At 36.9% G+C, this 144,179-nt stretch overlaps 5 protein-coding genes across 31 annotated transcripts; 2 read left to right on the plus strand and 3 right to left on the minus strand.

Moving 5' to 3' along the window:
- Nucleotides 1-224: 224 nt before the first annotated feature.
- atg4c (autophagy related 4C, cysteine peptidase) lies at nucleotides 225-7,853 on the minus strand. The gene is made up of 12 exons (XM_043242692.1): nucleotides 7,730-7,853; nucleotides 7,285-7,408; nucleotides 7,076-7,159; nucleotides 6,673-6,906; nucleotides 4,261-4,585; nucleotides 4,067-4,137; nucleotides 3,376-3,542; nucleotides 3,173-3,250; nucleotide 3,052; nucleotides 2,441-2,517; nucleotides 1,753-1,872; nucleotides 225-1,484 (listed from the first exon to the last, which is right to left on the minus strand). The coding sequence occupies exons 2-12, from the start codon at nucleotides 7,394-7,396 to the stop codon at nucleotides 1,323-1,325; spliced, it is 1,431 nt and encodes a 476-aa protein (XP_043098627.1). The 5' UTR covers nucleotides 7,397-7,408; nucleotides 7,730-7,853; the 3' UTR covers nucleotides 225-1,322.
- An 870-nt stretch (nucleotides 7,854-8,723) lies between these two features.
- dock7 (dedicator of cytokinesis 7) lies at nucleotides 8,724-50,061 on the plus strand. Of its 22 annotated transcripts, XM_043241172.1 has the most exons (53): nucleotides 8,771-8,826; nucleotides 12,219-12,321; nucleotides 12,491-12,666; nucleotides 12,916-12,984; nucleotides 14,049-14,178; nucleotides 14,317-14,529; nucleotides 14,626-14,711; nucleotides 14,796-14,862; nucleotides 15,249-15,398; nucleotides 15,814-15,894; nucleotides 15,994-16,156; nucleotides 16,320-16,462; nucleotides 16,634-16,727; nucleotides 16,813-16,975; nucleotides 24,153-24,270; nucleotides 24,360-24,430; nucleotides 24,622-24,760; nucleotides 25,801-25,902; nucleotides 26,174-26,260; nucleotides 26,349-26,580; nucleotides 27,237-27,401; nucleotides 27,519-27,688; nucleotides 29,301-29,393; nucleotides 30,148-30,237; nucleotides 30,675-30,770; nucleotides 30,906-31,046; nucleotides 31,604-31,717; nucleotides 31,809-31,976; nucleotides 32,093-32,244; nucleotides 32,561-32,730; nucleotides 32,823-32,977; nucleotides 33,163-33,345; nucleotides 33,572-33,728; nucleotides 33,867-33,963; nucleotides 34,477-34,494; nucleotides 36,170-36,223; nucleotides 37,094-37,190; nucleotides 37,277-37,411; nucleotides 37,534-37,686; nucleotides 38,504-38,662; nucleotides 38,740-38,840; nucleotides 39,896-40,088; nucleotides 40,166-40,309; nucleotides 41,255-41,386; nucleotides 42,598-42,612; nucleotides 46,486-46,611; nucleotides 46,842-46,931; nucleotides 47,013-47,249; nucleotides 48,214-48,357; nucleotides 48,546-48,652; nucleotides 48,933-49,100; nucleotides 49,468-49,487; nucleotides 49,603-50,061. In XM_043241172.1, the coding sequence occupies exons 1-52, from the start codon at nucleotides 8,789-8,791 to the stop codon at nucleotides 49,481-49,483; spliced, it is 6,465 nt and encodes a 2,154-aa protein (XP_043097107.1). In that variant the 5' UTR covers nucleotides 8,771-8,788; the 3' UTR covers nucleotides 49,484-49,487; nucleotides 49,603-50,061. The 22 variants fall into 22 exon arrangements, with proteins under 22 accessions (XP_043097103.1, XP_043097107.1, XP_043097106.1 ...); XM_043241168.1 differs by lacking the exon at nucleotides 49,468-49,487 and having other exon boundaries at nucleotides 8,724-8,826; XM_043241171.1 differs by lacking the exon at nucleotides 49,468-49,487 and having other exon boundaries at nucleotides 33,593-33,728.
- angptl3 (angiopoietin-like 3) lies at nucleotides 16,997-21,983 on the minus strand. The gene is made up of 7 exons (XM_043241194.1): nucleotides 21,332-21,983; nucleotides 20,970-21,080; nucleotides 20,472-20,589; nucleotides 20,252-20,365; nucleotides 19,969-20,064; nucleotides 19,529-19,801; nucleotides 16,997-19,444 (listed from the first exon to the last, which is right to left on the minus strand). Exons 1-7 carry the CDS (start codon nucleotides 21,872-21,874, stop codon nucleotides 19,269-19,271), a joined length of 1,431 nt encoding a protein of 476 aa, XP_043097129.1. The 5' UTR covers nucleotides 21,875-21,983; the 3' UTR covers nucleotides 16,997-19,268.
- usp1 (ubiquitin specific peptidase 1) lies at nucleotides 49,887-55,430 on the minus strand. Of its 2 annotated transcripts, none has more exons than XM_043241192.1 (9): nucleotides 55,279-55,430; nucleotides 54,714-54,895; nucleotides 54,503-54,629; nucleotides 54,248-54,343; nucleotides 53,874-54,040; nucleotides 53,101-53,753; nucleotides 52,501-52,668; nucleotides 52,219-52,420; nucleotides 49,887-51,671 (listed from the first exon to the last, which is right to left on the minus strand). In XM_043241192.1, exons 2-9 carry the CDS (start codon nucleotides 54,881-54,883, stop codon nucleotides 50,909-50,911), a joined length of 2,346 nt encoding a protein of 781 aa, XP_043097127.1. In that variant the 5' UTR covers nucleotides 54,884-54,895; nucleotides 55,279-55,430; the 3' UTR covers nucleotides 49,887-50,908. The 2 variants fall into 2 exon arrangements, with proteins under 2 accessions (XP_043097127.1, XP_043097126.1); XM_043241191.1 differs by having other exon boundaries at nucleotides 54,705-54,895.
- Nucleotides 55,431-57,769: 2,339 nt separating this feature from the next.
- kank4 (KN motif and ankyrin repeat domains 4) lies at nucleotides 57,770-100,927 on the plus strand. Of its 5 annotated transcripts, none has more exons than XM_043241922.1 (11): nucleotides 57,771-57,978; nucleotides 81,369-81,443; nucleotides 88,159-88,226; nucleotides 88,485-90,878; nucleotides 92,380-92,473; nucleotides 94,813-95,037; nucleotides 96,777-96,861; nucleotides 96,951-97,170; nucleotides 97,480-97,622; nucleotides 97,855-98,055; nucleotides 98,975-100,927. In XM_043241922.1, the coding sequence occupies exons 3-11, from the start codon at nucleotides 88,211-88,213 to the stop codon at nucleotides 99,086-99,088; spliced, it is 3,492 nt and encodes a 1,163-aa protein (XP_043097857.1). In that variant the 5' UTR covers nucleotides 57,771-57,978; nucleotides 81,369-81,443; nucleotides 88,159-88,210; the 3' UTR covers nucleotides 99,089-100,927. The 5 variants fall into 5 exon arrangements, with proteins under 5 accessions (XP_043097861.1, XP_043097857.1, XP_043097859.1 ...); XM_043241924.1 differs by lacking the exon at nucleotides 57,771-57,978 and adding an exon at nucleotides 58,484-58,618; XM_043241923.1 differs by lacking the exon at nucleotides 57,771-57,978 and adding an exon at nucleotides 80,041-80,369.
- Nucleotides 100,928-144,179: the final 43,252 nt, after the last annotated feature.

Here is a 144,179-nt window from a genome sequence, read left to right on the forward strand (position 1 = left end):
GGAAAATGGCGTAATCTCCATGTACAGATTTGTTCCGTTTGGCTCAATGGGTGAGGAAAAGGAGTTAGCAAGTGCAAGTCATTTTCGTTCGCGGTGTTTGTCGGGTTGAAGATGAGATAATAGATTGAAAATAGGTCAATAACAAATTTGCTGTACAGTAAGGAATGTAAGAGAAAGAGCTTGATGCAAGTAATTAGACAAATAAGTAGAGACATTTTTTTTTAAAACCATATTAGATTTAGATTTAGATTTATTGTACAATTGTACAAATCAGCAGTTATAAAACTGAAATGCTTGTTGTGATTTTTGGCAATTAAGGTATGATATTACAATATGCTCTGGTGAATTACAAAACCCTTCAAATTGACGAATGGTTGGAATTAATACGTTTTGCATAAATAACAGAAAACGCAATCACGCTGGTTAAATACAATGTGTGACACTGTGTTAGAGCTAGTGTTGGTTCTGTTCAATGCAGAGTGCTTTGGTTTCATAGGTATTTCTAATAAAAATAAAAGTTAATCATAACAGTGTAACATCATCATGTTGAAAATTGTGTTAAAATGATATATCACCAAGAAAAAAAGTTTTATAAATAAGGCATAATTTAACGATAAATTGCTCCTTGATTCATTCGGGTTTTCTTTAAAAGTAACACACTGAGTTACCAGGGAAGGACTGATCCTTCCACATATTTGTTGTTAACATCACTGTACTTAATCGTATATTAAACACAGTTTCTGTGTATATCAGTGTGCTATTATTTCATAAAAAGCAGGTGGCAAAAAGGGCTTTTTAAATATAGTTATTTAGGATCTGTGTTTATATGTGATACAGTGTTTTCACTTGCGAAGGCACATTATCCTTCCAGTTAACATAACATAAAACATGCCACCATAAAAAAACGTAAGCTCTGTGAAGTTAAATCATTTATAAACTTCAAAAAGTAGACTATATAGGCGTTTTGATTCAGTTAAAAAAAAAAAAAAAAAAAAAAATACTATCTACACGTACCCACATGATTCAATGACAACTTTTCTTGTTAAAAATATACATGTATTGACCACACATGTTCACTGTATTTACTGAAATGTTTGCAGGTTTAGGTTGAAATCAAATGTGGGTGGTCAGGGCCATATGCGTGAAGCAATCATTCGGTCAACTCCGTGAAGCTAACGCATGCACTACTTGCTCTTTTTTTTTAAATAATTTTTGTGAAATGGCACGAGAACAGTGTAGCACAGGGTCGTATAGTTCAGACTCACAGTGTAAATACAGACCGATCCAGTCTCCACTTGGTTTTGGGTTACTGTCTTGAGGAGTCAGAGCAGCACAAAGTCTCCCGATGTTGACCCTGCTTTCCTTGTGTCCCTGATGAAAGGCCATTCTCGCTTTTCTACAGCAACCGAAAGTTCATAATCCTTCCCGTGTCCCTTCATAAAGGTGAACGCAGGGTACTTCTCTTTTGACGAAGGCTGCAATATCTGTCACATCAATAAACACAGTTAATTAACCATTCGTTTTTTATTAATTAAAAGGTATATATAGCAGATTCTCACTTATAATACAGAAGGACAAAACTATGCGTTTTCCCCTCATAGTAATCTGTGCTGGACACTGACAGGCTGACAGTCTCCAATTATGTAGATAAATGCTGCCACCTGCTGGCAGACTTTTAAATAACAGCCTTTTTTCAGCGAGTTTGTTTTTGGACATGCTATATGAAACAACATTTGTGAAAGATTTACCCACCTTTGACAGCTCGTTGCTGATTCTTTCATAGTGTTCAACATTTTTTGAGTAGAATCCAACTGTGCAGCTTGGGTCCATTTTACTGAAAGGCATTTTCTTTGGTGATGGGCAATGAAAAGACTTTAAAGAAAGAAAAAAAAAAGTTGAAATATCCTTTAAAATGAGTCAAAATAAGCCATTTAGTTTTCTGTTTATGAAATCACAGTCATCCAAACGCACAGCTAAAGTATTAGACATTTTTGTCTATGTCTGTTTATAATGTAACATATGTTAAACTATTCAGCCCAGTTCTACTCCGAATGAGCTATGCGTGTTCCCGCGAAACAACCAGATTGCAGAAATGAAAGATTTCCCTTTTTGACACATTTTTTGACAAATGTTAAATTCTGCCTGAGATCTGAAAGGCTTAGACAGCTGAGCTAAAACTATGACCCAATATTTCTGTCTTTCGCCAGGCCACTTTCCACAGCGCGAAAAAAGCGTAAAAATAAGTTATGATGCTGAAATATAAAATGGTTGGAGCTATATAAAATATGTTGGAGCTGATACAAAGTACAGAACAATGTGTAAATCTCTTGTGTTCGGTAATTGAGTGTGGAGGTCTACTTTCAGATTCATACCCTTAAGTACAGAAACTATTAAATTCACATCACTGTGCGGCGGTCAGCTTTTTGTAATTCCACATTACCTGCAGAGGGAAATCGCTTGTGCTGACATCCACAAAAGACTGACAGTAATGAGGATCCATGTAAATCAAGCTGTCATCTGCAAGGACAAAACAAAAGACAAGTTATTCAAAAAACACAGTGATTATTATAATGCATATCCTTGCCCAATTTCTATGCAGAGCAGCTCAAAGTCACCCACCTCCGCCGGGCTTCAAACAATCAAACGTGAGTTTTTTTTTGGTCTTTCCTAAACTCCGGATGGATTAAACGCTGCATAATCGAATCTGGTTGTATAAGCACATACTTTATCCTGCAAAAGGGGCTGTCACTTAATTTTGGTGTAGAGAAATTACTTTTACAAACACGCAATTATATTAGATCATTTGCATTTGATGAATGCAGACCGCAGGCTGAAGCTGGCAGGGAGAACGTATTGCTTGTCATTTAGACATCATCGCGGAGTGTATTTCAAATTGCTAAAATGTAAATGGGTAAATATTGACTACCTACATGTACAACTGAAGGTTTCCACTGGCTACTGAAGGTGATGGAGAGTGGGCTACTCTGGGAAGCTCTGAAATCTATGCAAGCTGCTTATGCAAATGGAAAAAAACCCCGCTATTTCAGATACCCTCGCATGATGAATGGTGTAGCATTTCTGATGGGTTCGGAAAAATAAAATAAGCTTCTCTGATGGCGCTGGCCTTCTCTTTGCATGCATTCATTTACTTTGTCTCCTATGAAAGACTAACCTTGAAATCCACAAAATAGTAGGCCTGTTTAGGCTTTCCGCCAATGATGCCGATACAGTACTCTAAGCTTAGTATGCTCTAGGGAAAAAGGGAAAGAGAGCCATTAAGATCGCAGTATTAGCCATGTCTTTAACCAATAGTTTTCTCTGTCGTGGTATGAGCTGCTTTGTAGTTGTGCAAAAGGCTGGTTTCTAAAGCCTCACCTTGACAAAGCTCAAGTATTCCAGGTTGATTTTCTCTCCACCGAGTCTCACAGGAATGAGGATGATCACAGCTCTACTATCAGGGGCAGCTCCAGGATTGAGTCCCTGAGGATCACCGTGGCTGCCTGTCTGCTTTGAATGGCTATCGATAACATCAGCACTGTACACTGAAGACAATCGATAACACAGAGGTCAAAAATGGGCCTTTTGTCTGTCTCTCTGTCTGGTAAGTGGGACAAATGCAACGGTTCTTAAATTTTAATTGTACTTGATTCATCGAAAACTATATGATGTGTGCAAGTTATCTCATACTATGTAATACTACATTTGCTTGCGTTTGTTCATACTGTGATAATAAATAAATAAGTGTATACATACAAACACTTTAATTCAAAGGCTAGGTAAACCTTAAATGTTTCAAATGTTTTTGCATGAAGTATTGTATGGTTTATTTGATTAATAATATAATTAAAATATATATAAAATTTTAAGAAACTCATTTGATATACATTTTGTTGTCAGATTTGTTGACCAAATCTAACAATCATACACAGAGTAGTTCAGTTTTATATTGTTAAGAAGTGCAAAATTGCTTTCAAGTACAAATTAGTTTGAATTTTAATAACTATCGGAAGTATATTATTAATCATATTTGCCCTTGTGTAAATTTTTTCATTTAGTTTTTCCATACCGGTGCAGTCCTGCGCTACATAAACGCTTATCCCTTTCAGCATCGTATCTACTGCTTCATCAACAGCTTTTCTGAAGAAAAGAGATGAGCGACAGGGTAAGAATGTTATATCCGTCAATCATCATATTGAAGAATGGGTAACATAAAACAAAAAAAAATACAATGCGGCAAAAATGAAATAATGCACTTTTTACCGGAGTATGTGTGCCACCACTGCTGGCCCGTACCAATCTCCTGCCCGTTTTCCAGATGTCATTCCTAGCTGCACTAGTCTGTGGACGCCCAGCTGGGCCGAGGGTGTATCCCCAAACCAGGACACAATGGTGCGGTGAGATTCCTCTTGCAGGTACGAATCCGCCTCCTCAGCCCCTCCTTGAGCAGCACAGATGGGCTGGGTGACCTGCGCTCTTTCCCCTTGAATGGAAGCCTCTAACGTGGCCACTAGTCTCCGTGCTGCACTGCTGGTCCATGTCTCCGTATCTAGGGGCTCCAAGGTCAGTGCTTCTGTCCAGGTCCAGTCTGGTGAAAGAAACATTTTTTAAAAAAGTGTATTTAAACACTGTAGACTAGAAAAATGGCTGTTTGAAACTCATACATTCTATTTTAAAATGTATTCTTTTCAGTTCTAATAATATGCGCCAAATTACTGATTTTAGTAAATTCTTCATAAAAGTAATGGAGCACTGGAAGAGATATCTTTCAAAAACATCAACAACAAACTTTTGACTATTGTTTATTATTATATTTTTATATATATATATATAATATTATATATATATATTATATATATATATATATTTTTTTTTTTTTTTTTTTTTTTTAATGCAGCAAGGAACAATGGAGCAGAAGTCTTTCAGATGTCCTAAAAGTTTGTCCTGGAATTTTCTGAGTGACAGACTTATTTAAATTTGACTTTTAAATAGACATTGGGGATTGTGCTTTAAGAACAAAAGTCCAATTACGATACTCATCTTAGTCAGTATTTCACTTTTATTACATTTTATCCTCACAAACAGAGTGGGTGTCTGAAATGGTGTAAGTACAAGTGCTGAGGGTCATAAAGGTGCCCGGACCTGGCTGTGGGGCCATAAGGCAATGACCTTGCTACTTGTCAAGGCCTGTAATTGGCTAATAAGTATATTTTATTAGCCATTAGCCTCTTTATAGACAGATATTTCTATAATGGCATATTTCATTATAGACGTGGGCCCTGGATGACGCTTCAATGTTGTTTTTTGAATGAAGGTATTAAACTGGCAAATGTCGTGGCCTGCTCACCATATTACACAAAACTGCCCTCCGTCAATCATATGAGAACCCATTCATTAGAGAGTGACAACCTCTGACACTGAAAAACCCAACCTCTGAAATGAAAGATTAATACAGAATTTCAATATGGAAATGAGGAGATGAAAACTTTGGCTACTTAGATTTAAGCAACACACACCTCAGAACTGTTTTTGCAACTCTCACATGAACTGTTATCATATGAAAACGGTTTTATTATTATTAATATTATTTTTAAATGTACTTTAAAAAAAATGTTCTCCCAAAAATAAAAATGTGAAAGATTAAGTAATGTTTCCATGACTCATTTACATGAATTAACATGACTCTAGTCCATCCAATCAAACACCCTGTTAAGTAAAAAGCTGTATGTTTATAATAAATTAATCATATTTTAACCAGAATGTGAGTTCTCTGTCTGTAATTATGGAAGAGGGTTAGGGTCAAGCAATTAAAAAAAAAAAAAAAAAAAATCATCTAAATAAAAATATAAATATAAGAAAAAAGTTTTATCATCAATTACAACAACAACTATTATTTCAAGAAAAAAGTCAAATTACATTTCAGAAAGACCTGCGATTGTCAACAACACTGACAATCTTACAGTAAGATTAAACCTACCTAATTGCATCATTATTATTAAACACTTGTGAGGCAGTCAATTTACACTTTTCTGATGTGATATTTGATGAGAAAAGGAAGAAAAGAGATCAGCAATAGATGGATTCAAACCCTAGTCCAATCACATATATATTTTACCCAACCTACGCAGACACTGATTGACACGGCCCAACCAAATCAAATGAACATGACACAAGTGTGTATTTTCTACAATTTTTATTCTCAAATTTTATTTTTTCCCCTCTAAATTTAACAACTTTTTTCTTAAAATTTATTCTCAACATTTTATTTACATTTTCTCAAAATTAAAAACCCTCAAAATTATTCTTTTTTTTTTTATTATTATTATTGCTTGGCCCTAATCCTCTTTCGTAATTTCACTTTCTCCATTTAAAAAAAAAAAAAAGAATGTACAGATCAAGCATGGTTTACTAGAGAACAGTTCTAAACAAATATTTTGGTGAGAAGAAAGCATATACACATAACACAAGATGTTAATAACGGACTGGAATCATGCTTTTATCAGCTCTTTGGACAGCACCTATTCTCTGGTGAGCAGGTAAGTAACGTAATGCTATATTTCTCCAAAATATCTACGTTTTGAATGGCCTAAGGGTGAGTACATTTCCAATGCAATTCAACCATTAAATGTTCACATAGAAAAAAATATACATTATACGCATATGACGAGATCTAACCTCTACCCAAGATGTGAAGCAAGAGAGCCTGGGCCAAAATCATCTGCCCTGCCCGGAGTGTACAACCCCACCCGCAGTCTGAAGTGATGGAGGAGCCAGGAAGAGCAGGAAACTCTTCTCGATAGGTCAGCCAAACTCGTGAGGTGAAGTCCTTGCGAAATCCATCAACATTCCCTGTGACAATATCGTCATCTAATGCATCAGGAGTATAACTCTCAGTAGGGCTTTCGTCATCTGAGGACAACAGTTAGCATAAAAATCTCATTACACATCTTGAGTACTGGTAAGTAAATTCCAGATATATTAAATATTAAAGAAAAATACTAAATACACAAAAAAAAATACCTCACGCAATTTGACAGCATATGAAATTGTTTTAAATGTCCTGTGTATATCATCTTACCCACAGCCTTGAAGTGGTAGCATTTCCCCAACAAGAAAACAGGAGAATTACGACTGAAGGCGGTTTTTGACTTAAGAGCCCAACCTTGAAGGGTTAAAAACATTTCATTCTTAGTCACGTGTACAGGTATGTAAGAATTTTGTGACACGCGAAAGACTGTCAGATGAACGGAAAATTAACAGCAATATGTTAAATCTTTTGTTACATACTATATTTCACATTGTGCCATGCTGACATGAACTTGGACTTTAGTTTCTCCACCTCGTCGGTCTCTTTAGTCTCCATTTTCTCAGCCACGGAGCAGAACCCATCACAGCTCATACGATGGCGTTTCTGTGAAAAGTTTTCAGTACGACCAGAACAAAATAAAACATACTATCGATTTTAACTTCTAATGCTCAGATGACATTTCCGCCACGGACATAAGAATAAGGTTGCATATGAAATAATCATCAAATCTCTGGCCAGAATTCAAATTTATTATCAAAGAAGCATCTTAAGATACTGACTGACTACTGACTAGCATGCTAATTAACCAGTAAGCTTGTTCAGTTTGCAAAACTGCCTAACCTTAAGCATAAATGCAAACAAGCGGCGAACGCCTTAAAGCAATCAAACAAGCAAATATACACTTGATATACACACTAAACATACCTGCTCACATGTCTTGTTATACTTAACTCACAGCGCATCTACTCTTGTCTGTTTACATTTTGAGGAAGCGGTCATCTCGTTCGGTCTCGCGGTATTTCATATGTTCTCCCGTCTGGCGTCTGACTCATTTCCACTAAACGGTTCTTTTGAACTATTCGTTCCGAAGAACTGCTTAAACACACACACACACACACACACACACACACACACACACACACACACACACACACACACACACACACACACACACACACACACACACACACACAACTAACTATAATAGAGGTTTTAGAATAAAGGATGGTTGTGATTTGTGGTTATGCGGTTCCTTTTAAAACCAGTTACATCTCTGGATTTTTTTTATGACATAATAAAATAACCTTTTTATTAAGAGTAACTTTGTGTATTAATAAAACCAAGTCGCAAGAAAAAAATATTGAAAGTGTATTTCATTTGTAAGTCGTTTGTAATTTGTCTTTTATGAGTGTGACATGCATCTTTTACTTAAGGTTTTCTGCACTGCACTTCAAGAAATATCATTATAGTATTAATGATCAATGATCAATTATAGTATTAATGTCCAAATTAGAAAATCACTTTTACAAAACGCGTTTTGTTTATACAGCAATAAAGCTGCCATTGTCTACAGATTTCATGGCTGATGGAAGTGGTAACGGATGTATTTCACAGTTTTCGCTACACAGATAGCTTCCTGTAAAAGAGCCTTCTATTGTGCGCACAGGATATGAATCAGTCTGGGAAGACTACAACCCACGTCCCAAAAGGCTGCGTTTATTTTTCCGGTTTTACGGTACGTTATCACCTTGGGGTGAGTCTGGAGCGCGTTATTTTATTCCGCCGTATTCCGACAAGTCCCGCCCCCGGCTTGCTCTCTGTTTATTATGGTTACTACGGCTTTATGAGTGATTTCTCCACCGGCCAATCACAGCCTTACTTTAGGCGTCAGGAGGCGGGGCTTGTGGAAATACGGGTACGGGGTGGGGAAGGAATATCGCGGCTGGAGCGCTGGAGTTACTCGAGCACTCAGCGGCTACAGTCATGGCTGAGCGCCGCGCCTTTGCCCAGAAAATCAGCAGGTAAGGATATCTAACGCACCTCCAAGCTATTGCGTTTAAATATATTCTCCCAGCGCCCTGCGACTATTCTTTGTCTGCCTCCTGATGCAGCTGGCGAGCGTGCCAGTCTTTCCCAAATAAGGCCTAGGCGTTGAGTTAGCTGGAGCAGACGCTGAGTTTATAGGCTCTGTCTCAAATCCTAGAGAGCTGCCTACCCAGACTACACGTTTGGGTTTAATAGGCGCGTTTGGAATGCCATCTAGGTAGGTACCTTACTTGGTTTTGAGACACATCCATAGAGATGCCCGAGTGACCCACCCTAAGCTGCAAGACAGCGGTATGATGCCTTTGTGCCTCTGTGCATTAAAATCAGTCTTTATCCATGGGGTTATAATCCATAAATGCGCCTTTTGTTAAATCTACCTAGGAATCTAACCAAGCAGACTAGGGTGAATCAATGAAATGCAGTCTTTAGGGTTTGTGAGACGATGGCTTGACATACTGACACATCGGGTTGATCATGAAACGCTATACTGACAGTATGCAAGCATATGGTTCATATTAGTGTAGTAACTCAATATGCAGTCATATAGTATGTGATCAGTGCAGCACGGAATTCATTACGTTAACGATGTTAAACTCTACAGTAAATAACGAGACTTAATAAATGTAAACAATGACTTTAAGCCTGGAGATCATGAATAATATTTATGCATAGTCATTTGTGGTCTGTTATGTAGAACTGACTAGGGATCAGACGTTCTTGCATGATATTAATGGTTTGCATTGTTGTTGTAGTCATGCAGCTATCATAAAGGCTTTAAGACCATTTCAAACTGAGATCCAGACGGACCGGAAATACAATGTATGATTAAATTTCAGGCCCTGTAATGACACTATGCCATTAATGTTTAGATCTGTTCAGATTTTGGCTGCTGGCCACAATTCCTTGAATAGGGGCCCTCGGTTTTCATAATAGACTATAATTAAGTCTCATCATTGGCTTAAAAACATCTCTTCACTCGAGATTTCCTTTGTGATGCTAAGTTAGAGATCAGACCGCATATGGATTTAAAAAAGGAAGTGACCTTTTAGGCTCCCTGGTGGTTTCCACGGTCTTGGTATTTCTAAGATGCTTGAAAATGCTGTCTCGTCAGTGACGTGTAATAGGATGATTAGATCAGTTCAATATAGACTCTGTGGCTCCTGGGTCCTTGATTCCAATCGCAAACTTGTTACTTAACCATATTTAAAAAAAAAAAAAGTGTTTTATTGATCGGATCAAGGAAAGTACCGATGTGGTTTGTTTTATTCATAAGTAAGGCAGTATGGGTATTACTCACAATATAGAATGCGAAAAGCCAGTGTCTGTCTTATCTTATTTTACTCCAAGCAAAACCGAAAGCTCTAAAAAATCTTCCCCACTTCTTACTAAATGACTTGCTAATTAGATATTCAAACAAAATCTGAAAGCTGCTGCTCTCGGAAGCTGTTTCTGACGGCAATGTTTACTTAAGTGCAAGACGTTTTCAGAGATGTGTGAAATATGCACCGAAAGTCGTGGTGGTAGCCGGTGCCTTGGTAAACAACACATCCGCGTGGGCTAATCATCTGTTCCCTCTTCAGGAATGTCCAGCCTAAATAAAGGTCCCTCCAGAACCAACAAGGGCACAGGGGGCGGGCTTTTGTTTAAGTGTACGTCATTCTAAACATATTAGAAGAGAATTCTGATTATTGACTTTAATGACCTGTGCACTGTACTGCAACTATTGGAAATTAGGTTCTTACTGTACAGACGCATTGGTTACTTTAAAAACATGATAGTGTTTGTTTTCCTTGTACTGTGAAAACGGTATAATGCTCTGTGTAATACTCTGTATTAATGAGCCTTTGTCAGCCTAATCTGTTGGAGGGCCTTTGGTGCATTTTGGTTTTCAAGATGTTTTATGCTTTTTACTTTAAAGCTTCTTTACTAGATTACAAATGCTATTTGTGGATCTTTACGTATATTTTGGGTTTAAGTTAGGTTATAAAAAAATTCACCATTAATGAAAAATCTAGAAAATGGTCACCCATATTTTCAGTGCATAATTTTTGTGAGCCTATTATCCTCAATTAGTTTGATGTATCATAAATAGTTATTTACAAAAGCATGGGCCAAGACTATATTTGGAACAGCATACTATTTTAGCAGTAAGCGATCTGTATACTGTACACATTTTGATTGTGTTTGGAATACCTGGATGGTATGCTAATGTACTGTACTGTTCTTTATAACGTTATTTTCAGTGTGACGAATTATCTGGAAATAACATCAACAGTCAATTTTCTTCGATTTTTTTTCTCTCATGTTAATAGGTATTGTTACATACAAAGATGCAAAAAAAAAAAAAAACCTACTTATTTTCTACATAATTTTTTGACACTGAAGTAAACGTGATGAATTATAGTGAAGTCATGTGACAACAATGTTAGCCTGTGTACATTTAGTTTTATCATTGTTACTTTTTGAAAGGCAGCTTATATTTGATTAAAAATATAGTAAAATAACAAAAAAAGTCAGTTTACAGTTTACCTTAGTTAAAAAAGGTATAGATTCAATATATATATATATATATATATATATATATATATATATATATATATATATATATATATATATATATATATATATATATATATATATATATATATGAGTACTACTTGTGCACAATGCATATTTCTTCACAATTAGCCTCAAGCATGTTTTAATTTTATTGGATTGGATGATCTTTTGAATAATATCGGTCTTTCAAATTATTTAAATTGTATCTAGTGGATCCAATCTAGAATACAGTCAGTTACGCTAAGTATGTCTTTAGTTGGGCTTCAGCACTTCTTCCAGACAGTTAAAGTGCATTAAGTACAAAATTAGTTGTTCCAATTTAACAAACTTGAAGTATACCAGTTTAGTGTACTAAAAGTACAATTGCAGGGCATTTTATTCAGTACATAAATATATAGTATAGTAAAGTATATTTACTTTTCAACAGGATATGTTTTCTATTTTAATATATTTTAAAACATGCTGAATTTTCAGAAGTAATTTTATTACAATCTCCAGTGTCACATGGTCCTTAATTCTAATATGCTGATATGGTGCGCATTCTTATCAATGTTATAAAAACTTGCGCTGCTGAATGTTACTTTTTGTGAAAGTCAGGATTCCAGTTTAAAAGAACAATGTTTATTTGGAAAAATAAAATAAATTTTATATAATGTCTTTTTTTTACTATCACTTTTGAAAGTATTCCCCAAAAAGCAGTACTTCAAACATTTAAATTCATTAGTGTTTAGAGTGAGATGACAGTCAGGTCCTTGGATTCCTCTGTGTTTTGTGTTATAATGTCTTTCTATGCTATCTTGTTCTCCAGGACTGTAGCGGCTGAGGTCAGGAAGCAGATTGCCGGTCAGTACGGAGGCTCACCTCAACTTCTCAAGAACCTCAGCGTGAGTGGAAATGCGACTAGCAACGCTGTAAGTACTACATTTCAAAGAGAATGTGCTTTTCTATCTTAAATCTCAGAGATCGACACTTCAAAGAGTATTTACCACTATCCCTTTATCACGATACTGTCTATCTTTGAAGGTAGCCGTAAAAGATCTCACATCCGCTTTCTGTTTCCTTTCGGATTTCTCCCTACAGATTCCTCTGACAGAGGCTGTAGAGCCAGTGGACTTTGAAGAGTATTTGATCACGCACCCTCCCCTTATAGAGTCAGGACCTCTAAGAGATCTGATCGAGTTTCCTCCAGATGACATTGAAGTGCTTTACACGCCGAGAGAGTGCCGAACACTTGGCCAGGCTGTGCCCGAGGAAGGGTGAGTGTTAAGGATGTTTCTGCTTGTATATAGAGATGTTACTGAACAAAATTAAATTAGATTGCCAGTTTTGAAATGTATGCAGTGATTCCCTCAGTGGTACCCGTATGCCTTTTAAATAAAAGGCTTTTTCTTTAACTTAAATTAATCTGTATATATTGTTTGCACATAAATTTGTGTATTGTCATGGTATGCATACATACCGGTTTAACACATTCTACTTATTCCTTCTCTTAAATCCTTTTCCAGCGAGAATGATTCACACGTTCGAGACTGCACCCGGTCTTACACTGAAGACTGGGCTGTCGTTAACCGCAAGTATGATGCTTCACTACATCTGTTCTCTCTTTAGATTGCATATAGCCTTTTTTTCCTGATTCTGATGCATGATTTTAAATATGGAAAATGTGTTAAGTGGAGCTAAAAGTGTTACGTTTGTAGTGCTTCTTTGTGATTAACGGATGTTCCAATCCTGCTGGAGTATCTGTGACGCTCTCTGTGGAAATTTTGTGTGGGCCTGCTCATAAATGACAAAGAGGAATTCGAGTGAATTTTGCCTACAGTATTTCTCCAACATGCTGCTTTTATGGTACTTTTCTCTGGGGCTTTTAACTCTGCTCAGGAGACAGACTCAAGCAGATACCTAGATATTTATAGGGCCTTCGAAAGTTACTGTGAATCAATTGCCTATGTGATTTTTTTTTTTTCTTTTTTAACTAAGAAGCTCAAACTCTTAAATTGCCTGATATCATTTAATGGTTGTCACGGTAACCATGGATAATAATCAAAATATATAGTGATTATTTTTATCCAGCCACTGTCAGAAAAGTAAATGGGAGTAAAGTAATTACGGTGATTTAAGGTTGAAAGTTTAGCTTAAGCCTACAAACTTTCACATATAATTATGTGAACTGAATTTGGGTCATTTTATCCATCAGTTACAAAGCACCACTGAACTAAAAAAAAAAAAACCTCATTTAGTAGTTTTAACCTAATATTGGTATTTATTTTGTTTATTTTACACCAGTAGTAGTAATTTGTGTTAAATAGCCATTACTTACTTAAACCATACGTTTTAAGTAACATTACTTAACAGATTTCTTAATTCCCAAAAAGTTAGTTTAGGCATTTTTATTTTTTAATTCTTAATTATGCCATAATAATGCTCTCCATGTCAGTTTTTATTTATTAAAATCAATTTACCATGTTACACATGCATCCGTTTGTTCTTTTTTTCAGTTTTACATTTAACTTTTTTTAATTACTTATTATGTCATAGAAATGTCTTTACAAAAAACATTTAAATGTGTGTACATGAGGGGAACTTTAGATGGAACATTTGTATATTAGCACACAGGTAATGAAGTATTTTGGTTATTCAGGTACCACAAGTTGGGCACCGCATTTAATCCCAACACTTTGGATAAGCAGAAGGAGAGGCAGAGAGGTTTACCCAAGCAGGTTTTTGAGTCTGACGAGTTGCCAGATCACAGCAGCTATCAAGATGATCAGGTAAACATGTCTTTGCTACTGTTGTGTGTGATGTAAATGTTTTTTTTTTTTTCTTAAGACCAGACAAATAATTGCACAATATCCTTAACAGTTTCTTTGTGAATTCACTGCATAAACACTGACTTTTGCACATCACAGGATGATCTGAAGCGTAGGTCCATGTCAATTGATGACACTCCACGTGGCAGCTGGGCTTGCAGTATATTTGACCTGAAGAACTCTCAGCCTGATGCTCTACTGCCTCACCTTTTGGATCGAGTGCCCAATGAGGAAATCGACCGCCACAATGAGGACCAGCGCAAGTCAAACCGCCACCGAGAGCTCTTCGCACTACACCCTGCTTTGGATGAGGTAGAGCATGACATTCTGTTTTAGTTTTACCGATATTATGTCTAAAGATAACAATTACCAAAACATATCTTGAGTTAATCTTCTTTTTTCATGTAGGATGAACCCATTGAGCGCCACTGTGTGCCTGATGTTCCAAAAGAACATTTTGGTCAAAGGCTTCTTGTCAAGTGCTTGTCCTTGAAGTAAGCGAGGAAGAGCTTTTGTGGACAGAAATGTAATGCTAACGGTCACAACATTGCTGATACGATTCTCTTCTTCCTTTTAAGGTTTGAGATAGAAATCGAGCCGATATTTGCAAGTTTGGCCTTATATGATATCAAAGAAAAGAAAAAGGTGAGATGTTGTAATTCCCTGTGTGATGCAGAAGATCTAAGAATAAGGATATACAATAATGAATATTAATTAATTTACTGTTGAAGTAAATTATGCTGCCATTAAAAACGTACATACACAATGGATTACATCAAACTTGCAATCAGAAGAGATAATTTAATTGTGTCTGTTAATTTTGAATAAAAAAAACTGTATTTATAAAACCAATTTTAATGAGATTCAATTATTAACCCTAAGGATTTCAATTCAAATACAAGTTACATTTATGTTTAAAGGAAATTTTACCATGATGTTGCTAACTGATTTGAACTCTAGAGGGTAGTAGTCACCTGTTTGTATTACTAGCTTAGCACTCCTTCCTCACATTCTCCTGTCTTCATTCTCAGATATCAGAGAACTTTTACTTCGATTTGAACTCTGAGCAAACGAAGGCCATGCTGCGTCCCCACATCCCATCTGCTGCTATCTCCACCCTGGCCCGCTCTGCTGTTTTTTCAATTACCTACCCTTCTCAAGACGTCTTCCTTGTTATTAAGGTTGGTTACGTCATTCAGCATTATTCCTAACGTTCAGAGCCTGGTTCATGAGCATGTTCTTTTGAACTTACTTTTTATCAATTAATTCCCAGAAAAGAAAATATATCACAATATTGAAAAAAACCAAAAAAACAAAAACTAATAAATAAAAATCTTTTTTTTTGAGCATCACATGAACATATTAGAAGGATTTCTGAGGCACTCTTAAGATTGTATAATATAATTCATATATATTTCATAATTATGAATTTATTTTTTAACATTATTGCATGCATTGATATTTTCAATTCAAAATGGCATTAACGGATTTTTTTTGTAGTTGCGTGTTTATGATCATTTATCGTACCATTGATTTTAAGTTTGCATTGATGTTCGTTTATTGCTTAGTGTGCATTGTTGCTCCTTTTGCTTTCAGCTTGAGAAGGTTCTGCAGCAGGGAGACATTGGAGAGTGTGCAGAGCCTTACATGGTCTTTAAAGAGTCAGATGCTGCCAAAGTAAGCCATTTATAACAGTTTATACATTGTGCACCAGCTCCTAGTGGAATTCAGCCAAGCATGGTTACTGTTTTTATATTCTCCTCTCCGTTACTACAGAATAAGGAAAAGCTTGAGAAGTTGCGCAGTCAGTCCGAACAGTTCTGTCAGCGACTAGGGCGTTATCGGATGCCCTTTGCCTGGACGGCCATACACCTCATGAATATAGTGAACAGCGCCGGCAGCCTAGAGAGAGACACAGAGCTGGAGATGGGGCTGTCAGGTGAGTCTGTAAATGATGTTTGTGATTTTTAGATGTTTGTGAATGTTTATGCTTCCCTTTCAAAGATTAATGATGTGAGACTAGTGGCATGTTTAGCTTTAATGCCATGATCTCCTCTCATAGTAGTGAAGTTTTAACTACTTAACTTTGCACTATTACACAGAACGCAAAGGCTCTTGGTCTGAACGTAGGAACTCTAGTATTGCGGGGCGTCGTTCGCTGGAGAGGACCACCAGCGGAGATGAATCATGCAGTCTGACCAGCTTCCGACCAGCTACCCTGACGGTCACCAATTTCTTCAAACAGGTCACGCTGCTATTCAAAAAAACAAAACATCACACTATTGATCTTGTTCATTGAAAGTTGACCGTCCTTCAGTTATCGGGCATTGCATAGGTCAGCCCGCTAAAGCTAATAAATACTCCTCCTTTTGACATTTGAATATATTTTTTATGTTTTAATAATGTATCATATTAGGAAGGAGATCGACTAAGTGATGAAGATCTCTACAAGTTCCTAGCTGACATGAGGCGGCCGTCCTCTGTGCTGCGTAGACTGAGGCCCATTACAGGTAGAGCTCTTTTGACATGTTTGTTCAGTAGATTTTAACATTTGTGTAGTGAGTTATGTAACTGATTTACAAAATGCCTTCTCAGCCCAGCTGAAGATTGACATCTCACCAGCCCCCGAGAACCCTCACTATTGCCTGACACCTGATCTGCTCCAAGTGAAGCCTTACCCAGATAGTCGAGTGCGGCCAACAAAAGAGATCCTGGAGTTTCCTGCCAGGGACATTTATGTGCCCAACACCACTTACAGGTATAAATGTCAAGATCAGCCATTTTTAGCCTTCTTGACTTCAACTCCCATCAACTGTGCACAATTATATTCAAAGCCACCCTATTCAGTTGAAACTCGAAATGTAGATGTTTGATGTGTAGCACTTTTTATTTATAGCACACATTTGAGCTAAACTTTTTTTTTTTTTTAAAGACTCGTTATGTATACTACAGTTTCTGGACTGACAGTGTCCTAGAAACCTTAAGGATTCTGAAGGGAGGAAACCTTTGATAAGTTTTTGCCTTGCTTTTTTTTAAAAAAAGCCCCTGAATCTATGGACACTCCTAGTTTCTGTAACTTCAAAATAACTAGATTAATAATTACATTTCCGAAATTTTAGGAGCTGAATGATCTTCAGTGTTTTGACACTTTTTAACCAATTAATTATTGTATGAATTTTATGCTTGCTTACAATTTCATAATTGTATTTTTTGCGGTCTACTTGAATGCTTTCATGATTTTTAGACCCTGTTTTAGTTTGCTTTTGTAAAGCTTGTCTTTCTGGAGAGTCTAGTCTGCTAGAATTGGTCATCTGGTACAGTCTGTTGTGGTCATTAAACTGTTTGCAGCGTGTGTCTCAAATATTACTACACTTACCATAATTGGGTTTCAACTCCCAAGGCTTTGTGAGCAGCTGTACAACAGTATTATATCTATTATGATATCTATGAAGGTGGTATAATTATTGGAATCTTTTTTATTGGAAGTATCCGCTTGACATTGCAAAATCACTTACCATGCCAAGGCAGCCACTATGCAGGAATTCTGAAAATCCATAAGTTTTTTTTTTTTGTTTCCCTAAGAATCACTGATAAGATTAAATAAATTGGCCTTAGACACCAACATAAACCTTTATTTATTATTATTTTTACCTTTCACATTTTCGTATTGCTAAGTAACCGGGCCCCCCTGTATGCTCTAACCCTGCTATTTAAGCTTACTAATTTAGTCAAGGTTGACCAGACAAAGATGCTTATCCTCTGCATGTTGACATAACCTTTCATTCAGAGTGCATGTTTGTCTGCTCTCAGCTTTTGCCAACTTCATCGTCCTCTAGACATGCCGCATAGTCAGCCTTGATTTAGATGGTGCAGACTGGGCAGATCGGGACAGAATTTACCACTGACAACATTCATGTTTCAGATTTATCACACTTGTCAGGTCTGTTGTATATGCAGGTCATATAACATGTTGATTTCTCGCACAGGTTCTGCTCAATCCTCCCTCAGGATTATTTATTTCATATCAGTTATTCATATTCTCTTTTTTTTTTTTTTTTAACCCCCTTTAACTAACAGCATTCTTAAACTTTGGAAACTGGGTTTTTTCAGTCATGTAAAATGTTTATATACCGTTTCCTTTGGAAAGATATTGCTCAAAGTTGTTTTAATTATGCAGTGAAATTTACATTTATTACCACAAAAAAGGTTTGCCATGTGAGTCCAAGTATGGTATAAGATGCCTTATTTTCTAAATGCGTTTCTATAAATATGATGCACCTGACTACCATTGAGAGAAACATTGTGTAAACTAAATATATACAGTACAGCTGAGTATGTACAAAGCATAACCAGGAGTCAATATGACTCAGTAACAGAAAGAGACAAGCAAAAGATTCTGCAACCATAACACCACATTTCCTGGTAACACTTTGTAATAATTTTCAATATCAGATTTAGTAAAATGTATATCTAAAATATAAAATAAAATAATGTAATTCTAATATAATATAATCATACAATATAGTCATGTTCATAAGCATTGTAGTCATGATTTAACAAAAGTTTTTACAAAGTGTTACCCATTGTTTTTCTGCTGTTGCATATTTGTGAAAATTGCTTAAATACTTCAAAATTACAGGTTAACATACTGTATGTAAAATCACATTGAGAAACTCTGTAGTCGATAATATTATCTATATAGTCTACAAACTTATGACTCTTGATGATAACATGCATAAAATCCTGCTTCAGAGACGAGATCCACTGTGTGATTTTTAACCTGTTCAATATTATTATTATTATTATTATTATTATTTTTTACTACTATTCTTGATTAGCAAGCTACAAGTTGATGACCTATGATGATTCGACCTTACACATGCATGTTGCAATACCCCTTTGACTTGGTTTTTAACCTCTACTAAAGTCAATGACCTATTGCAGTTGCATCATTCGGTTTCTGCTGTCTGTAGAGAAAGGGAAAAGCCAGTGTCTGCTGCCAGTGTGACCCTTCTGATTGATTCTGAATTACCCAATGGAGAGGTCAGGGATTATTGAAACTGGGTTGATGGTCTGATGGTGATCTTTGTGGATTTGAGGGTATAGGAGCTCCCTTTGGCTGGCTTCCAGTAGATTCCTTTCCTGCGCTGGTGCCGAGCCCTCGACCTCATCCAGGCGTATCTCCCGTTTAAGTTGGTGTCCCCACATGCGTCAAACCACCAACCTCCTAAAACCAGCAAACAGTTAATATTCAAGGGATGTTCAGTTATATGTTGAGGGATATTAAATGTTAATTTCGACCATGTGATACCTGTGTAGTTGCGGGCGCAGTTTGATTCGTCGTGATTATCGTTGTCTCTGTCCTTGGTTGAGAACTTCATGCCCGTGTGGTTGCTCATGGCATCAGGCAGATCTCCAGACAGAGGTGCCACGTGAAGAGCATAATCAGATGCAGGACCTTCCAGGGTGAATGTGTACTCTATGAATCTCTTTTCCTCCTTCCAGTCTTCCAGTTCGATGTGTAAAATGTATTGCCCTTGTTGAGCAATGGAGTAAATCTTCGCCAAGCCAAGCCAGAACTCTTCTGTAACATAAAGATATTTCTGATTAGTCCTTGTCAACAGCCTAAGAGTCATAAGATGTGTATATATATGATCAAAGTGGTTTCTTTTTTTTTTTTTTTTTTTTTTTTTTTTTTTAATGTCTGTGTTAACTTAGAAAAGCACTGTTGCTGTGACAGCGTATACTTACTTTCCAGTTTGCCAAATCCATATTCGTATTTTTCCCATGACTGGTCAAAATCAACAGAACCATCCTCCCTTCTCTGAATGGCTGTGGCTGCACCATCTTAAAATAAGAAGTAAAAGTAAACTGTCAAAAGAGAATCTTGTATTGAGTTGGATAAGAACCGTGATAACATCCATCTTAGTTAAGAAAGTAAGTTTATTGTGCGCTTTGTGTGTACTTATTGCAGTTTTTGTAACTGATATCAGTAGGAAGTCTAATGATTAGATGTACATTATTGGCCTCTTACCAGCACTTATCTCACAGTAAACATAGAAAGGCTCAGATTGATTGGGTTTGATTGGGTAAATTCCACTGGTCCTTTGGCCCCTTTTGAACACATCACTGCAGTCAATTGGAAAGTCTATGCAGCAGAACACACAGTTGAGGAGTTTTGGATTTATTGAAGCAGCAGTTTAAATTGCTTAGTGATATTTAAAAAAAAATAAATAAATTTTTGCTGTTCTTACCATTTATTTCTGCAGTTCCATTGGTGGAGTTCATCGTTAAGTAACGAAAAGGGTCCAGAGTTTCTGGATTTAAATCCAGAGGTTTTTCAACTGTTTCTTGAAAAGAGTCATAGTTCAGCTGAAATAAAAGAATATTTATTCTCAGTAAATGCAAATAAAGAGAGAGTTTCACTGAGGGTTATTTTAAATTCAATCAATATTCTTTATTTTATATTCATTAGAATTTCTTATTTTTTGAAAGTGATGTTATTCAAATGTAATTTATTAAAAAATACCATTTGAATGTGTTTATTTTACAATTTAATAAAATCAAATAAAATACATTTTATAAATTATTTTGATAACTTAGATTTTTTTATTGCAGTCTCTATGATGCATAATGTAAATGTAATTTTTTTTTTTTTTTTTTTTTTTTTTTGTGGTGAACCTTTTTAAATACAAATGCTTTAAATTATAAATCAGAATTCATAATAATATTATAAAAACATGGATGGATACCTTATCCTCAAGACTCTTAATTTTGGTCTTCTGGTAATTGAGCTGTTCGTGTTGTTCTTTAACAGATTTAAGCAGATCTGTAATGGTCCTTTCTTGAGTTTCAATCACATCCTGCAATAGACAAGTTAATGCAGTAAATGCATAGCCGTATTCAACTTGAACAGATGCCTATACAGATATTCTGTAGAAACAATTTTATTGTTATGCATTGATGTAGTTTTTGCTCTTCCCATCGAGTGTAATTTACATACAGTTTTAGACATTTATTTTAAATCAGTATTGTGAAACCCTATAGTTCTAATCAGAGTTTGAGTGGTTTTCATTTTCAAACAGAAACTCAGAATTGACTTTAATAGACTCACCTTCAAAGCAGTGATCTCTTGAAGTTGGTCTAGAGGCATCATGCTCTGAGACAAGCCCTTCAGCTTCTCCTCCAGCCCACCAACCTTGCTGTGCAACTGACTTCGCTCTTGGAGGATGTTGTTAATTTTGGAGTTGATCTCCAGCGACAAGTTTCTGATCTCCTCATTATTGGCCTTCAAAAATATAGTCGTCTCCTTCAACTTCTCCTCTTCCTCTTTGATTTCACTGGTGACCACCGAGAGCTGGTAAAAGGAACGATCAAAGATGTTGAGCTTCTGGAAGATGTCGTTGATCTGAGACTTGGTCTTGTGCACAAACTCTCTGAGGCTCTGGCCGAGCTGGAGAAGACCGTTAGCAAGGAGTCGTACATCATCTAACATGGCAAAGCGGGATCTAGCCTCGGTTGGTGGTGCGACGACAAGAAGAGGTGCCTCTGTGGCTGCTTTTCTTAGGTTGGGAGCTGCGCTTGTTGTTGACAAGCTTAGCCAAAAAAGCAGGAAAATCAACACCATGTCAGCTGGTTTGAAGGCAGATTTGTTCATTGCGTCAGTCCGTTCCCAGTGCCTGTCTTTGTGGTAGTTTCTTTTTTAGCCTCCCTTTCTCACCACTCCTCTCATCTCCTACTCTGAGAACACCACCAAAAACAGCAGAGATTCCTCAAAATATATACAGCTACATTGAAAGGGGGAGGGACCATTTGTTAATTATTAAGCTGGCTGTGTGTGAGCGTCCTCCTCCCAATCTGGAAAGTTTACTTGGTGCAGACAATTTATAGTTTTACACACACACACACACACACCTCCACACACCCCCACACCCATAACCTGGTCCCTGGTTGCATCTGATAAGCAAAGATGAACGATGCTAATGCATCATCCTGATGATCGATCACATCATCACCACGGGCACTTGGTGCCCTGTGCATGTACCGCTGGACGAGGATTAATAATAAAAGTATGCAATTTATGGTTCTGGCTTTGATTTAATGGTCTCCTGAATCAGCGAAGCATCACTCTCAGGTGCCACTGAATGTACTAGCAGAACCATCACTGAATCTCAGGACAGTTCAGCTTAGATTGTAATAGAAATGAGTGATGACTGTAGTTGGGGGAGTTTGTGCCATTTGCACTGATATGTACAAGCTTTTTATTTACTGCTGCATCATATTAATCTCCGTTCAGGCTTCAGCAGGAGATCTGTATGTATTTATTTATTTTTTCCCCTTTCTGTTGGCCTGGTAGGGCCAGTAGTTTAGGAAGAAACTAAGTTGCCAAGTATTTTCGCTATTTCACGTACTAAATGTTTTAAAAGCAAGTTATTCTCTAAAGGTTTTTTTTTTTTTTTTTTTTTTTTTTTGCCTGCCAGCTAACTTGTTTTATGTCTGCTGCAGTGGAGCATTGTCATTGCCCTGCTGCATGCTCAAACTAACTGCTCCTGTTCAGACAGGTGCGGACAGTTTGGCTTCAGTCCATATTAGTGGATACAGCAAACACGACCAGACTCCCATTGTGTACCCAGGGGCCATTCAGGGTTTAGAAGCTTGTGTCTCAGTGGTATGGGATGTCTGCAATGTTCTTTCTTACACCCTGCACCAAATAGAAAATGATTAACCCATTATTATTTGATGGGTTTCCTGATCTAAATAGAACTGGAATTGCTCCACACTTTTAATTTATTGCATCTCTCTTTTTGTGTGTTTGTGTGGGTGTTCAACTGTGTTCAACTAATATTGAATTATTCTTTTTTTTTATATTTTCATAGAAATTGAAAATGTTGATTGAGCGTATAACATAAAACTCTCCCTTACGCAAGATCAGTCTGAAATAAAAGTAATTTTTGCACCACATTAGAGAGGAGGTAATGGTGAGAGTGCATGAGAGATCCGTGCTCCTTGGAAAGTCTGTGACCTTTGCAGTCTGTGTGGTCTCCCAGGAGAGTGTGTTCCACGTCACTGCAGTATTTCTGTCCGTTCCTGCAGCTACTGTAACGGAAACAGCTGTGCAACAAAAATCTATGCAATGAAAAAGATCAATGGGGATTAATTTAAAAGACTTTTTCACATGTGACCAGATTTTTTTTTTTGAAGTGTGAAAGTTGGTGTAAAGTCTATAGAAAAAAAGTTACTATTCTTAATAGTTTTTTCTTGTAATTTTTAAAAGATTTTTTTTTGGGGTTTTTTTACATTTCTATTTAATTTAAATATTTAAAACATTTCAGTTAAAGGGATAGTTTACCGAAAATGAAAATTCTGTCATTAATTACTCACCCTCATGTCGTTCCAAATTCGTATAATTGTCGTTCATCGTCATCATCCGACAGCAAGGATCCTTACACGATTGAAGCTCCGAAACGTATCAAGGAGATCCTTAAAATAATTCATGTGACATTTGTGGCTAAACCGTAACTTTAAAAAGCTATAAGAAATTTTTTTGTGCAAAGAAAACTAAAATAACAACTTCATTCAACAATTTGTCTCCTTCGCATGACGCTGTAGCGCCATTTTGGAGAGTACAACGTATGTGTTGTGTGTCAGCAGCACCGTCCGCAGATATGCTGTTTCAGATCAAATCGTAAACAGCAGGTACACACGCATATACTTTGCATTTGTGGTTTTGTATATGATCATCTCCAAAATAGCACTATAGTGTGACGTGAAGGAGACAACAGTTATTATTATTGTTTTCTTTGCGCAAACCTTTTGAATTTAAGATTTTGAAAACTTACTGTAACTTCTAAAGTATATTTAAAAATGAGAATGACAATCCAATGTTCTTATTGTCTTCTCAAACTTTTTCTCTTTCTGTGTTCACCTGCGTGTAGGAACCTGCTCTATGTGAACCCACAGAGCCTGAACTTTGCAAACCGTCAAGGCTCAGCCCGTAACATTACAGTGAAAGTACAGTTCATGAATGGAGAAGATCCTAGCAATGCTATGCCTGTAAGTTTTGACTAAATATAAAGAAGCACTTTCTTAAATTTGGGAAATGGCATAATATGCTTACAGTTCTTCACCTTTGGGACTCTTAGGTAATCTTTGGGAAATCCAGCTGTGCGGAGTATGCAAAGGAGGCGTACACTGCTGTAGTCTATCATAATCGGTGAGTTTATTTGTATACATTTTTACATTTCAGTTATATGACTTCACACAGACGTATTAAGGGTACAGTTCTATGTGAATTTGAAACAAAAGTTGGTCAAGTTTTCTTCTTTTTTTTTTGTATAAGACACTGACATTTAACTTTCCCAGATTATTCATGTTTCTTCTGTATATCAAATGTTGTTTCCTTAGATCGCCAGATTTCCATGATGAAGTTAAAATCAAGCTACCAGCCTCGCTGACTGACCATCATCACATCCTTTTTACCTTCTATCATGTCAGCTGTCAGCAGAAACAAAACACTCCACTGGAGACGCCTGTTGGATACACGGTACATCTCTTTCCTCACGCACACAATAAAAAAAAAAACGTTCAGTCAGCAAGGAAGCATTAATTTCAAATATTTTGAACTTTGTAAAAACAATCACAAAAGTATTAACCAGCACAACCACTAGTTAATATTTAGTTTTAGCACTAAATCAGCACATTCATTGATTGCTGAAGGATCACAAGAATGAATTACATTTTAAAATGTATTAAAATAAAACAAAGAAATTAAAGTTTTTTTTGTTATACAATATTAGTTTTTACAGACATCTCGCAGCACCTGAAAACAGCCAGACCCTCTTGCTTGCACAGGGAGAGTGTCTGTATTCCACAGGCGCTGTGTGTGATATCACCATGTAACGGCAGCAAACTTCCTGCTACTGGTCTAATTGAATTCAATGATCTATGCTAAGCTATGAGTGTTCCTTTAATCACTTAGCCCCATGTCGTTCCAAACTCGTAAAAGCTTTGCTCTTCAATAATTTAAGAATTTTAATTTAAGAATAAAAACCAGGAGACCTTTGATCTCATTTACTGCCATTAAATAACTTTGTCGGGGCCCAGAAAAGTATGCAAGACATTGTCAGAATAGTCTATCTGCCATCAGTGATTCATTTATATATTTTATCAAGCAACAAGAACCCTTTTATATTCAAAGAAAAACATTTATTCACGTTTGTCTCCTCTGTGTCCCTCCATCATCATAACCCCATTTTGGAGAGTATCCACTGAGCACAAACTGTGTATGTGTGAGATAAATTGTTGAATAAATGTCGTTATTTATTTATTTATTTTTTATTTTCATAGCTTTTTACCGTTATGATAGAATAGTTGAATTTTAAAATAAGTTATTACCACTTGGTTAACTGCTTGATAGTCAAACTAGGTTTTAAGACTCTTAATGTAGTGATGTTTAACATTTTAACTTTGTGGTGTTTATGCAGCTGGCCCCTGAATCATGACTCTCTGAATAAAAATCTAATATAATGATGTGCCTGAAGCTTTGCAGCTTTAGTAAATGGTGTTTTTCTCGTTATTGCTCAGTGGATTCCCATGCTGCAAAATGGACGCTTGAGAACAGGTCACTTCTGCCTTCCCGTATCTCTGGAGAAACCCCCTCAGTCTTACTCTGTTCTCTCGCCTGACGTAAGTTCACACAACACACAAAGTTAAATATTAGAGTTTATTTTAATGACTTCGTTTAGTATCTAGTATAGTGTATCCCACATTTATATAAATGAGTTAAGACTTTATTCGTTGGTCACTGATGTGAAGTTCTTTACCAACACTGTAATTTTTCATATACGCTAAAGTGGGACATGATTTGAAGGAAGCGTCTTTGAGAGCATTTTACTGTAACAGTGTGTAATAATACAAATAAATAATACTGCAAGTTCATTGATGTATTTGTGTGTAGGTTCCTCTTCCTGGAATGAAATGGGTGGATAACCACAGAGGGGTGTTTAATGTAGAGGTTGTGGCTGCGTCCACCATCCACACACAGGTAATTTAGTAGTTAAACTGTCCAAGTACTGATTAATAGCTCTCTTCAAACAAATGCACTCTCTGATGCGTTTCTTTCCTCTGCCCAGGACCAGTTTTTAGATAAGTTCTTTGCACTGGTGCATGCGCTGGATGAGCACATGTTCCCTGTGAGGATAGGAGACATGCGCATTATGGAAAATAATCTGGAGGCTGAGCTGAAGTCCAGTATAGCAGCTCTAAATTCCTCTCAGCTGGAGCCCGTGGTGCGCTTCCTCCACCTACTGCTGGATAAACTGGTGTTGCTGATGGTGCGGCCACCCGTCATAGCCGGCCAGATAGGTATCCTCTATCTTCCAAACTACATGAGCTCAGAAAAGGTTGACTTTAAAGAGAAAGTTCAACCAGAAATGAAAATTATGTCATCATTTACTCAGTTTTTACAGAACTGTATGAATTTCTTCTGTGGAACATAAAAAATTGTTTAAGAAATGGCTATTTTTAATTGTCATTTTTTCATGCGCTCTGATGTTTGGTTCCCAACTTTCCTTAAAATGTGTTTTGCGACTCACAGAAGAAATAAATAAATTCATAGAATAAGGAGTGAATAAATGCTGACATCATTTTTTTTTTTTCTGAATTCAGTTTAGTTTACCTAATGTTAAATTGGTAAAATCAAAATGGTTAACATTTACTCCAAACCGCAGATTCACAAAGAGATCCGTCTTTAAATCGGTTGTTTTCAACCAGTTTTACCAGCTCGCATATCAGACCGAGATATTAGTTTGTGAGTCGAATCAGAAATTGTTTGGATAACTTTCTAAATGGTCTACTATGGCTGTTGTTAACTGTTTTATTTGTAATTCTTACTTCTTTTCAGTCATTTCCCTTATTTAAGTGCAACTTTCTATTAAAAAAAATAGTATATAGCTTGATTGTGTCTCCTGACTTTGGCTGTTGTTTCTTAAAGATCTTGTGTTTTATTTTCTTTACTGTAGTGAATCTTGGTCAGGCTTCTTTTGAAGTAATGGCATCCATAGTGAACCGTCTACATAAGTACTTGGACACTAGTCAAGATATGCATGGGCGAAACAGCCTTCTCTCCTCATATATCCACTATGTCTTCCGCCTACCCAACATGGACCCCAACTCCCCCTCTCCAGGTGAGGTTTCAGCTCAATGCTTTGGTTGATTTATGACTTTTGGACAGTTGGTGATTGATTAAATTAGCTGTCAGTCTGATGTGTTTCAGTTTTGATTTATTCTGCTTTGCTTGATAGGCCCAGGAGGATTGGGAGGTTCGGTGCATTATGCCACCATGGCCCGTTCTGCTGTTAGACCTGCAAGCCTCAACCTCAACCGTTCTCGTAGCCTTAGCAACAGCAACCCAGACATCTCTGGCACTCCAACTTCCCCAGATGATGAAGTACGGTCCATCATCGGCAGCAAGGTAGGTAGACACGTTTCAGCGGCTCTGTTGGTTATAATTTATTTCTAATAATATTATAGATGCATCGTTGTTTATATACACATCAAAATGAATTTTATTAGTGCTGTTAAGACGAGCTTTGACTGCTCCAGCTGGATGTGACTAACTATTCATTATTATGAGTGCATTTGTAGGTCATTGACTTTCTGAACTGGATTGCTGATTTAGCTGATCATCAGCAATTCTCAGTGTTACAGAATCGGAACAACCTATAGCTCACCAGCAAGACAAACTTTAGCTGGAACATTTTATGTACTTAACCCATGTTACACAATCTTGCAAAAGGAAAAAACAAAAATGAACTATAACACAATGAATGTGTGGTTGAGTATAATCCATTCAGTGTTTTATTTTAGAATGTATAGCTGTTAGCTAATTATTTGTTAAATTGTTGCATCCCAAAAAATAAGTGAAATATTTGATTGATTAAATATTTTTGATTTAAATGTGTAACACTTTACAATAAGGTGACGTTTCTTAATGTGAACGATGACACCATTACATTTATTACAGTATTTATTTGTCTTTGTTAATGCTACTTAATAACAATACAATCATTCCTTGTTATAATGCATTAGCAAATGCTAAAATTAGCATTAACTGAGATTAAGAAGTATTGTTCATTCTTAGTTCATGTTAACCGATGTTAACTAATTTTCTTGGCTGTAAATAAACTTTATCTAAGTGCATCTTAAGAATCTTCAATTAAAGAGGAAATCATATATTTAGCAAATGTGCATTTAAGTTAAATGAAAAAAACAAAATACACATTTTCCAAACTGCTTCAAATTACATTGCAAATCTGTTGAATGTTCTCATGAAGATTTCAGAAAAAAATACTTCATGCACTACTACTTTGGGGTTAGTAATATTTATGCTTTTGAAAAAGTCTCTTCTGCTATCGAAGTATGCATTTATTTATCCAAAAATGCAAACAAAAAGTAATTTTATGAAATATTATTACAAAAAAATAAGTTTTCAAGTGTAATATAAAAATATGTATATTAATTTGATATCAAAGCTGAATTTTTTTAGTATTCAATACTCTATTCATAAACGTCACATGATACTTTAAAAATCATTCTAATATGCTGATTTAGTTTTTACAATGTAGAAATCCTTCCTAACTGACCCTTTTGACCAATTTATTGCACCTCTGCTGAATAAAAGTATTAATTTACTCCAAACTTGTGAAAGGTAGTGTACATGATGTAGCGGTTATGAATGTACCAAATGGTCTGAAGATATTAAAGATCTTTTTTTATTTGAGGTACACTTTTGAATTATTGGTGCTAACCAGTGATCTTTTTCCCCCATTGCATGAAATGAATGAATCCACCTGATTTCATAATTATGCGTTCTCTGTGCTAAATGTGCCAAACTAAGCCTTTTGTTACCACTTAAAGATGCTTGATACTCTAACCTGTTGCTGTTCAAAATTATGAATTAATATAAACTAACTTGCTCCCTTGCTCACTTGATCTCATTGACCTTTAACTTTTGACCTTTCACTGTTCCCTGGCTTGCTTTGATCCTGCCCCGTGATCCTTTTGACGCCACCCTTGGCTTGCAGGGCTTAGATCGCTCCAACTCCTGGGTGCATACCATGGGGTGCAAAAGCGCCCCCTTGGGGACCAGCCCTGGCTCATCTTCAGATGCTAAGCAGGTCATTCTGACTATCCCAACCCCCAAATACAAAGCAGAATCCCCCATTTCACACAGTCCTTCACAGTAGCCTTAAAACAGCTATACCTGATAACTCCATGGCACTCTTCCACTTCCACTTCCATTTCCCTTTTCTTTTGCAACTTCCTCAACTTCATTCACTCTTCTAAAACGGTCTTCTTCAAAGCCACCTCATTTTTCTTGTTCTCAATTTCACTCTAAAAAGCATTGCATGGGCATAACTAACTAATTTCCATTTTCTCTCTGCTTGGCATGTTATTGAATGCTGCATGTACATGTATGCGTGTGCGTGAATGTTTTGTTCGTCTCTTTGTTCTTTTATTTTTATCAGCCGACACCTGGTAAAGGCTAATAATTTCTTTTGTTTTCTCATTACTCCGTGCCTGTAATAATTTGATTCATTAAAGCATTACATGCATACTTTATTTAATTTTAATTTTAATTTTCTTTATTCAGCCGCACATCAAAACACTCCTTTTTAAGCAGCTTTGTCCCTCAGAATAGCTATTTGTCTGATGGAAACAAATTGTTTAATGTAAAAGCAGTCGCATTTTTTATTTACTTATCTATTATGATATTAGTTTGTGCAGTCTTTTTCTGTATTGTGTTTTGTGTGTGTGTGTGCTGAGGGTGCGCGCGTGTGTGTCTGTGTAGGTATTGGTAGTGAATGGCACCACATACTCCTGTCCTCCACACTAATCTATTGTCACCCTTCCATTCATCCCCACCCGTAGGCCATGGAGCGCAGTGGCAATCGCATGTCATCGCACACTGAGAGCGCCAGTTTCTTGCAAACATTAACAGGACGCTTGCCGACCAAAAAGGTAGAGACCCAATTGCCGGAGGGCAGGAGCCGACCCCCTCCTCGCCTCACCTGCGCCTGTCTGTCTTGGAATGACTGGATGTTGTTGTCGTTGATGTTGTTTTGTCGCTGTGGTTGTCATGTTCTCGTGAATGCTGGGTACACGTTCTTCTCTATGAATGCACCTGAGGACTGTTTGGAGAGGGAATGATGTGTCACTTGTGGTATGGAGCACCCTGTTGGTCTTGCCCCGGCAACGGGTACTGTGTTCGAATGGGATGTTTATCTGTGTTCAATGTTGGATCTGTAGAATAATGAATCCTCCCCACTCTTGCAGCAACACAGTGGACCTTATGTCAAAGGACCGTATCATATCCCATAGTAGAGCTAACATATACTGACCTATATGCAGTGTATTTGATGGCGAATGGTTCTTTGATGGTTCCTTCCTGTTCTCAGCTCTTTCATGAAGAGCTTGCCCTGCAGTGGGTGGTCAGCAGTGGCAGCGTGAGGGAAGGAGCCCTGCAGCAGGCCTGGTTCTTCTTTGAGCTTATGGTAAGAACTACCACAATCATAAATGCTCATCAATAATTAGCTCAATAAATGCTCATAATTGATGACCTTTTATGATCAAAATTGTAGCATCTGTTTTCGTGAGGGGGCAAAAAAGGATGTTCTTTCTCTTTTCAGGTTAAGAGCATCATTCACCACTTATACTTTACTGACCGCCTGCAGTCTCCCAGGAAGAACCGTTTCCCCGAGCGCTTCATGGATGACATCACCGCTCTGGTTAGCACCATTGCAGGTGACATCGTCTCACGTTTCCAGAAGGTGAGAAAACAGCTTTTTTTTTTAATAATAATATAATTATAATATAATAAATATCATACGGGAAGGGAAAGGCAGAAAGCTGAATTTATCAGCTATTACTACAGTCTGCACTAGCTATGTTTCCATCCATGTATTTCGAAATATCACATTAAAAGTGCTGTATAACAATGCCAGGATGAGAATAAAATCTTAAAATGTGCATAACAAACTTGCGTACAATTGAGTAGGATAAAGTTTTTATAGGATAGTCATATTCTTATGAGTGACCTTTTTTGGGAAAAACAAATCAAAAGAAAAAAAATAGCATCTATTCATAATATAGCTTTGCCTTATGTAACAATATACACTTTACTACAAGCAATTCAGAGCATAAATAAATGAAATAATTGAAAATTATTATGACATGAATTGTATGATTAAAAAAATTCTGTGGTTAATTTTTGCCAATGGTTAGTCAAGAAAAAAGAAATTCTGATGTGTCTGTTTATTCTAATTATGTTAAGTTTAAGTGGTGAGTGTGCTGTTCCATGTTTGTCTTTACTTTTTTCGTCTTGTAGGATTATGAGTTGGTGGAAAGGCTCAACACCAGCTTGGCCTTCTTCCTCAATGACCTCCTGTCAGTCATGGATAGAGGCTTTGTCTTCTCTCTCATGAAAACCTACTGGAAACAGGTACCTTGCAATTCGACTTTAAACTTGCTATGTGGGTTTTTTTTTTTACACATTGCCTTCTCTGATGACCTTCTATCCCTTCTGTTCCCAGGTTTCCACCAAGCTCTATGCACTACAAAACCCCACTCTAGAGTCACTTAGACTGGACTTCCTGAGGATCGTCTGCAGCCATGAACACTACGTCACTCTAAACCTGCCCTTCAGTCTGCTCACACCCCCAGCCTCCCCCTCTCCTTCTGTCTCCTCTGCCACATCTCAGGTATGAACACTAACTGAGAAAGTTAACCGTAATAAGCTGAAAATTCTGAAATTAGATAAAAACCTTCTTTCTGATTTTTGTTTGTTTGGTTTTTCTTCCTCATTGTCTCCCACCAGAGTTCTGGATTCTCTACCCATGTGCAGGACCAAAAAATTGCCAACATGTTTGAGCTGTCTGTGCCCTTCAGAGAGCAGCATTACCTTGCTGGTCTGGTTCTGACGGAGCTGGCTGTAATACTCGACCCTGAGGCTGACGGGTCAGTACCCTGGTGTGTGCCCACTTTTTTTTATTCTTAACTCTTCCAGAACTACGATTTTAAATGTTTTGCTATATTACTATATTTAACAAAAAATAAAATAAAACAACTAAATTTAAACCAATAATAAAAGCACTAAAAAACCCATAACCATAATAATAAACAATTATTTAGTCATTTAGCAGAGGCATTACGTTATCGAAACCAGCTGTAACTATATATACAGTTGTGCAATAAAACATTGTATTATTATATAAATCATTTTAAATATATCTAACCTATTATGTATAACATCTATCAAATATGTAATTTTATTCTCCTGCTATAGGATGTTTGGTCTTCATAAGAAGGTCATCAGCGTGGTTCATAATCTGCTGTCCAGTCATGACTCAGACCCACGTTATGCTGACCCTGAGGTCAAAGCTAGAGTTGCACTGCTCTACCTACCACTCATAGGCATTGTGATGGAAACCCTTCCCCAGCTCCATGATTTTACTGGTATGTTACAGAAAATATTGCATGTAATAACAACACCCACCCATGTGGCTGTTTTTCTATAGTTTTTTGTAACCTTTGTTTTACCGTTACAGAATCCCATAATCAGTGGGGGCGTCCTGGTGGTCCAGGTACCGAGGAGCAGGAAGCTGAGGGCAACAGTATGATCAGCCAGACTGTTGCAATGGCAATTGCAGGGACCTCTGTGCCACAGATGTCACGGCCTAGTAGTTTTCTGCTCAATCCACAGGTATTGTGACCTCACTGATTGGTTGTGACAGAAATGACGCCCCTCACATTTAAAGTAAAGCCATTTTTGTGCACTTATTTTCGCTTTCAAACTTAATCTGTTTATAATGTTATTTTGAGTGAAAACAGATTGCTTAATGTTAGAAACAGTTGGACTAAAATTCACTAAAATCTAAACCACTTCAGGCCACGCGTCAGCATGGCTCCTTCTCAGCCGAGTCCAGTCGTAGTCTGCTCATCTGTCTGCTGTGGGTGCTGAAGAATGCTGATGAGATGGTGCTTCAGAAATGGTTCACTGACCTGTCTGTCTCCCAGCTCAATCGTCTATTGGACCTGCTCTACCTCTGTGTCTCCTGCTTCGAATACAAGGTTTGAATGAGCTTTATAGTTGAGGGCGCTAATGCCAAAGGTATTAATCAAATGTGACCGCACTTATGGATCTTTCAGTAGTAATACATCTGTATCTCTTTCACATCTGTTTATGTTTCCATTCGCCTTTAAAGAAGTGCACCCAGTCTGCTAAACTATGTTCTTTCGCAAACCAAGTGAAATTAACTAATGTTTGTGTTTCTGTCCATCCATCTCATACAAAAAGGCCCATTTTTTGTTCATGCAGGGCAAAAAAGCTTTTGAACGTATGAACAGCCTAACCTTTAAGAAATCCAAAGACATGAAGGCCAAGCTGGAAGAAGCCATCCTAGGCAGTATTGGAGCCAGACAGGAGATGGTGCGACGGAGTAGGGGGCAGCTTGGTTAGTAAAAAATCAAAATAAATATGAGTATATGTATGTATATATATATGTGTGTGTGTGTGTGTGAGTATATTAGATGTGTATGACTTATACACCTAATATACTTATTATATTGTACATGACTTTTGTCCTCTACAGAGAGAAGTCCATCAGGCAGTGCTTTTGGCAGCCAAGAAAACCTGCGCTGGAGAAAAGACATGACCCACTGGCGTCAGACCAGCGAAAAGATGGACAAGTATGATTTTAGTTAATTAGTTAATTAATTAATAGTTCTATTCAAGTGTGTTCCAAATTTAAAGTAGGTGAACTTCGACTTCCATTTCAATTATGCCACTTTCCTAATACAAGTACAGACTTTGTAATCTGTTCATCTGTAGTTAGTCCAGTAATAAGAATGGAAAAACAGAAAAGAAATAAGTAATAATAATTTATTATTTTCAAATAATAAAATGTAAAACTAGTATTCAATTAAGTAAATATAAATGTTTTACAATACATATTTTAGTTTTAATTACATTTTCTTGCTCTTTAGTAATTAGTTTAACTTTTTTTTATTATTATTATCTATGTATTCTGTATGGTTAAGCTAAGATAACAGCTTGTTTTCCTTCCATAAACCCATTAAATTTATTCCATTTTTAATAGTATGACCCATATTTCTCCATATTTATACAGAAACAGCCATTAACCATTTGACCTCAAATAACCCCTTTATTTGACCTTGTTCTTCCATGTACTGTGTGTTCAGGGGCCAGAGATCAGTCAGGTATTGTACAGCTGAAGTGTGTTTTGCTTTCAATGACCCCCGCTTTGCTTCAGATCTGAATTGAAAGCCCCTCTCCCTCTTGCTTTGGTGCTGCTCTGCTCTACTGGTGCTTGGATTGGTCTGGATGTAGTTATTACTGACCAGAATCTAATTCAGACCAATTTCCGTGTGTTTATTTAGGGAGATATGGAGTAGGATATAACCAGTTTGTTAATAACAGGAGTGCAACATGGCTCTTTAACCAGCTTCTCAGGTCCAAGATTTAGCATTGAATGATTCCCAATATTTAGTTAATGAGCTACGAGAAGTATATTGTATAGATGTCATATTTCTCTCTTTAACTTTGTTTCCAAGAACATTCTGTATCTAATAATTTAAGTTCAGAATAATTTAAGAGAGTTAGCATGGTGGCAATTTTCTTTTTGTGAGTTCAGTGGTTCTCAACCTTTATTCCTCCATGATCCTCATAATTTAAAAAAATTTACTTAACAGAACATTTGTATCTTGTATCTTATTTCTTGCCACATTATCATATTCATGTAACACCGAGCTGCTGCCTTTTAATTGTATAAAAAAATGCCTGTATGAAACCACTGAGTTTAAACAAATATTTAGCAGTTACAAGAATGCTTATCAAAGCCAGTTTCCACCACTGAATAAAAAAATAAAAAAAAGGTTATTGCAACTTTATCTCACATTTGTTTCTAAATAATTTGAGAACATCAAAATTCTTCAAAACATCTCACAGGCTTTATGAATCTTAGAAAAAAAGTCTGATTTGTGAGATAAAAAGCCTCAATGACCTTTTTTTCCCTGTTTATTCAGTGGCGGAAATTCTACATGGGCTTTGTTTGAGGATTTTGTTTGATAGTATTTTTTTTCTGCACAGAAGTGCCTCTGTTATGTGCTATAGTGAAAGCTTTTGTTTGTCATTCTAAAATGTAGTATTTGTATTCATTATTTAAATCCTATCCTTTAGTCAAAACGTAATATGTAGTGATTAAAGCTGTAGCCCCTTTGCTGCTGTTTAGTTGTGACCCGACAGTTGAGAACCACTGGTCTTAATTCATTCAGTTTATATTGAAACATTTTGCAGATTGCTTTTTTTTTGATGCTATTAAATAACCTTCTGTAATCACTTGGCTCCCTTTTTCAAAAGGACAAGTGTCTGGCAGTGTGGGTGCTTCCGTGCATTCAACTCTTTTTCAAACAAATTCTATTCAGTGGCCCACCCGTAGGGTAATTCATATTAACTTGGGCCTTTTAAAAAGGTACTCTAGCTCCTGGAGCCCCTGTGTGCAAACAGATTTCCATTTAAAGTAAAGCGGCAGAAATGTTATGACTTATCTGTGGGGTCTAAATTAAATAAATTCCTACTCTAAATGCTTAACTTAGCATTTACTCACTCCTTTATAAAAAGAAAAAATAAAGCATCTTGAAGAGTAAAGCCTAATTAAGGATTGCATAATGTATGTACACAGTGAACCTCCAGGTGCAGAGTGGCAATTTAACAATACAGTATTATGCTCCATTTTCAAAAAACCTTTTAACAACAGACCACCCTCTCTGCTTCTAACAAGTCTGTGACAGGGCCACGGCTGTCTCCTTCCCTATAAAGGGTTATGATACAGTTGTTTGTGTGTGGCCTTTTTTGAATGAATCATGTACCATACAGGTTTAAGGGAATTCAACTGCACAATGGGAGAAGCCAGGAGCCCTTCTTAGTTAGGTTTGTGCTCATGTGAATCGCTAAACCTCTTTTAAATGATTAGGCCTAGCTCAAAAACCTACAAAGATTAGGTTTTAGGACTTCATTCATTTGTTTTTAATAATAATAATAATAATAATAGTAGTAGTAGTTGTTGTTGTTGTTGTTGTTGTTATTATTTGTGTATTTTCTTTTAATGTTTAAAAAAAGTTGCAAGTGAAAGTTCTAGTATTTATTTTACAGATTAAAACATTTTTAAAAACATGTTTTTATAATACATGAAATCAAATATTCTGTCAAACTAATAATCTAATATTTTTGTTTTTACACAATATATTTCTATGTACTGTTTAAATTGTGTATAAGTACACACATAAAAAAAATTATATTTGTCATATATAATATGACAAACATACATAATTACGTAAATAACTGCAAAATATACATTGTATGTATTTGTAAATACACAGTACACATACATTATGAACAATTTATTCTGGAAGCTGTTAATCGTGATTAATAGTTTGACAGCACTAATTTTAATATTTAAATATTTATAATAATACTAATACTATTGCTATTACTGCTACTACTAATAATAATAACAAAGTGTATTTATTGATTTATTTTTATAAGCATATAGATTAAGACTATAAATCAAAGTTTGGGTTAACATTAAACAGATTTTACTACAACAACAACAAAAAAACGGCTTACTAAACTATGCAGAAATGGATGAAAATATTTGGTCTGTATGCAGAGGACACTCTTCTTCTGTATACACTCACTTGAATGCTTGTGTGGAGATTGCTGTGGCATTCAAGGATCCGCTTGCTGTTGTACCTGCCATATTGCACCACTCTAAAAATTCATTACCTCATTGTTTGTCAGGACCAGGGCTGAGCTGGAGCATGAAGCAATTATTGATGGCAACCTGGCAACCGAAGCTAATCTCATCATATTGGATACACTAGAAATAATAGTTCAGGTAATGATCCCTACTACTCTCAATAACTCAATATTTTAACACAGAGCACATTTATTATGACTATGCTTCCTCTATTTGCCACGTAGACCGTGTCCGTGACTGAGTCCAAAGAAAGCATTCTGGGAGGGGTTCTAAAAGTCCTGCTCCACAGCATGGCATGTAATCAAAGTGCTCTATATTTACAACACTGCTTCGCTACGCAGAGAGCTCTCGTGTCAAAGGTGAGTGAACACTGATCTGGTCAAAGAGCCGAATTTTCTGTTGAGTTTGATTTGACCAATTTAGCTCTCTTTGCAATTTCGCTTGTGATTGCTCTGTTTACATTGTCTTGATGCGTGTTTAGTTTCCAGAGCTGCTGTTTGAAGAGGAGACCGAGCAGTGTGCTGACCTGTGCCTGCGGCTCCTGAGGAACTGTAGCAGTAGCATCGGCACCATCAGAGCCCACGCCAGCGCCTCCCTCTACCTCCTCATGAGACAGAACTTCGAGATTGGAAATGTGAGAAACATTTAAACACGCTCTGTCCCCGAATAATAGTAGATGTGCCCCTATGTACATATAAGCAAATATGGCATTTTTTATTGTATTATTACTTAATACAACACCAAGGTGTACAGTAAAATGTACTTTAATGATGGTATATAAATAGAATTTAACTAAATTGTATATTCATATGTTTTGAATATACGAGGCAGACATTTCGAGTCTTTAGTGTCACGTCCTTCAGATGGTCAAGAATAGTGATCAGCTTCGTTTAATGATTAATCAGTTTAATTAAAGAGTAAATTTCATTGTTGCTTGATATTTTCCATTTCTACAAGATTGTAAATGTTTTACATAACTTTGAAATCCTGTTTTGAATCAAATGCTTCTCAATACGTGGTCCCATTTGACTGCTTCGAATCATTTTGCGACACAATGGTTTAACTGACTCTGAAAGCTCTGTTGATACATTTTCTGTTATGTTAAAAACATTTCGTGACATTACATTTACTTGCCCAAAAAGACAGATTTATCATGTGCGCTGTTAACAGATCACAGTATAGTTAACCTTACTCTGGAGAGTTTTCCTTTTTTCAAAAGCATCCCCCTCTCTGCTTTTTTCACAAATCGCATCCTGTGTGTGTGTGTGCGTGTGTGTGTGTGTGCGTGTGTGTGTGTGTATACACACACATACTGATACTACGAGGCGGTTGAATGCTTGACGAACGTTTTAATGCGTGCAATTATTTTCAGGGAAATGCATGGCGAACCTAGTTTTAAATAAAATCGTACGTAAAGAGCTTTTATCATATGTTTGTTTTCTTTCCTGCAGAATTTTGCACGAGTGAAAATGCAAGTGACCATGTCTCTTTCGTCTCTGGTGGGCACGTCCCAGAACTTCAATGAGGAGTTTCTGCGGCGTTCACTCAAGACCATCCTCACGTATGCAGAAGAGGACCTAGAGCTCAGAGAAACCACCTTTCCTGACCAGGTGAAGCTCATAAATCTGTGTCCACCATCTAATTGCTAATTCCTGACACAAAACACTGATTTTGACTCTGGTTTCAGGTTCAAGATCTGGTGTTTAACCTGCACATGATTCTTTCGGACACCGTAAAAATGAAGGAACATCAAGAAGATCCAGAGATGCTGATTGATCTGATGTACAGGTACTGTTTTTGAAATAAAATATCACAAATTTGACAAACTCTGTTTATGCTAAAATTTATTATTTATTAATAACTATTAACTGTTTTTGTAGTGACTTTTTTTTTTATAACATAACACTAAAATTCCAACGTTTGACATTAGTATATATTCTTTTTAATTACACAAAAAAACTTACTTTTTCACAATTTCAGTTTTTGGAGATAACTAAATAAAATTAAATATTGAAGATATTTATAGTTTAACTAAATATTTTATGTAAAATCAATGCTTTTCTTCTGAATGTTTTTTTTCCATCAAGGAAATGTATTGTTGTTTCCTCAAAAATATTAAGGAGTACAATTTATTTTTAACATTGATGGTGATGACATATTTCTTGACCACCAAATTAGCTTTTTAGAATGATCTTATATTCCCTCCAGTTTCACAGACAAGGCTTAAAGACCCCAATATACTTCTAACGACATTTTGTGCAATATATATATATATATATATATATATATATATATATATATATATATATATATATATATATATATATATATATAAGCTGAGCCCAGATATATTCGCAACTTTTCGATCGCTTGCAGAGAGATTTTAAAAGTTCAGTGAATGCAGTTAATTCCTTATGTTAACGACCCAGAGTTATGCAAAAAGCAATACAGAGAAACTCAAGATAAGTTTTCCAAAGCCAGGAAACAAATGAAAGGAAAGGTTGCAAACAAATAAATATAACACAGCATACTGTGGCTTAGCCTTTTCAAACTTCTTTTTGTCCTCAAACGAAAAAGTTAGTTTGAAGTATATTGCGGCCTTAAGTCTAATCCTAGACTAAAATGCAAGTCTTGGCTGTTTCAACTAAAATGAACTTGCACTGACTGATCTTAAAATATATCCGATGCACCCCAGTAATGTTTTGTTTTTCTAAGCATGTTTTTAAAAATTACATTATTGTCCTAATTGAACCATGACCTAATCCTGGCTTAGTTTAAGCCCTCCGTGTGAAACCGGTCCTTACTGTATTAATCTAGACAAATGTCTCATTTCTGTTATGTAGGATTGCTAAGGGCTACCAGACATCCCCGGATCTACGACTAACCTGGCTGCAAAATATGGCCGGGAAGCACTCGGAGAGGAATAATCATGCAGAGGCAGCTCAGTGCTTGGTACACAGCGCCGCCCTGGTGGCAGAGTACCTCAGCATGCTGGAGGACCGCAAGTACCTGCCTGTGGGCTGTGTCACCTTTCAGGTTCCTGCCGCACCCGTCACACAGATGATCTGTCTTTTTAATTATAATATATTCATAAGATATCTCTCACTCTACAGAACATATCCTCTAATGTGCTGGAAGAATCCGCTGTGTCAGATGACGTGGTGTCACCAGACGAGGAGGGCATCTGCTCTGGGAAGTACTTCACTGAGGCAGGCTTAGTTGGGTTGCTGGAACAGGCTGCAGCCTCCTTTTCTATGGTGCGTTATTTACCATGTGGTTTAAAAGACCTCATGTGTTTCAAAGGAATAGTTCATCCAAAAATACTCAGCTTCAGGCTGTCTGAGATTAGTTTGTTTTTCACCAATAGATCCACTGCAGTGAATGGGTGCCGTCAGAATGAGAGAGTTCAAGTAGCAGATTAAAAAATGTCGACACTAATTATCACTCCATCAGTTAATCTTGTGAAGCAAAAAAGTTTGTCTTAATTAAATTCATTGATAAGACCGTTTACACTTCAAACCGTTACTTCAAAAATAAAGTCCTCAATCCATTGCTTAATTCATTGCTTTCTCCACTGAAAAAAGTTGCCAAGAGAGAAATGTATGAACAAAAAAAAAATGTTGGTGTATTTTCGATGTGAGAGGTTAACAGAGATACTTTTTCACTGGTGAAAGAAATATTACGTATTATGGCCAGAAACAAGATTTAAAGTTCAAATGCCTTAAATGATGGATTTGTTTCTTACAAACTTTTTTTTTTTTTTTTTTTGTCACTTACATTAACTGATGGAGTCGTGTCAGTCACTTATGGTTGTTTTTTTTCTTTATCAGCTGTTTGGATGCTCTTTTGGCACCCGTTAACTGAGCAAGTGAAGTTTAAATTTATCCAATTTTGCTCTAATTATGAAACAAACTTTTTTTTTTTTTTGCTAATTTTCATTTAAGGGTGAACTATTCATTCAAATTACTTGATATTGCTATGTTTAAAAATATTTTACTTAATTTTTTTTATTTTAATATATTAGCTTTTTTGCATTTTGGCATTATATGCTTTTTTTTTTTTTTTTTTAATACTTAATATTCAATTATTAATTGAAATACTCCTCAAGTATATACAGTATTATGCATAATAAAAATATTAATTTCAGGAAACTGACATGCAGTCAACTGTATTAGTGTATTCTTATCGTTACTTGTCTCCAGGCTGGTATGTACGAAGCTGTGAACGAAGTCTACAAGGTCCTCATCCCTATTCACGAGGCCAACAGGGATGCCAAGAAATTAGCCACTATTCATGGTAAACTTCAGGAAGCCTTTGGCAAAATTGTACATCAGGTAATTAATATTTTGCATCCTAAAATAAATGCTCTGTTTAGCCTCTTCATGCTGTGCAAGAAACAAAGACTTTGTATTATTGCCCTAGTGGTATAAAGCAACAACCTTCCAGATGTCTAACTTGGCAACATTTTTCTTGTGTATACACATTAACATGATTCATGTGTGACACGTGAAAGAACTGCACGCCTATGTTTATCTATTTTACATCAGAGTTGACTGTGAGGAGCTGTGGATATGAGCTTTTAGTGAGATTTTCTGAGCTTTATGAATAGTATTCACACTGGGAAGTATAACCATAATGATAACAACTACTGTGTGCTCAAGTTCTTCACTGTCTGATGGATTCTAATCGTTTTTTTAGTATAGAAAAGCAAGTATCATTTTATTAACATTTTATCAATGTTTTATCATTCATCAGTTAGAAAACCAGCCAAAAATGTTATGAAAGTAATTCCAAAAATATTTATTGTCTGTCCCAATATCATTTTAGTTGTGTGGATTACTAAGAATGTATACAGTACTAAAAAATTAAAAAGTTCTATCTTATATGCTCATGTACAGCAATTTTGAGCAGTTATGTTATTGATATTATTGTTTTCTAAAATTGAGTCGCTAGTTGAGGAGAAATATGATTTATAACTTTTGAAAGCAGTCATAGCTGAAGAAATAAAAAAGCCACTGTAGCATCATGCAGAAAGCAAACATATCTTGTCATATATAGCTATTTTATATTATTGCATGCCGTATACAGGGATGAGGAGCCCAGCATGGAGAGTACAGTCTAACAAATGCACTAGAGTTCAAAAGTTTGGGGTCAGGTCTTTTTTATTTTTATACTTTTGTTTACCAAGCTGTAATTTGTTTGATTAAAAAATACAGTAAAAATGGGAAATATTATTACAGTTTAAAGTACCTTTTAACTTAATTTTTCATTTTGTAACTTATTCCCATGATGGCATTACTTCAGTCCTAAATGTGGCATTGATTCAGAAATCATTTAAAATATGCTGATTTAGTACTAACAATATACAGTTATGATACAATAACAATATAACTATATATAGTCATATATGTATGCCCACAAATTTCTGAACGGTAGTGTGTGGATGTTCAGAAACAAGTGTTTCCCAGAATGCTTTGCAGCCAGTGAAGGGGGTGATTGTGACCTTTTGTATGTTGATTTGTGCTGTATTCTCTCTGTTATACAGAGCACAGGCTGGGAGGTAGGTGCTGAACTTCATGGTTAATGCTTGGCCCATACGTGCAAGCTGTGGGCGTTTATCATGACTCTTTTTGCTGTGAATTTGACCCATTAACCTTTTTATGGACGTTTTCGTTTCTTCGTCCATCCCTCCATCTCTCTTTCCGTGGGACTGCTGTCAGTGGTGTGTGGGCAGCAGCGTCCCTCTTCCTCTTCTCATCTTCCTCTCTCTCCCTTCTCTTTCTTGAGGAAAAACTGTGTTAACATTGTCATTTTTGACAGGCCATGCATGGGAGCCACCATGACACTAATGACAGATTTATTCATGAATGCGTCATTTCAATCCCTCGCCCGTCTCTCTCACCGTGTTTTATCAGTACTGCCATCTGTGTCTTCTTATCATGTCTCAAAAGCACAGGGTTCGATTTATGTGAGACGTGGATAACCTTCAAGGACTTGTTTGCCAAAAAAAAAAAATGAAAGTCAATAAACGAGTTTTACTCGCCCTCATGTCGTTCCAAATGTGTAGGACTTTCTTTGTTCTAGAAATTTTTGTTTTGAAAATATATACAACTGGGTCAATAAGTCAATTTAGCTTGAAAAATGCATGAGTCAGATTCATAAACTCATGTACATTGCGAGCTGGATCAACTCCAAGTCATTAAAGATCAGCCTCAAAATAACAGTTTGACTGATGACTTTTATTGCACTTCTTGGTTTGTTTTTTTGACAGCTTGATAGCAATTTCTTCATGGAGCGCAACAGTCGGGTTCTGGAAGATTATTGACTTTTAATGATAACTTGCTGTGAGCTCAGAGGTTGCTAATGGATGGCATATGCTTTTGTCAAAGCCGTTATTTTACACTATTTCAACATGTTTTTTTAAAAGCTGAATTTGTGGTAAAATAGTAATATAAAAGTTATACTTGGTTGTCATTTGCAATCTTATTGGGATTATAGTTCTTTTCTCCGTACACAAACTTGTACCTTTTGTTGGTTTTTCCACCTGTAGAATTTTTAAACTATTCAGGATGTAAAAGATGTAAAAATACTTAAAGCCCAATAGCACTCTTACTTTGTCAGCAATCTTGGCTTATTATCTTAAAAAAAAAAAAAAAAAAAAAAAAATAGTCTTCAAAAATAAATTTTGGTGTTTCATGGAAGAAAGCGGTCTGGAATGACATGAGTATGAGTAAACATTGACAGAATTATTAATTCTGGTATATATTCACAAAATCAGCTGATGATTGAATATGCTTTTTTTGGAGACTATGCAAAATTATTATTTATTTATTTTTTATGGTAAATTATGCTTGGTTTTCCTCTAAAGGGATATCATGGTGAGCATAATTTCAGAACATTTACATTCAAAGTAATGTCCAGCTGACATTCTCTTTAGATGAGGTTTTTTTTTATTTAATTGCAAACTAAATCGACCCCTGAGACTCTTTTTACACCAGTCTGTATACTAGTATTAATCTCACTCTGATTTATTGCATGGCAACGACTCAACAAAACTTTAATTTTTGACACTTATTGCAGCATTATACCAGGAATGCATTACACCACGTCTCAACTGTGTTTAATAAAGACCCTTAATGCACTTCTCTCTGCCTGCTTCTTTTTAATTGCATGCTTATTTTGTGTTTTAGTCTTTTTGTTTTTTTTTTTTTTATTTTTATTTTTTTATTGATTCATGGTAGTATTGCTGTTTGTTTGTTTTGTGTGTACATGTTTTGTAAGTCTTTCAAAAAGTTTTCTGGTTTCCTGATTAAAATGTTCTGTTCTCTCCTTTTTTATTTCCCTGGTTGCTGACCCCTCCTCTTCCCACTTTAATTATTGTGTCTTGTGGTAAGTTAGTCCGAGGGTTTATTTCTGTGAATTTTATGACTGGAGAAAAAAAACAAAACGTTCTCAATGAACCAGAGAGTGGCTGAACCATCTCAGACACTTGGCAACCACTCAATCTGAACTTAGCAGAAAGCTCCACGCATCTCCATCTATCGTTCACACAGTTTTATGGCACAATTATGACAATTAGGCATGTCTTTTTACACATAGTTAGCATTATTATCATCTAAATTTTGGCTGAATGGTTGGTCTGCTTTGGTTCAGCCTTATCTGCACCTGATTAATACTTCACTTCCTGTGCACTCAGACATGTTCCCGGCTCTGTACATATATACCCACTACTCTTTTCCATTACTCTACTTCTATGGCCTATCTTGTTAATCCAGCACATACTAATTCTATCTGACATTCTATTTCTATTGACATAAGTGTTTCAGTTTGACGTTGTTTATTATGCTACAGCAGCATGTTTACATTTTTTCCTGAGGAGCTTGCTACTTACGTTCTGTTCTTTGTCTCTTATTTGGAGTACATTCGTTCACTTACACTTTAAGGACATCAGGTTGTCTCTGGTCTTCTTCCTGTTGTGTCATCATTTGCTAATACAGTTTACAGAGAAAGTTCCCACTTTGTTCAGAACCACTTCTTGCTCCACTGTCCTCAAGCTTGGCTCAAACTATATTCGGATTTGATTGCTTTGTGGAATTGCTCACTTTCTTATTCTTATATCTTTTTCTTTTTAAGAGAAAAAAACAGTGCTATGTTTACATTGAGGAAAAAAATGAACATAAATGATTTTAGCAAATGGCTGCAATATAACAATGAGCAAAAATTTTAAGGGGGTCTGAATACTTTCTGTACCCATTTTGTGTGCGTGCGCGTGTGTGCGTGCGCGTGTGTGTAAAATAAATATAAAATTACTATTTAAGATGAGCGTTTCCTTTTAATGGGGTCATGACATTTAAGGCTTGTCAGGAATCAGGCACTGTTATGATTGACTGATGTCACTGTAGGCGTGGGTTTTTCTCTGTTCGCATGACAACTAGACTAAAGTTACAATTTAACTTTAAAAAAAATAAGTTAGGGTTATTTTTATAAAATTATAAGTTAAGAGTTTTTTGGCTATTTTTGAGACCCTCTTCTTGAATAAGGCATGTTTTTTTTTTTTTTTTTTTTTTTTTTTTTTTTGATGCAACATTGAAAAATTTTACAGATCCCAATTTGAACTTGATTAGACTACATGCAACTCGTGTGTGTGTGTGTGTGTGTGTATAAGAAAATATAACGTTCTGCAGTTTATTTACTAATAATTTGAGGCCATTTTGCGAATTCAATCATCAACCAGTAAGAGCTTTTACACTGCAGACATGTTCGCCTTTTTTAAGCTCTGAACTTGCCGGATGTTTTAATATTACATAGACACCTCATATGCCAAAAGATCAAGGCAAATTTTACTTTTCATGTCATGACCTTGTCAAAATATTTTAAAATGTACTTTACTTTTTTTTTTTTTTTTTTTTTTAGCAGCCATTAGTGTCACATAGTCTTCTAAACATCATTTTAATATGCTGATTTGATGCTCGAGAAGCATTTCTTGTATCAAATCAGTGTTGAAAACAATCAAGATTTGTGGAATTTTATTTTCTTTCAAAGAGGAACTTGATAAAGTGATAATGACGATGAATTAAATCCAAGTTTTTGAACCTCATTTTTTGTATCGAATATCGTCAAATGGTAGATGTTAGCCCTATAATAGTGATACTGTATTAGTAGTGTCTGTGTTTTGCTTGTTACATAATTGCATCACTATTGGCAATTTGAATGTGGGTTATTTATGTAAACATGTACCAGACAATGTTTACATTGCTGTCGTCACTTGTTGACACACAATGTTGCGTTTGCCACATTGCACTTTTTACCTTTCTTATGAGTAACTGTGTGAACTGAAATGAGCATGAACAGGATTTATCTGGCGTTTTTAACTGGCAGCTTGAATTAACAGCACAATAGTCATTTAAACATTTGTTTGTTTCAGGTTGGAAAGAGGATGTTTGGTACCTATTTCAGAGTTGGATTTTATGGATCTAAATTTGGGGATCTGGATGAGCAGGAGTTTGTCTACAAAGAGCCAGCCATCACTAAGCTGGCGGAAATCTCACATCGTCTTGAGGTACAAAACCATTCGCATTTTACTGTTTCACGTTTTGAAAATCGTAATAGATAGGATACGCATGCATGAGAATCTTTCTCGGGGCCGGTTTTTACTAATTGGCAAATTGGCATGAGAGAGCGGTTATTTACAGAGTTATTAAAAGAACCGGAGGCCAAAAAATGTAGGGTTTCAAATAAATTAATATACGTGTAAAAACTGTCCCTTTCTTATTTTTATCTTAATTCCAGAATTTCTACGGTGAAAGGTTTGGTGAGGACCAAGTGGAAGTCATTAAAGATTCCAATCCAGTTGACAAGTGTAAACTGGACCCAAACAAGGTGCGTTGATATTTCACATTATGGCGCAAAATGTGCGTTCGGTTTTAAAAAAACAATTAACGACGACGCTTTCCAATACAGGCCTTCATCCAGATCACGTACGTGGAACCTTATTTTGACACTTATGAAATGAAGGACCGCATCACGTACTTCGATAAGAACTACAACCTGCGCCGCTTCGTCTACTGCACGCCGTTTACGCTCGACGGAAGAGCTCACGGTGACCTGCACGAACAGTTTAAACGAAAGACCATTCTCACTACCTCCCACGCTTTCCCCTACATCAAGACCCGCATCAACATCATCCATAAAGAGGAGGTAACACACACACACGCATTTTGAAATGCTAGATGAAAATTACATAAAGTATCGATGTATATTGCCAAAAGTATTTCCATTTGAGAAGGTTTAACTACTTTAGCAATATCCGTGAGTACAAAGCTTAATGTTAAAGCATATAATGATATTCTAGGGAATTGTGTGCATTTAATTTTATAGGAACAGTTTGGACAGGACCATGGTTAAAAAAAGAAATGATTGAGTCAGTGTGGAAGAACATGACTGGTCTGCATAAATCCAACTCCTAATCCCAGCTGAACACCACTGGTGTGACTTTAAATGCCGTCGTCGAGTCATTGACTTGTACATTCACTATATTGACAAAAGCATCGGGACACTCCCTTCTGTAGGAACAGAAAAAGGCACTTCCATAACTGTGGCAACAAAGATGGAAACATAATTTGTGCATTTAAAAATTGATGCAACGGTTTAACTGATTGCAACAGTTTTGGAAGCCTCTAAAATGACTGCACCCATTGGTTTCTGGTGATGAGGTTTTTGGCTCAAGAAACTTTAAAGTCACACCAGATGTGTTCAGCTGGGATTAGGAGTTGGCTTTATGCAGACCAGTCAGGTTCTTCCACACTGATTCAATATATCATTCATTTTGCCTTATACACAGAGGCATTGTCATGTTAGAATAGAAAAGTGTCCCGTCCAAACTCATGCTATAAAATTAGAAGCGTACAATTCTCTAGAATGTCATTATGTGCTTTAACATTAATGTTTATACTCATGGCTATTACTAAAGTAGTCAAACATGTTCGTTAGGAGGTGACCTAATACTTTTGGCAATGTAGTCTATATATCAATACTTCAGCAGATTATAATATTTGACTTCAGCTTCCAGTTAACAAAAACATTTATGAATAGTTTTGATTTTAGGTATAACCAGGTTATATTAACAATATAACTAAATGTTTTCATATTAATATATTACTAGATCATTTCCACGCCTATTGAAGTAGCCATCGAGGACATGCAGAAGAAGACACAGGAGCTGGCTTTTGCCACTCATCAAGACCCATCTGATGCCAAAATGTTACAGATGGTTCTGCAGGGGTCTGTTGGCACCACTGTTAACCAGGTGACTACTTCAGGCTATTCTTTAAATAATGCATATGCAATATCGCTGTCGTTATCTAATTTGGTTGTAATCTGTACTGATTACATTTTACTTTAATTTTTTATTATCAGTAAAAAGTCTACTAGCAATGTTTATACATCTAAAACATTTTTGCTGAAAAAAAAAAATTCTATTGTACTTTTTTATAGGGCCCCCTTGAGGTGGCCCAGGTGTTTCTGTCCGAGATCCCAAGTGATCCTAAACTCTACAGGCACCATAACAAACTACGACTGTGCTTCAAGGACTTCACCAAGAGGTTTGATTCAAGATGCTCTCACACTACATAAACATGGACTCCAGTAGTCCAGCTGCTAACCCTACTGACATTTTATAATGAAGTATTTACAGGTCGACTAAAAAGAAATGGATTATTGCAGTCCATGTAAATGTTGCTGCTTCTGTATGGCTGCATGACGTTATTTTTAATCTTTTGAGATGCTTTTATATGGAAAGTGCCACACAACACCAAAGTAGCCATAGCCTGAAAAGAATTTCCTTCAAGAAAGTTTATTTTAACCCTGCACTAACTCCCCTAGATGTGAAGATGCCCTTCGCAAAAATAAGAGTCTGATTGGTCCAGACCAGAAAGAGTATCAGAGGGAGCTGGAGAGAAACTACCACAGACTGAAAGAAGCTCTGCAGCCTCTCATTAACAGGAAGATCCCACAACTCTACAAACCTGTATTACAGGTCAACTCACACAGGTCAGACAATTACAACTCAAAAGCTGTTAAGAATGTCCTGTTTATGGGAGTTTCTCCTCAAGCATTAATATTTTAATACATCAAGTGAAATGGTACGGAACAATTTCTCAATCTGTTCATATGAAAGCAAAATTGTGACCGCAATTATTTCAAAATTCGTAGAAATTCAATCATTAAATCAAATAAAGGCTTACTGCAGTCCAGAAATGGGCCTTCATATCCTGTTGTTTAGTAAAGCATGTTAACAGCAATGTATGATTGGTTAGTTACTCGTAATGGGTGACACATGGAAAATCATACATAATTGTCCAAACAGGTATGGCTGTTATAAATGTACTTAATTTCTTTTTTCCATTTTAACAAGCAGCAAAAGGACGGCTTGAGAAGGTAGTCAAGTTGTTGGCGAGCGTATTTTTAAAATAGTTGGCTGACCATTAATGTTATTTCTTTTGGAATATTGTTTTTACTCCTTTTTATAACACTCTTTTTCTTTTTCTTGCAGAGACTCTTTTAGCAGAATGAGCCTTCGCAAGCTAGATGTGTGAAGATCGAAGAAATAAAGAACAAATGCAATTTTATTTATTTGTATATATCAATCCTCCTCACAGTATCAGTGTTTCTGCCATAAAGTAAAAAAAAAAAAAGTGTTAAGACGTTTGGTACATCATTCCAATTTTGTATTAGTTTACAAAATGGCCTGTTACATGATTATAAGAACTGATGATGAATTTAGCATACGATGTGTCAAAACCTGTATTCTATTACTGTGTGCACTTTTTTTTTTTTTTAAATTTTTTTACTTCATCCCATTGCATTTTTAATAGTTACGGTACAACTTAAGAGTTTATTTAATCCTTGCAGAAAAAGCAAAAAAGGTGATACGTTTTTTTTCAGCATTATGTAGTTTTATGTACCTTTTGTTTACTTTAAATATTTTACTAAATAAATACTCTAATACCCATTCCCGTTTCTTATTAAAAAAAACTCCAAAACATTTTTTTTTTTTAACATGTTGGTATTTTAATGTGGCAAATAACAATCTACATAACCAAGTGATAGAAAAATATTTACATTTTCCCTGCCTCAGAACGCAAGAGATTCCCGTGAATTGTTCTATTTATTGCTCAGAAATCTTGGTGTAACAGCAGGGCCTGCTCACAACATGAGAAGAAAAGCTTCTTAGACTGGACTGAGGTATGGCTGATAAACTACAAACCTAGAAAAATAGGTCACTTTATCCCTGCGGTCATTTATAGGCAAATTATACTTTCGAGGTTGCCCACCTTTCAAACTAAATTTGATTCTGTGTGCAAATAGTCTGAAGCAAGGAACAAAACACATTGCCTGTGCTTTCTAGTATAAAAAAAAAAGCTATTTTAAGCTATTTGTAATACCCTCCAAAACAAGGACATCAAAAATTTATTTATACTTGAGACAAACCCAAACAATCAAGAATCGATCTTATAAAAAAATATATAAAATTTCAACGCACAAGAAGTCGTTTTGTGCTATTCTTTAGAGCTTCTATGGAATGCTTGAAAAGTATATGAAAATGGTCACGTGCACTACAGTAAGTGCCAAGGTGCGTCTGCATGAAGATCTCTGAAAAGCTGATTACACCGACTCACTGAACAAGAAGATAGACAAAACAAATGTCATGGCCTTGAAAGATTCACTTCGGCTTTTCACTGACACTTGTTACTCAAACATACACATCGACTAATAACACATCCTCACTTGCTTTTCCAGTTGCCTGCAAACGTACTTTTAGTCTTACCACTAACACTTTGTTACCCATCAGCTTGTTTTTACTGAGAGACTCTCTTGTAGAAGAGCAGGTAAGGCGTTGAGGTGGAGCATGTCTCAGGGGAACAGGCTCTGAGGAAGTCCTCTTCTTCAAAGAGTCTCACTTCGGAGTCATCAAAAAGCATCCACTTTCCCTCAAAGTCCAAAAGGTTTCGCAGAGCAAGGTCAAAAGTCACCTCGGTCCCATCGCCCATAGCATCGACTCCTTCCTCTGCCTCTTTCTTGACTGCATTCGGAAGCAAAGAACCAGCGACACGACCGGCTGAGCTGGAAGTCTTCTCTGGATTGGTTTGATTGCTGTTGCTGAGCTCGTAACTGGTGACGCTTCTCTGTCCTCCTAAAAGCCCAACGCCCTCGGAGGACCTCTTGCTTCCTGATTTGCTGGACGTGCTTGTTGTCGTGCTGACTCTGGCCACATTTCGCCCTCTGCCAGGCAAGCTGAAGGACACCTCGCCATCATCGTACTCCGTTTGAGGTACCTCCTCTTTCTTCTGCTTCGTGTCTTCCTCTCGGTCTTGGTCCTGGTCCTGATCTTCATCCTGAGACTGAAGCCTGAGAGGTGTGCGATGGAGATCCATCATGCGAATGTAAGTGGTGTAGTGACCGCTGCTGATGGTTACTCCGCTGTGCATGACCACGGCGAAGAGCTCATATTGATGGTTTTGGTCTGGAGAATCAGGCCGAGTGCACCACTCGTGTAGGGAAAGCTTGAGAGGGGTCTGCAGAGGAGTATTCACCTTGGAAAGGCCAGCATAAGGATCCATCCTAAAGATTGACAAGGATTATACAGACTTCTTAATGCACACTCCAAGATGGTAACTCCAAGACGGAATAAAATCGTTTTGTCTCAAGTTGCTATTTCTGACCCGTTTTTCTTTTAAGAAGTGTGAAATCCGAAACCTTCTTACACTTACACATTTCTTGATTCTTAAATGTTTCCTGTATTATTTTCTGCTGTAACAAACAATGGATACAGACTTCCATATACATTTATATTTTAGATAAATACCGATATCTAGGATAGTGATCAAAATAGGGCAAATCACAGCAATATCTGTCATTACATTGTTTTACCACTAGATGGCGACAAGTAAAAAAAAAACTCAAACCAGTTTTTATAATTATATTAGCAAGTATTAGCAAGCAATCATTTTTTCTGCTACCATGTTTTTATAGTGTTAGCTGTATTTTTAGAAATTGTTTTAAGTTCAGAACTGGGATGTCTATTTAAGACAAAACAAATGTGGTTCTCAATTTATCCAGAATCGTACAGCTCAATAAGTAAGCATTAAGATCTACAGAGGATACATACTCGGAGCCATTGGCAGCAAAGCATTTCAGGTGGATTGTGATGACTTCTGGTGTTTTGTCAAACAGAAGACTTCTTTCAGCTTCTGTGTAGTGATGGCAGGTCTCGCAGAAATATTTATCTTCACCCATAATCCGCTCCACAGATGCAAATTGAGATATGGCCCACTTCAGAGTTTTCAGCTCAGGCTTGGGATCTGGAGAAACTGAAAAAGGAGGATAGTTGTAAAATAATCTAACCAGCATCTGAGAGTGTTGACTGACTCAACACTGTCAATGTACTCACTCTGAGAATTGTCAGAGTCAGAGGAGTTATTGTCCTTCTCTTGCACAGGTACGCTGATGTCCTGAAAGTCCTCTCTGCGCTCTGTGAAACACTCACACTCCAGGCAGCGTGTCCGAAGCACCAGCTGACCCTGGAACATCCACTTCAGCACATCCAGGCCAGATTGCTCTAATTATGAAATACAGAAAAATTCTTTAATTATTGATGTTATTGATCCTAAATTCCCAGACCCACACATGACATTTATAACTATTATATTTATTGTGGTTGCAAATTAAGAATTTGTTCCCTCGTTTTAGTCAATTGTGGCTACATTGTACTAATGTTCAAATCGTTTTTAATTAAATGAATGTGGCCGTGATGTACTAAACCAAGAGAACTAATATATATAAATAATCCACACACTCAGGTGCATGCATATACACAAAAGTTCCACTATAATATATGATGTGATCAAGTTTGGCTAGTTAATAGTACACATCCTGTGTTCAAATATTATGTCAAATAATATATCATTTTCCATTGTTTAATTGTGTACTGTCTGCGTTATTCAAATAAATGGCTAGGATGTTTGGTCACAATTTTGTGTAAAATATTTACCTTTATTATTTTCCAGCCTTTGTTTAACTTCTTGAGTTCTACTCTCATTCTCTGAGGTATCCTTCTCCTGCTTCTCTTGGACATTACAATCGGACTTCTCCTTGGTCTCCCCTCTCCCTCCTACATGTGAAGTAATTCTTCCCATGCTGCGGAACTTTGAGAAGATGCTAGGCTGCTTCCCAGATGGCTTTAACCAGCCCAGCCTCCCTCTCCTTGTCCTCTTGCCCGCCTCTTTTGGGGGACTGTCATTCTTCTCGTCCTCTGTAGTGCTCCCTCTATCCTTCTCTTGCTCTTTTTCCTCTTGCTCCTCAGTTCCATTCCTCTGGTCAGAACTCTCTGGGGTTATGTCGCTGGAGGACTTTCGTTTTGAGCGTGTCATAGGCACGTTTTCCTCACTTTTCTTTGATTTGCTTTGAGATTTCGTTTTTTTCTTAGCATTGCCTGCTTCTGTGTCGCTCTTCCTCTTTCCACTCAACTGGCCATCATCCTCGTGGTTAGACTCTCCCATTCCATTGCTCATTGTGCTGTCCTTTTGGTTGTCCGTTTGCTCTTTTTTAATATTGTCACAGGCCTCCTGGATGTTAGCAAGGATGCACTGGAGCACCTCCTGTGCATCATGCTGCAAGTAACCCTCATACATGGGATTAAGCTGTCTGCAATGGGAAATCAAACAGGTTTGTTTGGACACTCATTAAAACCAAGGCAACATCAAGAAAAACTCTTCAGAGGTTTAAATGTTTTTTTCAGTGCAGCTGAAAGATGTTCAGCATTACCTGAGTGTGTTAAGTAGCTTGCGAGGTGGTGTGGCAAGCTCTCCGTCGCTGTATTTTTCTGGGTTAAGCAGAAAGCTAGATTGCAGCTGTTCCACAGAAGACATAAGGCTGTGGAAACTACCCAGCAGCTCCATGGGAACAGGTAGGGTGTTCTCACCAGTGTCCCCCTGATAACAATGCAATGTTGTGCAAGAATAATATTCAATGTTTAATCAATTAATGTTGCAATCAATTATTCAACAATTTTAACATGACAAACTATTCTGTTCACATATATATATATATATATATATATATATATATATATATATATATATATATATATATATATATATATATATATATATACACACACACAGATCTAAAAAAACAACCTCATTTTTGGCATCTTCATTCTGTCTGTCTTTCATCTTAGCCAAGTGAAACAAAGATTTGATAGCCTCTTTAAAACCAGGGCAGTAATATAAGACCTGAAATTTGTACAAAGGTTAAGACACTTTTATGAGTGCGATCCAAACTTATAAAATATAAAACAATACAATATATGCACCAATCATTACGTAGCTAATATTTCAAGCTATTCACCTGTGTGTGTCATGAATAATACATTATTAGTGGGGTAAGTATACCTGAAGGATGCTGTTCAGATAGCAAGTGTTCCCCAAATTATTAAGCCCAACGAAGGGGACCAGGCTCTCACGCTTCTCACAAGTGAGAGGAGATGTAGGGCAAGGCAGTGGCACAACCTGTTCATGACTAAAGAGAGAGCAATTAGAACAAATAAATATAGTGTTTTAGAATAAAATCCGTATTAAATAGCCTAATAACAACCTTCCATACTTAGCAGTCTCCTCTGGTTCTGCAGTGCTGTTCTCTTCTGTCGGAGCCTCTGAGAAGTCCAAGGCTCGTTTGGTGTCCTTCTTCTGGAAGAACTTTAGAGAAAGTTTGCTCTTCTTCACAGGACTGCCAACTGCAGCCACCACTCCACCTTCACTATGCAGTCCAGGCATTTTAACAATTCACTACAGAAGATGAAAAAGAAACCAAAACAAATGTCAAAAAAACGAAACAAATTCAAACATTCACGATCAGCCACGAACCGCGGGAAAGCCGTAGCTCTGACGTGCCCTAGAAAGTAATAGACGCGTTTTATGATAAGAACATGACTTTATCAACCTTTTTATTCATATATAATCGATTAATTTTAAATATTTGCGCCATGTGGATTTGAGACTTTTAGTTTGATGATTTTTAATTCATATGCATTAAGACACATATATAGCAGTGTAGCTAACTGAGTAGCCGCCCAGCCCACACAACATGCGCTTTCATTTTTAGCTAGTGTAACGTTAACGTTCAGAGTTACGTAATTAAAAAAAAACAGAACTAGATTTAAGGCTCTTACCTAAGGAATCTTATTATGCACGCGTTACATTTTCGCAAAATACGATGAGGTTTCGTTTTGAATATACACAAACTTGACAACCGCGACTGTAGAACTTGGCGCTTTTTCCACGACTGAGACCCCCCGCTAATGCCTGAACAAAAGGCATTAAAATGGCCGAATAAATAGTTTGAAATTACAGTAGGACCTCTGATGCGAATTGTGCGATTAAACACGTTTTAGTTTACGAAAACATTTTATTTTTTTCCAAAACATGACTAAAAATAAAATTTAATTTTGCAGGCATAACTTGGACAACTACGTCGTCTGACAAGCGCGTGGGCTCAGGCTGCCATATTAAACCGATCTGAGATCAGTAATGAGTGGGTTTGTAACCGCCCTGCGAAACGAGAAAGAGGAATTTTATTGTGATTTGTGTCATATTTAAAAACGTTAGTGCAAGAAACTGCAACATAACTCTTAGCCAAAATAATAATAATAATAATAATAATAATAAATACATATAAAAATTAATTCCAGTTCGCTTTTTTTATTAAAAAAATTACAAATGAATATTACAAGAATTCTTGTTTCATAGTACTATTATTATTGTTGTTGTTATTATTATAAAATGTTCAAAAAGCATTTCTTACTTTTCACCAGTAGATGGACATCATGAACAGTGCATGAGCGACTGGGACTCAAGATTGGGGATGTCTAGTCCTGCTCCTGGAGAGCCACTGTCCTGCAGATTTGTGCTTCAACCTCATTCAAACACACTTGAATCAGCTAATAAAGGTCTTACCAGGCAGAATAGAAACGTCCAGGCGGGTGTACTGAGCTAAGAAACTCTGCAGGACAGTGGCCCTCCAGGACTGAGTTTGGACCCTTGATCTAGGCCTACCTTATATCTACTTTATTTCTTTCTCTTTCAAAATAAGCCTAGTTTTGTAATTTTATAAATAGTTTTGCCCCCTAAATATTAAATTATACACAAATTGCATTGGTATTACAAATAATAAGTGCAACAAACAATATAAGAGGTCAAACTACTGTTTGCATAACCGTGATATAAGAAAGCGCTCAGTAGAATAGCGCTGTATAAAGAGTAGCAGATTACACAACTGGACACAGCTGTCACTGCAGTGGAATGTCATTTTACCTACTCATGTATATATTATACAGAGGCATCTAATCTGCAGATGTGCGTGAGAAGGCTGATCTCAAACCACTCAAATCATATCAGCATCTGCTGATCATTTGTATCCGCTTACTTAGAATATTACTTTTATTTGTGAGAGTGTTTGAATGCGCCTTTTATGCAGAGGAGACTGAGGCTGGTTGTCAAAAAGGCTATATATCTGTAACCACACTAGAATGCATCGAGGCAAATGTCAATTGTGGTTGAACTGTGTTTTTAGGATAAGAATATCTGCGGTTGAGGCAAGTAGTCACATGTTTCATATCTTAGATTTTTGTGCATAAAATTAAATGGTATAAATTAATGTATAATTATTATTAGAATTATCATAATTATATATATGTGTATATATATATATATATATATATATATATATATATATATATATATATATATATATATATATATATATATATATTTTTTATTTTTATTTTATTTGTTTCAGCAAAAATGTTTTTACCTTTTTGTATATTATATCTTAATGTCTTTGTGAATGCCTTTACTGTACCCTGAATTTGTTTTTAATCCATTTAAATTTACAAAAATAAACTACTTCAAAACATTTATGCATTACTAAAATGCAATATTTAGCAATATTTAGATATTTAGCAACTAGCTTGGTCTCCCCCATAAGGTATATAACTTAAACATAAAATATAAATATCTAAAATATGAATATGTATTACTATATAAAATATAAATACGTATTATTATGTACTTTGTATGTGGAAACCTAAGGAAATGTACCTCTTTTCATTTCCCTGCAGTGTTAACCGTGAATTCTTGCAGAAAGCAGTCACTGTCCGAGGAAAAAACAGCCCTGGGAAGAAGCTTTTGAGTCTGGAAATGCGGAGAAATAGACCAGCGCTCAAAGAATGAGAGGCATGTCCTGCACTCTTTTCAGCCCCAGCTGAGCTGTGTGCTGTTTTTTAAATCACTTTACCATACTAAACCTACCTCAGTGTCAGTGACACATGATACACACCAGCTGGATCAAACACACACACACACACACGCACACAAGATGATGTCAGCTCTTGAGGCAGAGCTCAAGCAGCATACATATAGGCAAAGTGGTTAAACACCAGTTTAATCTTTTATCATTCAGCTGTATTCCTTTAATCCTAAGCATTTGAATGTGATGGGGAAGCTGGATGGGGGGTGTTGGCTGATACTGCTGTGTGTGTGTGTGTGTGTGTGTGTGTGTGTGTGTGTGTGTGTGTGTCTGACCCTCTGACTGCCATTGGATGAGCTCTGCGGGAGGGGGTGTGTTCAGACTCACAGTATAGCGCTTGTTACGAGAGCCTTCTGCCATCCCCTTCCACAAACCTCAATAACAACAGTATCACAGCCTCCGAGGCTGTGTGTGTGTGTGTGTGTGTGTGTGTGGGGGAGTGAGGAGTGCCTCTACCGCCGTTGCAGCTGGTTGCAGCTTCCTCTCTGTGCTGGATTTCCTTGAAGGTCTGCCTCATCACCTCTGCAGTGCCCAGGAACAAATAGGGGCCCCCCCAGAGACTGAGGTAAGCGATGTGAGATAATACATTCCATGCCTGTCAACTCCATTATTCAACTTTTCTCTTGTTTACCTTTGGAAAATGCAGCACACCTCTATAGATCCCACCCACCATCCCTTAAAACCACCCTTTTCATTTCTTGTTGAGCGTCTCAGGCAGGTCTTATTATGTGCTGTTATTCTAGTAATAATTCAGTGTTTCTAGATTGGATTAGATCCTTGAGTGCAGACCTTGGTTGTTTTTATAGCAGCTACGCTTGCCACCTTGACAGCATTTCTGGCCATCAAACCTGATGTCTAATGCTGTCTAGGTGGGCAGACCGTGTCTTATAGCGCAAATCATCTCATCTCGCGCTTGGCTGTGCTGTTTCAGTTTACCTCCCCGCTGGGTTGTCGTTATGCCGAGCAGCGTGTCAATCTGGCAAAGATGCGAGACACGCGAGCGGGGAGCGATGCGTTTAACCGTGCCGTAGTGCAGCATTGCGCCGCGCGCTCGTCTGCAGTGCTGCTCGGTAGCTCGGGCTCGGGTATTTTCTCGATGGTGACTGGCTCGTTTGCAGCGACCCAGAGACGGCGAGCTCAGCTGGTCGAGATCTCTCTGATATCCCGCGATGCCCGAGGCGAGATCCTAGCTGCCATGCAGAAAGGTTCGTGTTTGATTCGCGTGCGGAGCGCGCTTTCTTGCCAGTTTCGGGCGCAACAGAGATACGGGGGTTTGGATTCAGATGCTATATGGGTTGGTCACTGTGCATATATTTGCACATGACAGCTAGGCTGTTTTATTAAGCAGTGCGATTCTAAACAAAACAGATATGCAGAGTTCAAATCTCATTCTATTCACCTGGCAAAAAACACGATCTCATTACAGTCATTTTCTTCTCACAGTGTGCAGATTATAGAGCATATTTGGGGGAGGGGGTGTGAAATCCCCCTAATTAATGCTTGTCCCACTAAAAACAAATGGTTTGGGGATCTTAGTCAAATCTGTTCATTAAAACGAGTATGCGAGTTTCAACAGCATTTTCAAATGTTTTAAAAAAGAGAGTTAGAATATAGCTAATTGTCCAAAGACCAATGGCCCATGATTAGTGATTTCAATTAAATGTTTTGTTATGTTGTTGTTTTTGCTGTAAAGTCCATCTTGAATCTTTACTGATAATAATGGATTAATGAAAGACACAGGTGTCAAAATCGGGGACCAACTTGTAAAGAAAATCAATCTGGAAATTATGGATTTAATGTCAAATAAATATGAAGATATCAGATGCAGCTCAACTCTTTATATATAGCGTTTTGCAGAACCAAAGAATATAATAATTTTATATATATGTATATGTACTGTATGTATGTATGTATGTATGTATATATATATATATATATATATATTTAATATTATTAGGATATCTGAAAGATAAATAAATAACTCCTGTAAGCATTTCAGAGTTTGTAAACTAATATGCTTCTTGTAAACTAATTATATAAAAATATATTTCAATGTCACGAAAGAAATTCATTTGCTACCTTTAAAACTTAGCTACCTTTAGCTACTTCATGCCTTTACAAAATTGCTTTACATCTTCATAGTTGACCTGACCTAAAAATTCCTCTAAAAAGATGAAATTATCAACCTCCTTTCAAGTCTTTGTATAATTGGCACGCTGTCTTTGCACATGTAATGCCTCCCTAGGAGCATACAGGCTGTTTGATGTTCTCCGGAATGCAGAGGTACATTAAACATGTGACCTAAGGGCCACCCAGGAGCTCCCTAAAGAGTGTGCAAGCCTTGCTGTGTGACTTTGCTTACTTTTTTTTCTGTTCACTTTTTTGTCATAACCTACCAAATACAACTCGCCTGATGCTACTACATGTCATTTATTGTGATGAAGAACAAATTATTTTTTTAATTGGTTGCATTTATTTATACACACGTAATTCCAAGAGCTGGTAGAGCTCTGAAACAGGCCCTTAGTGGAAACAATGCCTAGAGAGAGAGGTATTGGGGTACTTTAAATCTACCAGATATGTGTTAAGTCTCTTGACTATTGCTGTTAGACTAAAATGGTTGCATTGTACGTTTCTTAGGTTTTTGGATGTCTGAAGTGGTGGGCATGAGAGAGCTCGTTGTGGAGGTTATGGAATTTGGCATAGTGAGGTCTCTTGGGGGTTCACATGTGAGGCTCTGTGGGGGCGATTCCTTGTCCATTGTTTTCTGCTGAAGGACATTTCTTACAGAACGGAGATGGAAACAATGGCTGATATAATTTGCAAGTTGCTCCTGCCCTTTAGATGTATTCCTCATATGTGCGTCAAAGAAAAACCCTAGCATGCGATCAAACGGACACAGAAGGATTTCTTTGAGAGCTATACTCAAAGGAAAATCATCTGACAAAAGAATTGTAGTATATTGGCTTTTTGTGGAGATCATGTTCTCATAAATAGAAACGTAGATCTGTATTAGATACACAAAAGTTGACTGGATTTTGAATGTTATTGTGTCTTCGTGTGAGGAAATCCCTGAGGGTCCAGTGGATGTGCCTGAGTAGACTGAGGTGGCCTCTCTTTTCTCTGATATGAAAGAACATTTTGGGTTCCGCTAAGAACTTTTTTCTTTAGTGTGAAGACTGTTTTAATGGTCTGAATGAATGCTTTGTCGAATGAAAATGGTCCATGCATGTTGTAATGTAAAGGTTCTTTTTGGAAGCAGGTGCAAATAAGAAACCTTAACTAAAGCAAACAGTGACCACAGTTGTCAAGTAAGGTTTTTTCATATCAAGATTTTGAAAGAAATATCATTTTCAGTGTTTTGCTAAAAATATCATATGACTTGAGAGGACTTGCACGGGCCATTTTTTTTAACGCTTTCTGTTTTGTCAGCCCTTGTTCACCATACATTCACTGCATGGAAGAGAACATGATGTACAAATATTGAAATGATTGTCTGTAAGATCCCTATGAATAAATGTATTCTTCATTTTATTATCAACTCATTATTAATTAATTATTCACTTAATTAACACATTTCAAACTGATATTTTCATTTGAAGAGATTGTTTCCCATTGGTTTGTTTTCCCTTGTTCCTTTGCACATCTTATTAGTTCCCTTGGTAATTGATGAACTCCTCCACCCTGTTAACTTCTAGTTAACCGTCTATTTAAAATCGACTCAGTTCCTGATCAAACCGCTGAGTATTGTTTAGCATATTGTTTAGCTTATTGTTTAGCGTATTGTTTAGCGCATGGTTTAGTCTCCTACTGTTAACTACATTAGCAAGCCATTTCATGTCTATTTTCGGTTTAGTCTCCAGTATTCTTCTGCATATTTCACTCTACTAGTGTTAGTTGCTTTACAGAGCCAGTTTTCATGCTCTTTTCCTGGTTTTCTTAGTTTAGTTTTTTTTGTCTTGCCTGTTTACCCTTTGTTAGACTATTTGCCCGTGTATCTTGGTTTAACCCTTTGCCTGCTGTTTTGGACTCTGTTTGTACCTGTATGACCCATCGCTCATGTTTAAGGATTATCTTTTGTTAAGCTACTGGTCAGTGGGGTTCCTTGAGGATCGATTCTTTGTCCTCTCCTCTTCTCCACGTACACTACATCACTAGGTCCTATTAATCAGACACATGGCTTCTCCTACCACTGCTACACTGAAGAAACACTGAGTTCCTTTTCTTTTCAACCAGATGATTCAACGGTAGCTGGACAGATTTTAGGCTGCCTAGCAGACATCTTGGCATCTCATCCATGCCATACCCATTTGCTGTTATTTTACTCTGCTCGTGTTATGGCCATAATAAATGTTTCCTTATTTTTAGCAGATAAATGTAGCCTTTGACATCTTTCTCTATTTAAAAATAATACAAACTCCATCCTTTTGTCCAGTAGCGTAAAACAGACTGAGATGACCATTGCGTTGAATTGGAGAGTTGTGTATGTTAAACTATGATGTTTCATAATATTTTTTTCCATCCGTTTATCAGTGAAAGCAGAGTGGGTCTCATAGTGAGTTAGGAATGTAAATAAGTTTGCTCTATATCAGCGTAGTATCAGCAAATCAGTTCCAATGGCATGCGTTTGCGTGCTGGCTTGTGTATGTGCATGCAAATGTTCAAAGATAAATGCTGTCTAAGCGTGTTCTTGTGGTTGATCTTTTGAACAAATGTTCAGTTCAATTTGATGGGATTCATCCAGTGACATAATGTCTTCACACTGTCTCCTGGACCACTGATTGGTATTCAATTTTCATCCAAATTCCCATACCACTATTTTTTTTGACAGCACTGCAGCTTCTGTTGCCTCATGGGATAGCAGAATGCCTGCTGGTTGCACACTTCAGAATCTCGGCAGATGCACTGTGTCATCTGGGTATTGTTTTCCTTTTGTATGATAAATACTGATAATGAATACAGAATATTTAGACACCCTACTCATCATTTTTGCATACTATTTTTGCAGGAAAGCAAATGCATGTATTTTTATTCAGCTCAGACGCTTGAAAGAAGCTTGGAAAAAGATTTCTACATTCTGACATTCTGTTAGTTGTTTGTGGGAACGGACCTTAAGTTATCTTATGTAATATTTATATTTTATTTTTACATTTTTTAGAGAAGCTGTAGATCAGCCTCAAGCTTGAAAAAGAGGTCTATACAAATGCCTAATGTAGGAGTTAAAACCTTCTGACCTCTTCGGGCAATAATTTCTGTTTGTGTCTGCTTCTGCTTGTTTTTGTCTGAATTCTTTCCTGTTTTAAGTGATAAAAAGACACTTGCGCAACCTTCAAAACATAATCTTCCTACATATTTCATTATTCCATGACAACGGTGACAAAAGTTTTACATTCTGGACTAGAAGGATGCAATTAGTGCTATATGAGAAATCAAATTTTTTTTGACACTCACCTTCATGCACATTCACCTCTGCACAGCTTGAGCTGGATATAGAGATCTTTATAGATATGATCAGTCACGTACTGTGAAATCTTTAGAGGACAGGGTTTGTCTATTGCCTTTCTTGCACTATAATGCTGTGACATCAGTAGTCTCCAGGAGAGAGCTGATGCAGCAGTCAGCAGAAGTGCAGAGAAACAGAGAAAGAATACAATGAAGGACCTTGTTACAAACCCTGAGATTTTAGTATGCATACTCTGATTTTGTGTGTTGAAACAGCCTAGTACTATATCTCTGTGGACTCCGATAATGCTCCCAGACTGTTGGGGGTGTAGTAGTGTCAGAGATGTAGGTCATATGTAAATATGTTTTTAAGTAATCCTTTTTTATTAATGCCCTGTCTGGCATCAAGCTTCTCTGTATATGTCTTTGTTTTGAGAATAAACAGTGTAACCTGGTAAAATGCTGGTATGCTGGCTACAAAACCCGAATATTTTTGTCAGATGTTGAAAGCTTCTTGTCATACGATTTGCCACTTGCCAACATAGTAGATTTGTCAGTCATGAGGTGTTGAACATTAATATAAATGATGAGCATCTGTTTTAGTGTTGCTATGTTGTGTCTTACAGCTGTTTCTTATTTAGTTTGTCTTTGATGTCTACACCTGCTGCTTGTATTTATGATTGTGGAATGGGTTATTGGCATGAAAAATTGCTGTTGACAGTCTAGACTTTTTATATAATATTCATAATTCACATATAATAACAATTTTTTTTTTTTAATCAAATATTTACAATATATTGAAAGTTTCGTTTTTTGGAGGTGCAGTTTAGTTTTATCTTTAAAAAAAAGAAACCCTTGCCCTCCATATCCTGTTCTCATTCCCTCTAATTTACCGTAGCAAACTCAACCTTTCCCCATTTTTAATTATTCTTGCACCTCTAGGTAAGTTCCAAAGCCGGTCAGAAATGTTTCAGACCTGAAGTATATGTTTCATGCATAAGCAATAAAAGAAAAAGCATTATTTTAATTTAAGAAAACCTCTATGACTCAAAGACCATGGTGGTTTTCCTAGTGGTCTTTTTTAGTATAATTCCAGCATCAAGAGCAGAAACAAGCTCTTTGTTGGATGACAGATGTGCGGTGGAGGAGACAAAATGAGACCCATTTTATTTGTTTACACCAGCCTTTTTTTCATCTTTCTTATTGTGTAGCATTGGCCTTTCTATATGTCTGATGACATTATATACAGTACCTCTGCCATTAGTTGAAGTAATAACAGTGCACAGTGCTTGAAAAACCTTAGTGTTTCTATGGCTTGATATTTAGCATTGATAGTGCTGTGATGAAGAGACGTTAATTGCTCTGCAAAGCAGAAAGCTTGACTGAGAGTAGTCTCATCCTGCTAGATTAATGCAGAGGAAAGCTGCACTGAAACTGATTAGACACTAATCCTAGGGGACTGTCATACACATTTACAGCTGTGCAGATGCAACCAACACTTGGTTGATCATTGTTCTCACATGTATTAAAAGGATAGTTCACTCCAAAATAATTATTCACCCTCATGTCATTCCAAACCAGAAAGACCTTCATTCATCTTTGGAACACAAATTAAGATATGTTTGATGAAATCTGAGAGCTGTTCACGAGAGCACCGTGGTGTGCATAGACATTTTTTTAAAAAGCTATAAAAATCCATTCTGGACTTGAAAATTCCACAATAGCCTATTTTATTTAGAATACTGTGTTTCTGTGTGCATTTTAACATTTGAATTAGATTATGGGAACATGCAGTTTTCAATTTTTATTTAATTTTTAGTTTTTGTAATTGTCTGTGCTTTCACACTTTTGGCATTTGTTTTAAATCATTTATACTGGCGGTATTCAACAACTGATCCTTGGCTTTTTTGAGCACTTTTTGTTGGTGGAGCAAAAGTAAACTAAATATTGAATCTAACATTTAGGTTTTAACCTAAATGCCATTAGTTGAAGTAATAGCATCCAGTGACCTCCGAAATCCAGCAGGAAGAGCACCACATTTTTTCTTGTTATTTCTGGTCAGAACTCTAGAAAGAAAGTAGGGAAGTCTACATTACAAAATTCTTTTAGTCCTAAAGGAAGATGTTTGTATGCTTCTTATTAATTCAGCCACATCCTAAATACAATATGTGCCCTTTCTCACGATCTAACAGAAAAACCTTGTGGAAAAGGAATTCAAGCTATAATTTAGGACAACAAATCTGTTTTTCATTCAGAGTTTTGGTAACCACCACAGAGAAAGTATGTGACCACCTGCTTTTGACTGCTTTTCTCTCGCTCTTCCAACCATCCGTTTGCCTTATTTAGATAACAAATCTTTCCTCTCTGAAATAAAGCCTTCATCCAACCTGTGTTATCTAGAACAGCAGCCTGAGATGGTTTGAGATTCAGAATGGATTTGACACAGAAGGAAAGAACAGCAAGAAAACAGATAGCAACACAACTGAAATTGCTTCAGAGAGCACCTCTGATAAGACTAAGATGGCAAGACTGGATTTGAGAGCCAGCGAAATACAGAGTGATGAAGAGAAGATATAGATGCAGCGTGCTGCATTGCCTCTAGATCTGCTTTGGCCTTTTGAATAGGTATCAGACTTTTCAATATGAGAGATCCTCAGGGTGCCAGATGCTTCCTACCGCAGATGACCGCTTACTGAACCCCAGACCACAAATAGCAGATGCATTTATGCCTGTGTGTGAGAACAAATAGACAGAATCATTTCCCAACCACTTTTGTGTTCTACGCTAATTATAGAATTCATTTGTTGATAGTTATGTTTACAGAAGAGAGAATGATAAATTAAAGGAAGAAATTGTGAATAATAAAAGGGCCAAGCACCCATCTCCAGCCGGAAAGGCTGATGAAAAATGATTAAATGTTATTGCTCATACAAAGAACCATGTTGTTAATTTATTAATGTTTAGATGTTTTAGAATGTACTTATCCTCAATGTTCTGATCTTTCAAGATCCACTAGGTAAGGTAGATTCAGTATAAGCACAACCTAAGATATACATACTTAAGACCTCTGACCTCCTCATGGCTCTTGAATTTCCCCGTAAGTTCAGAAAAAGGGCAGTGTTACGCCTACAGTGTAGGAACATGATGATAGTTTCTATTTTGAGTATGGTGTAATTGTGAAATTAGAAACAAGCAGCTTCCCATGGCTAGAACCCGCTGGTTAAAACAGTGTCAACTAGAAAACTGCTGACAATGCCAGTACATGAAGAATTTATGGTGCGCAGCATGTGAACATCTAGGCTTTCCTCTGTGGCTGAGAAAGAGTAGTAACTCGTCATTTGAACAAAAAAAAAATGTTTCCCTAAATATGACATTGCTATGAATAATCTGAACCACATTCTTCCTTATTTGTTAATAAGGAAGAACTTAAGTGTTATTCATGATTTTATGTTACTGCATATTTTTGAGTACAAGTAGATCTAAAAAAAATAATATTTAGAATTTAGGTTTTTTGTGGTAACATTTCAAAGTGAAATTATTTATTCATTAGATGTAAAGTAAAAATTTTAAAAGGTTTTTTTGATGATTAGAGCTTGCAGATCATAAAAGTAAAAATGCAGTATCTCAAAATATTAGAATATTTCTTAAAATAAATAAAAAATTTGCGAAGCAGAAAAGTTCTTCAAAGCATGTAAATTTCTGCACACAATACTTGGTCGGGGCTCCTTTAACACACACTCCAGCATCAGTGAGCGATCAGCCTGTGGCTCTGCTGAGGCACTATTGAGTCTTCAGCTTGTCTGTGTTGTTGGATCCACTGTGTCTCGTCTTTCTCTTAAAAATATACCATAGATTCCACATGGGGCTCAGGTCAGGCATGCTGGCTGACCTATCAAGCACAGTAATATTATTGTCAAAAAAGAACTTGGAAGTGGATTTGGCATTGTGGGCAGGTGCTAAGGTCTGCTGGAAAAGAAATCAGCATCTTCATAAAGCTTTTTTTTATGCAGATGGAAACATAAAGTGCTCCAGAATAACCTTACAGAAGGCTGAATTGATGTGATGAAACACAATGGACAAACACCAGCAGATCAGCACACAACACCCCAACCATCACCGACTCCAGAAACCTCACACTTCTTCAAGCTGCTTGGGTTCTGTGCCTCTCTAGTCAATCTGCTGTGCAGCCACATCCTTACAGTCTTATAAAACACAGTCTAGTGTTGGCTTAGATTGTCTTCAGTGGTTCTTATTTTGTCCTTTGGAGACGTAATGATCTGATGTTTCACCATCAGCGGAAATGGAATAGGAGCCTTGACCACAGCTCCTTAGAGACGGCCTGGACTACACAAATGTGACCTTGGGAACTCTGTACTGTGTTATTTCCTCTTAAGCTGGATAAGTTTTGCATTTCATATGGCCTTTTCTCTTTTTTTCCTTCTTCCTCCTGCTTTCTTTTTTATCTATCCTCAGGCATTAGAAGAGGACAGACAGTGTTTTCCTTTAAATGGTAATCTGGGAAACTGTAGCGATTGCTTTCAAAACTACTTCTTTTAGATACCATAATATCTGGTATATGTTACACCATGCAGACAGCTAGTCAACTGATCCATAAGCAGAATCAGTAGTAATATGTGATTTATTCGAGTAAAAGATTTTTTCTTTTAATTCAATGGCCCTTCCATGTCAACTGTTAAGATATCGAGTATTTTCCTCAGACATGTCCAATGTGGGAATTATCCAGACTCTTTTCCAGCAAGTATGTTATCACATTTCCAGATATACCACACATGCCATTTACCGATAACAGAGAGCACTTCAAGTTCAAGTTGTAAGTGAAATGGTGCCAGGTGTGGGAGAAGATTCCTTTAAAAACTTGATCTGTTTTTCTAAGCTGTTACTTCTTATTTCTCTGATCTGAGAGATTCACTTCTGGAAGCTTCCAGCCTTTGGAAAAATGAGGATAGCCAAGATGGGGGAAAAAGAGGGAAAGAAAGAGAAAAAATGAAAGAGATGAAGTAGGCAGATCAAAGAACAACACAATGCTGCTTGTCTGCTGGAAGAGGAGGAAGCCAAAGCCTGTGAGCTGTGGGTCAAAGAGGGAAAGTTATGGTTCCAGCTTTGTAGAAATCCGTAGAAATTCCAGGCCTCATTTTTTTCTGAGTAACATTAAAATGTCTCAAGAAGCAAATTAATATATAAATAGCCATCTGCAGTTTCCTAGGAACTTGTGAGCAATTTGTGTCTGAAAAGTGTTGGAGGCGCTATATGCGTTAATTAACTTGAAAACTTTAACCAACCTCTGTAGGCAAGAAAAACTTTTTTGGTTTATTAGAAAAATCTCTCCACACAAGAAGAAAACATCAGGCTGGAGCTCTTGCCATTAAAGCATTTTAGGTCCCCAGAGAGGTCTTGTGTACTACCCACTGAAATGTAACCAGGTTCTTATTTCCCACTATGCTATAAGGTAAAAAGTTTGCTTTATAACTTTCCCTGCTACCGTATCTAATCTGAGCGACAATATCTTCCATTTTAAGCATTAAAAATTCATATCTAATGCACGTTTTGTTAGGAATTTAATTAGTTGAGTTGTAACACCCTATGGACTATATATCTGGTACATACTGGTAGAATTCATGTGTAAGCTTTTATCAGACACTTCAATTCTTTATGTACTGCGCCACTAGCAGTGCAAATGTCCACTGACAACCAAGAGCTACCAAAACGAGATAAATGACTCCCACTTGCAAAGAGTGGAAAATCAATTCACTTTCTCTTTCACTCTTTCTCTCTCATAATTGCGAGAAGCACACAAGAGAGCATGCAGCGTTTTGAGATTGATTTTGTTGACAGCAAATTTGCAAGTCTGAAAAGTAGCAAGTAGTTAGTCATATAAAAAGTTCTCAATCTATGAAACAGCCTATACAGAGCGGAGCATATATGGGCTTTTAACCGAATCATTCTTTTGCCTCCTGTAGGCATATTTTTGGACTGCTGTATTTTTCAAAACTGCCATCAAAGTGCTGAATGAAGCATTTCAAAAAAATACAATATGACATTTCTGACATAATTTTTATGAGTGTGTGCAACCCTGTTTGTCAGCATTTATGCAAAAGTCTGTATGTTTATATTTTGTGTACTTTTGTGGCCTTTTTCTTAGTGCCCAGGGCTTAGAGATACATGTTGATACAGTGTATGAGAGCTAGCGGACCTGGGATTCGCTTGTCTTTCATCACATTTCTATATGAGCATTCTTGCTTGTTTGCAGCTGCTTGTTTGTCTCTATCTCTCTCTTTGTGTGTGTGTGTGTGTGTGTGTGTGTGTGTGTGTGTGTGTGTGTGTTCATGTTTCTATTGGTGAAAGGTAGGATGATGCAATGACAGCAGTTCAGGGGTCAAGCTATACTCAAATTTCTTTCACCACATCACACGAGCAACAGGATATCTCTAACGATCAGTGTTTTTAAAGAATGTAAATATGTGTAACCAGCGATTTCCATTTGAATGTATAAAAATTATGCATAGTGTTGCTAAAGAATATATATTTTTAAGTGTTTCTACTTTTTATCCATATATATATATATATATATATATATATATATATATATGTGTGTGTGTGTGTAATAATAATGTAAAATAACTGCTACTTGAATATTATTAAAATAGAATTTTAAAATAGTAATGGCTGCTGGATTTTCAGCAGCCATTACTCCAGTCTTCAGTGTCATGTGCTCCTTTGGAAAACATTGTAATATGCTGATTTGGTGCTCAAGAAAAAATGTCTTATTATAATGCTTCATATTTTCATAAAAGCAAGGATAGCCTTCTACGGGATAATTTGATGAATAGAAAGTTCTAATGAACAGCATTTATTTGAAATAGATCGATTCAAATAACTGAATGTACCCTTGCTGAAGAAAAAAGTATAAAATAATGTTACTGACCCTAAGCTTGTAAATATGTCACATGACAAGGTTTGGAACATGTGTCGTGTTCCTGGATCAACATCATTGTGATTAACCAATCAGATTTGAATGACCTGTTTATAGCTCTTGTAAAATTTAGGCTTACAGTCAGTTTATGGTGCTTGTACATCAGTACCATTCATCCATCATTTCCTCTGACTTTAGGGATTACTCATGAGTAAGGTTTGCTTTAGGTGTAGAGATTTGGTCAAGACAAAATTTTTGATTAAAACATTCTTTCTAGGTCAACAAAACATCTAACTCATCAAAATCAGAACATGCTAATTTATATAGCTTGAAATGACTCCAAACAGCATTTGCTTTGGCTAAACACTGTCAAAATTTACAAAGCTTTATGTTGTATCAAAATTGTACTAACTGAACTAAACTAAATTGGAGCCTGCTGGCTTCCATTGTATGGCCAAAAGCTAAATACAAAACAAAATCAACAGGAATTTCTCAACATATACTTTTTGGGGATGAACTATCCCTTTAACTATGCATTTAACATGAGTAAATGATGTCAGAATTTTCATTCTTCAGTGAACTGTCCCTTTAGCTGTGTTATTTCAGATAGTATTCCCATTGTGAATGGACAGACTGTAAGGGTTTGAGAGGAGCAGATTGAGAACAGGAAAATATATATCTTGGGAATGAGGGAAAGAGTGACAGTAAGTTATTGTGGACTGGCCTGGAAAACAGCAGTATCCTGTCAAGAAGTAAATCAAGCAGGAGGGAGGGAAAAATGGGCCAAACAACATATGAGTTTGCCCCAACACACGTACACCTCTCTTCATCTGCTGACATCAGGTCGCATTTCCTGAGAGCATCTTTATCTCAGCAGAGTGACAGTCCCATTTCTCACACACGTTCATTATCCCACCCTCACCCTTGTGTGTGCGGCCCAAAGCGTAGACTCGTAGACTAACACAATAATGCTTGCCATATATTGGTATGAGGGATAGTACTGTGTACAGTCAGGCAGTCAATATTGCATTATAATGTTTGCTTTTCTAAAAATAATCTCGGAACTCTGACTTAATATAAGAATGTGTCTCAAAAAGACAAAATTGTGAAACATAAATTAAGAATCGTGAGAATTGTCACCCCTCCGAGGATCGCCACCTTAACGTGGTGGAGGGGTTTGAGTGCCTGAATGACCCTAGGAGCTAGGTTGTCCGGGGCTATATGCCCCTGGTAGGGTCTCCCATGGCAAACAGGTCCTAGGTGACAAGCCAGACAAAGAGCGGTCCATGATACCCTTATGGAAAAGACCTGGAATGGAGTCGCGACGCGCCCGGTATGGCGCAGCCGGGCCCCGCCATGGAGCCAGGCCTGGGGCCGGGGCCGGCATGCGGCGCCTGGTGGCGTCAGCCCGAAACAGCGGCGTGGGGCCATCCCCGTGGGCCACCACCTGCAGGAGGGACCGTGAATAGCGTCTCCGGGCCTGGAGCCTTGTGGTTGGCCGGGTCTTGCCCCACGGGACCCGGCCGGCTCAGCCCGAAACAGAAGGCAATATCGTGGGGCCATCCCCCGTGGGCCCACCACCTGCAGGAGGGACCGTAGGGCCGGTGCCTTGTGGGTTTGGGTAGCAGTCGAAGGCGGGGACCTCGACAACCCAACCCCTGGACTCAGAATCTAGTTTTAGGGACATGGAACGTCACCTCTCTGGGGAAAGGAGCCTGAGTTGTTGGCGTGAGGTTGAGAGATACCGGCTAGAGATAGTCGGGCTCACTCCACGCACTGCTTCTCTGGAACCCATCTTCTCGAAAGGGGCTGGACTCTTCACTACTCTGGTGTTGCCCGCAGTGAGAGGCGGCAGGCTGGTGTGGGCTTGCTCATAGCTCCCCAGCTTAGCCGCCATGTGTTGGAGTTTAACCCGGGGACAAGAGGGTCGCCTCCCTGCGACTTCTCGGGTTGGGAGGACTCTCACTGTCATTTGTGCCTCACGGGCCGAATGGCAGTGTAGAGTACCCGGCCTTCTTGGAGTCCTTGGGAGGGGTGCTGGAAAGTGCTCCAACCGGGGACTCTGCGTCCTGCTGGGGACTGTCACGTTGGTGATGCTAGTGACACCTGGAGGGGTGATTGGGAGGAACGGCCCCGATCTAAACCTGAGTGGTGTTCTGTTGTTGGAATTCTGTGCTGAAGCACGGTCTGTCCATAACGAACACCATGTTCAAGCATAAAAGACCAGTACACCTGGCATCAGGACACCCTAGTCGATGATCGACTTTGTGGTTGTATCATCTGATCTCCGCCGCATGTCTTGAACACTCGGGTGAAGAGGGGCGCGGAGTTGTCAACTGATCACCACCTGGTGGTGAGTTGGATCCGTTGGCGGGGAGGAGGCCGGACAGACTTGGCAGGCCCAAACGTTGTGAGGGTCTGTTGGGAACGTTTGGCAGAGACCCCTGTCAGGGACTCATCATTTTGTGTATTTGTTTGTCTATCTTTCTAAGACATGATTAGAGAACTATAGATGGTTTCTGTTTATGTTGAGCAATCTGCAGCCCATCATCCTGTATATCTTTTTTGTCTGAATAAATAGATGCATTAAAAACATGCTTGTTTATCCATGTGGGATCCATTAAATATCTTTGATCTAAACACAATATTTTGTTACTGTTCAAGATTAATTCATTCGGCGTTGTTGTTTTTTCTTCTCCCCCAAATGAAAAAGCATATCATAAACAAAAGGAATTCCCAAAGGACAGATAAGTCCATATCTGTCCGGACTGTTTTATTCTACTAGACTCCTTAAAGTTAATAGAATGTTTTGCCAGATATTGATTTAAAATGGATATCTCTATTTATATAATGTAAATCTTATTTACACTAAAGAAAGTTGAACTCGTTTGTGTTCGGTCTCTATTAACTAAACCCATGGAAATTTACTCATCACAAAAATAAATAAATAAATAAATAAATAAATAAATAATAAAGCAAATGTACCAATAATAACTACAAAAAGCAATTTTACTGTTTTTTGTCTGTAGCATTTTAATTGGAATTTGAAATTTCTACTACATGCTATGTTTTATTCCAAATGTACAATATAATAATCAAAAATAAAATAAACCATTCATGTAAAAAAAAAAAAAAACTATTGAGAAACAAAAGGGAGTAAAAATAGGGTTAATCCACTGAACATATTCACATGCCTGGCTGGGAAACTCATGATTATTGATAGTGGGAGCAATTTGGCCACATCCTCAGCAGCAGAGCACAAACAGCCCCCAGCAGCAGATCTGTAGAGTTCCAGAATGTGAATGTGCCTTGTACACACAAAACAGAGCCTATCCATTTAGGAGACATTGAAAAGAGCCTGTTTTTTCTATTTTGCCTTCTCTTTTTTTTCAGTCAAACACAGTGGTGAATGCTAACATTTGTGCAAAAACAGTTTAACATTTGGTCATGTTAGGCAAAAAATTAAGAATGCGAAGTGACGTGAAGGACTTGAATGACCTCTGCAATTAACCTATTGAAGTCAGTGCCTTCAAGTCACCGTCATCTGCTTCTTAATTTTGCAGCATAGCATGAGAAGCATAGCTCGCACAGAAGTCACTTTCAAACCAAGCAACTTTGTGTCAGTCAACATGGCAAATTCATTTGACCTCATAAGCAAAATCTATGCAATAAACTTTATCAACCTCATGTGAACCTCTCAACTGTGCAGATTCCTATTGATTGACTGAATTTTGTCTATGAAATTTTGCAAAGCAGCAGTAAATGCTTTTTTATAAACGTCTAGTCGTCTATATATTTTGTCTGTTCTGTATTTGATTATTTTTTTCTGTGTAATGTAAGATTGACAGCAGACTGAAATTTGGAGAATCGGGCCATGCAAATTGCATACAGTGCAATATGTTGGCTGTGATTTTGCTGTTACTTGATTTGCATAATTCCTTTAGTGAGTCAGGTGCAAAAACAAGCCAGACAGTGCATGGAAATAAACACTGCTGTCAGTGGGCACAGTTCATTTTTAGTCCTTCACCCCTCGCTGCATTCTTACTGTCTTCTCACTGTGGTCTCATCTGTTTGCATAGACTAATGGAGAAATGATATGCTACAGAGTGGCATCACCTCCATTAGGAATAGGGATGGGTAGGATGATGTTGGAGATGCTTACCCCTCTTACTTTTTGGGAGAAAATCAATACCCATTGCTTAATGTGCCTTCTATGCCCATGGTGGCCCCAGACTGGATTCTAATTTCCAGCTCTTTTGTCTTTTCCAAGTATGGAAATTTTAGTATGAGTTTCAAAGGCCATGCAAATTTAATGAGGTTGATTTCTCTGAAAAGTAAAGTCTGTGGCACTATCAAAACATCCTTACCAGCCCAACACAGTAACACATACTTATCCAAACTGCATGAATTTGCGGAGATCTGTTGTGGCTGACCAATTAATTTATTAATGAAATATTTTTGACAGCACGTTATGTGTTGACTTTCAAATGCAATTTCATTGACAAAGATGTTTGTGCAAGTCATTGTTTCTGTATTGTGTAACACAGTTAATTTGACTTCTTTTGCCTGGAATTATTTTTTTTTATAAATCATAACCATCCCACATTTCTGTGTAACTGCCTGTCTCTTTTCCATGCCAATTACTTATGACTAAATCTATGCGAGATACTCTCAACAGGGCCACACAGTTTTATTGTTGTGGTTTCTCTTTCTTTCTCAGACGTTTCCATTAGTCTGTATTCTGGTTTGGTCCAGACATGGCAGTTTGAACACAAACAGCCTGAGGTTCTTATCAGTCTTTCTCACACTGCACTCTTCCCCAGGAAACCGGTTCAAACCTCACTTTATCACATGCTCTGCCCTCCACACCTCCCTCAGCTCCGGCCATTCCCACAAGCATGCTTTTACCTTTTTGCTTGCTCGCCTCTTCGTCTTAGATATTACAATTAAGCATCTTTTTTCTGACTTTCTCCGTCCATCTAAATCCATTTCACCAGAAGCAATGTCTGTCTCTCTCCTCTCTCCATAGCTCTCTTACTCTGAGAGTTATTCATGGTTGTCCTTTCTTTGTGTTAGTCTGTGTTAGTCATATACTAGAGTCCATTTTTTGTCCCTTGGCAATTTTAAGATTGTAATAGCTTTCTTTAAGGGGTATCCCAGCTAACCAAAATATTTATTTTAAGGTTAAAATACAACACACAACTATTCCCTCGATTTACAGTTTGAATGAGCCAACACTAGTTGCCAAACATCAATCTGCAGATTTGGGTTAGGTTTCAGTTTTAACAGAAAATCGTGTAGTGCTTTTTAGGTTCAGACCGAGATTCTGTAGAGGATATCAAACAACTTGATATGTCAATGTATGATTTTATCACTTAATCAGACGCATTGGACAACATGTTGCTGTCTCTGTTTTTGTTTTGGCATAATGCATGTTCAGATATTCATACAATAAAATATACTGAGGGCCATGAAAGTTTTATGAAAATGCTGAAAAGTGCTGGTGGTGGCTGGCAACTTAAAAAAAAGCTCTGACAGGGAAATATAACTTTGAACGAATGTTCTATAAACATTACTGGAAGATATTAACATTTGTTTAGAAATGTAAGCGAACGCTCCTTATTAGATAAGATTCCACCATTTCCACAATCTAATGTCTTGTGAGCAGTTTATATATATTGGGGTGGTTGACATTAACGAACTCATATATTGTATTTTTATGGTAATTGTATTTACTTCCAATCCCGTAATATTCCAGAGTTAAATAGAAACACATTTGATGCTATTTGTGATGTGGAAACATTTGATCTGTTAAAAATTTTTGGTCACCCTCACTCCACCCAAGGGGGGTTTTGAGGTTTACAGCAGATGATGAGTAAAGCCATATAATTTGTAATCTAATCTACAGCGATGCTCACATAGCTCGCTTCACATTGTGTGAGCATTAACATCGGTTCCTCTCATGCCTTGAGAGAGCCACATGACACAGATGCCAGTGTGCAGTGAAGCCTTAAGGAGAAAGCAGAATTTGATACAAGATTGTGGTTAAAGCCAGCGGAGGGCTTTCTCTGCTCAGTGTGTTGTCGCTGTAGTTAACACAGGGGGTTGAGCAGTTTAATCATTTCGGTGTCTCAATTTATCTGAACCATTTTAATTATGTGTTGATAAAACCACTATCCACTATACTGTGGTAGATTACAATTTCCTTATAAGTGGAAATTGTCAGCTAAAATAATCGTGAGGTTGGCACCCCACCCACCATCCGGCCCACCCTCAATCTTACAGAACAGCCTGAAAACCCTTGTCATAGTCATGGCTAATACGTGTGCCTCTAATTTTACTCTGTAGCTTGAAAACATCTGCCTGAAAAATCTGGTTATTCTCTGAGTAAAATGATAATAAATACTTGGAAAATAAGAACAAGCGTTGTTATCAGTCTAGAAGTATTTTTTTATACTGTATGTGGTACTAAAGAGCTTCAGGGCTATTGCAATTGTTTACATAGTGTTTACTGAACTTATGTTTTTACAAGGAACATATGCAGCCTGCATCAATTTTCTTTGCAGGAGGCTGCCGTTTCTCCTAGAGAAAAAATGTTTGTCTTGGCTTAGATCACTATATGCTGTTGCTTACTGTTGCATTTTATTACTATTATTTGCACAAGTGGTGAAGGTTTTGCCTCCATTTTAGCTCTTACAGTAAGTCTCTGATTTCACCACTTTACACTGGATATTGCTACACCATTATTTTTATTTTTATACAATATTTAAAGGGATAGTTCACACATGGTTCACAACTTTATTCAACAATTCGTCTCCTCTGCATCACACTACAGCGCCATTTTGGAGAGAATAACATATGTAAACATAAGTTAAGATTAAAGCCGTGAACAAAATTAACTGCATATCTACATATGATGCTGGTGTCTACTGGATTGTCAGAAAGCTCTCAGAACATCAAAAATGACTTAATTTGTGTTCTAAAGATGAACAAAGGTCTAGGAATGACATGAGGGTGAGTAATTAATGACAGAATTTTTATTTAGGGGCACGCTATTCCTTTAAAGTAACTTAATAGACTTAGATAATATGGCATATTAATAGCTTACTTCACCTAAAAATAACTGTTTGGTCCTTATTTACTGACCCTGGTTTTAATCCAAAGTCTTCTTAGTTCTGCAGAATGCCAAAGAAGAACATACAATAAAAGTGGGTAGGGTTCAATGTTATTACATTTTTTTTCTTTAGTCCAGACCATATGACAGGCATTCGCTTTTTTCCCCAAAAGACAGTATTTCACTTTTTCAACTTAAACATTTCATGTTTAATTCCTTTCTTCCTTTCTTACTGACAATTGTTTCAAAACAGATGATACAAAAATAGCGGACTATCATGAAAAAAATATTAAAATAATTACACACACGCACACAAGCCAGCAGACAATGTGATCATAATTTCTGCCTGACTAAAAGTAGTAAGTCCAGAGTATTTCACAGCCATAATTCAGTGAGTGAACAGCCTCTGGGCGGTCCGTGGGCATGCCGACTGAGACTGTTAACACTATACATGGAAAAATATGCTGTAAAATGTGCAAATATGTGAGTCTGACACATGTTAGGGGCGATATGATATCCTGCAGGTTTACCGGACCTTGAAATAATAGATAGGGTCATAAGTTTCTCAAGTGTGTGTACACAGCTCTGCGCTGTGTAAAGTTGTCGGCTTTTATGGCTGATAAAGATGGCTGTGTTTTTGTGTGGTGTATTTATGTGACCTATTTTATGAACAGTACTGATATAGATTGCTTATATGCTCACTCTCGCTCTCCTTTCCTTTAGTCCAACAGCCAACAACTGTGCTAATGAGCGTGTGCGTGTTTGTGTGCATTTGAGAGCCAGCTCGCGTGTAAAATTTAGTGTGTTTACACGCGTTTTCCTCTAATTCAGCCAAGAGACGGTCAAAGGAACAGCAGGAGCAAGGAATCAGACTTTTATTAAACTGCTTAAAAGATCAGCCGAAATGCAGAATAAATGCCAGAGATGGTCTCTCTGTAGATCTAAAAATCCATTTTTTTGTGTGTGTAGAAGCGTGACCGTGAGTTTGTCTGTGTTAGAGATGTATCAGAGAGAGTGAGAATACGTGGGTGAGTGTTTTGTATGCATGTTTGAATGCTCGCTTTTATTAGCGTCTGCTAGACCACTGTAGACTGAAGTAGGAAGAGCACTTTATGGCTACAGGGTGCATTTCACTGGCAGTGTACGCTAGATATGCTGAGCGCTCTTCACTCCTCCTCTCTTCAAGTCTGCTTTTAATCTAGGCTCTGACACTGGCCGATGACTCACTCTGGACCCAGGTGAAATATGGTCATGGCAGGGCCATCTCAATTCTGTGATTAGACAGACCTCTCAAGCACATTGCAGAGTTGAATAGCTTCCTCCTTAAGGGGCCACTTCAATTTGTTTGCTCCAAATGAAAAAGCCAAAAGGAATACTCCATGGTAGAAACTGTGACAAGAATACAAGCTGGCTTATCTATGGGTCATCTCAGGCACATACAAATAAGCACCATGGTTTTTTTTTTAGACGTTTGCAATGGTAACATCATGGTATTCAGACGTGTTTATGACTTAATTGTATGATATAAAACATTACATATTATTCATTTTGAATGTCCTGTTAGTGTACTAATTTATTTCTCTCTCTTTTTTCTGTTTAATTTTCACGTACACATACGATTGAAACTGCATCTTCCTGACAAAACAATAGTCCTCTTTTTTCTTAGAGGTGGCCTTCTGGTGATTACAGAATTAAATCGTTGATTTGTGTGACAAACCAAAATATTCAAATTCTGTCATCCTTTACTATCCATAGTGTCATTCAAAACCCATAAAAGGTTCGTTATTTTTAATATTATTTTACTGGACCATAGATTGAAACATAGATAATCAATTTTTTTAAGCTGCAACTATAATGTCTTTCTGCATTTTCTTAAAGGGTGATTGTTAAACTTTAAGTGGCTGAACAAAATTTATGAGAGAATATGAAAATATCATCATTTGCTCAAAAATGATGGCATGAGGTTGAGTATTTTTGGGAGGAATTCTTTTTTTAACTGTTGAAAATATTTAGTTCCTCTGAGCTTTTAACTGTTGCAACTGATTCATTGCATCTGTAAACCGAAGTAGATAACCATTTGTAAATGATTCAACCACGATTTCTGAGAACCAAAACATCTGACTCAAATGAATGTGTCATTCAAGAACCTGACATTGATACTTACTTCTAAAACTCTTATCAACATGCCAAAGAGAACTATGTCAGATGTCATAATTTTGCAGTGAATAATAGCCTAAATGTCAGTTTGCTCCTTCATATTGACTTTCGCACCACACAGACTGTTGTACACTACCTGGGACTCTATTTCCCAAAATTCTTCATACGGACTGGTTTCACCTGCGTTCAGTCACACACTCTGACCTGATTACACAGCTGCATCGAGTCAGACGCATGCTGCTTAAGCATTTAACTTCCCGCTGAGTATTGTCTAGCTTTATCGCTCTTCCAGTGGTAGCTACAGCACAGAGCCTTTTCGTGTTTACCTAGTTAAATACAAGTCTAGCTTCGTATTATTCTGTGTTTATCACTCTCCAAGTGATAGCTGCTTTACAGAGCCAGTTTCTAATTTCGACTTTTGCCCATGTATTTTGGATTAACCCTTTGCCTGTTGTTTAGAACTCTGTTTTTGGTTAATCCCTTTTGTCAAGCCCCCTGGATTCTGCTTGTCGTCAACTGACTAAAGCCTGGTTTGGATTTTATTTGTGTTTCGCCTGTGTCTGTTCGCCGATGTTTTGACCATGTCTTTGTTATGACCATTTCTTTTAATAAAAGCTTGCAAATTGATCCACACCTATCACATCTTGTCAGCCCCATTGCACTTCTACACAAAGTCAAAGGCTTCATTAACTTTCCTTTCATTTAAAAGATTGGCTAGGATATTCTTAAAAAATTTTTTGCATGGGAATTAAAATGGCTTTTGGATGACTGAATAAGGGTTGGAAATTGAGTAAAAGGGTGAGCAATTTTTTTAAAGCCCAGACTGGTTTTTGTTAAGCCCTGAATGCTAATGTAGCATGTACCTCAACAACTGAGCAGCTGCACTGGCTGAGGCACAAGTGTTGTGAGAAGATAAGTTGTGGTGGAGATCTGGTGTAGCATTGTTAATGATTAACCTCCACCCAGTGCTAATGATTGTACTGCTCGTAGCGGGATCTCCCCACAATTCTGACATATTCTTGGGGCCACATAGAGAGAGCGAAAGAGAGAAAGAGAGAAAGAACGTTAACTTCAGCAAAAAAAACAGAGTGGTATTAGGAAGTTATTGAGGGAGAAAAGGTTATTGAAGGGGAGAAAGAGTGTAAGAGGAAAAAAAATTACAAGAGAGGAAGAGGGTGAGAAAGGAAGAGACCTTCTCAACACGGGTCATTTCATTGGAGGCAGCGGTCGTCATCTGTTCAATTCTCAGATGGTCTGTGTCAAAAGGAGGGCATGGGGAGTTACTGCAGCAGTGGACTGAACATTCAAAAGAGTATGAGGACTGTTTTCTCACTTTCTGACTCATCTTTGCTGTTTTTCCGATGCATTTTTCTTTTCCTCTAGGACCAATATATCACAATAGCCAAATAAATAGTCTTTCCAGTATTTATGCACTGTAAAACTCATTTTCTTTTATCAGTGTGTCCAGCTTTCCATTGTCTTGTTTTCCAGTAAAATCTCTAACAAGATATGTATAATTCACTATTATGCAGATGATATATCTTGAATTAAGTTTATTTTTAATTCCATGTTGGCAAATTAAAAATGTAAGCATACATTAAGTTTTCTGCTTAAAACAATAATAAAAGAAATACACACATAAATACCACATTTATTTCAAGTTATGTTCATGTTTAAAGAATGTAAAGAAACATAAAAAATGTTTAAATTTTTTTTTCCAAAATATTAAACAACACAATAAAAAATGTCACTTGAGATCTAAATCAGCAAAATAGAGTCATTTTTGAAGGATCGTATGCCAATGAAGACTGGAATAAATAACATTTTATAACATATTAGCATTTTATAGTAGAAAACTATGGAAGCCTGTTTCTGCCACTGATTAAAAAATGAAAAAGAGGTTATTTTTTATTGTGATATTGTGAGATATAAACTCGCATTTGCAAATTATAAAGTCCAATTTTGAGAGGAAAAAAAAGACTGATATTTTCTTAGAATTACGACTTTATAACTTGCAATACCGACTCTATAATTCTGACTGTATAACTCACAATTCTGAGTTAACAATTGTGAGATAAACATTCACAACCTTTTTTAATTTTATTTTTTTAACTTTATTCAGTCTTCCATAGAAAACGGTTATTTCAAATGCTAAAATAGTTAAAAAATACTGCACAAATATTTCTAATCAAATAAATGCATTTGTGAACATAAAATTGTTCAAATGATTTGTAAAAAAATAGTTTTAATTTTTTTTTCCCAAAGTATTTTCATCATTTTTTTTTCTCTTTTTCCCCTCTTGCTTTTTCAGGCTGAAGTTCAAAGAAAGGAGGGGTTGCATGTTTTTGGTAGACGGGAGGTGAGCAGCATTCACAGCACATGCTAGGTAAGAGGAATTCCTTTCCACCCCCCCTCTCTGTCACTCTGGGGCTGTCTCTGTTTCTCCCTCACCCTATCTGTCTTTTTTTCTGTCCCTCTATCGTTTCCCATCTCTCACGAAGATGCACACACTCTCGTACGCTTTAGGAGGCATGTAGCACATTAGTACAGGTGAGAATCTCAGCCTGTCGTAGCGCTCTGTGTTTTTTCTTGTGCATGTATGAATCTGTGCCATACGTGTGCTTGGACTGTGTCGCTGGGTTTTTAAATGGCTCTGTTGCTGCTATTACTGCAGTGCAGGAATAACTGCCGAGCTCCTTTTTGCTCTCAGGCATACAGCCAGCTCATCTCCTCTCCGTTATTTGTTTGTGTGTGTGAATGTGTGCATAAGACCTTGCTTAATGTAATTCTTTGAGTATATAGTGAGGAGAGCTTCCTGATGCGTTGAAGTAGGGCTGTTTTTCTGGAGGCTCCTGGAAGACGGAAGGAAGGCAGGGACCTAATGAGAGTATTGTGCATTTGTTTTGATGTGTGTGCGCGGATTTTGAAAGCAATCGCAAAAACAGAAGAGCCACTGGGTGTTTAATATTTGTGTAAAATGTGAATTAGCCTGACTCTCACCATGTGTTGCAGCTTAGAACGTGTTTGGCATTTGTAAATGATTATCAGTAAGAGGCATCGGTTTTATCTCTGTTGGAATCTGGCCGTATGTATGTGTCTGCTGTTGTGTATCCCCTGGGATGTGAATGATCCACACAGACACAGCTAGCACCTGGCTGTCACTTGCTGGAGCTCGATAACCCCCTCCTCTCTGTCGCCACCAGTCGCTCTCTGTCATCTCGCTGTATCCGTCCATCCCTTCCCCCTTCACTTCAGTGTTCTCCGTGTGCACCTCTGAGAAAACACCTTTGAAATGCATTGCCTTTCTGAATGGTTAGACATTTTCTGTCTCTGTTTCTTCCAGTTTCGTGTATTGCTTTCTCGCTCCGTAATCCGTAGAGTACTAATGAGAATCTTGGACTCGTCTGCTTGTAGCGTTACAAACAGGGTATGACTGAATAATTTATAAACATTTGCTTCAAATCCTTAATGAAAGCTCTCTCTCTTGCACGTTCTCTTCCTGTTATTTGCTTTCACTCATTCGCCAACCAAATACTATTATGGTTGAAAGATAAACTAAGCACATTTCGTCTTTTTGAAACTGGAAGTCATTATTTAAATATCATATTATGTTTATTGTTACAAGTAATAATATACTGTAAATAAATATAAATATGATAAAATCATGTCTTATTTTTATCATAATAATCATTAAAAAGAAAAAAATAGAATAGAATAGAATAGAATACTCACTATTAACTAACTATTAACTATGACTTGCCTCAATAAACTCACTGATAGTTAATAAGGTTGTTAAGTTGGTATGGGTAGGATCAAGGGATCTAATATTTGGTCATGCGCAATAAAGCATTAATGTGTGCTTTGTAATTACTGATACACAGCCAATATGCCAATATGACTTTTTTATTTAAAAAATGGCACTAGCCATTCCAGGAAATGTAATTTCATAATAGCTTTATAGCTTAAAAATACACATTCAAAATTTAAATATTGAATCATACCTTCTGACTACATACTGTAGATTTTTCAACAGTTGTAATAAATAAATTCATCAGCATTCATCAGTCATTTATTGAGATACATTTTGAACTGATATGAGAGCATTTGTATGAGAGCATCTGTGCCGTTCATCACTGGTAAGTTTACAATGAATAGGACAGTAATACGGACACATTTTCTCACTGGTGGTCTAACTTTCATTCCAGCACTGTTCTCTCCAGGCCTCCTCTCATCTCAGTAGGACAGATGTAACGTGTTCTCTGCCTCCTCCAGATGTATGAAGCTTTGCAGAGCCCATTGTGTAGATCTAGAACCTTCAATGATGGAGGGGAAGTGCAACAAGCTTTTGCTTCCTGTCAGACAGCCCACTCGCTATCTGTTTATTGTCATGAGATGGGAGCAGAAAAGCTTGGAACAGAGATGAGCTACTGGGAAAGAAAAGAGTGGGAGATGATCGTGACCATTAGAGAGGAAATCAGAAAACATTTCTGGCGTAAAGACAAATGATTGCGAGAGTGATCCCGATTTATTTTATAGCTCAATAAACATTTTACATATTATACAAAGTATTTATTGTACAAATATAGCTACAAATGAAGTCAAAGTAGAATCCTCTGCAGTGCATCTCAGAGCAAGCACACAACAGTGGTGTTCCGCTGCTGAATGAACAAATAATTGATTCATTGATTCACTGACTCATAAAGACATATACCTATGTACCAAATTGCATAATGTCTGGCGCTTACTACATGTGTATATAATACATATGTCACAATCATTAAAACATTACTTTTCTTCCAGAATAAAAAAATCCTGATAATTTACTCACCCATGCCATGTCCTTTCTTCAGTCGAAAATACGTTTTTTGAGGAAAATGTTTCATTTTCCTGCATATAGTGGATATCAGTAGTGGCCAATGGGTTGAAGGTCCAAACTGCAGTTTCAGTGCAGCTTCAAAGGACTCTACACAGTCCTAGCTGAGGAATAAGTGTCTTATAAAGTGAAAAAATTGGTCACTTAAATAAAAAAATAATAATAATGATAATAAATTACATCAACATAAAGTGAATGCATTCTCTGGAATCTCTGCAGAAGTAGTAGGCCATTCATGGACACTTTGCGTAAATTTCATTTTTGTGAATAGTATGAATTCAGAGTTTCATTTTGTATGCTGTTTTTTTTCTTCACTCTATATATATAGTAAAGAAATAAGCATTTAGATACAGCAAGTGAGTTGTTGCCACCTACTGGTGTAGCCTGTAGATTAACAGCCTGTGTGGATTGTGCAAACAAAAATTGTTTTTTTGTTGGGATTGTACAACCAATCAAATTTGAGTACTGGAACTAATTGTAGAAAATACTATTATATTTAAGTAATAGATAATAAAAAATATATATTATACGGACCTAATAATATGACACCTGCATGCTATACTGTGAATCCTTGCAAATAAAAAAGTAAAGAAAATTAAGTGTTAGTTCTACCAACTTATTTATTCATTTATTCATTTTATTAATGCATTATCATTTTAGTTAGAATTGAGGATAAGTTGTAATAAATTGTTCCCTTGTTTTAATTTAGTTAGACAAGAGAACATATTAGTACATGGCTGTGATTTAACTGAAATGAAAGAACAAATTAACAAGCCGTGGGATTTAATCTTTAATTAGTGGCCAAATCTTTTTTCCCTCCAGCATATTATGTGTGGGGCTCTGATATCCACTTTCAGATGCTCATGTGTATATTTGAGCACATGCTTTGTGAAGTTTGCCAGCATTTTGCAATGCAGCTGTGTCTGTTAGGATCAAAGGAACTTCTTGTCAAAATGCCCATTAATGAAAAAAAAAACCTGTTGGTTTTGTCCGAAATTCCTTAGGTTGTCATCAAATTTGGTGTGAAAATATTGAGTCTGTGCATTCTCAGACCTGACGTTTCAGGGTTATGGTGAGGATCATAAATAACAGGCATGTGGAATATTAACAATCTTTCCCTGCTTGTCCAGCTGGCATGCCTTGAGAATGCCCACAGATGTTGTTTTGTTGGCTGTTCAAGCGGTTTCTGCTGCCTTTGGCTCTGTTTGGTTCGATTTCTTTTCAAGGCTTCAGCACTCCTAATCAGCACTAGATGCTGAGCTTGTAGGGTTGCAGGTGGTTTGTGTTTGTGTGCATTTTGCCCCTACACGGTTACAAAGACAGCAAATGAGATTGATTTCCTTCCCTCACTTCCGCTCCTTCACTGCAATTTGATTAGTTATATTGAATTAAATCTGCTGTGAATAGCTAAATAAACAGTGACTTTCCATTATAGCTCACCAGTGCATGGTCCATTGCGTTATCTGGGAGTTAAAGCAGGATTAAAAGGTCAACCAATTAATTTTATATAATGCATGGGGTATTACAATCAAATTTAATGATTTTTGCTGTAATGGGAAAAAAGTTGATTCCAAACATTTTGCTCACAACAAACTAACTTTCAAAGGAATAGCGTTCTTGAGACAAACTAGAAACATGAAGTCTTGAGATGTACTCACTCAAATAGCCTAATATCACAAATGATAAGTTAAAAGATATTCCTGCAAATGAGGCCAATAGAGGATTGCATGAAAGTCTTCTTATTAAAGTAATTTCTCTCCAGTGGCCATGATTTGCCATCTTTTTTTCTCACGCTCTCCCACTTGCTTCTTCACTTATTCACTCTCTCTCTTTTTCAGTTTCTAATTAAATAGGCAGTGTTGTGTTCTTCGGTTCCATGTGGATAATTGACAAGTGGCTAGGCCTCACTTTACTCCACAATTACAAGTTGCATTCCAGCTCTAGCTAATTAAGACTCCACGACAGACACTGTATTTGAATCGCATTAAACATTTCTTAGACTGGGGATGCCCCTTATCCCCTGCCGTCCCTGCCTTGTTCCTTTCTTCTCTAGGAGGACTTAAGACGATGTACATTTTCCATGCTTGCTGCAGTGTGTCGGATTCTGGGGATTCAGTTGTCAGTCAAGCTCAGACTCCACTATTATGTGGTTGTGCCTTGAAACCTGGGGATAAATGCAGGCTGATTGTACACTAAGGAGTCTAATTAAGATGCTCAATATTTCCTTAATTGCAATTCTAGCACTAACACTTTAACACTTCAGCCTTACGACATCTGAAAATTATTTGGTAACACTTTATTTCGATAATCTACTTTCTGCTAACAGTAAATATCTTTGCAACTACATGTTAACTAGTTAAAACATTAATGTCTGCTTCCTTTTGATGTGTCCACAATATACAACATACTGAGTATGAGAAACTTTGCAAGTATATATCAAATTATTCTACTAAACCTAAATTTAACAGTCTGCTCTGATAGTTCATCTGTCAGATGAACATATGTCAGCATATAACATGCCCTCAAAAACCAGTAAGAAACCTATATGCCAAGAACATTTATGTCCTTCTTAAAAGACGTTTTGTTTGCATATGTATGACAAACCTTTCTCAAGTTTTGTGCTTTTTCTTGATGTCCTAAAACCTTTGTCCTGAAGTGAAACCAGCTGAGAACCATTGATTTATATAGCATTCTTATTCAAACAGACTTACACTAAAAGGTCAGTCCCCCTGAATCTGCATGGGTTTAAATGCCTTGATCAAGGCCAAAACAGTGATTGCTCATGGCTTGGTCTTTGTGGTGACCAAACCAGCAAGCTTCTTATTGCATCCCTGGAGCTTTAACCCAATACTACACAACTCTGTTTCTCTTTCACAGTAGCATCGATTTAAAAAAATTATCCTCTAAAGTAAATGTTTTGTGAACGGAAATCATGAGAGCTAGCTGATTGATGGTCTTATCACCAAATGCTGTGTTGGCACTCTGTTATACCACTAGGCTTCAGAATGCTTAGTGCTTGACTTCTCAACCAAACCATGGCTCAAAGCCCATTTCTAAAAAGCAACGAAGGCATATTTCTACTCTTTGTAGTGCTTAGTGAAATACATATCTCCAATAGGTACAAACAACTTTATCTGAAGGCTCTGTTCTTGATGGTGAAAATATTGCAAATTGGTCAGAAGTGTAGCTTTTTTTTACGGCAGTTTGTACAGATCTGGACACCCAGCAGCCAGTGATCCAGATTTCATGAAACATACAAATAGCAACTTTGAAGAATATCCTTTTCCAAACTGTCCAAATTCCAAGCCTTTGGCTCAGATTACAACACTGAAATGAGTGCCAGATGACACATCTTTGAGTAATCTTCCTCCCATAAGTTCAGTACATAGTTAAGATCTGCAAACATGCCCTGAGGGGTTTGACAATGGTTCTATTAAAGCAAAAGGTTGAAGAAAAGTATCATCTTCGCCAGAGGAAGGTTCACATTTCATGTATAATTTTGCTACATAATTATCTCACGGGCTCTAAATGTGTTGTGTGAAGAAACATCCAACAATATTTCAATTCTGTAAAGTGTACAGTGTATTCATTTAGAAATGGCACAGTAATCATAAACAATAGATTATATCTTTGGTTAAAAACTAAGGATCAAAATACAGTATGGTGATGCTTCAGAATAACAACAATTTGAATGTGTTTTTAGTGACTGCTAAAAAAAAGTATTTGTTCCCATGCTAAATCAAAGACAGCAGTTAGTTTTTTTTTTCTTTTATAGTCAAGTGAGATTGTCTTTTGTCTGCAGTATGTTTTCTTGCCACATTTATGCAAGTTAGGATGACTTTAAGATAGGACAGCGGGAACTTTCGGCAAGTAGATCTGCAGACCTAATGCCTGAGGGTGTATTCAGTTTGCATTAACATGATGTATTTTGATTAGCAGTCTTACGTAAGCCCCTGAAGAATCCTAAATGTAAAATAGTAAAATTGTTTTCCATTGCTTAAATCAACCCCACATTAACTGTGAGCCATCTGGAGTAAATTTAACTGTCACTGTGGTTTTAATAGTGGCGTGGTGTGAACTGGCACGAACAAATAATCTAAAGTAATTTTGCATAGAAAGTAAGTATTATAATTTGTACAGGAACCCACAAATAATTATTGTCACTGATGCTGATGATTAGGTGATTAATAAAAATAATGGTAGATCTGTACATTTGATCTTTCTACAGGTTTCCAGTGTTTACAACAGATTCCACCCATGATACTGCAAAAACAGAAATAATGGACAAGAAAAGTGGTAAGCGCGCCAGACAGTTTGTTGTCATTTCCAGTTTTAAATGTGTAAATATATTCCTTCCACTTGTCTTCATACAAGTGTTGACAGCAAAAAAGTGTTTGCATTTCATGTCTTCCAAATCCTTGAACAGTGATAACACCATCAATAGTTTTGTTGTCTTGACTAATTATGCTCCATATGCTCAATAATACAATGGCTGCTTGAATTTTAATTACAGTGAGAGAATGCAAAATGTGTAATATGTACCTTGTATTTCAGCAAATGGCTTTCCTTCCAAGGCCACAGATAGTGGAGTACAACGTAAACAGCTGCCATATTCTGTAGAGACCCCCTATGGGTTTCACCTGGATCTGGACTTCTTAAAGTATGTAGATGACATAGAGAAAGGGAACACAATCAAGAGGGTGCACATCCAACGCAAGAACAGGGGCCCAAAGTACAGCACACTGCCACGCAACTTCAGTCTACCTGGGCATGGCGCTCGACCTCTAGCCAAAGACACATGGGCCAATACTTCCACTTTAGGGTCCAAACCCAAGTCACGTGTCACTGAAGTCCAGCAGCTTTTTGAATTCCGAGCCAGTGATGCCACTAGTGTTAGCAGTAGCACCAGTGGAAGCTCCCCTGCCAGCCAGTCAAAGATGCCTGGGAGTGCTTACCTCCCCTCACCAAAAATGGCAGAAGAGTCTCGAGTACAGACATCATCTGAGAACGAACAGCCCATGGGTCTTAATGTTAGGCCTCACCTTTTAAGAGCCTCCAGCATGCCTATTAATGTCCCACGTAGGAAAGGTTCAGATTCAACTGATGAGCAGAGTTCCCAATCGCAAAACGGCTCAGCTGAGAAGCTTTTTCGACCAGCAGATGGAGGTGACAGGAGAGGCAGTGTTCCCCAGGACAGGGCCAGCTTGCATCAACAGATCACAGCTGCGCTTAAAAGGGTGCGGGAGTTGGAAGAGCAAGTCAGGACCATCCCTGAGTTGAGGGCTCAAATATGCTCTCTTAGAACAGAGAGGGAAGAACTGCTCCAAAGAATTAAAGAACACAAATCCGAGCAAAAGAGTGCGGTTCATCAAACTAATGTGCAAGACAGTCAAGTTCCTACAGCTGTGAAAAGTGAAAGAAAAGATGCTCCTTCCATTTACACGGATACTGCAGCTGTTTCCAAAATTGTTCAAATAGTTCAGTCCAACAAAACCACAGAACAACAGGAACAAAATCCTGTGGAGCAGGTTATTGTAGAGCAGGCATCTGAAAAAGTAGCTGAAAAGGAAGTGCCAGCTCCAGTGACTGTCCCAGTAATACTCATAGACAAAGCAGAAACTCCAACTGATCCAGATGAAGCAGAGGGACTTTTGCAGGAATCTACACTTCAAGAAGAAGCATCAAAGAGTATTTCAGAGCAAGCAGAAAAGCAGGATAAATCATCAGAGATGTTGTTAGAAGATAAACAGTCAACGCAGTCACAAGGGATTTCAGAATCAGAGGAATCCGTTGCTGCATCTGAATGTGATTCCACTCAAGAAAACACTTCGACTGCTGTGGGAACAAGTGTAATTACAACTGAAGAAATTACAATAGCCCAACCCACAGAACAGAAACTTGTCACTAACCTGGAGTTTGAAGCAAAACTGAAAACTTTGGAAGAGAGTCTAAGCAAGGCCAGTTGTGAATTGGAAAAGACAAATGCCTTACTGAGAGAGCAGATGGATGAGAATCGGCAAAAGGATGAGAGAATACAGGAACTGATTGAACAAGTGAAGGAGCAGAAAGTTCATGTTCCTGTCGAGACAGAGTCAATTTTTGAACCAGTTGTCACATGTGATGCATCAGTCAGTACAGAAAGCAAAAGTGTAGAGGAGAAAGGAATCTCAACAGAGCCTCAACTAGCTGAGGGTCCCAAAAAAATAGACTCTAAATGCTCAAGCACTCAGACAAATTTAGTAGAAGCTAGAGACATTGAAGTATTAGCACAAGTCACTACAGCAGAGAAAACTGTAGGGGTAGAGATTGTCATGTGTGACCAGGCAATGGAGACTGAAGGCCAGGATAATCTAGAGGTTAACAGTGGTCATCAGTTCTCTGAAATGCTAGAGCTGACAGAATCTGAGCAAGAACAAGAGAGTGATATTGTGTCAGATAGTGTGTCAAGTCAGATTATAGATACCAATGTCAGTGAAACTGTTGTGGCAGAGAGTGACACTGAAGAATATGTCATGGTAGAAAGTGCCATGGTTGAGACCATGGGCAGTGAAAATGAAGACCCTAAACCCACAGTCCAAGAGACAGAGTCTAAAGAGAGTCCGGTTGTCGAAAGCACAGTAACAGACAAAGCAAGAGAAGAAGGAATTTCAGGTGTACAAACAGAGCAGGAATCAAGAGAAACACAAGAACAAGAACCCCAACCCCAAAGGGTATCTGAAGCCACAGCTTCTCCTGCTGCAATCGGTCAGGTGGTTAATCGCATACAGGGCCTTCTTAATGAGCAGTGGGCCAGTCTGGGAAGTGGAGGCCAAGATGCAAAAGGAGAGAGCTCTCAGAAACCTCATTCTTCCAAAATAAGCTCAATTCAAAGCCACCTGAGAGGGTCCCTCAGTGCCCTGTCTGCCTTTTACTCACCTGTTCAGAAAGGAGGGGCTGCACGACAATCAGGTAAGATTAAGTCTCAATCTATAATCATGTGCCATCTCAGTATGCTCAATAAACAGAAAACAATGACTGATTTGATTACTGTCAATAGATTTATATAACATTTTTTCAGTGTCTGTCTAGTCATACAAATGTGCATACTACACTGTTAATGGTCCAATTCTTGCTATTAACAAATCTTTAACTATGACTCTTGCCTTAATAAACCCCTTATTTTCTGCTTATTAATAGTTAGTAAAGGATCTAGTTGTTCAGTTTTGGTATTGGTTATGATTAAAAATGTAGACTATGGTCATGCAGAATATAGAATGTATTTTTATGGACGTTTTACATAAACAGCAAATATGTTAATAATAGACATGCTAATAGTTAGTATTGAGAATTGGTCCCTATACTAAAGTGTTACCTAGTTAGTACACTTTACATTTAAGCACTTACAAATACTATTGACATCATGTTGTCCATTGATAACTAGCAAACATTTCAGTTTTGTCTGTTGTACATAAGAAGCTGACCCATACATCTGAATAAACTCTCAGTGAAGGGTTTGGGAGCTAGAATTGACAATCTATTTGTTAAAGTCAACTTAAAAAAATAAGTTCAAATATGCATATTTTTGCCTGATTATGTATGCATATGCGGCACAGAAACCCGTCTGTTGCAGTGCAGTGTCCCAGTGGCATTGCGCATTCATATTGAAGTTGCTTACTGTATGCCAACATCATTTAGGAGATGTGTGTTGACAGTTTAAAAGCATCTGGCTCATATCACAGTGCTTACAAAATGATGCAGTCTCATAAATAATCGCATCCACTGTTATTTGTGCAACCACGGTTAATTATACTCTTTTGTTCTGATTATGTTCTTCTGCAATTCCACTGAATATAGTATATGGTCACTTAAAAGCAACCTGTTTTACTAAATTGAGGCTAATTTTGATCCAGGCTTACCTTGTTGTGTTCTGGGGAATGTGCACAATCTCATGGGACTTTTTTTTTTTATAGTTCCCAGAAAATTTCCAAACTCTCTGATGCCTTGTGTTTTGGTGTAATTGCATCCACTGGCTCCTTTGGTTGTTATACACCTCTGTTCTCTTCAGTAGTCTCAGACAAACAATAGGAAACAAATCTCTAGAAATGCTTTGTACTATTACGATCACAGGACTGATGAAAATTTCTTGTAGTATAGGACCACCATGGTCTCCTTTTATTTATTTTAAAATATAAGTACCTCTGTTACTTTAACAGTTGTTTTGACAGTTTGGTGTGCTACATTATGAATGAGAACATCTGACTTACCCACTCTGTGGAGCACAGCAAGTGTACTGCTCAGCATTTTGTTGTTCAAATTACTTCTGGTAAAGGCATTTCAAGACATTCATATTTTCTAGACTTCTTTATTTTCAGGATGGACAAATGGATAGGATAATAAAGAGTGCTAAGGATAATAAATAGGTGTTAACTGGGCTTACGTTTTCACTTATCTGACCATCTCCTCTATACAGGCCTCAAATCCATCATGAAGAAAAACGATTGTCCTGATAAACAGGGCAACGGGGGAGCAAAGAAGAACTTGAAGTTTGTTGGCGTAAACGGAGGGTATGTTTTCTGCCATATTTATTTGCATGCAGCTAAATAGGTTATATGGATGGTACTGCTTTTCATAAAATCACCTGCCAACTGTGTAAAACTCAGAACTAAACGTCTAATGGGGGACATAAATGAAATTTATGCCATACATTTACTAATTCCCCCAGAATCACAGTTGCTGTTGTTTTTATGTGAAGTGTTGAAGGATGAAACTATTTCATCAGCATCCATAACATCAGATGTCCGACCTCTCTCTTTGCATCCCTTAATCTGTTTCATCCTTCATCACAGTGTGCTGTTAAAAATGGGCCATGAGGTGTCGGCACTGTTTTCTGCGAGAGCTATTGCATGACGACAGAGAACAAAGCCCTGTCCCTCTCCCTCGCTCTCTTGCTGTTTCTCTGTCGGTCTGCCTGTTGCTGTGTGCGCCGGTGAATGATTTGTTTAGCTTGCCAGCAGAGATGGTTCTGTCTCAGCTGTATTTGAGCAGCCTTCAACAATAAGATAATTATCCCGATAGAGTTGATAAAACAGCTTGTCTGCCTGATCAGAAAGGAATAACTAAAATAAGTTGGACTGATCTAATTCTTTAAAAAAAAAAAGACAGCCTACATTTACGATTTATTCATTACTTATTTCTTTTTAAACTTACAGGTTTACAGGTTATTTTAAGGTGTCCTTGTACATTGGGGAATATTAATTAACTTTTAAACAAAATTTTGAATGTTTAAATCTGATTTTATTGTTTTTGATACAAAATTATGTTTTATTATCTCTCCCACTCTCTCTCCCTCAGAGAGGCACAAAAGTTAACATACACTAGCGCTACTTTGACGACTTTATCTGTAACACAACAACTTTTGACAAGCGAGGTAACAATGGTTCTGTTACTGAAGAAAATTAACTTTCACTATTAGCCAAACACTTTTAAGAGATGCACACACTCTCTCTCTCTCTCTCTCTCTCTCTCTCTCTCTCTCTCTCTCTCTCTCACACACACACACTTACAACTCAAGCCTCCGTTAGGTTTAAAAAAAAAATGTTTTTAAAGTGTGGCAACCGTAATATAAGCAGAATAATTGACTTGAATTATTAGAAATATAATGCACAACTGAGGTTCAATGGTCACTGCACGTTATTTTTGTAATAATCAACGGCCCAGAGTCAATTATTCCTTACGCACGTTTATATGGTTATGGTTAAAATTAGGGTTTATGGATACCTTGTATGCAATTATGCATACTTTATTGTTATCACAATAGTAATTACTAAATAGAAAATACATTTACATTAAAAAATATATATTTTTGTACGTATATTTTTTCGCTTGCGTTAGTGTTGTATCATAGATTGCTGGTGCTCATATCAGAGATTTCTGGAATTGGCATTTTGTTATGCTGCAATATGCTGGTTTCTTGAGCAGATGATAATTCACATTTAATTAATACGCATAACTGGTTAACAAAATACAAGTTAGACCCTTATCTGATCTTATACTGGAATATCTATATTGCAAATAATATAAAATGACATACATTTATGACATTTTATTTATACTGCTGTTTTTTAAATAGTATTTGAAAAGACTGAGACTGTGTGGGAGTGTTGGCAGATTTGACTTGTGTCTACGTCTGATAGACTGTGATTATCCTGAGAGAGGCCCTGCACTGCTGTTGTTCGATGACAGCTGGTGATTTCAGAATTTGCACACAGTTTTGACCCAAACCACCATAATATAATTTTGTTTGTGTTATTTAGTGCTGTCAGCCAAGCCCAAATAGCAGTATCAAAACGCTGAATCGCCGCCTTTGGCTGCCCAGCATGTTAATTTTCTGTCCAATTCTTTTATTTATAAGCCGAATGCAAAGCTATTAGACTAATCACATTTGGAAATCTTGATTACTAAGACGATAGCAGAAGAGCATAACACTCAACCAACGCGTACGTCTCTCTGATCTGAAGTACTCAAAAGAGGCCCTCATACTCACCACCCTAATAAATGTAGTCACCTGACCTGAGGAATTATGGGAATGCCATTCCTCTAAAAACATCCATGAAGAGCAGCATTATTCAGACATAACTCCACACATAAGAACCCCTCTGACCCCACAGAGGACCCTCTCATTTGAACAACTTGTATAAACAGAAGAACTTTACATGTCCATTCACAACCAACAAATTACACTTGTTTGGCATTAGCAGCAAGTGTATAGAATATAAATTCAAAAATCCTTATTCATGTATACAAAATAGTTCTGGTGTACCCAAAATAAAATAAAATAAATTGTAATGCTAATGCGGGATACTATCACAAGAACCCCCTTGACTCACGTTATCTGTGTATCCAGCTATGAGACCACCTCCAGTGAGGACTCCAGTGGGGAGGAGGATCAGGAAGAAGTTGAGGAGGTGGATAGCTCGGAGCCTGAGGTGGAGCAGGGAGAGGAGAGTGGAGCGGCCCAGGAGGAGGCTGCTGCTGCTGGGGAGCAAGGTGATGGGGTTCAGGCAGAGGGCTCTGAGGAGCCTGATGCTGCTCAGGCCGCCATGAGTCCCCAGGAGGAGCAGCCTGTCAGGTGAGATAGAGGGCTGTGGTGAAAAAAGGGGCTTGGAGTGACCTTTCTTACTGCGAACAACAAGTAGCTCATACTTAAGTGCTTAGTTGATGGGAGGTATATTAGTCTACATTCAATGGGATCTCTGTCATGGACAAACCTTCAAAGAGCCACAGGACTTTTATTTTGTGCTAGACCCCTTTATCTTTTCAACCTAGTGTGAAAAGCTCATTAGCTCATAATATGAGTTGGCTTAACACATTAAAGTGTGCAGTGACCCTACATGCATGTTTGCCAAGGCAGAAGCCTCTGGTAGGAATCAGACACAATCCTGCCTTTTGTTCTGTCCATCATCTGGCAGGAAAGCACGAGCACTGAGTGACAAGTTTAATATGTCCAGTCCCTGGTCCACTTAAAGGACTGCTTCGCGACAAAAGACTGAACCATTTAAATCTGCATGGCCATATGGGAAAACCGGAGGGTGTGGTCTTCTTTATGAAAATAAATTTAGATTTTTTTATGTTATGGTAAAGTTGGCAGACAAATACATGGCTGATGAGGCTTCATCTGAATGCAGCATACAACAGACACAAAGAATAAAAAGATGTCATGCTGTTTTAAGTTAATATTAATAAACCATATTAGATATTTCTCTGCAATATCCAACCATTAATATCTAATAGTTCCAACCATTAATATCTAATAGTATCAAAAAAGTATTCAAAAGTATTTCTTTCTTTATTTTGGTTGCAAATAATCTCTTATTCAAGCACATGCTGTTCTCTTTAATGTTATATTCGTAAAAGAATCATTTCACAAAAAAGTAATGCACAACTTTATAATAAGAAATGTTTCTTGAGCACCAAAATAGCATATTAGAATCATTTCTGAAGGGTCATGTGACACTGAAGAATAAAGTAAAGGTTGCTGAAAATTCAGCTTTGCCATTAAAGCAATATATTTCAACATTATTTTACAATCCCAGTACACAAGGGTCACATGAAGACACACACGAAGAAACATGTAAAATGATAAACACAATTCATACTAAAGCGACAGAACGTTTCCAGAATCTGCATGTGCAAGAAGTACATGAAGATGTTTGTGTCATTCAAATGAAGATGTTTATACCATTTAAATATTGGTAACAATTTGCTTGAGAGGCCAGTCTAATATGAGTCATTCTCAACTAATGTTACCAAGAATTCAAATTACCAAACTGCATTGTATTTCATATGTATCAAATACAGATATTCTTTTAGGCTCAAGTCTGCAGCCAATCTGTATTTGACATAATTCGTGATTTAACATAATTCATCTAAAGCTGAAAGATTGATGCATGATTTATATATTTATCAACTTTTCATCATCTCTTTTTGGTCTTATAGGCTGCTGAAAAGACACAATGTACTATCTATTTTAGTGCTGTTAAAACGATTCATTGCATTCAGTGATTAATTGCATCCATAATTACAGTTTTTGTTTACATAATATTTGCGTGCTCTATGTATATCTATCATGTATATATAAATATGCAGACATGCATGCGTATATTTAGGAGAAATACATGTTAAATATATTAAATATATGAAAAATAACATGTAAAAATGTTCAAAATATACACTGTGTCTACTTATATAAGCATATGTAATATATACATTTATTACGTAAACAAAAACTTTAGACAGCATTAGTCTATTTATTTCTGAGTTTGATGTGTCCCTGTGATTTAAATTACAGCTAAATCTGTGTCATTGCAGTGAGTTAGTTGATAAGAACTTCATGGATGCTTGCCATTTCCTGAAAGATCGCATGGCCGAGGTTGCGTCCCCAAATAAAGACATGGTAAGAAGCTATGGTAGATTAATGTTGAAAAAATATAGATGTAATTGTAAAGAACTTCAGTGAGCTGACTCTTGACCGCTGAATCTCAGAGGCAGGTTCTGATGGTGTTATATCAGGAGTGGTTCCGTGTGTCCAGTCAGAAGGACTCTCAGACAGAGACGGTCACGATGTACCTGAGGGAGGTGGGCTACCACACCCCCACTCTGCTGCGCTATATAGTAAACCTGGCTGACGGTAATGGAAACATGGCGCTGCATTATAGTGTGTCCCATTCCAACTTCTCTGTGGTCAAGCTGTTACTGGACACAGGTGAGAGACCTGCATGTTCATACCTCAATCAAGATGAAAGAGAAATATCATGCATTTTAATTAGAAGTTCCTTTGTATTTAAAGTAGGAGTAAGACAATGTGTTTTTTTTTTTATATCAAAAATTACTAAGGAATTGTTGAATTGTTGATTATTTGGTTTGGATATATCAATCCATTCAGATTTATAGCATTTATATATATATATATATATATATATATATATATATATATATATATATATATATATATATATATATATATTCAAACTCTTGGATATACCAAAGTTCTCTTTAATTTTATATTCATTAGGACTGTGTGAGGTGGATCACCAGAACAAGGCCGGTTACACTGCTATAATGTTAGCAGCTCTTACTGCGGCAGAGAGCCCTGAGGACATGGAGGTGGCACAGCAGCTATTGAGAATGGGCAAAATTAACGCTCGAGCCAGCCAGGTACACACAGCGAGACACCACAATATCCCTTAGTGTGCAAAAACACACTACTTTGTTACTCTTCTAGGCCTACTGATATCTGTTATACCAGGAAATTACATTCTTAATGGTTTAGTTTGTACAAATTGTATATGAGCGCGGCACTGAGCTGTTATTTAGTACATTGTTTCTGTGGTTTATATGGTATGATGAAGACTGTTTCTATGTAAATAATAATAATTTTTTCTTATAGTCAGGGCAGACAGCACTGATGCTTGCGGTTAGTCATGGCCGGACGATGATGGTCCAGGTTCTTCTGGACTGTGGTGCTGATGTGAACACACAGGACCAGGACGGATCCACTGCTCTGATGTGTGCCTGTGAGCACGGCCACACTGAGATAGCCAAAATACTGCTGGACAGGCCAGACTGTGACACGTCACTCACAGATAAGGTGAGAGAGACACAGCTTTTAATAACACCCCTTTTACGCTGAGGATACTACATTTCCATATTGTTCGTGAAAATAGGAAACTTGTTTAATGAGATACATTCTGACACATTTGGTAATACGTTAAAGGGACTTTCATGAGCCTCGGTGCTTTCACAAAAGAGCCACAGGAAGCTGACAAGCCATTGAAAGGAAATGCAACACTGCCACCCAGTGGTAAAACGTAGTTACTTCGGTAACACTTTATTTTAGGTTCTCTTATGTAGTTGCTTGTTAGCATGCATAGTACTAGAATATTAGCCATTTATTAGTAATAATTAAGCATATATTAATGCCTTATTCTACATGACTTTATTCTACATCTCCAATGCTATGCAATACCTAAACTACACTACTAACGTTTAATAAGCATGTTAGGAATTTGAGGGAAAGGTTTTTTTTTTAATAGTTATTCACTTATTAGTTTTCGTCTTTGTCATTATTTTTATGTGCTACTTAATATGTTTGTGGAAATCACAATACATTTTATTTTAATTTCATTTTTTTTCCCTTTGAAAAAAAGAATGGGTGTTTTTGCCAGTTATGACCGATTCTCATAATCAGTTTAACGATGGAGCCATAACAATGCATCTTTCATTACGTGTTTAATACAGTGGTTCTCAGCCGGCCTGATAAAATAAGTCACAAGTCTGTTCTTATTGGGTTGCAAAGAACTATAACTGTGCGTTTAAGTCAAGAAAAAGCATGCTTGTATTTTTTGCTGTTTGCGCCAAGCTCTGTGTGTCCATTTCGAACATTCACAATACAAACGAAACAAATTAGGGAGATCCCGTCGTGGACAGGATGGAAGATATGCAGTCGTCCTCATAACATGCTTTTTATCCTCATTTCCATTTAATTTCTTTCCCTCTGTCACTAATAGGATGGACACACAGCTCTGTCGGTAGCTGTGAAGGCTTCCCACTCAGACATCGTTGAACTTCTGAAAGCTTGCGCCGATCCAGCCAGGGTTACCGATCCTACAGCTCCGCTCTGAGCTCAAAGGCCTTGTCTTCATGTTCAACTGGTTCTGCCAGAATCATCTTTCTACTGCCTCGAGCTGACCAGGCCAGCAGTCAGTGATAGAGAGACAGCACTTACCAGTAATCCGCAGATTCTCTGTTTGAGAAACGGCCAATGAGAAATGTACTTCCGTACGCCAATCAAAGATGCCATGGAGGGTGGGCTTCCTTAAACTTCCCAGAAGGTCCCCATTTGCCCCGAAGCACAGCTACTGTAGCTATTTAGCAGGCATGGTACATTGTTACATGTTTTGGCCTTCTATTTTCAGGTAACGTGATTATATTTTTGTTAGGCGATCAAGCGTAATCTACGAATGTTATTAAAGAAGTGATCGGATACTCACTATATTTATTTTTTATTGCACTTTTCTGTAATATTTCCCCCTGGATGTATCCAAGGCCTGTCTTATAACCTGATGTGTCTTCCTATATGAGGGTTTTTTGGTCAGGCCCGGTACCGAAGCATTCCTTGCCTTTGCAGGTGGAACACAGAAAGGAGTTTTACAGTCACACTATCGTGTCGCCAGTACGTCTCCCATCTTTAATCCCCAACAAAGCTCAGCACTGAAAAAAGGAAAAAGAAAAAGCAAAAAACTTGAATTCTGATTTACAGTACAAGCCTGTTTTAATTATTTTTTTAAAGAAATAGTTCAACCAACGATGAAAATTTGCTGAGAATGTACTTTTGCATTACATCACTTGCTCACCTCACCTGAAGTGAATGGGTGCCGTCAGAATGAGTGTCCAAACAGATCACAATAATGTAAACCATGTTACCTGTTGTGCAAAGATGGGTGTTTGTAATAAACAAATCCATCATAAAGTTTCTTTAACCTCAAACTAGAGAAAGTTCAACCTGAATCAGGAGATAAATATGCACATTTATGTTTACAAGTGCAAAACAGCTCTAAATTAATAAGTGGATTTTATTTGTGAGGACAACATACAATGAACTTTTTCCACTTGAGGAAGTGTTATTGGGGATTTTGGCGTATTTGCAGAAGCAGTGTTTTAAAGTTAAAATGGCCTGGGTTTGTTTCATGCAGCTTTTAACTGATGGACTGAATTATGCACATCTCTGGATTATTATGTTATTTTTATCGGCTGTTTGAACTCTCTTTCTGACGGCACCCATTCATTGCAGAAGATTCTTTGGTGAGTAAGTATGTAATGCTAAATTTCTGATGTGATTAAGAAACAAATGAATCTACACCTTGGATGGATTGAGGATGAGTACTTTTTCAACAAATCTAATTCTAATCTAAATCTATTTTTGGCTAAATTATTATACCGTTTATCTGAATGGTTTAAAACCTTTTTCTGTCCTACTGTTCTCTTCACCCAAGACAAAAAGAGGTGCGGAATATTTCACATCTTCAGTGACAAATTATTATAACAATCAGTTGTCCTTTGTAATTTATTCACTGTCAAAGTTTACCATGTACTCTAACCTGCTGCAATATTAACTTTACAACTTATCATCCTGCATATTTTATTTTCAATCTCCCCTGCAGACAGAATTAAGCAGCACATAATAATGGACTGGACTGTAGTTGCATTATCTGTACATTGTGCCTGCTTAAAATCAAAACTTCAACAGCTGTGATGAAGAGATATGTTTAACGACAAATCAATAACTCAGCTGGACAAAGCATAAATCTATATATGTATACTGTGTAACAGTATCTTGTGGGAGGTGCTGTGAATTAATACCCTGAAATGTAATGACTATTTATTTCCAATTCTATATTTTTGAGTATATACAAGTATATGCATGGATAAAATATTGACTTAATAAAAACATGCATTTTGTATTTGTCTTTCTGTGTGGTTTACAAAATATCATGTGACCAGTTAGACTAATGGTTGCTAATATTTCTGCTTTTCCCTCACATTAATAAATTCCATCGTGAAATACATTACAGACCCGAACATTTGAATGGTAGCGTATTTTTAAAATCTTACCTTTCCAGGAGGATTTTATGAGAGTCACGTAAACTGAACTTATCTACTGATGCATTTATTCTTGAATTCTTAGTTACAGAAGGTTGAAAGCATCAACAGGAGGTCTATATACATATGTAGATTTGTCATTTACATAAAAATAAATGGAGCCGCATTACATTTAAAATATAAGGCAGCACAGTTTCAATTTTTTCAGCCTTCTACTCAGTGCTTTATTTCGACTACTGCGGTTAGAATAATCTCATTGTGGCTGCTACCGTACTTTTTCTTCGTAACACTTCTTTTTCCTCTTGATGTGGCTCATATTAGGACTCTGCCTCTTCTCTTCATTCATTCACTCAGGTAAAGCAAAATAAGATATTTAATAAATGTCTACATACAGTATGTACGTAAACAATAATAACAATGTGGCAATTGCTTATTCAGTTTATTAAGTCTATTAATATTTCAGTTAAAAGTATAAAAAATATAAAGTATAAAAGTATAAAACTGTTGTTTTATTTGGATAGCTTAATAAATATATATATATATATATATATATATATATATATATATATATATATATATATATATATATATATATATATATATATTATCAATTCTTTTATTATACATACTGTATCATATTATTAATTTCTTATTATCAAATCTTTTTCTAGTAAGTGAAAAAATATTGCTCCCCTCCTGTGAGGATAAAACAATGTAGAATAAGGATGTGGTTATGGAGAAAAAAGAGCTAAAATATAAAACCTATAAAAAATGTAATAGACTCCAGGTTAATAGACCTTTAAAGAATAATGCAAAAATGTGATCAAAATTGTATATTTATGTTCCGGTTTCAAAACGTTGAAAGTGGCTTAACAATTAGCTTCATTGCTAAAAATGAGAATAATAAAAGAAAGAAGAAATTTTGCCTTATTATACAAATGCCCATTAACACATCTGTAACAAAAAACAAGGAGTTTACTAAATAATTTCTCAAACCTCTTTTATGCCCCAATCTTTTGCTTTATTTTTATTTGTTAGAGGACTTCTCAATATATATTTTATGTCATACTCTAGAGGCTTTTACCATAAATTATACAGACACACTAAGCTCTCCATTTGCAGGACAGATGTTATTTTTCACCGAGAGAAAGAATGGGGCCTGCTTCATAATTTAGAGGTCATGCTGTCCAGACCCAAGAATAAATAAATAACAAATAAACATACAAACAAACAAAAAAAGAAAAAGAAAAAACAAGAAAAACAGTCCACACACAAACTGTCTCATGAGCACAGCTATAAACACATGCATGAACAGGTGCACATACATAAAGCATGGCGTCACATCATGGGTATTTGCGCAACAAAATTAGCGATTATAAAATGTAATTTCATTTAATTTTAATTTAAAACAGGGAAATCGAGTTACATAAAGCATTTTTTTTGAATCGGTAAATAGTAAAGAGTGTGTAACAGACTGAGATGTGTCCGGACCAGTTAGCGTTGGCAAACAAGAGCTTGCTTATTTCACCTTGGGGTGGGGAAAAAACAGAAACCTGAGCTTACTATATCAGTGTACAGAGGATATCCCAGGTTTTTACATAGCAATCCTATAAAATGTGCATGAATGTGACAGTCAAAGAATCAAGACACCAAGTGTCTCCCTCCCCCTGATAGTGAGGATGCATTTAGATTGTGTGCGCGCCTCTCTCTCATTTATTCATGATGGGAATATTTAGACACTGGGTCATCTGGCTATCTGTCATCCCATGGATGAAGAGTAACAGAGGCGACAGATATGTTGTGTGTGTGTGTGTGTGTGTGTGTGTGTGTGTGTGTGTGTGTGTGTGTGTGTGTGTGTGTGTGTGTGTGTGTGTGTGCGCATGTTTTTGTGAAGTATGAGGACACAAATTTGTATAATGACATATGTATTACAGGGAGCAGGTGATTTTTCAGGACATTGCCACTTGCTTATAAATCGTACAGAGTGAGTTTTTCTAAAATTTAGATTTCTAAAAATCTAAAAGTGGCTGTAGTTTCCTGTAAGAGGTAGGTTTAGGTGATAAAATCCATTATGTCTATGAAATGACCCCACAATTCACAAAACAAACGTGTGTGTTTTCAGCAACAGAATGACCAAAAAAAAAAAAAAAGAAACAAAGAAAATGAAAATCAATTTTTTTGAAAGCATATTGCATAAACACAAATACATTTATGATAATAAAAAAAAATAAAAAAATAAATCCTGCTGTTAAAATTTACAGAGTGTCTCCACTACCCGCTTTTGGTCTGATGAGGGCGCTGTTCCCAAACAAAACCAGCAGGACACCTGTTAAAAACACGTGAGTAATAACCAGCCAACAATATTAACAAAAGCACGGAGTAGGAGAAAAAGTCATTTTCGGGACACGCTTCCTTTTCTTCTTTGTTTTACAATAAAAGGCTTGTATTATTTTACAAATAAGGATAGGATATTGTGGAAAGAGAAAATGTCAAGAAGTGTAGGCCTACTGTTCAAAAGCTGTAATGGTGATGTTAATGTTGAAAATAAAAATAAAATAAAATAAACAAATAAATAAAAGATACAAAATAACAGAAAGATGATGAAATCATATTTAACATATTTTGAACGAGGTCGTATCCTCAGTCTATGTTTTATGGTTGGCTAAACAATAGCAATTATTAGAAATTATGATCAACCTGGCCATTTTTAGTGGCGGCTTTTATAGACGAAATATCAAAAAGTCCGAATGAATAAACAGCAGGCAGTCTACTAACTGCAGTATTCAAAGAACCTATGAGTCAGAAGTCGAGTCCTCCGTCTCCTCCCGTCTTACACCGCTCCGGTCTCGCGCCGGGGACGCGCGCGGGGAGGCACGCGCTGAGAACGCGACAGCTTCTGGCTCCTGCTCTTAAACAGCGAGGCGTCTCTCGGTTTAGTTTGGACAGAAGAAAAGGACAATTGGCCTACGGCGAACTGACAGGTTAGAGCAGCCTATATGCAACAACAACAACAACAACTAAACTATAATAAATTAATGAATGGGAAAAAACGGCGGAAACGTTTTTGCCACTATAATCGATAAGAAAAAAAAATATGTTTTACATTAAATAATTACATGCATACTGTACAGCACATAGACATAAATACATGTTGAGTGTTATGTTGTTTTGCAAGTCTATATTTTTTTTTAGAAATTAATGTTGTTTTTTACTGATGAAAAATGAGTTTATTCTGAGAATTATTTATTTATTTATTTATTTATTTTATTTTTTATTTTTTACACGTGTGCATTTATACCACAAAACGTGGTATAAATGCACTTTCTATTGTATATGCCCCAAGTCTTGCTTAATTTCTGACCCTGGTGTCAACCCAGTAGAACTGATTGATATCTTCCTACTCAATTCCTGTGGTATTTTACAGTTTTCCAAATGATTTATGTACGTACAGAGAAAGTGAGAGCGGGACTTAAAGAGTCAAGGGGCTGGCAGCTGGGGCAGGATGGAAGTGGAGAGATAAGGGCCCGGATATAAAAGGGGTCACGGGGCCAACAGCGCCGAGAGAAGGAAACATAGGACTGGGAAATTGATACGAGCAACTTGAGGAATCGGAAAAAAAACACCAGACGAAGGAAAAATAAAATAGGGATTCAGTAGTTCCCTACGACAAATGAAGTGTGGCAGTTATAAGAGACAAATTAAATGAATGAATGAAATAAAATGCTCTGAATGTTAATGCAAGCAAATGTACATTTACTCGAGCGTTGTCTCTCCTTGCCTCTGTCTCTCGCTCTGCTTAGTCAGCTCGTTATCCGATGGAGCCTCAGACAGAATGGGTTTAAATCTCAGCATTGCCTCCAGCTCTCACTCTTCCTATTTCATCCTCTTACCTATTTGTTTTCCTGTTTCTCTCATGTCTTTGTTTTTCACACCATCTTCTGTTTTTATTTTTTTTTGTTTCTTATGTGATCTTTTATCACCGCCCATGCTGCTCAGCACACCTCCACCACCTTGCTCATTCCAGGGGCCCTGCAGCACCACCCGTGAACTCTTTGCTTCTGATTTTTAAAGGGCCTTCTTTCTTTCTTTCTTTTTTTTTTTTTTTTTTGGGAAGGCCCTCGGCCAACGTTTCCCATATGCTCACATATTATAGAAAGTGGGGTGATTTGTATCTCGTTGCCGCACTGTTTTTTAATCTTCTTTTACTCTGCTTCTCTTTTGCTGTTTTATTTATTTGTTTATTTATATTGACGACATTTAAAAAGACTTTTAAACATCGCGACAGAGGCATCATCATAATTGCAAATTAATTGAAAAAAAAAAAAAATCCTAAGCAGGACACCTTCAAGTCATAATTTGAATAAACTGAGGATAATAAGGATTAGCTTCAACTAAGCTGAATGGTAATGGATTTTCCCACGGTAACCCTCTTATTTGTTAACAACTAATTAACACACGATTTTCTGAATCTGAATGAAAGTTCAACTATCACCAGTATACCAGTTTTCCAAATACAGATCATTACAGTGCTTTTAAATGGACATAATAAACATACAGCACCATCACATGACAATAATTCATAATTCATAATTGGAGCTCAGTTTTCAGTGTTTGCCTTTTGAGAACTCAGTTACACAGTTTTCGAGCAACCCTGATAGATTTTCTCATCCTTAATAGTGGGTCATTTAACCCATGCTTCATTCCCTGAAGAATATTATGTTGTGGATTGTTTTCATATTTCAGTGGTCAATATCTGCACCACTGTGTTAGTGGTATCAGCCACAGTAAAGATGATACTTACAGCGAAATTCATAAACATGTTTGCATTTATTGATACAAATATTAATAGTAATTATATATACAGTATATATATATATATATATATATATATATATATATATATATATATATTTTTTTTTTTTTTTTTTTTTTTTAAGAATAATAATAATAATGTTACATTGACATGCTACACTATAAACTGGATTAATACCTGCTAAAAATATGCCTGCTAAAAATGCTGCCTTTTTAAGCATTTTTTTTTACAAAAACATTTTCTCCACGTTAAAATCTGCACATTAAGACATCTGTGATTTTATAATATCATACTTTACTTCAGCCAGGCTGTCAGTGTCATAATAATACAGAATATCAAGCACTTTTTTCATTTCGGTTTTCCTTGGCTGTAATGTAATTCCGTTTCAGGTGGTTAATCAGGTCGTATAATGTAGCCGTCACCGCATTTAACAATTAAATTCCGTGTATATGTGGCCTTCCTGAAATATCGTGCATGAGAAACCCATAAGAAATCCACCTACTCTAATTGATGAATTTTTTTAGAAAGTAATTTTAGAAGCCCTCTGCCTCAGAGAGAGGCTTCAGTAAGGGATGACCAAACACACATCCCTCCAGGAATTCAGCTCGACGCTCTTGACTGTGTGGTTTTTCTCTTCGTCCCTGGGGTCAAATAGAGAGCGAGGGATCACAGCAATACGTTCCACACCCTTTAAAGACCTCAGCACTACTCAAGGGGGCATTCAGACGGCAGCGGCCCAAGTGTGTGTAGTGTGTAATGTGCGTTAGGGAGCCCTGGAGGAAAAAGCCGCAGGCTGTTCAACACACCTCTCTCTCTCTCTCTCTCTCTCTCTCTCTCTCTCTCTCGCTCCTCTCGCTGCAGCCCAGTAGACCGGGGCTCTCCACACACGCACATGTTTAAATATTTCAGAGGGAGGAGGAGGGCGGGGGTACTGGCGACAACTTCATAAATACTCAATGATAAATGGCCCGCCTTGCCACCACCTGTCAAAGCCAGCAATGATTTATTGATTTCTTTATTTGTCACATAAAAAGAAGAGAACTCTCGCTCTCTGTCCATCCTTCACTCTCTCTCTCTCTGCCAGCTTGCTAACACAAACCAGCAGTGAGCAAATTGCTGCTTGATGTGAAAAAGAGAATTCGGCTCCTGATCCATTGGGAAGGACAGCAAGATAGACTCAAAACCAAATGCTTCACTTTGTCCTCTTTATCACATGCTGTGTCTCTTTTTGATCCCTGTAGCTCCCTCTGAGGTTTCTTGAGACTTTTGTTGTTGTTTTTTATGCTTATTTGCTTATGCGCTTTGTTATCCTATATGTTTCAGTGGACATAACTCTTTATATCGATTCAGGTATCTATTCGTTTTCATAGGGAAAAAAGATGATTTTTTATGGATTTGATGTCAGAAACCACACGATGAGCTCATGGGCCGTTAAAGTTAATATGCACCATAAACGACATGATGTTTCATGATTATTACTGTCACATATAATCAAACTATGTTCCAGAACAGCTATGTTACTTTATTGAGGTACACTGTGAAGTGGCATGATGTTTTCCCCTTATTATAACATACGAAATGTTCCCCAAAATATCTACGCATATATTATAAAAAACAAAAAGATATGTTATGTTTTGCTAATTGTATATATATAGAAATATATAGAAATATTATGTATATATAGAAATGTTTATATCACCAAATCAAAATGTTGAATGATTTTTTTAAGGACATTGTGATGCTAAAAACTGGTTGCTGAAAAATTCAGGATTGGAGAAATAAATTAGATTTTAAAACTTTTTTTAAAATTGTAATAACATTTTAACTTTTTTTGTATTTTTGATTAAATAAATGCATCCTTGGTGAGCATAAGACACTCAAAAGCATTAAAAATCTCACTGACCCCGATTGTCTGTTCTTTATGCCAAGCTCTCACACAGCTCTCGGAAGCATGGAAGCATAGCACGCGCCATACGGACAGCTTTTATGATGTTCAGTATATCTAGAGTACTGCGTTTTTGGAAGTTTGAAAGCTACATACATTAAAACTGCACTTTTTCAAAAATGCGCTTTTTTGTGTTCCTTAAAAAAAGGAAAGCCATAATATGAAATGCACAATTTTTGGCCAAAGTATCCAGTAGCAAACAACTTATCTTTTTATCTTGTTGACCCTGTGTCCTACAAAGCCATCTTGTTTCTGCTTGCACTGCCAACTTGTAGATATCTACAATGTTCTCCTTTCCTTTAGCCTGCCTCTTGGATCCTGCATCCCTCTCTTTGCTTTATACTTCTTTGTCTCTTGTGTCTCCTTGTCTCATCATTCCTGGCCCTGTCTCTCCCTCGCTCTCGTTCTGTGGGCTAGCAGCCTGTCGATGAGAGTCATTGGTCGGCGGCAGGCGCAGTCAATGACCCTGACAGTGCGCAGTTATCGCCCTAATTAAGATGCCACACTTGAGTTAAACCGCTGCATTAAGATTTGATGGGGAATTGATCAGAGTGTCACAGGCAGCAAGAGCAGGAGAGAGATGAAGAGAGCGGGAGATGAAGGAGGAAGGTCGGAGCGCAGGCACACCCACCTCCCTGTCGATGGCGTCTGAAGCGTGGGGGTCAAAGGTTAAGACAATCTTTGATTCCAGTTGATCACCCCACTGTGTCTCCGGTCGATGGATTAATTACTATGATATTGAAGCCGTGGGATCTCAAGTGGGCTGCCAAACAGCGAGCAAGTGTTTTGCATGGACGTATGCGTGCATGCTTCTGTGTGTGTGTGTGTGTTTTGGGTCAAAATTAATTACTCTGTTATTCAAGCTGTGTAATCTCAAGTGGACTGTCACATAGTAGGCAGGGATGTGTGTGTTGGAGCATCAGGATTAATTACGCTGTTATTGGAGCAGTGTGATCTCTGGTGGGCTGTCAAACATCGGGCTGATCTGACTGTCAGGGGATGAAGGGACAAGAGGCTAAGGAGTAGGTAATATCTGTGTAATGTTCCTATCCCCCTCTCTTTTTTTTTCTCTCAGCTGCTCACACGTTTAGTGCTCTGTATAGTGAGCCGGATAGGTAGGCGGCACTTTAAGACATCTTATGTGCATTGTAGAAATTTCAACTATAGTATATTTCATATTCCATTTAAAGGGATAGTTTACCCCAAAATAAAAATTCTGCCATTATTTGCTCACCCACATTGTGGTTCCAAACCCAAAAATGACTTCTGTTGAACACAAAATAATGTATTTTGAAGAATGCTTGTGCTAGACAAAAGAATAAACAATAATTAAACAATAATGTGCGTAAACAATAATTAATTAATAATAGAGATATCGTAAAATTAAACATATTTTAAATGTATAAGATTGCAGCTAAATTAGTGTAAATACAGAGAAACATTTTTTTTTTTATTTACCGTGAATGCTTGTCAATACTTTGATCAGTAAGCTCAAATATTTCAGTTACAATAGAATAATGAAATTACTTATGAAAATGTACTTTAGTCCTATGCACGTCCTGATATTCAACGTATTTCGTTGTCCCTGGAACAACATTTTAATCCAAAAATGTTTATTTTGTCCATGTCTCTAATTCTAAATGTAACCTTACCCATGAGTAATGTCTAAAATCAGAGGAAATGATAGATGGATGGCACTGCTGTGCAAGCACCAAACACTCTAAGCCTAAAATTCACAAAAACGGTAAACTGGTTGTTCAAAGCTGATTGGTTAATCACAAGGTTGTTCCAGGGTCAACAAAGATGTGCACTCAGCAAAATCAGGTTCTGCTTAGTCCTACTTATGTCAAAAACATCTCCAAGTTTAACTTTGCATTTGATTTTAGCTATAATACTTTTTCAGCAAAAAACATGAGTTATTTATTTATTTATAAATGTGGCACACAACATGTACGCATAACCAGTTCATACACTTCATGCCAAAGTTTGTCATTTTAAAGATCATTATTTAGTGTATTTGGTGTAACAGTATATGTTGACATGCTTTAATGTTAAAGAAACACATTATTTTTCATTATTACTGTACATTATTGTAACTTAATCTATGTCCCACCCCTCTTTTTTTATTTTTTTTTTACAAAGCCCCTCCTTCCAATAAGCACAGTCTGCTCTGATTGGCCAGCTGACACAGTGCATTGTGATTGGCCGAACACCATGAGTACGCATCAAAAATGTAACGCCCTTATCGCGAGCTTCACTTTTATAAAGACAGTAATTCATTTTATCATCAGCTGAGAGGAGAACACGTGCCAGACACAGTGAGGATGCTCATATGTATTTGCAGTAACGTTAAGAAAGCTGACTCCTCTGTGATGTGACCCTGTCTCTCCCACACATGAACGAACACAACGAAACACAAAACTCTTTAAATACTTAAACTACTAACAAAACACATTTACAGTCACTGATTCAGAAGTTTCTTCTTCTCAAATAAAGTGCTTTTGTGTTCGTACAGAACCACACAGCTTCTCCCTGACACAGCTGCATCAACGCTACTGTGTTACTGAAACCATGCCATCTTGACCATTTGGACAGCATTACTCAAATATTATCACATCTTGACAGAGACATGTGGGAGGCTTTTTTTATTATTTTTTAGATGAGCTATGTAACTTGCATCCCGATGTATCCACAAACAGCTACATAACAAACTAAAGAAAGAAAAGAAAGATATAAATCGCATCATATGACCGATTTAAAACAATATGGGTACGACATATATTGTTGGTTTTCTACTTCTGGAACTTATGGCAAAACTGCTGTTATGCATTAGAAAAAGTGCGATGATGATGCATTTTAATATGCCTGACTGAACATACCCAAACAAAGCCTTTACATGATTACACACTACCCAATAAGCAATTAAATAAAGTAAGAGACTAAGCTTTTAGGGGGGGAAAGTACAATACTACTGCAATATTTTAGAAACACTAAAGTCTGGAGTCAGACCTTAGATCTTCTAATGAACAGAGCCAGGGTTCACTATTTGAAACGTTCATTTATACCTTATAATCAGATGACATCATAAAGAAATCACAATATTATGGATCCAACTCTTTTTTTTTTTTTTTTTTTAGACCTGGAATTTATGTATATTATCCGTAAAAGTGTAGTTTGCTGAAGTCAGAATGTCATTATTATATACCCACTCTTGTAATGAACCAGTTGGAGGCTGCATCAGATTAGCATAAGAGTGACCAAGTGGCAGTCGTCTTCAATAAGAGGTCAAATAGTCATGAAATAGGGTTATTTTAGGTCACATATTTGCTCATTCCTCAGTGCATAAAACAGCATTATGTGTGGTTTCCAAAAATAATGCATTTACTACATAATATCATGGTCAATTTCCCTGCCCCATCCTAATTCTTCACTCTCTTTTCTCATCTGCTCGCCTCTCCACAGCCAGGTATATTCAGGATCTGCTCCCCTTTACTCACCTTTTGTACGTCCATGCTGTGTACTCTTTTTTTCATACATGCATCCTGTTCGCAACCATCTCTCTCTCTCTCTCTCTCTCTCTCTCTCTCTCTCTCTCTCTCTCTCTCTCTCTGTCTCATAGGGTCATTTGCCTTTTCAGATGAGATTATGAGCTGTAATGGAGGGGGAGGTGTAGACTGCTGAGACAAGGAGAAATGGCCTGCTGTGAGGATGGGAGATTTGATGGCTAGTCGATACAGAGGTAGAGTGAGGGAGAGAATGAAAAAAGAGAACGAGATGAAGAGGCTAGGTGACATGGAAGAAGAGAAAAAGTTTTTGTATTGTGCTAAAGAAATTAATGAAAGTATATAACATGTTCAGATGACTGCCTCTCTGCCTTGTTATTGATCAAGATCAATTAGTAGTTTTTAATCATTTTTCAAAGTTTTCAGATTTTCCTTAACAGACATGCTTACTTTTGTTGTGGAACAATGTAAAGCAGTAAAACAATGTTTAAAAAAACTGTGATTTTGTTTATCGTAATGTATTGCACTGAGATTTTTAACAACAACTTTTTAAACCCCAATAATTAAATGCAACCTTAATTATTTAATATTTTAATTATTTCATTAAATTACTTAATTATTTAATCCTTTTTGTAGAGATTAAAAAATATATTTAATGATTATTCAATCTTATTCAATGCCTCCTTTTTAATTCTTAAACATCACATAGTGAAACTTTAAGTGCATTTTCTTCACTAACAGAGCTGTTGCTGTTAGTGAAGAAAAGTCAAGTTGTTTTCAAACTGATGTTAATGAGGGAGAGAGAGAGATAGATAGATAGATAGATGTTTTCTGTACATAATAAAATGTATTTTTTTTTCTTATTCAAACGCAGCATTTAGTTCTTTCATGTGCATCCGATCGTAAGTGCCACAAGTATTATATAGTATTAGATTTCTAGATATTATGAAGCTGGTCAATGTTCTCGACTATGTGTTTTAAATGAACAAATGAATGATAAATGATGAATGAATAAATTAATAATGAAATCCATTTTTAATTTAAAATAAAGAGCAAGCATTATTGTAGCGCATCTTTGGATTCGAACCTGTCAATCTGCCAGTTCCCTCTATCAATCCATGAACATGCACCTGCGTAGCTCCATATATGCATTTGTAGTGTGTGCTTGTTAACTCAAACTGAGAGATGTGTTCGCACAGGCTCCTTAAACGCCCTTTATGGGTGCTTTGGGAGACAATGGAGCGGCGCTTCCCCAGCATCCCACTCCCCATGTCAAATGTAATAGAGCAGTCCATTGCCACGGTAGGATTTCCATGGTGATGGATGGAGGCAGGAGATGGGGGATAGGGATTAACCTTGGCTTTATGGTTGAGGGCGGGGCTTGATGGCTGACTTTGGGGAGGGAGTGAAGGAAAGCCCCGCCTTTATGCATCATAAACAGGGCAAATGGTGCATATGCAAAGTGCCTCTAAATGAGTAACAATCCATCAGGGCCTTAACGAGGGATTTCTAATCAAACAGAGGTCAGTAAGTATGGGGACAATGACAGCAGAATGGGATGTGGCAGGATACTGAGAAGATTATGCTTTCTAGTACTCATTTTTAAATTCACATTTTTACTTTGTGCCTCTCATACCAAGTCACACACATACTGCCTGTATGATGTATGTAAACAAACCCTCACACGCGGGCAGCCTGTAAGAACAGAGCTGTTACGTTGTCTGACAATGTCACTTCTATTTCCATCAGCGAACAGAATGAAGTCAAACTGTCCCCCACACGCTGTCAAACTCTCCCTCTCTATTTGATGCTCCTGTTCTCTTGGGTGTACAGACAGAGACAGACCTCTATTTAGGACACATTCAAAGCGCTTCTGGACTGACGCCTGAAAGTTGGTCAGGGGGCCAAAGAAGAGGCCTATCTCAGTATCTACCCCAGCGCTTTTTGATTGTTTGATTGATTTTTTCAGATATTTTAAAATTTTGTTTGTGGTAATGCCTTTTTATAGGTTATATAATAAACTGCTGCTTATTTTATTTATTTGATCATTTGTGGAAATGTCAACCACTCCTAACATTTATTCATTTAGGTCAGGCTTCATTTTTGTGTGTGTGTGTGTGTGTTCTGTGGAAATCTTCAGAAATCACGTCAAACACTCCTGGTATGTTTTTGTGCTTTGAGTGGTATATTAAACTATTTTGTTGTTGTTTTAAACTTTTTAATGTAGGTTTAAGTTAGTTTTTCAGGTTTATGTCAATCACGTCTCCTCGCTATTATTTTAATTTAGTTTAGTTTCATTGTAGTCATTTGTGTAAACAAGAGGTTTATGTCAACCACTCCTGATGTTTTGTTTTGTTTTGTGTGGCTAGATTAAACTAGCTGTTACATTTTTGTTCAAGCTTTTATGCAAATTTTATTTTAGTAACACTTTATTTTAAGGAGTCCTTGATACACATTATATGTCCTTAACTATTATAATAACAATAATTATGCATAATTACATGCAAGTAAGCCTAAACCAAACTCTAATCCTAACCATAACCATATAGCAAGTACTTGTACATTCTCAGAAATAAAGGTACAAAAGCTATCACTGGGGCTGTACTTTTTTAAAAGGGACATGTTTGTGCCTAAATGATCCATTTTGGTACCTTAAAGATACTTAAAGTGTACATATGTTAACCTAATAGGTATGAACGTGTACCTTTTGTAAAGGTACAGCTCCAGTGTTAGCTTTTGTACCTTTTATTTCTGAGAGTGTAATTAAATAAAATACTCAGGATTAAAAGTATAATTACCCTGTAAGAAGGACACCTTAACATAAAGTGTAACCTTTATTTTCATACACATCTTGAGGTTTAATTGCATACATAAAATATTATTACACCACGCATTAGTGGTTTGCAAGGCACTATAGTCTGGTTTGGAAAAATATATATTGTGCAAAACACAGTAAATAAATGTACAATTTTGGATGAGTACTGTTAAAAGCACTGTACAAATATAGTTTTTTGTTTTATTATTGTCCAAATCTATCTGTTGTATACACATACACTGCGCATGTCAGAAGCAAATAAAAAATATTGTCCGTCAATATCTTCTGTGTCTTGTGAATTCAATCTCTCTCAATGTAAGTCCTAATCCTGCACAGACACATCTAATGCCTGTGACTGAACTGGTGCTGAGGGTTTCCCCTGATTGCTTGTGAGTGATTCCCCCATCAGAAGGAGACACGGGGCAGGCTGTTCCACTCTAATAGTGTGAGAGTGTGTTTGTCTCTCTCTGTCACCCTGTGGCTGTAATGTGAGGGGACAAGTACGATTGACCTCCACATCACTGCTAACAGAGTGTCCAGCCAGTAATGTGCTGTAAAGAAAGACAGACTATTAACCCTCCTGCCCTGCACACACACACAGTGTTCAGTGGGGTTTCTGTGCGTGTGTGTGTGTGTGTGTGTGTGTGTGTGTGTGAGAGTGTATGTTATTGGAGGATGTCGAACCCTAACATGTCACTGGGTCATTTTTATGGGCATGTCAGTAAAGACACATCAAATGCAGAAAGGCCCTTTTATGGTTTTCATAGGGCCACTCAGAGGATCATATCTTGTATGAAGACAGCCTTTAACCCCACCCTGTTCCATGCAAATGGACACTTAAAGGTATAGTTCAAAAAAAAAAAAAAATGTATTTACTTTCATGTTGTTCCATACATGTACATTGAAAAAATTAAAAAGATGTAGAAACAAATTGAAAGAAAATTGCACAAATAATTACAAAGAAACGGCAAATAACACATTGAATTGCATGTTAAATTTTGAAGTAGAAATACTGAAACTATGTTTTCTTGTAATACATACTCCAAAAACAGTTGTTTCATTTAAAACTGCGAAAAATCTTTTGAAGACATTTTTTCTTCTGTGGAGACCAACAGATATGTTTAGAAGAATATCTCAGCTATATAATTATATATATAGTATAAAAACAAACTATATATATATATATATATATATATATATATATATATATATATATATATATATATATATATATATATATATATATATATATATATATAAACAAACAAATAAATAAATAAGAGTAAAGTCTTATTTCTTAAAAAGTCCTCCTTCACAACATGACTCCTGCATAGTCAGTGGTTTGCACGAACATTGAGAGAACACATATATTTGGGATTTCTAATGTTCTCTGGACATTAGAAGAGCATCAGTTTCCAGCGTGCAGATAATCTGAGGTGACAGCTTACCGCCATCAGCCTGTCGGCCTGTCATCATGGCAATAAAAGCTGATGGAGGGTGATTGGAAGCGATCCCTGTCCCCTCTTAGTGTCACGCCGGATGACAGCAGTCCTCAGGCGGGGGATGGAGTGGACGGAAAAGAGAGGGTAAGGATGGAAAGAAGAGGCAGGATAGCTGAATGGCCGTGGCAGACTGTCCCAGAGGATCTGTCCTTTCACTTTGACCCTCTGACCCTGAGGACAGATGTGCACCTGGACAACAAAACCATAGACACACATGCTAAAAAAGCACTTGGGCTCAAGTAAATATGGGTAGATCTTCTGTACAGATAGACTTACATGTGCTGATCTGTTTATACCGTACAGCATATAAAAACATGCATGACCTGCACTAAACCATCTCATTTGTTTTTAGAAATTCTGGGTAACTGGGCAATTTTATTTTAACGTGTCCTTGTTAAACATGTTACATTTCAATAACAACGCAAGCAACGCTGAGCCAAACCCTAATCACATAGCATGTAGTTAAGTAATATCACTCAGTACTTGAACTGTAACCAGGACACCTTAAAACTAAATAAAACAAGTAAATAAAATAAGCAGCGTCTTTCTTCATAACTTGAGCTTGATAGCTCCAGTAGTTTATACTTGTCCAATCTGCACAAGTAAGAAAGTCATACAAGTTTGAAACAGCATGAGGAACGACATGCGATGACAAAATACTAATTTTGCAGTAAACTACCCTTTTAAAAAGCTCAGAAGTCAGAATAATATTTAAGAAGTCAAGAAAACATTATATCTCAGTCTCTCGTGCCGCTCATGTCAGGGTTCAGGATTTACCCACCACTTTTGTTTTGTCCATCCTCTCCTCTGCTCTCTCTCCTGGCCCCGGCATCGATCTCTGTCAGTATCCAATGTCAAAGACACATTCAGAGATGCTTTTCCTCTCTCGTTAATAATTCACATTGCCTGAATCATCAATAATAATTCTCACCAAGCAATCATTCAGCTTTACCACCATTCACCCTGGGTCTCCTTCGCTTACTCTTTGTCAGTCTCATACATCTCATCTCAGTTTTTCTTCTCAGATCACATATGCCCTTGTGCATGTTTCCGTCTTATTGTTAGCAGAAAAAAAAATATGTATATATATATATATATATATATATATATATATATATATATATATATATATATATATATATATATGTATATATCTATCTATATATCTATATATGTATATATATATATATGTGTGTGTGTGTGTGTGTGTGAGAGACTATTTGGCTATTTGTAATAACACTGTTACTACAATGTAGTAACATTACACGCTGAATAAACTCAATAAACAATTTTTTTAAGCACCCACAGCTGTGGTTTATTTTACTGTACTATATCCTACATATTATTGGATATAACATTAGTATTGTGTGTCATGGCTTCATTTGTACAGTGAAAGTATTTTATTTCACAATATAAATCAAATGAACGGTTACCAGGGATGCTGTCCAGCATGCGACACCTCAGAGGCTCTATAAATTCTTCATTGCACTATTCTCTGAAATGACAGGCGCCAGTGCGGAGGAAATATTAGCTGAAACAGCAAGAAGCAAATATGAGCCGTATTGTTTGCTTTACATTCCCCTTACCCAGGTAAACCGTTAATTGTTCAAATGCAGATGGGGTATATAACACCAAAACATATGCTATGCACATGTATGCTCGCGCATATGCAGAGTCTAATATTGTTTTCTTTTTAAAAAGAGTGATTTCTGTGTATATGTGAACAACTGAACCTGAACAGTTGGACTATGCTGAAACTGTGCGTGTTACAATCGAACCCAGGCCTTTGAGTTCAAATTTGTTCCGCTGCGAAAATATTTCAGACGCGGAGGTATGTTTTCATTCTCTCTGTAGAATAAAGCTACAATATCAGAGCCTATCCAGCCACACTTTGTGTTCAAATAAATGGACGTGCACAGAAAAAAAAGAAGAGAGAGAGAGGAGAGACTGTCTAATGTGTACGTAAAATCTCCAGCGGGGCTCGTGCCAAGTGTAAGTGGTTGAGTGATATTGGCAAAAAGACAGAGGAGAAAAAAGAGCGCGTAAGATTTAGGCATTTTCCTTAATGCTATAAGAGGTTATTGATATTTTGATTTTTGCTGTGGGGCAGCCCGTGCTGAGGCAGCATCTTTGTAGCCGTCCGTTTATGGGTGAAAGACATGCAACTCGCTCCCAGAAAATCCTCCTCTGGGAATGCCGCAGCAAGTCGAGGTGAGAGAGACAGAAAGGAGAGAAAGGATGTTACTCACAGCACAGAGAGAAAGAGAGTGAATTGAGACACTGCCAATAATAAAAATAACCCTCTCTTTGTAACTCTTTTTTAGCCGGTGAACTAGTTTTGCCCTAAAATTAATCATTACACTAAAGCAGATTGATTCTCTCCGTTATTAAAAGAATCCATTCTGATACTCTTCCAGTGCTTGTGGCCAAATTGCAGCACTTACCCGAGCGAGCCCCCACTGTATAAACAATATTTTTTATTATGACACATCTAATATAATAATCTACAATTAATGTTAATAATTACAGATAAAAATTACAGTTTTTACAGAACAAGAAAGACAAGAAAAGTAGCGACATATGCAAAAGTACATTAACCAAACTAACTTTTAACTTACATAAGTTTTCACATTTTCGTTGCATTTATTCAATCAAAATATAAAATATATATAATTAATATATAAATATAACTACAATGAAAAAACATGTATGTACACATAATGTGCATTGTATCAAATAATAAATTTTACATAGCAGTTAAGGCCATGTCAAATAAAGTGGGACCATATATGTTATATATGTGCAGCATATTCTCAACATTCATACTCTCTTGATGTATATATATGACAACTCCTCTGTGTCGCCGGTCATCCCTGAGGACACTAGGGCTAATTTATGAGCCCCCCTTCTTCCTTCCCCTCTGGTACTGTCAGTACTGAGAGCAAGGTAAATAAATATTAGTCCCTCGCTCTCTCTCTTTAACCACCGGAAAGCAGTAATCACCACAGACCATAGACCTACACACTTAGACACGCACACACACACACACACACACACTTAGTCACACACACATGCATTAGTCCTTGGTGCTTCGGTAGTTCTTAACGACGCCCGCAGGGATGATGCTCTAGGCCTAGCAGCTTCTGCAGGGAACAGGGGCCTGTTGCACCTGCTGTGAGTGAGTTAGAATTTGTCGCAGCTGTACCGCAAATGGATACACGCTAGAAAAATCTTAGTGTGTCATGCTACTAAACTTAATTAAAGCAAAACTCTAGCTAACCTACAAACACACAGCAGGACAGAGCAATAAATCTGTCTCTGTTGTTGCACATGAATCTAAAAGCTTACATGTAGTTCATTTCTATTACTCAGCACTCGTAAATTTACACTGTAACAAAGACACCATAACATGAAGTGTAACCTTTATTTTAAATGTAATTGTTTATCTAGTTAGGACTTTAGCAACACATTTTTATAATTACTTCTACTGTTTTTTTAAATATAATTAGTGAAATGCTAAATGTACTTATGTGTGTGTGTGCATATATATATATATATGTGTGTGTGTGTGTGTGTGTGTGTGTGTGTGTGTGTGCTAGTTACTAATTACACATTTGTAATGATGAATGCACACTACAATTAAAATTATTACGTTAATATCAAATACAATTTTAAATGAACTTTACATTAAAACTTATTTTGATTATTAAGTGTATTTTTAAATGTATGAAAAATAGTATGGAAAGAGTCATTTTATTAGCTACAATTACAATTCTAAATATATATATATATATATATATATATATATATATATATATATATATATATATATATATATATATATATATATATATATATAACATGCAGAACATTACATTCATTATATTACACACCACACTAAAAGAATAAAACCACATATGCCATTCTCCTGGTGACCATCTTACTTTATAGGATATGAATGTTCTGTAACTGTACCTTTACTAAACGCCTGCCTGTCCTCCTATTTAGCCATCAAGGCTGCTGCACAGAGGGCCAATGGAAACACAGCAGTACTGAAGAACCATCCAGCTCAGGGATATGTGACACCCTAGGACAATCTCACCTGTGGTTGTGGGTGCGCGCGTGTGTGTGTGTGTATGTGTGTGTTTTCTGAAGGGTGTAAAGACAGACACAGAGAGAGAGATCTTTCAGCTTTCAAAATAAACAAAATCCTCAGTGACAGCTTCACCTCACTGTGTAAGTGTGTGTTTTTGAGGAATGAAAAGAAAGAGAGTAGAAAGGAAAGAAAGAGAGAGAGAGAGAGAGAGAGAGAGAGAGAGAGAGAGAGAGAAACACTAAGGTGTCATTTAAGGGTCAGTGCTTGCTCTCACTTCCTGTCTGTATTGATAGTTGTTTCCTGCTGGTGTAGGAAGAGGCTAACGGGTAACAGGAGAGAGTGTTTGCACTGCCACACACTCTGATTGTGTCTGCAGAAAAAAAGCCTACTTGATAAATTATGAATGAGAGACTGATGGAGGGGATAGGAGGATGAACGAAAAGAGGGAGGAGGGACAGCTGGAGGATGAGATGGGGTGACGTTATGGTGTTATCTCCGGCTATACCAAAACAGCTGGAGAACTGAAAGGGAGATGAGTACCTTACCATACACACACACTCGCACCGTCTCTGTGATTTTGGATTTATAAACCCTAGTCATGCTTGCAGAACTAAATACAACAATTCATAGATGATAGCCCCATCATCCATATTTTATATGGTAAAACTATGGATACTGTATGTCACTTGTGTGTGTGTGTGCGTGTGTGCGTGTGTGTGTGTGTGTGTGTGTGCACTGTTAGACCTGCTTTTCGCAGGCATGACCTTAAATCCAGTGTTCCTTTCTGAGATTTAACTCGCAACCGTTTCACTCACTGTACCGTCTCTCAGTGCTTCTCCTTCAGATCTTTTTGCTTTTAGAAAGAGGGTAAGAATTAAAGAAAGATGTAACGGTAAACTAAATTAAAGCCTATCTTATATTTGATCCATAATTGATTACGTTCATGTGGGATGATATGTGAGGAATAAAAAAGTATAAAGAAAGCGCAAGAAAGGTAGATGGTGGGGGGTGGTGGCTAACAAGCTTGTCTCCTTCTGGATGACGGCTTTGTGACCGCAGGTTGAGCAGAGACGGGCTCGCTTTTCCCCGCTTGATGTTTTGCCTTTTTTTTCTTTTTTAATGAGTGTCAGGACTGTTCTTTTTCTTTACAGGGAGAGGAGAGGGGGGGAAATCAGAACAACAAAACAACAAGAAAGCAGAAAAAAAGACCAAAAGAACAAGCGTTTTTGATAAAGTGCTTACAGAGCGATTACTGTGAGTTGTGCAGAGATGGCACAGCGCTCACACGGGGCGAGAAAGCATGGCAAAGACATGTGCCTAGTAGTGTACAAACTTGAGAAATGGAATTTGTACAATTCATTTCATTCAGGAGAACTAAACAAAAACACGGCGACAAAAGAATCGCTGCGATATAATAAAATAAGATTGTGAATTAAAAATGTTAAATGAGAATGTATTATTTAATATACAATAAGATAACATTACATTATAGGAGATTGTTGTTTATTAATAAACACAGTTTATAACATTTGGGCATATTGCAGCTTCATTGCAAAAAACTAAACGAACAAACAAAAAACTACTTCACATGAAAAACAGTTGCTGCTCTAAATTTTTAAGTGTAAGCAAGTGCCTGTCATTTCAATTTAAATTATATTAAACATACTTAACATGTTGTTTAATGTTGTATATAACCTAATTTAAGTTCAGTTATTTCATTGCATTAAAGTGATGGAAAAACATGTCTAAACAGCAGATTTTAAAGCATTAGTTTATTAAATATTCAAGCACCTTAACGTTATTCTAAAACTACATTACTTAATATGTTATTTATTTCATCCATCAAACACAAAAGGAGAAATTTAGTGGAATGTCTGAGCTATTCTTTTCCATACAAAAAAACAGATCTTAAACATCCAAAAAAGGACAAAATAAATCTCGGTAAATGTGCTCAACATGACATGACTCTATATTCCGCATCTCCTGAAATGAAACGACGGAGTCATATGAACTCATATAATATTTTAATTTCACTTTTATAGTATGGAAACTAATATTCTGCTTTTGTCTTTGACATACATAAACTATCACGCATGTAAATAATGACAGAATTTTCATTTTTAGAGCGAATTAATGTCAGCTTTGAGTGGGAGACGCTCCAATTTTCCAGTGGGTTAGCTTAAATGTGAAGTTTTAATACTGAGTCGTTTTTTTTGGAGCGGCAATCCTCTCAGACTCGTGAATCTCACTAGAGGGAGGCATGATGAAATGGACAGACAGTATTTGAAGGGCTTCGAATGCAGAGTGTCTCTACCTCGCTCACGCACTTAGAGTCCCTCACCAGAGTGTCTCTTCATTAGAACGCTTCTCCTGTCAAAGCCGCGATGATAATCCAACCTTTCAAGTGACTGGAGAGAAGCGACGGAGCTCTTTGTCTGCTTTTAATACAAACGATGAAATGAAAAACAAAAGGAGGGAACAATGAACACAGGCTATTATTCTCAGCCAAACTGACTTTTATCTGCATTTAAGATGTGACAGGAGATAAATAATATTTCGCTAGCTGTCAGCAGTGTTCTTTACTGTTTGCGGTGCAGAGGCATTCCAAAGTTTTTAGCGCCTTTTAAAATGCGTATCCTATTGAATTCTTCATGAGAAACGAGGGGGGAAAAAAAAGAAAACCATGAAGAAATGAGACCAGGCAAGTGGAGGTCTACTGAACAGTAAATGAGATTGACAAAGACAACAGAAGAAGCGGTAGGCTTGTGTTGATCCTTTTGGTGAATATGAGGAATGAAATCCATGCTGAACTGCCTGTAATTGCTCATGAAAGCCGAACTACAGACTTTCTCTTCTATGCATCATCTTCTCTTGTCCTGCTCTGTTATTCCACCTGACCAAGGCCTGGATCTTTCCTGACTGTTGGAGGGCTTGTTTGGAGATGTGTGGTGACTGGTAGCTTTTTAGGTGCTGCCACTACAGGACATGTAAGGGCTGTGACAGCTGCTGTGCTGCCCCTGCCTGGCCTTGTCACCTTGGTTACAGTCTACCTTTGGTGTGTGTCACCATAATCACCCACACAGACTGCACCAGGGAGCTCCATACAATCTTTGATGAATGCCAGAAAAAAAAAATCAGTTTGTTAGTAACTGATTACATGTAAATGTAATCGGTTACTTAAAATATTCCAAAAATACTTACAGTTACTTACAAATCAGCTGAACCCTTTTGACCAGAAATATTTTTTTTTAAGTAACCCTGAAATGTTGAGGTAGCATTTCAATAATTTAACAATACATTTGCATGTAAATGTTTCTGTGATGGTCACGTGACCATGTAGACTTCACAATACAATAGAAGAACCTCTTTTGTCTCAGTGGTTCCATAAAGAACCTTCATCATCTGTTTCACAAAAGATTGTAAAAAGGTAAGAAAGAGATGGTTCTTTAAAGAACCTTGGATTAAATGGGACTGAATCAAAAATGGTTATTAAATGGCATCACAGCAGAATCTTTTAAAGCACCTTTATTTTTAAGAGATATTTTGTGCAGTTCTTTCACATACCCTGCTTTAGAAAACACTGCCTTAAAAAGATATTTAATGCACTTCATGTTATTGTTAACAAAGAATGCATGGGATATATTTTCTTTCTCCTTCTCAGTACAAAATAATTGTATTGACATCTATGCAATACACTAGTTAGGTCAAAAGTAATATTAAAGTAAGCAATCATTTTAATGTAATCACACACACACATAGCAATTTTTATTATATAATTTGTAATCAATAACAGGCTACAACTTTTCTGCAATGTAGCACTGTGAGTAACCAAACTGAAAACTTATTAAATCTTATTTAAAAGGAACAATGCAACATGTTTAACCTCCTTCTGTTCTCCTGTTGAAAGAAAATAGGAGGGAAAAGACATAGAGTGCATTATAGGAGAGTGTGAATTGGATTTATTTTGGTGGTCATAAACACTTCATGGTCATAACCAAAACCCCTAATTATGTTAATGTTATTAAGCCTAGGATGAACACACACGCACACACACTGTACATAAAAATGCAAACAAATTATAAGGAATAGGCTTTGTTGAATGAAATGATTGGTGTGTGTGTGTGTGTGTGTGTGTGTGTGTGTGTGTGTGTGTGTGTGTGTGTGTGTGTGTGTTCATAGGGGGTGGATGATTAGATTTCCATTAATGAGAGGGGATAATGATGGGGTGGGTGGACGCTTCAGTATGGGGGGTGAATTAAAACAGCATTGACTATGTGGCAGTGCATGCTATAAATTAGGTGTGGTGTGGTCAGTCTGCCAAAACTCCATTACATCTTCCTATCCATCCCAGATTAGAATATCCCTCCATCCCTCCACTCCTTTAGTCCTCCTCGCTCTCGCTTCACCACAGGCCTGTGGCCCACTGCGTATAATCAAATTAATTAACATTCCCCAGATCTTTAGCTCGTTAATCTATTTGTAGCGGTCAGCATAAAAGCATCACAGTCTTTTTCAGGCCGTGGTTGTATTCATGAAAAAAAGAAACAAGGCTGAGAATCACACACACACACACACACACACACATCCACACACACACACACACACACACACACACACACACACAAAGACACACATGATAACTATATCTATTTAACATGATATCTATATCTATGGGAATTACCACAGTCTTCTAATGCTATTGCTAATAAAACAAACCAGCATTACAGACAATATATATATATATATATATATATATATATATATATATATATATATATATATATATATATATATATATATAGTATATATATATATATATATATATATATATATATATATATATATATATATATATATATATATATATATATATATATATATATATATATATATGCATGCACAGACTATCCACATTTTTCCTGAATGTGGAGGTCAGCCCATGAACTTTTAGTTCGTTAGACGCTATAAGAAAATAACGAAGAAAAAAATGTAAATAGTAATTAGAACCGTGTGTTCATTAAGATATTACATTAAAATAAAATAATAGAAAACACCAATTATATATATACTGTATATGTAAGTGCCCACTACCACTACCATTTTTTTATTATTATTATTTTAGTATTATTATGTGCCACTCAAAAGATTCAAAACTATCAGTCTTCAATACATGACCCTTTGGAAACACTTCTGATATGCTGCCCAATAAATATATATATATTAAATACCATCAATGTTGAAATATATACTGCATAAAACTTTTTATGTAAAGTACAACTAAATAAACACACACACACACAAACAGACACACACACAAACACACTCTATTCTTATCCACAGATGTTACCAAAACAATAACAACATGACACATTATTCATATCTAAACATCAATAAAATGTAAATTTTAAAGCACTTTTGCATAACCACTGTAAAGTCTTAAAATCACCATAATATAGCAGTGAACTTTCACGCCCTGTTTCACACACCCGAATCCTGTGGAGCAAGCCAACTTTGACAAGACACCTGCTTTAGCCAGGAGACAAAAGAGTTCACTTTCACACAGATGTTCGCTTTATTTCCGAGCATCTCATCTGCTAATCTATTCAAATATTACTCCTCAGCTCTTCTCTACCTGTTAATATATTCATCTCTGAAGCAAGAGACAGGCATCGTCACCTCGTGGAGCGCACAGGTTAATTCCCCTGCGGTGGTCTTTCTGCCCCCCCACATGCATGCGTCTTTACCCCCTGTTCCACGGGTACAGTGAGGAGCCCACCGCTGTTATTTTCTCACCTCTGTGTCAGCGAGTCCCCCGGGTCCCTCTCAGGTTCACAAAAGCAGATATCTGGCTTTTGTTCATTAACACTGGTGAACTACAGGGAGAGCTAATTGCACAGCTCATGCTGAAAGCTATTTCGGTTTGCTATAAAATTGGCCTTGGTACATCTGTTTATCTGTGGTGTAAATCTATAAAACCTTTCTTTTTCCACTTTCTTTTTCGCTAATTATCCCTCCCGCTGCTTCATTTTTTAAAGTTTCATCTGTTACTCAGTCAACTGCGTTGTTTATTTGCAATTGTCTTCACCGTGTCAGGACGCCTGAGGAAAGACTGGCTGTCTAGGTGTAGTCAGGATCTGGAAGAGAAAGCTGTTTGTCCTCCTGAGAGAGCTCAGCTCTGATCCGTCTCTTTCTTTCTGTCCCTCTCCCTCTAACAAGGGAAGATTTGTGCAGATTTCCTCTCCATCGCTGGAAGAATAGATCCCCTTCATCCTTCTCTCTGTCCATTTATCTCTCTCTTCTCTTCCCAAGAGCAGCAGCAATCCCAAAGCTGCACCGGAGAGCCAAGAGAAAAAGCCTCCTATAAGTCTCTCCGTCTGAAGACAGACATGCAGCCTTACCGCTCACATACACAAACACAAACAAACAGACATTCAAACAAATAAACAAACACTGTGGTAAAATATAACATATGCCACAGGGCTTTTTAATAAACATTAATGAATGTTAGATATATATATATTAAAAGAAAACTGTGTAAAGTGTATGTGTGTATACTGTTTTCTGTTTTTACTTCACGTTCCTTACTCCACGCAACTTCCTTAAAGCATCAGTAAGTGTTTCATGAAATTCTTGCATGTTTTGTGGCATTAGATGCTTTGCTTCAATCTTGTTCTATAAAATGACCGAAATGAAAACTAATTTGATTTACACTGCTAAAATAAACAGTTTATTTACATACATAAGTGTATTTGCGTGATATATCGTATGTTATATTTCGATATTTTTACAAACACACGTTTGCCCCTTCTTGTAAACTAATTCTAAGAATTTATTTATTCATTCATTCATTTACATTCATTTTCTAAGCATCGTTTAAGTAACCCCCCGAAGAAAAGTATAATTTTTCAAAATGGAAGTGCCCGAGCTTGTTAGCATGTGATTTTATAGTCAAATTAAATGAAAGCCTAGCATATTTATTTAAAAATAAATAAATATGTAAGTCCAGAAGCTGCCTAACGAATTTGAAATAATGCACATTACTTGAACATACAACACATACACAACCTTTCCAAAATCTTTGCACAGCCTCAGTCTCTTTCTCCGGCACACCATCAAATAAAGTAAATTAAAGAAATAAAAAGATCTGTCTCTGCGAGCTGAGTAAAAGTCCAGTGGTGGTAAATATCCTCTTTTATTTATTGTCTTCCATTAATTTATTGTTGAGAGGTGTGTGTGTGTGAATGCGAGCTCATCTACAGTGTTTCTGTGTGTGTGTGTGTGTGTGTGTGTGTGTGTGTGTTAAGTGAGGCGTGCTGTGGGGGCATTCAGTGAAGGCTGCAATGAAGCGGGCCACAGACTGTGAGCTCTGGGGGACAGCTTTGTATCACCCGTTCATCCCTCTATCCCTCCACCGCTTCATTCCTCCATCCTTCTATCTTCACTCCTTCCCCCGAACCCCTGTCTCAAACACCCGGACAGTCATTTACCCTGTCTTATGATGTCGTCACACTATGTTAGTGGAGGCTGGCTAGCTGCTTCACCCCTCATCTCACACACACACACACGCACACAAACACGCTGTCCCCCAATCCTTACTGACCTGCTCTTCCTGCCACACACACACAGATACACACTTTCAGAGTGGTCAGTGCGCGAGCGAGAGCTGCTGACGCAGGATCGCCACGGTAACAAGCTTACCTGCGGATAATCTTCTCAAAGAAATTTCAAGGGAGACGAAAAGGAGGCAGTGTGAGAGCGAGAGAGGAGGAGAGAGATAGAGAATGGAAGGGGGATGGAGCGGAGAAGGAGAGAAACTTAGTTAAGTTTTCTGAGTCACTGACTTGCTGCACCAAGCAGTTTCCATTCTGACAGCCAGCTTACCCCGGTGGTCAAGCATTTTCTGATGCCCCTGTAGCCAAAGGAGAAGGAAACCGAGGGTTAGAATGGAGGTATGAATAGATATCGCTAAACATACCAATTTCTTTCCAGCCAAGATAGCGCACAAGAAATGTGACCATTTCGGTTTCAGCGGAAGACACTGCCAAAAACGACACATTAAAGGTATAGTTCACTCCAAAATAAAAAAAATATGTCATTACGCTTTCTCCACCCACTCCCAAAAACACTATAAAAGCACCTTAAAAGTTATTTTTCTATATTCTGTACTGTAAAACAACTATAATTGTGTAATTCTGTGTATTAATTCATGTTTCTCTGTGAAATTTACTAGCTATTTCTGAGGGTTTGGTGCAAAATTAGCACTCAAAAACTGCTAGTAAATTTAACAAAGATTGAAATAGTGTTTTCTTGTAAAATGTCCTCCAATAATGTTCTTTCACTCATTCATGCATTCATGCACTCATTCGTTCTTACATTCATTTGTTCATTTATCCATTCATTTATCCATTTTTTTGCTTTCAAATTTCATTCAGTAATTGTATGTCTCCAGAACACCTGAAATGTACCAGAAACATTCGCATAGAATATTGGAGCACTATTTTTTTTTTTTTGCATACATTTAAAACAACTGTTTGCTTTAATAAATGATACTGAGCTGAACATACTCTTTTCATGCTCTCTTTTTCTCACACACATAAACGCACAGAGATCACTGATCAGCTTTTCTTTAATCAAACAGCAATTCTAATGAACTGCCTTTCAATCTCTGCATCATTTCCATTAGTGCTCGTAGCTCAATCAATAAATGCTGTGTACTCAAGCCCATCACTTTGAGTGTGTGTATAGTGGTGTGTGTGTGTGTGTGTGTATGAGAGAAATAAAGACAGAAGGAGAGTGTCAGCATATCCAGATATTGGCCAACAGCACCATGTTAAAAGAAAACATTAAGGTAACATTTTGGTAACATTTTGGTTTTCTTTTTTGGATAGTGTCTCAGTATTTACTCTGGCTTGCTGAGGTCCTTTAAGCCTGTTTTCCCATCAAACTCTCACTAATCAGTATTCCTGCCAGTTAATTCATTAGCCAATGCACTTAATTATGACAAAGCATTTAATTCAATTCCACTTACATGTGTAGCGCTTTTCAGAATACATATTACACCATAAAGTGGCTTATTATAGCACCTAATTGCATGAAGTGCTTCCATGATACTTATTATTACTATTATTTTAAGAGCTTTATCCATAAAAAGGTTTTCTTTTTGGACTGGTTTTTCATCCGATTCAAAGTTAAAATGCCCGAATGAATGATTTGATTTTTTTGTGGATTGCTGTTATCAGCTGTTTGAACCCTCAACCTCACCTAAATCTTGGATGGCCAACATTTCTGCAAGTTTTAAATGCGAGCTATTCCTTTAATGCTAATATCGACTAATTCGCTGTTCAATTAAATATAATGAATATAATGACTTCTAATAAAATAGAAGTCCATGGTGTAGGAGCAATGCGGCCGGTGTATGATAGACAGGACAGGACAGTAGCTCAGCAGTCAAGTATGATCAGTAACAATTTGATTTAGGGAGGGAGGGAGAGTTTATTGAGCTGAAAAAGACTTATGATGAAATTAACATTAATCAGTGCAGGATGGAGGATCGCAGTGAGGGAGGGAATGGAGGAGAGAAAATGGTAGGATGGAGATGGATCGAATTATTCCTCTGACATGTGATGCATGACAAAGTAGAATATGGCACATCTGACGGGTGAAGCCGAGGGTTAGCTGCGCTGACCCGCAGACATATCACAGGCTTAAATAAAATCTCAATGGCCAATTTCTTTTTTTTCATTTAAACTTAAACAATGTTGCATTTCTTAATTAAGTTGCCATAACCTTAGGTAACTGGCCTTTTAATCTATGCTTTAATTATCTGTCTATCTCCTCTCTGTCCATTCTTTGTATTTTTCTTTTGTATTTGGCCTTTACAGTAGATTTACATCTCTTTTGTCCATTATCTTTCCCTGTCAAATTTAAACGAGTAATCGGACAATAAAGTGTCTATTATGGAGGAAATAGTTCTGAAATCTGTGTCTTCAGACATATTGATCGGAGGTAAATTCCCATAGACACTGTCCTTGACGTCTTTATCACTGCCAGTGTCAATGTGGTCACCAATGGTCATGTCATCACGATCATCTCTGTCCTTCTCTTATTGGCATCATTAGTGTGACATCTGTCCAAATGGTTATCGCGTAGATTGATTTCATCATTAATCTGAGAAAAGGAGCATGAGGTGAAACTAACCAAAGACTTTTAAATATCTACAGGGCCTCAAAGGAAGCAGACAGAAGAAACAAATGCATGTTTTAAACGCGGTGGGGTCAAAAACTATATAAAATTGCTTCATTATTGCTTTTTCTGAAATTAATTCTTGTTATATACTGTTCTCTCTCAAACTTTATATTTATAAATATATTTTAATGGAAGTAAAATATATATTATCATCTTTGTTATCAAAAATAATAATTGGTAAGATCTTACTGTTCCATTTGCAAACCTCAGTTAGACTACCACAGATATAGTTATCTATAAGAATTAATAAATGGAAATAGCATTTATTCATTTTGGTTCATTTGAAATTTTACTAATGGATCATTAAAATTAATTTGAAAAGTAATATTTAGAGTATTAATATGACAGAATTGACATGAACCAACAATAAACATTTATATTTCTAACATTAACAAAAATTAATGTTATATTTCATTTTATGTATTTATTTATTTTAAAGCAATTATATTTTACTGTTCATTTTGTTTAAAAACTAAAACATTTTATTTTATTTTAATTTGTTTTTAAGTAAAGGATTCCTGGAGAAAAGTGAAAGCCCTTTTCATATCTAATGATACCAGAATAATCCTGCAGATCTTGTGATTCTGTACAGAATTTACATTACATCAGCATATAAAGGGCAATATATAGACAGTCTTTCCCCATTGAAACAAAACCGCGTGGCATGCTGTGAATTGGAACAGCGAAATGATTCCTCATTGCCCTGCCGTAATGCATTAAAAGTGCTTGTCTGTGAAATAATTTAATAACTTTTAACATGCACATTTTGCTGTTGCCTATAAGGAATCGCCTTCGCTTTCTCTAGTTGTTCAGTTGCGCATCATGTCTGTAAGGGTGTGAGTCAAAAAGGTGTGTGCGTGTGTGTGTGTGTGTGTGAGAGAGAGAGAGAGAGAGAGAGAGAGAGAGAGTCTGATCCCTAAGGCTCAGTCAGTGTAGATTTATTGGATGAACCCACAACATTGTGACAATATTTAGCCTGATGCTGTCAGGGTGCGATAATAGCGTTGGAGATACACTGTGGGGATGATCTCTCTGGCCTCGAGTTACACTGAGTTTAGCTGCTCGTGTCAGCTAGCACTGTCTATTCGTGGTATCTTTTACTGAAAATAAACTCAAAGCAGTTCATTCATTCACAAAACATAAAACACACCGCTGCATCCCATCATGATAAATCAGCCAGATATTTTATTTATTTATTTTTTTTTTTTTACTTAAGGAGCCTGCTGGGTATAAAAGACATTAGGTATTGTCTCTGTACGATTCTGTAAAATATTGTTTGATAATACCTTGTACCTCTGAAATGAGCTGCACTTTCTTCCAGAGTAATATAGAATCTATTAGGCATTGTGTTTCACACCGTGGGATCTTTGAGAGAACCTAACCTTGGCCGTGGCCTGATTTAATTAAAGTTGTTTTGTATTGAAACAAGTGGAGTGTGGTAAGTGTTATCAGCCGAACGCAGGGTGGTGGAACAGAGACATTAAATGGACTGCAAGTGCAGTGAGGCCAACACAGAATATCTATATCGATCCCACTCGCTATGCTCACACTCTAGACTTTGTAATGCCACTGACTCTCCAAGAACTCCTGCTATACATATTTATGTTTTCAAAAGCAAAAAAGTTCCCCTTTAATAGTCCCTTATACCTGTGTACATACATAGAAACTAAATGTGTAAGTAGTATGTAACCACATTGCTGCATAATATCTACAGCTGCGATATTTCTGTAACTATACACATTCATAATGGTATGTGTGAGTACAAATAAGTAATAGGGCATTTGGTAACAACACTGGGTTGTTACATATGTGTAGTTTTCAACTGTGGATTCTGTGCACTTACACTGTGCTTGTATACTATGCATACACCTAGTTACTATGTAAGTACACAGGTATTAGGGTCACAATATAAAGTGTGATTGCGTAATTTTTTTCTTTGTCCTAATCCAGTTTAATGCAGCGACAATTATTGTATTCATAGAAGGATGTATATCGTTACCTGTTTTGAAACAGTCATTATTTTTGCAGTTCTGTTTTTAGGCTAATATATGGTTCAAAAATTACACACTTAACCTTTGAAGCGATCCAGAAATACTTTCCTTCTTGTTTTGTTTTGTTTTGTTTTTAGTCCTTATAATCCATCCTTATAAAACTTCCTTTTCTGTAATTCACATCGCAGCTCGCACTGTTTATATTTCTGAGGGAAAAAGTCCCAGAACAACAAACACAGAGAAATGCGATGAGTCAGCTAATATTTAACCTCATGAAATGTCTCCTCCTACACGCAGGGTCCTTGGTAGACCTCTACTCTCCACTTCTCTTCCACTATGCTTCCTGTCCTATAAAAAGCAGAAGCTGGGATATTAAATGTAAAAGACTGATTTGTGTAAAAATGTAGTATTTATTAGTTTTAAATATATGTTGACATACATTTATGTAAAACCATCAATTCACATTTTATTGAAAATGCTCGTGTTTACAGTAGTTTGTTGTAGATCTTTTTATATAAATCATCCTTTCTCTCGTGTCATTCACTTTCTCTCTTTCGCAAGAAGTGGCATTTGTCTCTTGAGAACACTTTCAAACTGAGAAGAGCGTTAATTGGTCCCTTGGTTAATTAACAGAGACACAAATACGTCATTGCAGTGCACCCTGTTCTTTTTCTTTCTATTTATTGCAAATAAAATTCACATCCAGTAGTTTGTTAGCTAACTACATTCGTTTTATTTTTTTCAAAGAATCAGTAGTATGTTCTGTTCAGTATAAATCCATGTGTAATTATACAACTACAGTAATACACTACTGTAATTATTTTTTTTTAAATTTCAGTGCTTTAATATGTTTGTATATTAACATTATACTGAAATTACGGTATTTAACTGTGAATTTAAGTTAAAACTGTAAAACCTAAAACATTGTTACTACCTACCACACACAGATTTTTTTTATAGTGTGTGGAACAGCATTTTATCCACTTTTTTTACAGTACAGTGAACAACCAACCAATATTACAACTTTTATATATTTTCTATTCATTAAAAAAAGACATTAAAACATTGTATATCATAATAAAAAAACATACTGTATATGGTTGCTGGTATTAACAATCAGAAACCAAACAGTCAATGGAGACCAGCAACTGTTTAGTTACTAAAATTCCTCTTAGCGGATGAGAATATATGTAAAAATATACCCATATTCACATATTGTTTACTTCATAATTACTCAACACAGATTTGTGGACTGTGACCTTAAACATCTTCCATGAATTTTGTCACTCACACTTTGCATATGAATGAAAATGCTGAAATCTGACATCCGTACATTCATTTTGGCTTGGATTTTAGCCTGATGTTCAGGTTTCATTCATCAGTTAAAGGCATTTAACACTGATCTCCGTGGCAAGGCCAGCCTATTACTTTGTCGTCTCATAGACAAACAAATATTATTCAGTATTGTACTGTATAAAATCTCCTCAGAGACCGTGTCTGGATTGAGGTCAATGGTAACACACACACACACTTGATTGGTTTATCGGATGCTGAGGTCAGCATATTTGATCATCCTTAAAGTGCATGGGTTCACTCAGCCCTATATATATGCAAATCCATCTCATTCTTCTGCAGCAGCTGTAAGCAACAATCTATGAGAGCTATTGATTAACAGGGTGCTGCCTATTCAAGAACACATGTGTTTGTTTATGGGCATGTTTGTTTTTTACAAGTAGTAAAATAGAATTAATACATATATAATTAATCCAGATCATTTCTAACTTTTTTTAATTGTTTGAAATGAACAGTGAGTGAGTGTGTGTGTGTGTGTGTGTGTGTGTGTGTGTGTGTGTGTGTGTGTGTGTGTGTGTGTGTGTGTGCATGAGCTTGACAGGTTTCAATGACTGCTTCTGGTTTACAAAATCTAGAGTACAATGACCAGTGAGGAAGTTCTGAGCAGCTCTATCGGAAAATCTGATAATTAAAAACTCCAGGACGAGAGCCAAATTGCTTTACAATTTTTCCAAAACTCATCCTCTCCGTTCCCTGTGCAGATACACTGTAGATCATATGATTTATTTCTTTGTCCTTTTAATCTGCAGAGATAGAAGAAGTGTGTGGCTTTTGCCGGCTTGCCTCTGCTTGTTTAAGTGTGACCTCCACATAGGGTGACAATAGCCTTGTTATATTTCTCAAGTATGGGGCCCTCCAGAGGTTTATTTGTGCCCTCAAGCCTCAGTGTGTGTTTGTGTACATGCATTCGTACATGTGTGTGTCTCTGTGTGTGGAGACATGCTTTCTCAGCACTGGAAATTTTCTCATGCAGAACCACAAGAAAACAAAGAAACGTGCATAAATACACTCTATTACACACACTCTCGCTACCATACACATTCATGATGGTCCTCTTTTAGACCATAGGTTGGTTTATGCAGTAAAATTCTAAAAGTTATTGCGGTAGCTGTTTTGTCACAGGAAAAATTCATATTTTTTGACAATTCCAGCCCACAGAAAAAGTATCTTTTGCAGACGTAGGCACCCATTTGACAGTATGTCAAATAAACATGAAGGTTCATGGGGGTTAAATGATCCAAAATAATTTCTACAAGAATTTACCCTACCACAGTCAAAATGAAATTCATCATATCATGAGCTGCAGTCAGAATTGAATTTTTCCCTAAAATTTAAAAATAAAGTCTAGCATAACGTAGCACAATTTCAACACTTTTATTTTTAAATATATATATATTTGCCATACACTACCATTCAAGTTTGGTTTAGTCAACCAAAAATGTGTCTTAAAAAAAAAAGTTGCATTCCTTAATATTTTTGTGGAAACCATAATTTCTATCTATCTAGACATTTTATAACTAACCCTATAGCTACTGCACCTGATTAAAACTGGACATAAGTAACTTTACCGTAATAATAATCAATGCAAGATAAAGAGAGAAAGTTTGTATTCATGTCTATGTATGTTGGGGTCAACTGGAAATAAAATAAAAAACATTTAAATAAATAGCACCCTTTCACAAGAGTGGCCCTAATAGATGGAGTAAAGAGAAGAGGAGATGGTTGTTTATGACCAGCTTGTCACATCCCCTCTCTCTGGGCCGATCATGAAATTAAGTGGTGAGGAGCGGTGAAGAAGCCGAGGGGCCGTCAGATAACATTACTCACTCCCTGCATCACAATTAGTGCAAATGGTGCATTACAGGAAAATTATCATCAATATGATATTAGCAGATGCTCCCTAAACGAATCAGAGGGAAAACTGCTTATTCCTCTGTCTACCCGGATAACGAGAAGAACAAATGAAGACTTGAAAGAGAGAGCACTGCCACATTCTGAAAGGGAGAGAGGATTTAATTTGTTCAGTGCATGGGAATGTTGTACATACAGATTTCTCAGTGTACACTGTCTGTCAATGTCTGCTGCATTAATAGACTTTTGTATCTTTATTAATGTCATTTCACACATGCACAGATACATGCAGCATCATTTGTTTTATTTTAAAGCTAATATGTGTAATTTCTGCTATAGTGCCACTAGCATTACCAAATGGAATTGCAAAGACATTTCCAAAGACAAATTAATTCTCTTTCCATCTGCCATTGGTTGAAAAAAACAAAGATAGCTCCGCTCTAACCTCACCAATTTGGGAATCCGGTTAGCTTTTTGGTGAAACTAACCAATGAATAACTTGTAGTTGTCTCTGCTGAGTTAGTTGATAAAAGCAAAAAGTATTTGTATCAGGGCAATCATGATTAATTACATCCACATTTATATAAGCACATCCAAAATAAAAGTTTTTGTTTACATAAAATATGCGTGCATACTGCGTATATTTATTATGCATATATATCATGAACACAAAAATGTATTGGAATATTGGAAATGATTAATCGCTATTACTCATTGTCCAGAACTACAGTGTGTGTGTGTGTGTGTGTGTGTGAGCGTGTGTATATATGGGGGTGTGTTGGGGGGTCATCCGTCCCTTTAAATGATGTGAGTCTGTTGCTGTAGCACTAATGTTTATATAAAGCGTGCGTCTTAAACACTCGTAATGGTAACTTGGGTTTCTATATTATCATGAAACAGCAGTTATATAAGATGAAGCTTTGGACTCCCCCAAGCAAACACAAGTATCAGTGTGTTTTTCCTCTTAATTGCTTTAACTGCTTGTAACTTAGGAAATAATGTTTAAACTGTGGAAAATTAAATCTCCCATATGACAAAGCAAGCACTATTATACAAAGGAAGGGGCCCATTTTGTTAATGGTTCCATGCAAGAATTGGCCATCTTGCCCAATAATGTTTGCCGTACATCTCAGTTCATTTGTTTACCGCCGAGTCAGCAGAATAAAGATGGCAAATAATAACGTGTGGGTCTCTAAATATGGAAAAGAAAGTGAGTGAGAGAGTGAGAGAGAGAGAGAGAGAGAAAGGAGAAGGGGATGTGTTTTGACAAAATAAAAGGTATGGTGCAGAAACTTGAAGTCGTCTTGTATTATGGTTTTCAGGCTTTAGCATCAGGCCAATTAACTGAATTACTCTCATTTTGAACTTCCATTTTCTGGTGCACAAAACAATTTCTGAAAGTACTGGAGGTGTAACTCTTGAAATCTTGTAAATATGCAGGCTGAATTTCAGTTATACTGCTTTTGGCAAAGATCTTTGGATTATCTATTTACTCTGTTTATCGTTGCCTTTCAAACAGCTGACTCATCAGTTTTGCTATCGCTGCGTATTTCACATCCAGGGATATATATGTATATATATACACTACCTGTATTTTCGCCGGTCCAAAGATCACTAAGTTGATTGGTGGTAATGGAGGGAGTTTATGTCTGCCATGTTTATGTATGCTTTTAGCGTATTCCCACGTGGGACACGCATTTTTAAATAAAGGAATAAAAATAAGAGGGAATGATTGATAAGAAGATGGGATGTTGTGTGTCGTAGTTTCCTGGGTAACCGTACCTTAAGTGTAGAAAAGACAGTGTCTGTATAATACATAGGTGGTGGTCCTGTGGGTGCAGTAGAGCGGCAGCTTTAGACAGGGGATATCAGTTTGTGAGCGTGTGTGTGTGTGTGTGTGTATGAGTGTGCTCTGAGGCAGGTTGAGGCCTGGCTGGCCAGGAGAGGCCTGTTCATTTCACAGCTGTAGTGGGATTATGTGGAGTCAGGGTGGAGGGGGTAAGCCTGGCCCTTTTATCTCATTCAAACATGCTGCTAATTCAGCAGCACGCGGCTGGCACCGCGACTAGCACGCTAATCACCGCATCACTTTCCCCGCAGTGAATAAACCTCCATTCTAATCCCCAATCAACCACACTGACACCCGTTTACACACTCCCGACACACCGGGAAACGGACAGAGAGAGCGAGAGAGGGAGAGAGAGAGAGGGAGAGAGAGAGAGAGAGAGAGGAGCAGAGGAGCAAAGGAGGTAGCAGGCTGGGGGATGTGACCAAAAAAAAAAACTGAAAGAAAGAAATATAAGAAAGAGAAATAGTTACTCATTTTTGTACGTTTAGGATTCAAAATAATAAATAAATAAAATCTAATACCTAATTTTACATCTTAAAATTGTGTTGGCATTTTAAATTTAGATGTTAAATTATTTTGGAGCATTAACATTAGGTTAAACGTATCGGCCATATTTTGTATTGGTACCAATTTGTTAAAATTAGTTAACATAAACTAACATTGAAAAATATGTTACTAATACATTATTGAAATCAAAAGATGCATCTGATAATATTAGTGTTAGCTGATATAAGCTAACAATGAATGAACATTGGGTTAGGTTTTTATTAACTATCTTTAAGAACGACTAATAAGTACTTGACAAATGTATTGCTCTTTGGTAGTGGGGTGGTGTTTAACTCTTACCTGTGGTTTATTTATATTTGTCCAGGTATTGAGTCCTTTCGTAGCCAGGTACCCACACAGAGATGCATGCTGTAATGGAGAAGCAAAGAGACAAGAAAAAATGAAAAGCTGTACAAATATATCACCCACAATTCCCAATGGGTCAAAGAAGATGAGGATGAGTGCTTCGGTGTTTGTGTGCACCGTACTGTGTAGTGTAATGTGTGAGACTGGTTGGAGCCAATTGCAAATATTTACTGTGTGTTTTAGCAATAGCGGATAAGTAGAAAGAGTAGAAAGTACTTTCTTTTTTTTTTTTTACATCATAAGTCAAAGATAAACAAAGAGGGCCATGAAAGTCAACCATGAAGAATGTCATGATAATATACTAACATCTCAACTAGACATAAATGTTCTAACATGAGCCATGGTCTTTTTTAAATTATGTGTCTGCAGGGCAGATACAGACGCAGTGTTTTGTCAATGATATGAAAAAGTGATGAGATATTGATATAGCTATCAAAGCTACATTTCAAAACTTGCCATCTCATCAAATGCACATCTATGATATTAAACATAAGCCTCTTAGGAGTGAATATAGAATTTCACAGAGAGGGAGAGAGAGAGAGAAAGAGACAGAGAAATAGAGAAAGCGTTAGTTTACTAGTGTACTCATTTTCCTACACGCACATCAGATCAATGAGAAAGAAATTAATTTGATCCCATATTCTCTGATGCTCTCACAGTTGGTTGCACAAACAGACTAAATGCATGATAAGGACAACTATTAATTATTGTTGTTGTTGTTGTATAACTGTAATTATTCTTTTCACAAAAAGTTTTACATTAAATATTATGTAGTATGTATTGTTGCATCCAAATAAACAAACAAACAAATAAATAAAAATCATAAATGACAGGTGAACGAGAATTTTTTAATTAGAATGCATGAAAAAAGGCCATCCAAACAAAACAAATACAAAATCAAAGCAAACAAATGTTTACAGATTTTTTTTTTTTTTATTGAACTTTTTCACAACAATAAAAGGATACAGATACAATAGAATTGTGAAAAATATTTAATGATATATTTTAAATAATCAAATCGATAATTAAAATAATAATAATAAATGTAATGTAAAAATAGTAATAAAACATAAAAATAAAACAAAAACACCATACATATTGTAAAAGAATGTCAAGCATAATGTCTCAAGCATAGAATACATGCTGGAGCATTAAAGTTTAGACATTTCATCCATTTATTAAATACATGCATATATATACACAGACAAATCTTACAGCCAGAACATATACACACATACATATGTTAGTATCCACACTCAATTCAGTCTCAATTCACAATCATGATAACGTAATGTGTAGGTTGACTCACTCTAGAGGAAGTACTGACAAATTCAGAAAAAGAAAATAAGAAAGGCATCTCAGATCTCAGAAAATACACCAGTGTTACCCTTCAATGTATATCACATTTTTTCCAAATAGATGAAGCTCACAACATATCTCAGTCAATCATCAAAGGACGGAGGGAATTTTTGTTTCCGCAGCAAAAAAAGCTAATGTTAGGAAGGAAAAAGTCTTGGCAGTACTTTCAGGCAAACCAGCGACATTATAAGGAAGTCCAAAAAGTGCAACCAAAGGGCAATGCTCGATCTGTTTCTTTGCCACTAAAGAAAAACAATTAAAGATTGATAGTCAAAAAGAAGTTATGGATGGACATAACGAAAACATATAAATTAAATCTGCAGGGGCCTAATGGAAGCGATCACAGAGAGGATCAATACCACGATTAATTTTTGCCAACCTCACTTTTGTCCAGTAAATTCAATGAATGAGTTTTAACTGGATAAGACTATGACGTGCACAAATACAGGAGGCGTGAATACAGGACAGAAGAGATCCAACTCCCAGTGTTCAGAGAGAACTGTGTTTCAGCTGAGAAAAGCAGTGAAAAAAAACATTATCAAGGTGAATATCATTGACAACTGAAATCCTCGCTCTCTGCCAAAAATGAAATGTTTTTGTACAGTTTACAAACTGAATGTTTTTACGGTTCCTGAGCTCTGTTGTATGTTGCGAGGGCTCATGTGCAGACTGGAGGGTCATAAAGTACAGTCATTACTTCAAAATAAACCCCCATCCAGGTGATCAAGACCCCAACTACCACACAGAGGGGTCTTGTTTCATTCTAAAGGGTGATTATATTACGTGGCTTCTCACCAAATATGTAAGCAAATGGATATTAATTATTCATTTGAGTTGAAATATTAATTATTCATTAATTGAAAAGTTATTTTTTTAATTAATAAGTGATGAGCATCACGGAAGTAGACGTGTGGGAAACTGTTTGCCAAAAACAATTATACAGCGGTCATATTTGAGTCCTGCTGTTGACCGAAATCAAGTATTCATAACAGCTGTGCAATAAAAACAATAGTAATAGTAGACATAAAAGAAATGAACACACACACATTTTTTCCTTTGTCATTATAGACATTATAACATTACATTGTTTTCATTTACTCAGTATATGATAGTTTACCCAAATGTTGATATTTATGAGTTAACTTCATTGATAAAAGACTGATAATAATGCTTTCCCCTGCATTATCATCTCTTTTTTTACGTTATAAGGCACTTTCATTCTGCGTACCAGTGGCTGGTCTTCGTATTGTAATTTATTTAGATTTTAAACTACTATGAGGGCTTTTGCGGAAGAGGTGACTGGGAGAGAAAATAATTGCCATTCCCCTTTGGTTTGTGTATTACAGATCTGAATAATACACCCAGATTTCCGTATCTCATCCATAATTACCCTCGGGGCGGATACTATACAGGAGAGACACTGGGAAGAAGAAAGAAAGAGAACAAGGGAGAGAAAATGAGAAACAGAGAGTTTATGCATTTATTGTGATCATATGTGTGTAGATGATTTAATCTGTCCCACAGAAGGCTTGGATCTCTCCCATAGGTCCTTATTAAATATTCAGAGACTCTGAGTGTGTTTGTGCGTTCGTATATGTGCACGTACTTGTTGATGCAGGTACATGCTATTTGTTTTTACACATATATCCATCTATGACAGACACTAATCATAACAGTGTTGTCTCGTGCATTTAAACATTAAAATGCATCATTTCTCAGAGTGCCGCTGCAGAGATTCATTTGCATTGATGTTGCAAATTAACACACACTAGTCAGAATAGAATCTGCGTGACGCTCAACTCTCTGTGTTAAGTGTGGGCCCAAGGGAAAGAAATTCAAAATAGTGCTATGATTTTATTAACGGAATGAACTCGAGTAAAAAAGTAGGTTTTATGCTTAAAAGGTATGCTTATTGTGAACCACTGTGAACTGTGTTATTTTATGACGCAAAAAGCAGAAAAGGATATGTAAAGGTTCTCACCGACAAGGGGATAATGTTACCCTTTATTAAGAACCCCCTTCAAAACATTAAGCACTCTACGAGACGCATTAGATTGACTGATAGAGTGAATGATTACTGGATCTGCAGGGGGTCCAGATGTCCTGCTGTGTGTGTGGTTATGTCTGCGCTTAGAGTACGAATTGAAATCTACAGGAGTTTTTCTTTGCATACCAGCAAGAACTGTTCGAACAGACATCTTTTGTTGTAGTTTGCGAGAGCGCAGTCATACACACAACTGCGAAAGGCATTTTTCCCGTATTGTACGAACACGTTTAATGTCCCGTACGATCTCTAAGTCCAATTCAGCCACTTGTCAGCAACTACACACATTGCACACACACAAATATCACAAGGTGGCATTACTGATATCTTCAGACATAGGATAATGCGTCAAAATATCATGAGCTTATCATCCCTTTATTTTAGGCATTTACAGTTTTTCCATCTGCTTACACAGAATCTTTATATTTACATTGACATTTAAACACCAGAACCACCATAACTCTCTGCCTTTGACTCGGTTTTCAATTTCTTAAAGCATTTTGTTGCACAATATAACAAATAATTTCTATGTAACACACAAAAATGTTTGCTTTGGAGATGTAGGGATATTTTAAATGCAATGCTATATTTTGAGGAAAAAAAAAAGAGGCAAAGTTTTGCAAATGTGTCTAAGCATTGGTAACAAAACTAATAATTAAAAATGTATGCAACAATAATAATATTTATAATATTAATCATATTTACTTTATTTTTTATCTTTTAAATGGTCCCTCTCCTACTTCTTATATTTTCTCTGTATATTAAGCAAGGATAAAAGATTATTTTAAACATGAACATATCACCTTTAATATATATATATATATATATATATATATATATATATATATATATATATATATATATATATATATATATATATATTTATTTTTTTTTTTTTTTTATACACTTACTACCTTTTAAACTTACTCTTACCCGTTCTTTCTTAATTGTCTGTCTCTCTGAGAGCTCCAGCTGAACTTCAGAGCTGAACATCAGATGACGGAGTCTGAACATTAAAGCGTCCGTGAACATCAGCCACACTTCTTTAAACTCAACCTCTTTTTCCATCTCCTCCACAGATCCCAATGAAACGGTATCATCTCTCCCCTCTCCTCATCCATCTCACAGCTCTCTATCCCTCTTAGCAAAGCTTTCTCAATCTCTCCACGTCTACTTTGAAGCTCACCTGCCCTACATCCTGTTACTATAAGAAGTGAGAGTGATTGTGCACGTAGGTCTGTGCGCTCACAGAGTCTTTGCGACTACTCTCGCCGATAAATGCGGTTTGGGAACTTTGAGAGGAACGCAGGAAACAAACGCCAAAGAGAGTAGAAGAGACACAGGAGGAGCAAACAAAAAAAAAAAGGGGAGAGAGAAAGCAAAGAGGGAGTACAGTGGGGTAAGAGTTAAAGTTTGTGGTCAGCAGCACCACGGGCATCATAAATCAGATTTCCCACAATCCCTGTGGAGGAGCCCTGCGCTCGGCCTGCCGCAGACACGCTCAGTGGGGCGCGGCACATCGATTGGCGTCGCCACTGTGATGATGAGTGCTGCGGGGTCTGGGGGTGAGGGGGGATAGCGCGCGGCGCGAGTGTGTGTGTGTGTGTGTGTGTGTGTGTGTGAGGTGGAGGTGAGGTCTACTTGCTCATGAAGAAGTCTACCTCAGCACCTGCCCCGAAAAACAGCGAGTTGGACCTGAGCGAATGTGCAGACTCTGGGCCTATTTCCTCTCAGATCAGCATTCACCTTCTGTCTCTCACGCACACATTCAGGAAAAACAAACAATAGCATGCTGACACACACACACACACACACACACACACATGCAGAGCTATATTTACATATTCATCACAAACACAGCTGAAGAGAACAGTTGCTCATAACTCAACATAGTGCTCCCTGTCCACTAATAAGTGTCTCGTGTTCAGATTTTTATTGTCACCTCATGGAAGCTTTTCAGTTCTGTTTGGGTGTGTGTAGTACAAAACGTTACACAACTATGTTTTTTCTACATATTTTTTTTTAAATCTGCACCTGCAGAAGTTCACAGAATTTAGAATTAAAACTGAAAGCCGAAATTCTGTGTCCCTTGCTCTAAATTGATTCTCTTTTTTGCTCTCCCTTAAAAAAATTTACCTACAAATAAACCCAAAATGCAATGGTTACTATAGTTAAATCATGGTAACTAGAAATTAACCATGTTTTTGCTACGATAACCATAGTTTAACCATAAAACTGGTTATATAAATGATAATCAATATCGCAAAAAACATGATTGCTACACTTTTACTATAATAAGTCAATGATTTATTTTCTTTAAGGATGTAAAACACATTTCACTATTTGAATCCATTTTGCATAAATTTAAAGATTTGCTCCAAAATACCTGAGAGTAAAACATGCAAAAAAAGTGGTAAAATAATAATAATAATAATTTGGAGATATTTTGATGAGATGAAGTCACATTATGATTACAGTATGCCACATACACCATTTGTAATATAAAAAGTCACAGTTGAGAGACATAGCAACAATAATAATATAAATTATAATAAAGTATAATAATTAGAAAAGGGTTAACACTTTATTTTTAGTATTACATAATTAAGTATAGTCGCCATTACTTACATGAAATAAAATGTACCTATAACTAAGCCATGGAACAGTTTGTAATAATGTAGATGTAACAGACAGCTACTGTTACACATATGTAGCAGCCAGAGTGCGTTACACAGCTTAAGTATAATCTTGATAATCTTGATAAATTCACAATGATAATTTTATGATAAGTGCTTATTAAACTTTTTAAAATCACTGTATATTACAAACCTTTCC

Source organism: Puntigrus tetrazona, chromosome 6 (genome assembly GCF_018831695.1).
Source record: "Puntigrus tetrazona isolate hp1 chromosome 6, ASM1883169v1, whole genome shotgun sequence".
NCBI lineage: Eukaryota > Metazoa > Chordata > Actinopteri > Cypriniformes > Cyprinidae > Puntigrus > Puntigrus tetrazona.

Bases quoted from the DNA above. Each gene is read 5' to 3' on its own strand.
- atg4c (XM_043242692.1), bottom strand. From the start codon at position 7,396: ATGAGCTGTGATGGGTTCTGCTCCGTGGCTGAGAAAATGGAGACTAAA. The intron at 6,907-7,075 runs GTAAGATGATAT...TGTTGTCCTCAG, and splicing joins CTACCACTTCAAGGCTGTGG to ATGACGAAAGCCCTACTGAG. The intron at 3,543-4,066 runs GTATGGAAAAAC...GATTGTCTTCAG, and splicing joins TGTAGCGCAGGACTGCACCG to TGTACAGTGCTGATGTTATC.
- usp1 (XM_043241191.1), bottom strand. From the start codon at position 54,883: ATGCCTGGACTGCATAGTGAAGGTGGAGTGGTGGCTGCAGTTGGCAGT. The intron at 54,630-54,704 runs GTTGTTATTAGG...CTCTCTCTTTAG, and splicing joins GAGACTGCTAAGTATGGAAG to TCATGAACAGGTTGTGCCAC. The intron at 52,669-53,100 runs GTAAATATTTTA...TTTCATAATTAG, and splicing joins AAGGCTGGAAAATAATAAAG to AGCAATCTGGCCTGGATGTG.
- kank4 (XM_043241922.1), top strand. The intron at 90,879-92,379 runs GTAAGATTAAGT...TCCTCTATACAG, and splicing joins AGGGGCTGCACGACAATCAG to GCCTCAAATCCATCATGAAG. The intron at 98,056-98,974 runs GTGAGAGAGACA...TGTCACTAATAG, and splicing joins ACACGTCACTCACAGATAAG to GATGGACACACAGCTCTGTC.
- angptl3 (XM_043241194.1), bottom strand. From the start codon at position 21,874: ATGAACAAATCTGCCTTCAAACCAGCTGACATGGTGTTGATTTTCCTG. The intron at 19,802-19,968 runs GTAAGTATACGC...TTTATGTTACAG, and splicing joins TGGATTTGGCAAACTGGAAA to AAGAGTTCTGGCTTGGCTTG. The intron at 19,445-19,528 runs GTATCACATGGT...TGCTGGTTTTAG, and splicing joins CTGCGCCCGCAACTACACAG to GAGGTTGGTGGTTTGACGCA.
- dock7 (XM_043241168.1), top strand. From the start codon at position 8,789: ATGGCTGAGCGCCGCGCCTTTGCCCAGAAAATCAGCAG. The intron at 14,179-14,316 runs GTAAACATGTCT...TGCACATCACAG, and splicing joins GCAGCTATCAAGATGATCAG to GATGATCTGAAGCGTAGGTC. The intron at 38,663-38,739 runs GTGAAGCTCATA...CTCTGGTTTCAG, and splicing joins AAACCACCTTTCCTGACCAG to GTTCAAGATCTGGTGTTTAA.